This window comes from Mobula birostris, chromosome 11 (assembly GCF_030028105.1).
Source record: "Mobula birostris isolate sMobBir1 chromosome 11, sMobBir1.hap1, whole genome shotgun sequence".
In the NCBI taxonomy this organism is placed as follows: Eukaryota; Metazoa; Chordata; class Chondrichthyes; order Myliobatiformes; family Myliobatidae; genus Mobula; species Mobula birostris.
The window spans coordinates 114289536-114433714 of NC_092380.1; the positions used below are offsets into that span (position 1 = coordinate 114289536).

General features: G+C 44.7%; 1 protein-coding gene across 1 annotated transcript; it reads right to left on the bottom strand.

The window, feature by feature from the left end:
• Nucleotides 1-12796: 12796 nt before the first annotated feature.
• On the bottom strand, nucleotides 12797-116694 carry ctr9 (CTR9 homolog, Paf1/RNA polymerase II complex component). The gene is made up of 25 exons (XM_072272909.1): nucleotides 116586-116694; nucleotides 115375-115473; nucleotides 107083-107322; nucleotides 102415-102532; nucleotides 97127-97216; nucleotides 94118-94266; nucleotides 91056-91163; nucleotides 85884-85991; nucleotides 82381-82617; nucleotides 82182-82271; nucleotides 76247-76375; nucleotides 69892-70075; nucleotides 66028-66116; nucleotides 61066-61251; nucleotides 52088-52175; nucleotides 48720-48868; nucleotides 41810-41926; nucleotides 35498-35643; nucleotides 32915-32986; nucleotides 27562-27697; nucleotides 24070-24216; nucleotides 20529-20686; nucleotides 17880-17982; nucleotides 16361-16470; nucleotides 12797-13581 (listed from the first exon to the last, which is right to left on the bottom strand). Exons 1-25 carry the CDS (start codon nucleotides 116631-116633, stop codon nucleotides 13182-13184), a joined length of 3501 nt encoding a protein of 1166 aa, XP_072129010.1. The 5' UTR covers nucleotides 116634-116694; the 3' UTR covers nucleotides 12797-13181.
• Between the last annotated feature and the right edge of the window lie 27485 nt (nucleotides 116695-144179).

The window sequence follows — 144179 nt, forward strand, 5'->3', positions numbered from 1 at the left end:
TCCTTTGAACCCTCTCCAGTTTCAGCACATCCTCTCTAAGAAAAGTAGACAAGGTAAGTAGGCAAGTTCATTCCTTATTTCTTATTTAACTCTTGCAGAAATAGTGTCTACAGGGCCAATGTTCTGTTCTGGGTGTCCGATGTGGGATTTCCAGAAGACTCCCAGACTCCCCAATGGCCATGTCTGCACCAGGTACATCGAGATGCAGCTCCTTAGAGAACGCGTTAGGGAACTGGAGCTGCAGCTCGATGACCTTCGGCTTGTTAGGGAAAGTGAAACAGTGATAGACAGGAGCCGGGGGAGGTAGTCACCCCAAGGCTACAGGAACAGATAAATGGGTGGCTGTCAGGAGAGGGAAGGGAGAATGTCAGATAGTGGAGAGCACCCCTGTGGTCATCCCCCTCAACAATGTACACAATTTTGAGTACTGTTGGGGGGGACGATCTACCTGGGAGAAGTAACAGCGGCCACGCCTCTGGCACTGAGTCTGTCCCCATGGCTCAGAAGGGTAGGGAACCAAAGAGGATGACGGCAGTGATAGGGGACTGTATAGTTAGAGGGACACACAGGCGATTCTGTAGACGTGGAAAGGAAACACGAATGGTAGTTTGCCTCCCAGGTGCCAGGGGCCACGATGTTTCTGAACGTGTCCACGATATTGTGAAGAGGGAGGGTGAGCAGCCAGTTGTGGAAACATAGAAAACCACAGCACAATACAGGCCCTTCGACCCACAATGCTGTGCTGAACATGTTCTTACTTTAGAAATTACCTAGGGTTACCCATAGCTCTCTCTTTTTCTAAGCTTCATGTACCTATCCAGGAGACCCTTAAAAGACCCTATTGTAACGTCGTTGGTACATATTGGTACCAACAACATAGGTAGAAAAAGGGAGGAGGTCCTGAAAACAGACTACAGGGAGTTGGAAGGAAGCTGAGTAGCAGGACCTCAAGAGTATTAATCTCGGGTTTGCTGACTGTGCCACACCACATGAGGAGAGGAATAGAACGAGGTGGCAGATAAATGTGTGGCTGAAGAAATGGAGCAGGGGGCAGGGGTTCAGATTTCTGGGTCACTGGGACCTCTTCTGGGGCCAGTGTGACCTGTACAAAACAGACGGGTTGCACTTGAATCCAGAGGGAACCAATATTCTTGCAGGCAGGTTTACCAGAGCTGTTGGAAGTGGCAGGGGGACAGGAACCAGGATGACGGAGCTGAGGATGAGCCAGCAGGTTTACAAGTAGATGAAGAATGTAACATGAATGTAAGGAAGGACAAGCCAATGATTGGGTACAAGTGCAGACAGAGTAATGAGTTAAATTGTATCACGGGAAAAATTCAAAAGAGCGAAGAATGCCGGACTGAAGGTGCAGTATTTAAATGCACATAGCATTCGGAATAAGGTGAACAAACTCGTGGCGCGATTAGAGATTGGTTGGTATGACGTTGTGGGCATCACTGGGTCGGGGCTGAAAGAAGGTCATAGTTGGGAGTTTAACATCAAAGAATAAAGTTTGCATCGAAAGGACAGGCAGGAAGGCATAGGGCTCTGTTGGTAGGAGATGGAATTACATCTTTAGAAAGAGGTGACATGGGTTAGATAATGTTGAATCTTTATGGGTAGAATTAAGAAACTGCAAGCGAAGTCAGAGCCACAGTAAAAGCAAAAGACGGGGCATACAAGGAAACCGGAGCTAGTGGGAAGACAGAGGACTGGGAAGCTTTTAAAAACTTGCAGAAGGAAACTAAGAAGGTCATTAGGAAGGAAAAGATGAATTATTAAAGGAAGCTGGTGACTAAGTATATAAAGGGTAAAGGAGAGTTGAGGGTAGATATAAGACCAATAGAAAATGACGCTGGAGATATTGTAATGAGAGATGCAGAGGTGGCAGAGGAACTGAATGTGTATTTTGCATCAGTCTTCACAGTGGAAGAGGTCTGCTGTATACCGGACATTCAAGAGTGTCAGGGAAGTGAAGTTTGTGCAGTGAAAATTACAGCTGAAAAACTTAACGGTCTGAGGGTGGATAAATCTCCTGGATCTGATGAAATGCACCCTCGGCTTCTGAAGGAAGTAGCTGGAGAGACTGTGGAGGCATTAACAATGATCTTTCAAAAATTGCTAGATTCTGGTATTGTACCAGATGACTGGAAAATTGCAAATGTTACTCTGCTATTTAAGAAGGGTGGGAGGCAGCAGAAAGGAAACTATAGACCTGTTAGCCTGACATCAGTGGTTGGGAAGTTGTTGGACCCTATTGTTAGGGATGAGATTACGGAATACCTGGAGGCATATGACAAGATCAGCCAAAGCCAGCATGGTTTCCTGAAATGAAAATCTTGCCTGACAAACCTACTGCAATTCTTTGAGGAAATTACAAGCAGGATAGACAAAGGAGATGTAGTAGATGTGGTGTACTTGGATTTTCAGAAGGCCTTTAACAAGGTGCCACACAGGAGGCTACTAAGCAAGATAAGAGTCCATGGAATTACAGGGAAGTTACTAGTGTGGGTGGAGCATCGGCTGATCGGCAGAAAACAGAGAGTGGGAATAAAGAGATCCTATTCTGGCTGGCTGCTGGTTACCAGTGGATTTCCACAGGGGTCGGTGTTGGGACCGCTGCTTTTTACGATGTATGTCTATGATGTGGACTATGGGATTAATGGATTTGTGGCTAAATTTGCCGATGGTACAAAGATAAGTGGAGGAGCAGGTAGTGTTGAGGAAGCAGAAACCCTACAGAGAGACTTAGATAGTTTAGGGGAATGGGCAAAGAAGTGGCAAATGAAATACAATGTTGGAAAGTGTATGGTCATGCACTTTGGTGGAAGAAATAAATGGGCAGACTATTATAGTATTTAGATGGGGAGAGTATTTAAATGCAGAGATGCAAAGGGACTTGGGAGTTTTGTGCAGGATACCCTAAAGGTTTATCTCTAGGTTGAGTCGGTGTTGAAGAAGGCAAATACAATGTTGGCATTCATTTAATAGAACATAGAACATAGAATAGTACAGCACAGTACAGGCCCTTTGGTCCACAATGTTGTGCTGACCCTCAAACCCTGCCTCTCCATATATCAGTCTAGTAGTCTCTTAAACTTCACTAGTGTATCTGCCTCCACCACTGACTCAGGCAGTGCATTCCACGCACCAACCACTCTCTGAGTAAAAAACCTTCCTCTAATATCCCCCTTGAACTTCCCACCCCTTACCTTAAAGTCATGTCCTCTTGTATTGAGCAGTGGTGCCCTGGGGAAGAGGCGCTGGCTATCCACTCTATCTATTCCTCTTAATATCTTGTACACCTCTATCATGTCTCCTCTCATCCTCCTCTCCAAAGAGTAAAGCCCTAGCTCCCTTAATCTCTGATCATAATGCATATATTCTAAACTTTCTAATTTCTAGAGGTATAGAATATAAGAGCAGGGATGTGATGTTGAGGCACTCGTGAGACCACATGGAGTATTGTGTGCAGTTTTGGGCTCCTTATTTTAGAAAGGATATACTGACATTGGAGAGGGTTCAGAGAAGATACATGAGAATGATTCCAGGAATAAAAGAGTTACTGTATGAGGAATGTCTGGCAGCTCTTGGGCTGTATTCCCTGGAGTTCAGGAGAATGGGGGGGGTGGGGGATCTCATTGAAACATTCTGAATGTTAAAACGTCTGAACAGATTAGATAGAGCAAAGTTATTTCCCATAGTAGGGGATTCTAGGACAAGAGGGCACGACTTCAGGATTGAAGGACGTCCATTTAGAACTGATATGAAGAGAAATTACTTTAGTCAGAGTGGGGTAAATCTGTGGAATTTGTTGCCACAAGTGGCTGTGGAGGCCAAGTCATTGGGTGCATTTAAAGCAGAGATAGATAGGTTCTTGATTAACCAGGGCATCAAAGGGTATGGGGAGAAGGCAGGAGAGTGGGGATGACTGGAAGAGTTGGATCAGTCCATGATTGAATGGTGGAGCAGACTCGATGGGCCGAACGCCCTACTTCTGCTCCTATATCTTGTAGTCTTATGGTCTTATATATAGGCCTCCAAATAGGAGCCAAGATGTGGGGTTGGGATTTCAAACGGAGCTGGAGAGGGCATGTAATAAGGGTAACGTCACAATTGTAATGGGGGACTTCAATGTGCAAGAGGATTGAGAAAATCAAGTAGGTGTCGGATTGCAGGAGAGGGAACTTAAATGCTATGAGGAGGCTTTTTAGAGCAGCTTGTACTTGAGACTACTTGGGGAAAGGCAATCTTAGACTGGGTGTTGTGTAATAATCCAGATTTTATTGGTCAGCTTAATGGAAAGGAACTCTTAGGAGACAGTGATCATAATATGATTGAATTCATACTGCAGTTTGAGAGGGAGAAGCAAAAGTCACATGTATCAGTATCACAATGGAATAAAGGGAATTACAGAGGCATGAGAGAGGACCTTGCCCAGGTGAATTGGTGGAGGATACTGGCAGGGATGATGGCAGAGCAGAGATGGCTGAAGTTTATGTGAATAGTTCACAAAACACAGGATAGATTGTCCCACAAAAGAAGTTCTTAAATAGTGGGGTAGGCAACCATGGCTGATAAGGGAGGTTAAGGACTTCATAAAAGCCAAGGAAAGGGCATATAAGGTAGCAAAAGTGAGTGGGAAGTTAGATGACTGGGAAGCATTTAAAATCCAACAGAAGGCAACTAAAAAAGCTTTCAGAAGGGAAAAGGTAAAATATGAGGGCAGACTAACCAATAATATAAAGCAGGATAATAAAGGTTTTTCCAGTTATATAAAGAATAAAAGGGAGGTGAGAGTTGAAATTGGACCCACTGAAAATAATACTGTTGAGGTAGAAATGGGGGACAAAGAAATGACATATGAACTTAGTAAGTACTTTGCTTCAGTCTTTACTGTGGAAGACACTAGCTATATGCCAGAGGTCTGTGAGTGTCAGGGAACAGGAGTAAGTGACATTGCTATTACAAAGTGAAAAAGTGCTAGGCAAACTGAAGAACGGAAAATTGCAAATGTTTCTCCACTCTTTAAGAAGGGAGGAAGACAAAAGAGTGGAAATTATAGGCTAGTTAGCCTAACCTCGGTGGTTGGGAAAGTGTTAGAGTCTATTATTAAGGATGAGGTTTCAGGGTACTTGGAGACTAATGATAAAATAAATCAAAGCCCAAGAACCTTCTGTCTAGTTATAACCTCACACACTTCATGCTCCCGACACCTGGAACTTCCATCATACTGCTAGTGTCTTCCAAAGTGATGGTGAGGGAGAGGGAGAAGTGGAGAGTCCGTCATCGTGCCCGACGCCGGCCCCCTAGGCCTGAGCTGACGTAGTAGTAGTAGTAGTAGCAGTTCTTTACTAACTCTTTGGTTAAGTTAACAATCACAAATACACTTCATTATAATTGTGTGTGATCTGTTTTTTTAATCTGTTGGACTATTGCAGGGCAGTAAATCATACAGCATTCACACAAACTGGGGTTTGGGTGGGTGGGACATCCCAGTCTCATGGATTTGGTGGGATCAAAGTCGCATACACTTTAGATGTACGAAGCTGGAGAAAGGAGGGTCCAGTGGCTGTTAGTGAGGGGCTAACGAGTTGCATTTCCAGAGACACCCAGTAAAAGGGGGATCATATGGTTGAATGACAAGTGAACTTGAACTTGATGGTCTAGCGTTTAAGGGAGTAATCGAGCATCCAGACCTCTAGACCATTGGTGCAGACACAGAATTCAAACCCCGGACAGCAGACCATCAATTTGAGTAAGTAAACCTACATGAAATAACTCTATAGTATCTATTTAGAGTAGCTGTAATCACAAAGTGAGAGAAGGGTCAGAGATACAACTGATTCCTTACCCAATCTGGCCAATGTGTGACTCTAAACCCACCAATGTGATGGGCTCAGTAGACAGATGGACAGGAAACACTGATAAGGGGTTCCCTGAAGTTGTCATAGCCAGGGGAAGTAGTGGGGATAAGCTGCCACTACCTATTAAATTCTCCCAATGACGTGCATCTCAAATAGCCTCTGACAACCAAGTCCAGCTCCTGGCCTTCACCTGTGGCTTAGCTACTAAGCCCAGCGCAACTGTTTTTACTGACAGGAGAAGGGGCAAAGGTGGGTTACTGGCGCTTTAAAACCTGCTGCTGTGTGCAGATGGGGCTCGTCAGCTGTGGTTGGCAGCTCATCTAGGAGGAGGAAAATTCTGATCTCAAAACTCTGCCGCCTTGTGACTATACCCATTCATGGGAGAGGCTTTGGGAGTAAACCCCAAGGAAAATTCCAGAACTGCAGTCCCTAAGCGGTCCTACGTTGAGTTCAATGCTGACTGGGAACTCCTGCAGCACCACTGGTAGCAAACTGTATCGGTCTCTGCCATCCCTTTGGATTTATCAGCCGCAAGGAGGAGGGAGCCTGCTGCATGGGCAATAGCTTCCTCTCCACTTGTACTGACCTGGCTAGCGCAGACAGCTGGAACGGCAGCGGCAGCAGCACACGGTGAGGAGATTACTCGCAGGTCAATGGTGCTCGTTTAAAAGGAGAGCTTCACAGGTGTTCCATGTCATTCCAGCAGCCCAATGAGTGGCGGGAGCAGCGCAGAGAGGAGTAAATAAAAGTACAGAAGGGACAGGTGGAGCGGCCATTGTTGGGAGTGGGCCAGTGGTGTGAGTGGGAGGGTCAGGCTTTGGCTCAAAGATGGCTTCGGCTTGGAAGAGGCATTGGCTCTGTGTAGGTCGTCCGGGTAAGTTTCTGCTAAGTTTCCCCTTTTTCTTACTGGGTCAGGGGTACTTTGTGTAGTTTAAATGGCCATTGTGTGTTCTTTGTGCTGGATGTTGGAGTCCTGGGAGACCCAAAGTCTCCAGGGAACTACATCTGGGTGAAGTGCATCCAACTGCAGCTCCATGAAGACCGTGTTAGGAATGTGGAGCAGCAGCTGGATGACCTTCAGCTTGTTTGGGAAAGTGAGGAGATAATCCATCAGAGTTACCCAGGGAAGTAGTCACCCCGAAATTGCAGGAGGTGGGTAGCTGGGTGACTGTCAGGAGAAGAAATGGGAAGGTGAATAGGCAGTTAGCGCAGAGCACCCCTGTGGCCATTCCCCTCAATAATAAGAATATTGTTTTGGATACTGTTGTTGGGAGGATGACCTCCCAGGGGATTGCCACAGAGACCAGGTTACTGGCACTGAGCATGGGTCTGTGGTACAGAAGGGAAAAGAGGGAGAAGAGGGAAGCAGTAATGATAAAGGACTCAATAGTCAGAGGAACAGACAGGAAATTCTGTGGATGTGAACGGGACACCCAGATGGTATGTTGCCTCCTAGGTACCAGGGTCAGGAATGTCTCGGATCGTGTCCATAGCATTTTGGCAGGGGAGAGAGCGCAGCCAGATGTCTTGGTACATATTAGTACAAATGACACAGGAAAAAGCAAAGAGATCCTGAAAAGAGAATTCAGAGTGCTAGGCAGAAAGCTGAGAAGCAGGACCTGCAGGGTAGTAATTTCTGGATTGCCACCTGTGCCACTTGCCAGTGAGGGTAGAAACAGGATGATTTAGCAGATGAATGTATGGCTGAGATCTAGTGCAGGAAGCAGGGCTTCAGGTTCTTGGATCATTGGGATCTCTTCTGGGGGAGATATGACCTGAACCTGAGGGGAACCAATATTCTCAAGGCAGGTTTGTTAGAGCTGTTGGGGAGGGTTTAAACTTGTTTGTCAGGAGGACAGGAACTGGAATGAAGGGGCTCAGGATAGGACGGATGGTTAAAAAAGCAAAGATAGCCTGCAGTCAGACTGTCAGGAAGGGCAGGCAGATGATAGGACATCATTGCAGCCAGCAGGGTGAGTATCAGTGCATTAGGGATGCAGAATCAAAAAAGGTAGCAAATACAGTACTCAAAGTGTTCTATCTCAATGCAAGGAGTATAAAAAATAAGGTGGATGATCTTGTTGCACTATTACAAATTGTCAGGTATGATGTTGTGGCCATCACTGAATCGTGGCTGAAGGATGGCTGTAGGTGGGAGCTGAATATCCAAGGTTACACATTGTATTAGAGGGATAGGAAGATGGGAAGATAGGCAGAGGGGCTGGCGTGGCTCTGCTGGTAAAGAATGGCATCAAATCAGTAGAAAGATGTGACATAGGATCAGAAGATGCTGAGTCCTTGTGGGTTGAGTTACAAAACTGCAAGAATAAAAGGACCCTGATGGCAGTTATATCTATGCCTCCAAACAATAGATGGGTTGTAGACTACAACTGGAAATAGAAAAGGACTGTCAAAAGAGCAATGTTATGATGGTCATGGGAGATTTTAACATGTAGGTAGATTGGGAAATTAAGGTTGGTAATGGATCTCAAGAGAGTGAATTTGTTGAATGCCCATGAGATGGCTTTTTAGAGCAGTTTGTCATTGCACCTACTTGGGGATCAGTTATAGTGGATTGAGTGTTATGTAATGAACCGGGGGAATTAGGGAGCTTAAGGTAAAGGAACCCTTAGGAGACTGTGATCACATTATGATTGAGTTCAACTTGTAATTTGATAGGGAGAAAGTATAATCTGATGTAGCATTATTTCAGTGGAGTAAAGGAAGTGACAGTGGTATGAGAGAGGAGTTGGCCAAATTAAATTGGAAGGAGATGCTGGCAGGAATGACAGCAGAGCAGCAATGAGTTTCTGGAAAAAAATGAGAAAGCTGTAGGATAGATGTATTCCAAAAATGAAGAAATACTCAAATGGCAAATTAGTACAACCGTGGCTGACAAGGGAAGTCTTCACTAATGTAAAAACAAATGAGAGGGCATACAACAAAGCAAAGATTAGCAGGAAGATAAAGGATTGGGAAGCTTTTAAAAGCTTTCAGAATGCAACCAAAAGAATCATTAGCAGGGAAAAGGTGAAATATGAAAGAAAGCTAGCAAACAAATCAAGGTGGATAAAAAAAACCTTTTCAAGTATATAAAAATAGAAGAAAGATGAGAGTGGATATAGGACTGCTAGAAAATGACACCGGAGAAATAATAATGGGGGACAAGGAGATGGCAGATGAACTCAATCAGTATTTGCATCAGTCTTCACTGTGGAAGACACTCACAGTGTGCCAGATGTTGTAGTGTGTGAGGGAAGAGAAGTGAGTGCAGTTACTATTACAAGGGAGAAGCTGCTCAAAAAGCTGAAAGACCTAAAGATGCATATATCACCCAGACTAAATAAATTGTACCCTAGGGCTCTGAAAGAAGTAGCGGTAGAGATTGTAGAGGCATTAGTAATGATCTTTCAGGAATAATTGGATCTGGCATGGCTCCGGAGGATTGGAAAATTGCAAATGCCACTCCACTCTTTAAGAAAGGAGGAAGGCAGCAGAAAGGAAATTATAGACCAGTTAGCCTGACCTCAGTGGTAGAGAAGATGCTTGAGTAAATTGTTAAGGATGAGGTTATGGAGTACTTGGTGACACAGGGCAAGACAGGACAAAGTCAACATGGTTTCTTTCAGGGAAAATCTTGCCTGATGAACATGTTGGAATTCTTTGAAGAGATTACAAGTAGGATAGATAAAGGGGATTCAGTGGATGTTGTGCATTTGGTACATTGGCCTTTATTAATCAAAGTATTGAGTATAAGAGCTGGAATGTTATGATGAGGTTGTATAAGGCATTGGTGAGGCCGAATCTGGAGTATTGTGTTCAGTTTTGGTCACCAAATTACAGGAAGGATATAAATAAGGTTGAAAGAGTGCAGAGAAGGTTTACAAGGATGTTGCCGGGACTTGAGAAACTCAGTTACAGAGAAAGGTTGAATAGGTTAGGACTTTATTCCCTGGAGCGTAGAAGAATGAGGGGAGATTTGATAGATAAATATAAAATTATGATGGGTATAGATACAGTGAATGCAAGCAGGCTTTTTCCACTGAGGCAAGGGGAGAAAAAATCCAGAGGACATGGGTTAAGGGTGAGGGGGGAAAAGTTTAAAGGGAACATGGGGGGCTTCTTCACACAGAGAGTGGTGGGAGTATGGAATGAGCTGCCAGACGAGGTGGTAAATGCGGGTTCTTTTTTAACATTTAAGAATAAATTGGACAGATACATGGATGGGAGGTGTATGGAGGGATATGGTCTGTGTGCAGGTCAGTGGGACTAGGCAGAAAATGGTTTGGCACAGCCAAGAAGGGCCAAAAGGCCTGTTTCTGTGCTGTAGTTTTTCTATGGTTTCTATGGATTTCGAGAAGGCCTTTGACAAGGTGCCACACGTGAAGCTGCTTACCAAGTTAAGAGCCCACAGTATTACAGGAAAGTTACTGGCATGCTTTGAGCATTTGAGGTGGCAGTGGGTGGGAATAAAAGGATCCTTTTCTGGTTGGCTGCCAGTGACTAGTGGTGTTAAACAGGGTTTGTTGGGACTGCTTTTTTTAATGCTGTATATAAATGATTTGGATGATGGAACATATGGCTTTGTTGCCAGGTTTGCAGATGATATGAAGATTGGTGGAGTTGCAGGTAGTGTTGAGGAAACAGGTAGGATGCAGAAGGACTTAGACGGATTAGGAGAATGGATTAAAACAAGTGGGAAATGAAATACAATGTTGGAAAATGCTTGGTCGTGCACTTTGGTAGTAGAAATAAATGTGCAGACTATTTTCTAAATGGGGAGAAAATCCAACAATCTGAGATGTAAAGAACTTGGGAGTCCTTGTGCAGAACACCCTAAAGATTAACTTGCAGTTAAGAGTCCGTGGTGAGGAAGGAAAATGCGATGTGAGCATTCATTTCAAAAGGTCTAGAATATAAGAGCAGGGATGTGATGCTGAGGCTTTATAGGGCACTGGTGAGACCTCACCTTAAGTATTGTGAACGGTTTTGGGCTCCTTATCGAAGAAAATATGCGCTGGCATTGGAAGGGGTTCAGAGTATGTTCACAGTAGGAATATAGGAATGAAAGGGTTATCATATGAGGAATGTTTGATGACTCTGGGCTTGTACTTGCTGGGATTCAGAAGGATGAGGGGGCTCTCATTGAAATTTTTCAAATGTTGTAAGGTATAGACAGAGTAGATGTGGAAAGGGTGTTTCCCATAATGGGGGAGTCTAGGACAAGAGGTCACAGCCTTAGGATTGAGGGGTGTCCATTTAAAACAGAGATGTGGAGAAATTTCTTTAGCCATTGGGTGGTGAATTTGTGGAATTTTATTACCACAGGTAGCTGTGGAAGCCAAGTTGTTGGCGGAGATTGCTAGGTTCTTAATTGGCCACAGCATGAAAGGTTACAGGGGAAGGCTGGGGAGTGGGGCTGAGGAGGGGAAAAAGGATCAACCATGATTGAATGACAGAGCAGAATTGATGGGCCAAATGGCCTAATTGCACTCCTATGTCTTATGGTAATATCTATGGTCGACCCTGACCAACAGAGGGGCCTCCAAATCATTGTTCCCTTTGTAAAATTTGGGAGATTTTGAAATTTATTGCACTACTAATGAAATGAAAAAGAAAGTTATTCCCTCTACAAGTCATTTTATAAGTGACTTGGATGAGGAAGTGGTGGGTTAGTAAGTTTGCATATGACATAAAGTTTGGTGGTTTTGTGGAGTGTAGAAAGCTGTCATAGGTTACAATGGACAGAGGTGGGCTGAGAAGTGGCAGATGGAGTTCAACCCACCTTGGAAGGTAAAATTTGAAGGTAGAGTACAAGGTTAGTGGCAGCATTCTTAGCAGTGTGGAGGGACAGAGGAATCTTGGGGTCCATATCCATTGATCCCTCAAAAGTTGCTGCTCAAGTTGATAGGGTGGTTAAGAAGGCGTATGGTCTGTTGGCATTCATTAGTCAGAGTTCAAGAGCCGCGAGGTAATGTTGCAGCTTTATAAAACCCTGGTTTGACCACATGGAATATTGTGTTCAATTCTGGTCGCCTCACGTTAGGAAAGATGTGAAAACTTCAGAGAGGGTGCAGAGGAGATTTATCAGGATGCTGCCTGGATCTGAGAGCATGAAGTCACATTTTTCTCATGTTGGCATAGGGTAGACATGATTTTACACTATGGGGGTGCTGGAAAGTATATTGTGCCTGAAGGGGGAGTTGGCAAGAATGAGTGTGTTTTAGGGGGGGCATTGGGCTAAAACAGGTTGGGAAACACTGTTCTATATCCTTCTTATACTGAAGCGACCAGAACCAAACACAATATTCCAAATGTGGTCTAACCAGTGTTTTAAAGAGCTTTGTATAAGACATTTCATAACAAAATCTGATATGAAGTAGTGAATACAGCACAGTCCACCATGAGTAAAGCCCTCTCCAGAGCAGTGTCACAGGAAAGCAGCATCCATCAGTGACCACCCCCACCCTCCATCCAGGCCATGCTCTCTTCCCACTGCAGCCATCAGGAAGAAGGTACAGGAGCTTCATGACTCATATCACCAGGTTCAGGAACAGTTATTACCCCTCAACCATCAGAGTCTTGATCCAGGGCAGATAACTTCACTCACCACAACACTGAACCGTTCCCACAACTTATGGGCTCATTTTCAAGGTCTCTTCTTCTCGTGTTCTTGATAACTGATTTATTATTGTTTTTTGTTTCTTTGTACTTACTGTGAATGCCTGCAAGAAAATGAATGTCAGGGTTGGATGTGGTGACATTTATTTATGTAGTGTGATAACTTTACTTTGAATTGTGAACGTTTTTCATGTTGGGACCAGGTTGGCTGTGTTTATACAGTTCAGTATGAATCACTCCACACATACACACACACACACTGACTTCTACTTCTGAATACACAACAACCCAACTCATTCCACAGACGCTTTTCTTTTTAGACATTTATTAAACAAACAGTGTAAGTTTCTCTTCGTTTACAAGAATTTTCCAAAAAAAATCATAGGTCACATTTTTGCATCTCTATAGTTCCCATCTCTAAAATATTTGCTCTTTATTTCACAAACTAGCTGGTAGCAGCTTGCCTGATTCTCCGAGCATTTTATGACAGTAACAGCAGGCAACTGCCATTAAGCCCTGTGTTATCTTAAATACGAAACACAGCAACGAACAGTTTGCTGAGTTTACAGCACAGTCCTCGCTCAAGGTCAAGAAAGGCAGGCTTCACAGCTTTTTATAAAGTAAACCATTTCTTTTCTAAGCTTCAACATTCATCCAGAAGAAACTGAGTCCACATTTCAGAATGAGCCTGACTCAGTCACTGTCATCGTCTGATTGTGACGGTGACACGGACGTATGGCGACCATCTCCCTGATTGGATTCCTGGTCTGATTCAGCAGGCAACCCCTGGACTGACCCTTCCTCGTAAGAATCCTGCCGGCCGGAGTCGTTGGAGGCTCGTGAGGTGGGGCGAGACTCGCCGTGATCTTCCTCTCCCGAGCTGCCCGAATGGTCGGATGCTGCCTGCCCACTTGCCGATGGTTCGCTGTCAGAGCCGGCAGCTGACTGCCCGCTCCTCGAGCCTGGGCTGCTGCCCCCCTCGTTCCCTGACCTCTCCTGGTTTCGCCCATCCTCCGACTCGCTGTCAGACACCAGCCGCTTCCTGCGGGTGTCAGTTGCCTGGTCCTCGTCTGAGCCGCTGTCCCGAGCATTCCTGGAAGAGTGAATCGGGTGGGTTACGCTGCAGCTCTGATCTCTGCTCACGCACACAATGCACAGGGGACTACTGCGCTGAAATGCTCACTCACCTGTTCACATACTACACCTCCTCTCCCATTGACTCCAGGCTCAGGCCTGTATTGATGCTGAAGTCAGTTCATACTTGCCCATTTACACTTTCCCCCAAGACTCCCTTCTCATTGCTACAAGGAGGTGATACAGGAGCCTGAAGACACACACCCAACATTTCAGGAACATCTCTTCCCCTCAACCATCAGATTTCTGAATGGACAATGAACCCATTGACATTACCTCAGTCTTTTTCCCTTTTTTTTCTTGCACCACTTATTTAATTCTTTTTATATACATATATATGGTCTGCATCCCAGGGTGCTTAAGGAAGTAGCCCAAGAAATAGTGGATGCATTAGTGATAATTTTTCAAAACTCGTTAGATTCTGGACTAGTTCCTGAGGATTGGAGGGTGGCTAATGTAACCCCACTTTTTAAAAAAGGAGGGAGAGAGAAACCGGGGAATTATAGACCGGTTAGCCTAACGTCGGTGGTGGGGAAACTGCTGGAGTCAGTTATCAAAGATGTGATAACAGCACATTTGGAAAGTGGTGAAATGATCGGACAAAGTCAGCATGGATTTGTGAAAGGAAAATCATGTCTGACGAATCTCATAGAATTTTTTGAGGATGTAACTAGTAGAATGGATAGGGGAGAACCAGTGGATGTGGTATATTTGGATTTTCAGAAGGCTTTTGACAAGGTCCCACACAGGAGATTAGTGTGCAAACTTAAAGCACACGGTATTGGGGGTAAGGTATTGGTGTGGGTGGAGAGTTGGTTAGCAGACAGGAGGCAAAGAGTGGGAATAAACGGGACCTTTTCAGAATGGCAGGCGGTGACTAGTGGGGTACCGCAAGGCTCAGTGCTGGGACCCCAGTTGTTTACAATATATATTAATGACTTGGATGAGGGAATTAAATGCAGCATCTCCAAGTTTGCGGATGACACGAAGCTGGGTGGCAGTGTTAGCTGTGAGGAGGATGCTAAGAGGATGCAGGGTGACTTGGATAGGTTGGGTGAGTGGGCAAATTCATGGCAGATGCAATTTAATGTGGATAAATGTGAAGTTATCCACTTTGGTGGCAAAAATAGGAAAACAGATTATTATCTGAATGGTGGCCGATTAGGAAAAGGGGAGGTGCAACGTGACCTGGGTGTCATTATCCACCAGTCATTGAAAGTGGGCATGCAGGTACAGCAGGCGGTGAAAAAGGCGAATGGTATGCTGGCATTTATAGCGAGAGGATTGGAGTACAGGAGCAGGGAGGTACTACTGCAGTTGTACAAGGCCTTGGTGAGACCGCACCTGGAGTATTGTGTGCAGTTTTGGTCCCCTAATCTGAGGAAAGACATCCTTGCCATAGAGGGAGTACAGAGAAGGTTCACCAGATTGATTCCTGGGATGGCAGGACTTTCATATGAAGAAAGAATGGATGAACTGGGCTTGTACTCGTTGGAATTTAGAAGATTGAGGGGGGATCTGATTGAAACGTATAAGATCCTAAAGGGATTGGACAGGCTAGATGCAGGAAGATTGTTCCCGATGTTGGGGAAGTCCAGAACGAGGGGTCACAGTTTGAGGACAGAGGGGAAGCCTTTTAGGACTGAGATTAGGAAAAACTTCTTCACACAGAGAGTGGTGAATCTGTGGAATTCTCTGCCACAGGAAACAGTTGAGGCCAGTTCATTGGCTATATTTAAGAGGGAGTTAGATATGGCCCTTGTGGCTACGGGGGTCAGGGGGTATGGAGGGAAGGCTGGGGCAGTGTTCTGAGTTGGATGATCAGCCATGATCATAATAAATGGCGGTGCAGGCTCGAAGGGCCGAATGGCCTACTCCTGCACCTATTTTCTATGTTTCTATATATACTTATTGTAACGAATAGTTTTTATTACTATGTATTTCATTTGTTCTGCAGCTGCAAAACAACAAATTTCATAACATATGCCAGTAATATTAAACATGATTCTGATTAGGGCTCTCCTTAACCCAGGTAATCAAAACCCGGTATCAGAAATAATGAAATCCTTCCCATATGAATCCTACAGCTGTTGCTCCCACACCCCTGCTCTCCCTGAATACAATTTATTAAAACTACAAATATTGATGCATGTAGACCTGAGCTATAAACTGAAAGGTAGGCATTACTGAGTTACAGGGTATGTGAGGTGTCCAGTGTGAGGTAGCACTTATGGTGAAGGGGCTTGCTGTGTCCATTTGGGGCTTCTCACTCACCTTTAGATCCCACCGAACACTCCGCTCTCACTGAGGCTTCAAGCAGCTGTATGCATAGGACATCAGCCACACCCCAGCACACTGCTTCAATAGGCGGACTAAATCAAATGAGGATAGCAAGCGGCTCCTACCCTGGTGAGATAGGAACATCCCTGTCCTAGCATTTGAAGTCAGCTCCAGCATGAGATTTAGTGAGATCCATCGGCCAGGAAAGTGGTTCTGCAACATTCAATGGAAAGTGAAAGGCATGACGAGGCATAGAAGTACTCATGGTCATCCCCTGCAACCAGGGAAGTCCCCAGCTAGTGATGACTACTCATACCAATGGATCTGGGCTTCTGAGGTCAAGAGAGTGGAACTGTCCCAGTGTAACGGCTTTCCCACTTAATAAATTCTCCTGCATAGGTTTCCTGTCATAGTTGGATACAACAGACAACTAACACTGAGTTAGAGATGTGGCTTACCCTTCTGCTATCTTCAGTGTCCCCTCATCAGAAGAGTCGTCACTGGATGAAATGATGGCCTTCGACTTGATTTTACCCTTCATGGAAGGCGGGAGTCGTTCAGGTTTGAGCTACAGGGAAAAAAAAAAACCTCACATAATCCATCACACAATACCTCAGTTAAATAAACCATGTAGAACTCGCAACAGAAGTCAGCCATCTGGCTTGTTGAACCTACTCCACCATTTAATAAGAACGTGGCAGGTCTGGCTGTGGACTCAGCTCCAGATACCTGCCTTTCCCCACAACCCTTTCATTCCCCTGCGATAAATCTATCTGTGCCTTCAATTCTATATTTAATAATAGTAATAACTTATCTATAGAGCACTCTTCATACAAATGATGTAGTTCAAAGTGGGCTAAGTGGGACAATGGGATGCTAGTTAAAAGCACGGTTAAATAAATCAGTTTTGAGCTGGTGTTTAAAAGTGTCAACCGAGTCTGCGTCCCTCATCGTTAAAGAGCGTAGTTCAAAAAAGCTGACCTGACAATTATCTTTTGAGGGTAGTTGTTGCAGAAGACCCAAGAGCTTTGAAGAATTTAATGAGGTGGCCTCTACTGCTTCCTTGGGCAGAGAATTCCACAGATTCACTCCTCTTTGGGAAAAGCAGTTTCTCATCTCCATCCTAAATTTATTCCCCTGAATCTTACGGCTCTGTCCCTTAGTTCTGGTTTCACCAACCAGTAATGTTCCCATCTTGATCTTATCTATCACCCTGTCATAATTTTAAAAATAAAACCAATCCCCTACAGGACTTGGATATTTTTTATCCTGCTGATATCAGACTCTTGAACAAACCTTTCATATGCTAAAAAGTAAACTCTTGTTTTTCCCACCCAGCTTGCACATTTATTTGTCTACGTACACTGCACTCTCCAACAGTAACACTATTTTCTACACTCTGTTTTCCTTGTTATTGCCTTAATAGGAGTGCTTGATGGCTCTGGACCTGTATGCTGGAGATTAGAAGAATAAGAGAGGGATTTCATTGAAAGCTATCAAATATTGAAAGGCTGAGATAGAGTGGATGTGGAGAGGATGCTTCCCATAGTGGGGGAGTCTAGGACCAGAGAGTACAGCCTCAGAATAGCGAGACGTCCATTTAGAACAGAGATGGAGGAATTTCTTCAGCCAGAGGCTGGTGAATCTGTGGAATTCATTGCCTCAGACAGCTGTGGAGGCCAAGCCATTAGATATATTTAAAGCAGAGTTTGATAGGTTCTTGGTTAGTCAGGGTGTCAAAAGTTACAGGGAGAAGGCAGGAGAATGGGCTTGAGAGGGTTAATAAATCAGCCATGGTGGAATGGTGGAGAAGACATGATGGGCCAAATAGTCTACTTCTGTTCCTACATCTTATGGTCTTGATGGCATGTAAACAAAAGGTTTTCACTGAATCTAAGTGAAAAGGAAGAAAAAAAGTTGAGTTTAACAGAATGGACCATGGGTCAGCAATCACACATCCATGCAACAGAAACAAACCTTCTCTTTCTTTTTGCGTTCGACTGTTTTTGGCCGGCGTGGTTTCTTCGGTCGGGAGGCTGGTTCCTCATCATCACTGCCATCTTCAGCAGGTTTCTGGGGTCTGCAGATGGAGGGTGAGGAGGGAGGGAGAGGGTGGTTGGTCAGGGTGAAGTAAAACAGTATTACGTTACCACCTTGCTGAAATGCAGTAACTATAGTGTATAACTCTTTACAGTACAGATGACCCAGGTTCAATTCCTGCCACTGTCTGAATGGAGTTTGTACATTCTCCCTGCAACCGTGTGGGTTTCCTCCGGGTGCTCCAGTTCCCTCCCACAGTACAGATGTACCGACTGGTAGGTTAACTGGTCACTGTAAAATGTCCTGTGATTGCTCAGCAGCGTGGCTCAAAGGGCCAGTTCCGCACTGTATCTCAATAAACAAATAAATAAATATGCAAAGCCTCCGGATAAACTCGTCACCCCAACCAGGCTGCTCCACATTTTCCCTTACTCAGCTTTCATAGAACCATAGAAAATAGGTGCAGGAGTAGGCCATTCGGCCCTTCGAGCCTGCACCGCCATTTATTATGATCATGGCTGATCATCCAACTCAGAACACCGCCCCAGCCTTCCCTCCATACCCCCTGACCCCCGTAGCCACAAGGGCCATATCTAACTCCCTCTTAAATATAGCCAATGAACTGGCCTCAACTGTTTCCTGTGGCAGAGAATTCCACAGATTCATCACTCTCTGTGTGAAGAAGTTTTTCCTAATCTCAGTCCTAAAAGGCTTCCCCTCTATCCTCAAACTGTGGCCCCTCGTTCTGGACTTCCCCAACATCGGGAACAATCTTCCTGCATCTAGTCTGTCCAATCCCTTTAGGGTCTTATACGTTTCAATCAGATCCCCCCTCAATCTTCTAAATTCCAACGAGTACAAGCCCAGTTCATCCAGTCTTTCTTCATATGAAAGTCCTGCCATCCCAGGAATCAATCTGGTGAACCTTCTTTGTACTCCCTCTATGGCAAGGATGTCTTTCCTCAGATTAGGGGACCAAAACTGCACACAATACTCCAGGTGTGGTCTCACCAAGGCCTTGTACAACTGCAGTAGTACCTCCCTGCTCCTGTACTCCAATCCTCTCGCTATAAATGCCAGCATACCATTCGCCTTTTTCATCGCCTGCTGTACCTGCATGCCCACTTTCAATGACTGGTGTATAATGACACCCAGGTCTCGTTGCACCTTCCCTTTTCCTAATCGGTCACCATTCAGATAATAATCTGTTTTCCTATTTTTGCCACCAAAGTGGATAACTTCACATTTATCCACATTAAATTGCATCTGCCATGAATTTGCCCACTCACCCAACCTATCCAAGTCACTCTGCATCCTCTTAGCATTCTCCTCACAGCTAACACTGCCACCCAGCTTTGTGTCATCTGCAAACTTGGAGATGCTGCATTTAATTCCCTCATCCAAGTCATTAATATATATTGTAAACAACTGGGGTCCCAGCACTGAGCCTTGCGGTACCCCACTAGTCACCGCCTGCCATTCTGAAAAGGTCCCGTTTATTCCCACTCTTTGCTTCCTGTCTGCTAACCAATTCTCCACCCACACCAATACCTTACCCCCAATACCGTGTGCTTTAAGTTTGCACACTAATCTCCTGTGTGGGACCTTGTCAAAAGCCTTCTGAAAATCCAAATATACCACATCCACTGGTTCTCCCCTATCCACTCTACTAGTTACATCCTCAAAAAATTCTATGAGATTCGTCAGACATGATTTTCCTTTCACAAATCCATGCTGACTTTGTCCGATCATTTCACCGCTTTCCAAATGTGCTGTTATCACATCCTTGATAACTGACTCCAGCAGTTTCCCCACCACCGACGTTAGGCTAACCGGTCTATAATTCCCCGGGTTCTCTCTCCCTCCTTTTTTAAAAAGTGGAGTTACATTAGCCACCCTCCAATCCTCAGGAACTAGTCCAGAATCTAACGAGTTTTGAAAAATTATCACTAATGCATCCACTATTTCTTGGGCTACTTCCTTAAGCACTCTAGGATGCAGACCATCAATTTTAGTATTCTTGTGGAACAGACAGCATTGTAGCACAGTACAGGCCTTTTGGCCCACAACGTTGTGCTGATCCCTTAACCTACCCTGAGATCATTCTAACACTTCCCTAGATAGCCCTCCATTTTTCTATTGTCCATGTGCCCACCTAATATACCCCTAATGTAGCAGTTAATGCACCGGCTGTAAGATCAGGGTTCAATTGTCACCACTGTCTGGGTTTTCTCCAGGTGTTCTGGTTCCCTTCCACAGTCCAAAGACATAGAGCTTAGAGTTAGCAAGTTGTGGGCATGCTATGTTGGTGCCTGATACAGAATGACACTTGGAGGCTGCCCACCAAAATACTCCCTGATTAGATTTGACATAAATGGTGCATTTCACTGTATGTTTTGTGACAAATGAAAGACATGTGACAAAGAAAGCTCATCTTTGTACTATTCTAAGGTATAAGTCAATCATATTGAATGTGCTATCCTCATTTATTTTCTTCAATATTGGACACAAGATCTCTCAGTAAACATATTGTATGCTGACTACTTTGTAATGTGCACAAACCCTCAGGTTTGTGCTGCTACATACCGTCTCCTTTTCTTCTTTTTTTGCTTGCGATCACCGTCCTCGTCCCTACCCTCAGGTTCACTACCACTTGCTCTCTGCTTCCTCTTCTTCTTGGGCAGAGGCAAATCTTCATCAGAATCATCATTCACAAATTCATCAAACTCTCCTTTCTTCGCACGCTGTTTATCAAAGAAAAAACATTTATTCAGACCAGAGAACAAAAATGCACCAGGATCGTAAAATAATAAAAACATTAAAATGGATATGAGAAACATCTTAATGAAAATATGTATAACTGCAGAGATGCACTCAACTTTGACAAACCTCTATAGATGTGTGGTGGAGCATACACTGACTGGCTGCATCACAGTCTAGTATGGAAACACCAATGCCCTTGAATGGAAAATCCTACAAAAAGTGGATACAGCCAGTTCATCACAGGTAAAGCCCTCCCAAGCACTGAGCGCATCTGCATGGTACACTGTTGCAGGAAAGCAGCATCCATCATCAGGGATCCCACCATCCAGATCATGCACTCTTCTCACTGTTGCCATCAGAAACGTGGCACAGGAGCCCCAGGACCCAACCACCAGGTTCAGGAACAGTTATTACCCCTCAACTAGAGGGGATAACTTCCTTCAACTTAACTCGCCCTATCACTGGAACGTTCCCAAATCCTATGGATTCATTTTCAAGGTATCTTCATCTCATGTACTTGATATTTTTTGCTTGCATGCTTGCTTATTTATCTATTTATTTTTTTTTGTATTTGCAGTTTATTATTGTTGTATGTGATCTTTCATTGATGTTTCTTTGTACTTACTGTAAATACCCGCAACATTACCTCCTTGACTTAGCTAGCCACGATCCTACTACTAGATCTAGTCTAGTAGTATACCGATGGAACATCACCTTCACGGCCAGGTTAGACCTGCCAGAGAATGAATCTCCGCCGTACTTCGCTGGCGTTCGGCCAGTGTCACTGCTACAAAATCCTACCTTGGCGCCTCACCGTGGCGTAGGAGTGAGGCAGGCCGAACGCCAGCGAAGTACGGCGGAGATTCGTTCTCTGGCAGGTCTAACCTGGCCATAAAGGTGATGTTCTATCGGTATACTACTAGACTAGGTCTAGTAGAAGGATCGTGGTTAGCTGAGTCAAGGAGGTGAGCATGCCTTTGTTACTTTGTAGGTTATGTCTCTTCAACGAAAGGGGAAATGCAGGTGTGCCCTTTGCTATTTCCAACAAGATTGCTAGCAAATTGCCAACACTTCCAATAGGGATATCTTAAAGGATCATGCGACTCCGTGTTCCCATCGGAAAGGATCGTTTCCTGAGTTTGATCAAGGTGGATGCACCAGCCATGGCACATTCTGATGAAGACAAGGAGTCCTTCCATCAGGAACTGGCTGAAGTAACTGATAATGTCCCTAGGGCAGACAAGTTGCTCATCTTGGTAGATTTCAATGCCAGGGTAGGCAAGGATCACAGTACCTAGGAAGGTGTAACTTCACTTTTTAAAAAAGGAGGGAGAGAGAAACCGGGGAATTATAGACCGGTTAGCCTAACGTCGGTGGTGGGGAAACTGCTGGAGTCAGTTATCAAGGATGTGATAACAGCACATTTGGAAAGCGGTGAAATGATCGGACAAAGTCAGCATGGATTTGTGAAAGGAAAATCATGTCTGACGAATCTCATAGAATTTTTTGAGGATGTAACTAGTAGAGTAGATAGGGGAGAACCAGTGGATGTGGTATATTTGGATTTTCAGAAGGCTTTTGACAAGGTCCCACACAGGAGATTAGTGTGCAAACTTAAAGCACACGGTATTGCGGGTAAGGTATTGGTGTGGGTGGAGTGTTGGTTAGCAGACAGGAAGCAAAGAGTGGGAATAAACGGGACCTTTTCAGAATGGCAGGCGGTGACTAGTGGGGTACCGCAAGGCTCAGTGCTGGGACCTCAGTTGTTTACAATATATATTAATGACTTGGATGAGGGAATTAAATGCAGCATCTCCAAGTTTGCAGATGACACAAAGCTGGGTGGCAGTGTTAGCTGTGAGGAGGATGCTAAGAGGATGCAGGGTGACTTGGATAGGTTGGGTGAGTGGGCAAATTCATGGCAGATGCAATTTAATGTGGATAAATGTGAAGTTATCCACTTTGGTGGCAAAAATAGGAAAACAGATTATTATCTGAATGGTGGCCGATTAGGAAAAGGGGAGGTGCAATGAGACCTGGGTGTCATTGTACACCAGTCATTGAAAGTGGGCATGCAGGTACAGCAGGCGGTGAAAAAGGCGAATGGTATGCTGGCATTTATAGCGAGAGGATTGGAGTACAGGAGCAGGGAGGTACTACTGCAGTTGTACAAGGCCTTGGTGAGACCACACCTGGAGTATTGTGTGCAGTTTTGGTCCCCTAATCTGAGGAAAGACATCCTTGCCATAGCGGGAGTACAAAGAAGGTTCACCAGATTGATTCCTGGGATGGCAGGACTTTCATATGAAGAAAGGCTGGATGAACTGGGCTTGTACTCGTTGGAATTTAGAAGATTGAGGGGGGATCTGATTGAAACGTATAAGATCCTAAAGGGATTGGACAGGCTAGATGCAGGAAGATTGTTCCCGATGTTGGGGAAGTCCAGAACGAGGGGCCACAGTTTGAGGATAGAGGGGAAGCCTTTTAGGACCGAGATTAGGAAAAACTTCTTCACACAGAGAGTGGTGAATCTGTGGAATTCTCTGCCACAGGAAACAGTTGAGGCCAGTTCATTGGCTATATTTAAGAGGGAGTTAGATATGGCCCTTGTGGCTACGGGGGTCAGGGGGTATGGAGGGAAGGCTGGGGCGGTGTTCTGAGTTGGATGATCAGCCATGATCATAATAAATGGCGGTGCAGGCTCGAAGGGCTGAATGGCCTACTCCTGCACCTATTTTCTATGTATGTTTCTATGTATAGCTGTTGATGGTGGGCTGTCCCAGGTCAGTAGGCCCCGGAGTCGGATGTCTGCGTGAATAGCGGGTACGATGGCTGGTCATAAGGCATGCCTGGATTTCGGGGTCCCATCATCAGCTAGTTCGGGGGATGATAACAAAGATCGAAGCCCAATGGCCGAAGCCTGGAGACTGAAGGTCTGTCCTGGAGTTAGAGGACTCTCCGTGTGTGTGGGTGGTGGGTGGTGGGTGGTGGATGGGTGGGAGGGAGGAAAGGGGCTTTGTTTGCTGTTGTTGCTTGTGTTGTTCTGGCAAGAATTGTGGGCATGCTACAATAGCATCGGAATGTGTGGCGACACTCGCAGACTGCCCCTAGCACACCTTTAGGTCGTGTTGGTTGCTGACGCAAACACAGCATTTCACCTGATGTTTTGATGTACATGTGATAAATAAATCTGAATCTGAATTCACAGGACAGACAAAAGTGGTTATGGAAATTATTAACAAAGCTGTGTGTGATAATGCAGCTGTCTTTGTGTGGAGAGAGAGAAAATGGTACAGGAAGTACTTGGGCAGAATAGTTTGTGTTTTAGCTCCAAGTGTAGTGAATGTCTGAGCTTTCATGTTACCTTTCCTCCACCACCACCTCCTTTCTTCTTCTCCTTTGTCTCCATATCCTCGTTGAACACCAGCAGGTTCCTGGTTTTCTCCAAAAACTGGCTCCGCTGTTCCAATAACTTCCGCTGCTCATTCAGCTCCTTTTGCTTCTTATCTTCCTAGTTCGGGATTATGGGGGGGGGAGGGGGTGGAAACAGTCATTGAGTCATACAGCATAGAAACAGGGCCTTTAGTTCAATTCATGCATGTCAACTGTGTCCCATCTGCCTGTGTCCAAAGCCCTCTAAACCTCTCCTATCTCTCGAGATGGCTTTTAAATATTGCTAATAAAACCATAAGACTGGAGCCTGAAGTCCCACACCACCAGGTTCAAGAACAGTTATTGTTCGTCAACCATCAGGCTCTTGAACCAATGGGGATAAGACGATAAGATATAGGAGTAGGATGAGGCCATTTGACCCTTCTAGTTTGCTCTGCCATTTCATCCTGTCAATTTTCCTTCTTAGCCTCAATCTCCTGTCTTCTTCCCGTATCCCTTTATGCCTTGACTAATCTAGAATATATTAACCTCTGCCTTAAATATGCCCAATGACTTGGTCTCCACAGCTGCCTGTGGCAACGAATTCCACAGATTCACCACTCTGGCTAAAGAGTTTCCTCATCTCCATTCTAAAAGGACACCCCTCTATTCTGAGGCTGTGCCCACCGGTCTTAGACCCTCTCGGCACCCACTCTACCAAGGCCTTTCAACATTGATAGGTTTCAATGAGGTCACCCCTCATTCTTCTGAATTCCAGTGAATACAGGTCCAGAGCCATCAACCGCTCTTCATATGACAAGCCTTTCAATCCCAGAATAATTTTTGTGAACATCCTCTGAATCCACTCCAACAATCAGCCCATCCTTTCTTAGACAAGAGGCCTCACCATTACATTCTTGCTTTTATATTCTCGTCCTCTTGAAACGAATGCTAATATGCCATCTCATTCACTATTTCTGGCAGTTCATTCCAAATACGTACCACCCTTTGTGTGAAGCTTGCCCTGATGACCCTTTCATATCTTTCACCTCTGATCTTAAACCTATGCCCTCTTTCTTTTAAGCACTGCCCCCCACCCCGCAGGAAAAAGTCTATGATCCTGCCTGTGTCCCTCATGATCTTATATCCCTATATCAGGTCATCCCCCAATTTTCAATGTTCCAGGGAATAAAGTCCTAGTCTAAGAAGCTCCCCTTGCAACTCAGGCCCCTAAGTCTGGGCAACATCCTGCTAAATCTTTTTCTACACTCTTGCTAGTTTAATAACATCTTTGTTATAAGAAGGTGACCAAAACTGTATACCATACTCACATTGTACAGCCTCACCCAATGTCTTATGTAACTGCACATAAATTGCTGACTCCTACACTCAGTGCACTGAATGATGAACTATTAACTTTTCACCATCCCCCCTACCTGTGACACTGCTTTCAGCAAACTGTGCTCAAGGTCCCTCTGTTCCAAACACTCCTCAGGGCCCTATTATTCACTGAATAAGTTTGACCTTGGTTTGATCTCCCAAAAAGTAATCTCTCCTATATATCTGGATTAAAAGCCATTTGCCAAGTGCTGCCTCACCAACATCTCATATACTGTAAGTGCAACATGAGAGATTGAGCAAGAATAAGATATTAAGTCTTTTCCGTTCCTGAAATACATAGGTGTAGTCCAAATCACTAGGTGAAGTCCAGATTTCCGGGGTTTCATACATCTGTACTAATCTTTCACAGGATGAAATTAAAATTACACTCTGGTTAGACTATATTTGGAGTACTGTGCTCAGTTCTGGTTGCCTCATTACAGGAAGGACTTGAAAGCTTTAGAGAGGGTGCTGAGGAGACTTGCCAGGATGCTGCCTGGATTAGAGAACGTGTCTCATGAGGAAAGTTTGAGTGAACTGGGGCTTTTCCCTCTGGTGCGAAGGAAGATGAGAGGTGATTTGGTAAGAGGTCTCGAAGATGAGAAAAGGCATAAATACAGTGGACAGCCAGAGACTTTCTCCCAGGGCAGAAACGGCTAGTATGAGGGGGCATATGTTTAAGGCGATTGGAAGAAAACATGAGGGGATGTTGGAAGTAAGTTGTTTTTTTTTTTAAACAGTGTGGCGTGTGCATGGATCACTGGTGGTGGCGACAGATACATTAGGGACACTTAAGAGACTCTTAAGAATGGCACATGGATGAAAGAAAACTGGAGGGTTATGTAGGAGGAAAGGGGATGAGTGATTTTGAGTAGGTTAGAAGGTCGACACAACATTGAGGGCCAAAGGGTCTGTACTGTGCTGTACTGTTCTCTCCTGCAGCAACAGTTGGTTTAACTTTGTACTCCAGCAGACCGCTAGCGTGGAGTAGTTTTGGTTGTACTGTTCTACGTTCTGTAACACAGATTAAATTAATTAAGGGTTCAGACAGTAGAACAACTAACCAATGCTTTTGAATTGGTGTGACAGCTGCAACGTGGGAAGTGAAGTAGCCCCTTGAACACAGCAAAATGGCACCAACACCAAGGTTATAATGAGAAAATCACTGTTTGTGGAAATGCTGATTGCAAGATGTTTGCCTGGCACAGGACACCCTGGATAATATAAAACTATGAACAGTAGAGCACATGAACAGGCCCTTTGGCCCACAATGTCTGTGCTAAACACAATACCAAATTAAACTTGTCCTAAGGGAACTTCACTGCTCTGCTACTAAATAAACCTGCGCAAATTTTAGATTTACAAATCAATCTCGCTGTCTTCTGCTCTGTACAACCAACAGCCCACATGTTTGGCCCATAGCCCTCTAAGTCTCTCCTCCACACAAGACTTAGGAGCAGAATTAAGCCTTTCAGCCCACTGAGTCTGTTCTGCCATTCCATCATGGTTGATTTATTTTTGCAACCCCACAGTCGTGCTTTCTCCTGGTAGCCTTTGACACCCTGACTAATCAAGAACCTATCAACCTCCGCTTTAAATATACCCAATGACTTGTGGCAATGAATTCCACAGACTCACCACTCCCTGGCTAAAGAAATTCCTCCTCTGATTCATTCTAAATGGACGTCTCTCCATTCTGAAGCTGTGCCCTCTGGTCCAAGACTCAACCACTAGAGGAAACACCCTCTCCACATCCACTCTATCTAGGGGTAGACATCTATTATTACCTAATCTGTAATTATCTAAATGGCCCTTAAATGTTGCTAACGTGTCCACCTCAACCACTATTTCTGGCAGCTCATTCCAAATATGCACCACCTTTTGCATGATTTTTAAAAAAATCTCTTGCCTCCTATCTTAAATGTGCCCGCTTCCCCGGGAAGAAGTCTCCGTGCTTTTACCCTGACTATGACCCTCATGATAATATATTCCCCTGTCATAGGAGCCTTGTGCTGTTCATAGGCACCAGGTGGCAACTCTCTGATGTTCCAGTACGCACGCACCGACTCTCTGCCGTTCAGGGACAATTGGCAGTATCACTGACCTGTTCTTTGACGATCTGCATCCTCAGCATCTCCTTCTGCTGCTCTTGCTTGCACCGCAGCTCCCGTTCCTCCTCGTCTTGTTTCCGTGCACGGGCTACGTGGTACTGCGCTTGGCTCATCAGATCAGAGCACTGCCTACAACACACAAACTTCTATAGATGTGCAGTGGAGAATATACTGACTGAGTGTATCATGGCCTGCTACAGAAGCACCAATAACCTTGAATGAAAAAGCCTAAAAAAAGAAGTTGATACAGCCCAGTCCATCACGGGTAAAGGCCCCACCTCCCCGACACTGAGCACATACATATGGAGTGCTGTTGCAGTAAAGCAACATCCATCATCAGGGAACCCCACCACCCAGGTCATACTCCCTTCTAGCTGCTGCCATCAGGTAGGAAGTACAGGAGCCTCAGGACTCGCATCACCAGGTTCAGGAACAGTTATTACCCCTCGACCATCAGGCTCTTGAACCAGAAGGGATAACTTCACTCACCTCATCACTGAACTGTTCTCACAACCTATGGACTCACTTTCAAGGACTCTTCATGTCCTGTTCTCGATACTTATTGCTATTTATTCATTATTATTTCCTTTTTTTTGTATTTCCATGGTATGGAAACTGCACTGTGGTGGACAGGAAGGCTCTACAATGGGAAGTCAAAACTGCCTAGTGCATCACCAACATCAGCTCATGAACTGTCTGCCTACCTAGCATTCATACCAGGACTACCAGACTCAAAAACAGTTACTTTCCCCAAGCAGTAAGGCTGATCAACAACCTCACCCAATAACCCACCCTCCACATTGCCCACCACCACTACATTATTTCCTGCTGGAGTCACTTTAAGTACAGCAGCGCTATACCTAGCGTCACTTTATGGACATATAATCAACCTATGTATATAACTATCTTATGTATTTATATTTATTGTGTTTTTTCAAATTACTGAATTCTTTATCTCAGTGTGTTTTTTTTGTGCTGCATCAGATCTGGAGTAACAATTACTTTGCTTTCCTGTACACTTACTTTCCCATCAACAGGAAATGACATTGAACAACCTTGAATCTTAAGCAATCTGAAGTGGATAGAGAGGTATGGGAGAACTATAGCCCAGGTGACGGTCAATGGGAGAATATATCTGGCACAGACTAGATAGGCCGAAGGGTCTGTTTCTATGTTCTATAACTCTTGACTCTCAGCCAATAATACACATGGGGCATCCCATCCAAGACTGTTGGCAATCCTAGTCTTGCCCATCTTCTCCACTGCCCCTCCTTTCCTTCCTTCCATTCCCCTACCTAACATGGGCGAATGAAACACGACCTTATAGGAGTGTTTAAAATTATGGGAGGGGCAGATAAGGTGGATGGAAACAGTCTTTTCTCCAGGGTAGGGCAGTCCAAAACTATGGGGCATAGGTTTAGGGTTAAGGGGAAGGATTTAAAATGGACCTGAGAGGATAACCTTTTCCACACAAAGTGTGGTAGGTATATGGAACGAGCTGCCAGAGGAAGTGGTTGCGGCAGATACAATAGTATCACTTGGATAGGGACATGGGGAGGAGGGGTTTGGAGGGATTATGGGCATTCATGTTAGCATTCATTTCAGAAGGACTAGAATATAAAAGCAAGAATGTGATGCTGAGGCTTTATCAGACTGCACTTGGAGTATTTGTGAGCAGTTTTGGGCCCCTTATCTAAAAAAAGGATGTGCTGGCACTGGAGAGGGTCTACAGGAGGTTCATGAGAATGATTCCAGGTATGAAAAGATTAACGTATGGGCAGTGTTTGATGTCTCTGGGCCTGTACTCGCTTGAGTTTAGAAGAATGAGGGGGAATCTCATCGAAACCTATTGAATATTGAAAGGCCTATAGTGGGGCGCCTAGGACCCGAGGGCACCACCTCAGAATAGGACGTCCCTTCACAACAGAGCTGAGGAGAAATTTCTGAATGCCTAGAAGATGGCTTTTTAGAGCAGCTTGTGCTTGAGCCTAAGGGGAAAGGCTATCTTAGTTTGAGAAGTTGTGTAATAACAGAGATCATATTAGGGAGTTTAATGCAAAGGAACCCTTAGGAGGCAGTGATCATAATATAACTGAATTCACACTGGAATTTGAGAGGGAGAAGCATAAGTTACATGTGTCAGTATCACAATGGAATAAAGGGAATTACAGAGGCTTGAGAGAGGAGCTTGCCCAGGTGGATTGGAGGAGGATACTGGTGGGGATGATGGAAAAGCTGAGATGGCTGAAGTTTCTGGTAATAGCTCACAAGGTGAAGGAAGAAGTAGTTCCTAAATGGCAGGTGTAGGCAACTGTGGCTGACAAGGAAGTTAAGGACTACATAAAAGCCAAGGTTAAGGTAGCAAAAGTGAGTCAGAAGTTGAATGATTGAGAAGCTTTTAAAATCCAACAAAAGGCAACCTTAAGAAGGGAAAAGATGAATATGAGGGCAAACTAGTCAATGATATAAAGCAGGACACTAAGTTTATTCAGACACAATAAGAGTAAAAGGGAGGCGAGAGTTGATATTGGACACTAGAAAATGATGCTGTTGAGTTAGTAATGGGGCCAATGAAATGGCAGATGAACTTGATGCGTACTTTGCATTAGTATTCACTGTGGAAGACACAAGCAGTGTGCCAGAGGTCTGTGAGTGTCCTGCAGCAGGAGCGAGTGCCATTGTTATTACAAAGGAAAAGGTACTAGGCAAACTCAAAGGTCTTAAGGTGGATAAGTCACCTCAACCAGATGGACTATATTGCAGAGTCCTGACAGAGGTTGCTGAAGAGATAACGGATGCACTTGTCAATATCTTTCAAGAATCACTTGACTCCGGCATGGTCCCAGAGGACTGGAAGTTTGCAAATGTCACTCCACTCTTTAAGAAGGGAAGAAGGCAAAAAAAAAAAAAGGAAATTATAGGCCAGTTAGCCTAACCTCAGAGGTTGGGAAAGTGTTGGAGTCAATTATTAAGGATGAGGTTTCGGGGTACTTGGAGACTAAAGATAAAATAAGTCAAAGACAGCATGGTTTCTATAAAGGGAAATCTTGCCTGACAAATTTGTCAGAGTTCTTTGAGGAAGTAACAAGCAGGGTGGTCAAAGGAGAGGCAGTTGCTGTCATTTACTTGGATTGTTAGAAGGTGATTGATAAGGTGCCACAGACGAGGGTGCTAAACAAGGTAAAATCCTATGGCGTTACAGGAAGGATACTGGCATGGACAGAGGAATGCCTGACAGGCAGGAGGCAGCCAGTGGGACTAAAAGGGGCCTTTACTGGCTGGCTGTCAGTGACTAGTGGTGCTCCTTGGGATCACTACTTTTCATATTGTTTGTCAATGACTTAGATAATGGAATTGATGGCTTTGTGGCAAAGTTTGCTGATGATTCGAAGATATGTGGAGGGTATGTAGTGCTGAGGAAGCAATGCCATTGCAGCAGGACTTGAGACAAATTGGAAGAATGGGCAAAAATGTGGCAGATGGAATACAGTGTTGGACAATGTATGATAATGGATTTGGTAAAAGGAACAATAGTGCGGACTATTATCTAACTGGGGAGAAAGTTCAAACATCTCTACGCAGAGAGTGGTGAGTGCGTGGAATGGGCTGCCGGCGATGGTGGTGGAGACGGATACGATCGGGTCTTTTAAGCGTCTCCTCGATAGGTACATGAAGCTTAGAAAGATGGAGGGCTATGGGTAACCTTAGGTAATTTCTAAAGTAAGTACATGTTCTGCACAGCATTGTAGGCCAAAGGGCCCGTATTGTGCTGTAGTTTTTCTATGTTTCCATCATAGGTGCAGAGGGATTAAGGAGTCCTCGCGCAAGACTCCCAGAAGGTTAACTTACAGGTTGAGTCAGTGGTAAAGGAGGCAAATACAATGTTGGCATTTATTTCAAGGGAAATATAATATAAAAGCAACGAGATAATGCTGAGGCTATAAGATACTAGTCAAGCTGCACTTGAAGTATTGTCAACAGTTTTGGGCACCGTATCTCAGAGAGGATGTGTTGTCATTGGAGAGTCCGGAGGAGGTTAGAACATAGAACGTAGAAAGCCTACAGTACAATACAGGCCCTTCGGCCCACAAAGCTGTGTTGAACATGTCCTTCAGAAATTATCTAGGCTTACCAATAGCCCTCTGTTTTTCTAAGCTCCATGTACCTATCCAGGAGTCTCTTAAAAGACCCTATCATATCTGCCTCCACCACTGTCACAGGTAGCCCGTTCCACGCACTCACCACTCTGTGTAAAAAACTTACCCCTGGCATCTCCTCTGTACCTGCTTCCAAGCACCTTAAAACTGTGCCCTCTTGTGGCAGCCATTTCAGCCCTGGGAAAAAGCCTCTGACTATCCACACGATCAAGGCCTCTCATCATCTTATACACCTCTATCAGGTCACCTCTCATCCTCCGTTGCTCCAAGGAGAAAAGGCCGAGTTCACTCAACCTGTTTTCATAGGCATGCTCCCCAATCCAGGCAACATCCTTGTAAATCTCCTCTGCATCCTTTCTATGGTTTCCACATCCTTCCTGTAGTGAGGCGACCAGAACTGAGCACAGTACTGCAAGTGGGGTCTGACCAGGGTCCTACACAGCTGCAACATTACCTCCCGGGTTCTAAACTCAATCCCACAATTGATGAAGGCCAATGCACCGTATGCCTTCTTAACTACAGAATTAACCTGCGTAGCAGCTTTGCGTGTCCTCTGTTCATGAGGGTGATTCTGGGAATGAAGGGGTTAACATATGAGGAGGGTTTGGCAGCTTTGGGCATGTACTCACTGGAATTTAGAAGTATGCCGGGGGGGGGGGGGGGTGGAGGGTGGTGATCTCATTGAAACCTACTGAATGTTGAAAGGACTAGATAGGGTGGATGTGGAGAGGATGTTTCCTATGGTGGGGGTATCCAGAACTAGAGGGCACAATCTCAAAATTGAGGGGCAACCTTTTAGAACAGAAGTAAGGAGGAATTTTTTTTAAGCCAGAGAGTGCTGAATCCGTGGAATGTTCTCCCACAGACTGCGGTGGAGTCTAAGTCCGTGGATATATTTAAGGTGGAAGTTGATAGTTTCCTAATCAGTCACAGCACCAAAGGATATAGCCAGAAGTCAGGTGTATGGGGTGGAATGGGATCCGGGGTCAGTCACGATAGAATGGCAGAGCAGACTTTATGGGCTGTATGGCCTAATTCTGCTCCTAGGTCTTATAGTCTTATTGTTCCAGTGTCACAAAAGTACAATTGGCTCTCAGGTGCTCCCTTCATTACCACGGCATACATTCTGCTGATTTGACATAACAACAGGCTGAACACAAACACGGCTGAACTGCAGGCTGTCACATACCTAGCCTCTGCCGCTGCTTGAGCCAAGTCAAATCGCATCTTATCCCCAGCATTACTGAGGTACTTGAAGTAACTGAAAGAGACAAAAGTTGTAGGATTAGACTCCTGACAGGAATACAGAGTTAAGAGTTGTATAGCACACATCAGGCCATTCTGTCTAACTCATCCACACAGACAAAGGTACTGTCCTGAGCTGGCCCCATTGTCTGCATTGAATGCAAAACCCTCTAAACTTCTATGTATCTGTCCAAATGTCCTTTATATATTGTAACTATTCCTTCTACTCTGCCATAGATGGTCCCAAGCCCGGCTGTGAAAGGAGGGCTGGGCATGGTGCTAGCAACCTCACCCCATAAAAACCCAGAACTATAGAAATGCCAAGAGAAGCTACAAAGACCTCATTCCTGCAAGAGGAAGGATACACCAGGAAGATGGGCTGCACCCAGAGACAACATGAAAGACTGGTCCAGGACAGGGGATTCTGGCAAGCTACCATCAGTGGCTTAAGCCCATCACCCTTACTGGGGCATAAGTAAGTAAGTGTGTAAGTACCCTCTAATATCATTGCTGCCTTGATTTAACTTCCCAAAATGTATCACTTTGTACTTGTCAGTTATGTCAGATTTGCTATTTCTTCACTCGCTTACCCAGCTGATCTAGGTAATTTTGAAACCATCGGCAAACTTCTTTGTTGTCCACCATCACCACTAATTTTAGTTCCATCAACAAACTTACTCAGTAAACTGACTACATTCTCAAACAAATCAAGAAATCACAAGATCTAGTGACACAGCACTGGGAACAGCCCTCTGATCTGAAGATTTATTATCCATTTCCACTCTCTGACTCATTCCACCAAAACAATTTGGTATCCAATTGGTAGCCTCCAATCTGATGGCACATCTACTGCCAAGATGAGCCACTCTTAGGATAAAGGAGCAATACCTCATATTCCATCTAAGTAGCCTCCAACTTGATGGCATAACTATTGTTTTCTCCAACTTCTGATAATTCCCCCCCCTTCCATTTCCCACTCTGCCTCCACACTTATCTGTCCTCTTCTCCCCCCTCTTCACCTCACCTGCCTATCATCTCCCCCTGGTGGCCCCCCTCCTTCCCTTTCTGCTCTCAGATCATAATCTTTCTTCAGTCCTTTACTTCCATGTATCACCTGCCAGCTTCTTACTTCATTGCCACCTTCTCCTACTCACCACCTGGTCTCATCAATCGCCTGCTAGTTTGTCCCTTTGCCCCCACCTTCTTACTCTGGTTTCTATCCCCTTCCTTTTCAGTCCTGATGATGGGTCTCGGCCTGAAACATCGACTGCTTACTCTTTTCCATAGATGCTGCCTGACTTGCTGAGTTCCTCCAGCATTTTGTGTGCGTTACTCTGGATTTCCAACAACTACAGAATCTTTTGTTTGTATCCAATTGGCCAACTCACCCTGCATCCCATGAGATCTTGCCTTTCTGACTAGTCTACCAAGCTGAAGTCCATGTGGACCATGTCCACCACACCTTACTAAAGTCCATGTAGACCACATCTACACCTTGTTGAAGACCATGCAGACTATGCCTACCATTCCCATCATCAATCCTCTTGGAAAAAAAACTCTATCAAATTTGTGAAACATGATTTCCTACACTCATTATCTTCTTCAGCCCTTTACTTCTTCCCCCATCCCCTCCCAGCCAAGATGAATATCCTTAGTTAGTCTGCCTTTCCAAATACAGATAAATCTTGTCTCAGAATCCCCTCAGTAACTTCCCCACCAATTATGTTATGCTCATTGAGCAGTTATTACTCGGCAGGTCCTTGCAGCCCTTAAATAGGGTGACAACATTAGCCACCCTTCAGCCTTCTGCTACATCACCAATGGCTAACATACAAAACTCTCTGCCCTGCCCAGGCAACCTTTTGCCTTGCATCCAAAACATTCTAGGATACACTTATGGTGGTATGGTAACATAGTAGTTAGCACAATTGTGTAAGATTGGGGTCCAATTCCCACCACTGTCTGTAAGGGGTTTGTACATTCTCCCCGTGACCACACGAGCTTCCTCTGGGTACTCTGATTTCTTCCCACATTCCAAAGATATACAGTACATTTAGGGTTAGTGAGTTGTGGACATGCTACGTTGGTGCCAGATGCATAACACTTGCGGGCTGCCCATCACAACACTCACTGATTTGATTTGATGCCAATGACATATTTCACTGTATGGTTTGACGTACATGTGACAAATGAAGCTAATCTTTCTTCTCCATCTTTATGCCCCTTGTCCACCAAGACCTCCTCTTTGGTGATATTGATCTGTTTCAGGATATCATTGCCCTTTACGCTAAATGCCCTAGCTTCACTGAGCTTCTCCACAGTAAATACAAACAAAAGGTATTCATTTCAGACCTCCTATATCCCCCATGACTCCACCAACAAACCACTCTGATCCTTAAGGGTACCTGATCTTTCTCCAGGCACCCTTTTGCTTTTAACATATTTATAAAATCTCTTTTACCCTATCTACCAAGGACATCTTATGGTCCCTTTTTCCCCGAGACCATGTTTTTAATTCACATCTTACCGATGGGCAAGTTCCAGCTCTTTGACTGCATTCAACACGGCCTTCAGGTTGCTCTTCTCATCTCGCAAGACTGATGTAGCTAGTCTTTGTAACACTAGGGCCATGTTAAACATGAGCACCGTATCATTAGGGGACGCATGTCTGGCCTGTGAACACAAACCATTCGTGAACTGATTTCACAACCTATGGACTCAGTTTCAAAGACCCTACAACTCATGTTTTTAATATTATTTATTACTTATTTCATATAAGTTATTATCTTATAATAACCTTTTTGTTTTTCTTTTTTAATATTTTCACAATTTGCTATCACTTTGCACATTGGTTGCTTGCCCGTTTTTGTGTATAATTTTTCATTGATTCTATAGTGTTTCTTTGTACTTACTGTGAATACTTGCAAGAAGTGAATCTCTGGGTAGTATATGGTGACATATGTACTTTGATCATAAATTTACTTTGAACTTTTCTCCTTCCATGGAGAAACTACATACTTCCTTCACTGGAGACAAACTGCTAAACATGCAAGTATTTTCATTTTAACTGAGGGTATGCAGTTGCTGGTATGTATGTGTTTAGATCAGAAACATTCCAGGTATAATATCTGTTCATTTCCTAATTGTTTTTATACGTCACAGTGAGAATGCTCTCCCTTAGTAAACTTTCGCACACCCAAGAGAGAGAAAATAACTTGTCAAAACCAGTATCATAAAAAGGAACCAACATAAAATGCTGGAGGAACTCAGCAGGCCAAGTTGCATCATGGAAAAGAGTAAACAGTCAACGCTTTGGGCCGAGACCCTTCAAGAGGACAGATGAAGGGTCTCAGCTGAAATGCTGACTTATTCTTCTCCATACGTGCTGCCTGACCTGGTGAGTTCCTCTAGTATTTTCTGTTGGTTGGTAAGGAAAAGTGGGGATGACCTTTTCTGTGCTGTATAACTCTGATTCTAAACGACACTACTTTGCACCCACAGAAGTTGTGAGCTACAGGGAACTACAAAAAAGTACATAATCAGGGTTGCCTATGACAAATTAAACATGATATTAAGGGAGAGGTGGTGTTGGAGTTGTTAAAATACATTAGGACAGATAAGTCCCCGGGGCCTGACGGAATATTCCCCAGGCTGCTCCACGAGGCGAGAGAAGAGATTGCTGAGCCTCTGATCTTTATGTCCTTGTTGTCCACGGGAATGGTACCGGAGGATTGGAGAGAGGCGAATGTTGTTCCCTCGTTCAAAAAAGGTAGTAGGGATAGTCCGGGTAATTAAAGACCAGTGAGCCTTACGTCTGTGGTGGGAAAACTGTTGGAAAAGATTCTTAGAGATAGGATCTATAGGCATTTAGAGAATCATGGTCTGATCAGGGACAGTCAGCATGGCTTTGTGAAGGGCAGATTGTGTCTAACAAGTCTGATAGAGTTCTTTGAGGAGGTGACCAGGCATATAGATGAGGGTAGTGCAGTGGATGTGATCTATATGGATTTTAGTAAGGCATTTGACAAGGTTCCACACAGTAGGCTTATTCAGAAAGTTAGAAGGCATGGGATCCAGGGAAGTTTGGCCAGGTGGATTCAGAATTGGCTTGCCTGCAGAAGGCAGAGGGTGGTGGTGGAGGGAGTACATTCAGATTGGAGGATTATGACTAGTGGTATCCCACAGGGATCTGTTCTGGGACCTCTACTCTTCGTGATTTTTATTAACGACCTGGATGTAGGGGTAGAAGGGTGGGTTGGCAAGTTTGCAGATGACACTAAGGTTGGTGGTGTTGTAGATAGTGTAGAGGATTGTCAAAGATGGCAGAGAGACATTGATAGGATGCAGAAGTGGGCTGAGAAGTGGCAGATGGAATTCAACCCGGAGAAGTGTGAGGTTGTACACTTTGGAAGGACAAACTCCAAGGCAGAGTACAAAGTAAATGGCAGGATACTTGGTAGTGTGGAGGAGCAGAGGGATCTTGGGGTACATGTCCACAGATCCCTGAAAGTTGCCTCACAGGTGGATAGGGTAGTTAAGAAAGCTTATGGGGTGTTAGCTTTCGTAAGTCGAGGGATAGAGTTTAAGAGTCGCGATGTAACAATGCAGCTCTATAAAACTCTGGTTATGCCACACTTGGAGTATTGTGTCCAGTTCTGGTCACCTCACTATAGGAAGGATGTGGAAGCATTGGAAAGGGTACAGAGAAGACTTACCAGGATGCTGCCTGGTTTAGAAAGTATGCATTATGATCAGAGATTAAGGGAGCTAGGGCTTTACTCTTTGGGGAGAAGGAGGATGAGAGGAGACATGATAGAGGTGTACAAGATAATAAGAAGAATAGATAGAACGGATAGCCAGTGCCTCTTCCCCAGGGCACCACTGCTCAACACAAGAGGACATGGCTTTAAGGTAAGGGGTGGGAAGTTCAAGGGGGATATTAGAGGAAGGATTTTTACTCAGAGAGTGGTTGGTGCGTGGAATGCACTGCCTGAGTCAGTGGTGGAGGCAGATACACTAGTGAAGTTTAAGGGACTACTAGACAGGTATATGGAGGAATCTAAGGTGGGGGCTTATATGGGAGGCAGGGTTTGAGGGTCGGCACAACATTGTGGGCCGAAGGGCCTGTACTGTGCTGTACTATTCTACGTTCTATGTTCTATAAACCCGAGAAGTTAGAGAGAATAGCATTAGGACCGAAACTAGTCAAGGGACAGACCAAGTGAGATAACTTCACTTACCCCATCACTGAACTGTTCCCACAACTTATGGACTCACTTTCAAGGACTCTTCATCTCAGGTTCTTGATATTTATTGCTTATTTATATATTTCATTACACAGAATTGGTATATTATTATTTACAATAAAAAACAAGGATCTATATCAAGTTTCAACTTGATCATGGACAAGGATAGATCTGGTCCTAGGGTTGAGGTTCTTAACTGGAGACGGCCAAATTTGAAGAAATGAGAAAGGATCTAAAAAGCCTGGATTGGGACAGGTTGTTCTCTGGCAAGGATGTGATCGGTAGGTGGGAAGCCTTCAAAGGAGAAATTTTGAGAGTGCAGAATTTGTATGTTCCTGTCAGGATTAAAGGCGAAGTGAATAGGAATAAGGAACCTTGGTTCTCAAGGGATATTGCAACTCTGATAAAGAAGAAGAGGGAGTTGCATGACATGTATAGGAAGCAGGGAGTAAATAAGGTGCTTGAGGAGTATAACAAGTGCAAGAAAATACTTAAGAAAGAAATCAGGAGGGCTAAAAGAAGACATGAGGTTGCCTTGGCAGTCAAAGTGAAGGATAATCCAAAGAGCTTTTACAGGTATATTAAGAGCAAAAGGATTGTAAGGGATAAAATTGGTCCTCTTGAAGATCAGAGTGGTCGGCTATGTGCGGAACCAAAGGAAATGGGGGAGATCTTAAATAGGTTTTTTGCGTCTGTATTTACTAAGGAAACTGGCATGAAGTCTATGGAATTAAGGGAAACAAGTAGTGAGATCATGGAAACTGTACAGATCGAAAAGGAGGAGGTCCTTGCTGTCTTGAGGAAAATTAAAGTGGATAAATCCCCGGGACCTGACAGGGTGTTCCCTCGGACCTTGAAGGAGACTAGTGTTGAAATTGCAGGGGCCCTGGCTGAAATATTTAAAATGTCGCTGTCTACAGGTGAGGTGCCGGAAGATTGGAGAGTGGCTCATGTTGTTCCGTTGTTTAAAAAAGGATCGAAAAGTAATCCGGGAAATTATAGGCCAGTTAAGTTTAACGTCGGTAGTAGGTAAGTTATTGGAGGGAGTACTATGAGACAGGATCTACAAGCATTTGGATAGACAGGGACTTATTAGGGAGAGTCAACATGGCTTTGCGCATGGTAGGTCATGTTTGACCAATCTAGTGGAGTTTTTCGAGGAGGTTACCAGGAAAGTGGATGAAGGGAAGGCAGTGGATATTGTCTACATGGACTTCAGTAAGGCCTTTGACAAGGTCCTGCATGGGAGGTTAGTTAGGAAAATTCAGTCGCGAGGTATACATGGAGAGGTGGTAAATTGGATTAGACATTGGCTCAATGGAAGAAGCCAAAGAGTGGTGGTAGAGAATTGCTTCTCTGAGTGGAGGCCTGTGACTAGTGGTGTGCCACAGGGATCAGTGCTAGGTCCATTGTTATTTGTCATCTATATCAATGATCTGGATGATAATGTGGTAAATTGGATCAGCAAATTTGCTGATGATACAAAGATTGGAGGTGTAGTAGACAGTGAGGAAGGTTTTCAGAGCCTGCAGAGGGACTTGGACCAGCTGGAAAAATGGGCTGAAAAATGGCAGATGGAGTTTAATACAGACAAGTGTGAGGTATTGCATGTAGGAAGGACAAACCAAGGTAGAACATACAGGGTTAATGGTAAGGCACTGAGGAGTGCAGTGGAACAGAGGGATCTGGGAATACAGATACAAAATTCCCTAAAAGTGGCGTCACAGGTAGGTAGGGTCGTAAAGAGAGCTTTTGGTACATTGGCCTTTATTAATCGAAGTATTGAGTATAAGAGCTGGAATGTTATGATGAGGTTGTATAAGGCATTGGTGAGGCCGAATCTGGAGTATTGTGTTCAGTTTTGGTAACCAAATTACAGGAAGGACATAATAAGGTTGGAAGAGTGCAGAGAAGGTTTACAAGGATGTTGCCAGGACTTGAGAAACTCAGTTACAGAGAAAGGTTGAATAGGTTAGGACTTAATTCCCTGGAGTGTAGAAGAATGAGGGGAGCTTTGATAGAGGTATATAAAATTATGATGGGTATTGATAAAGTGAATGCAAGCAGGCTTTTTCCACTGAGGCAAGGGGAGAAAAAAACCAGAGGACATGGGTTAAGGGTGAGGGGGGAAAAGTTTAAAGGGAACATTAGGGGAGGCTTCTTCACACAGAGAGTGGTGGGAGTATGGAATGAGCTGCCAGACGAGGTGGTAAATGCGGGTTCTTTTTTAACATTTAAGAATAAATTGGACAGATACATGGATGGGAGGTGTATGGAGGGATATGGTCCGTGTGCAGGTCAGTGGGACTAGGCAGAAAATGGTTCAGCACAGCCAAGAAGGGCCAAAAGGCCTGTTTCTTTGCTGTAGTTTCTATGGTTCTATGATTCTATATTGTACAGAAATGTGAGCACTTATTGAGGAAGAAACTGAAGATAAACTATGCTTGCCTTATATTTGTTGTATAAGACACTGGTGAGGCCTAATTTGGATTATTGTGTGCAGTTTTGGTCACAAACCTACAGGGAAGATATAAATAAGATTGAAAGAGTACAGAGTATGTTGCTGGGTCTAGAGGACCTAAGTTATAAGGCAAGATTGAACAAGTTAGGACCTTATTCCTTGGAACGTAGAAGATTGAGAGCAGCAGCACACACAACTCAGCAGGCCAGGCAGCATCTATGGAGAAGAGTACAGTCAACATTTGTGGCCAAGACCCTTTACCAGGACTGGAAAATAAGTGAGGAGTCAGACTAAGAAAGTGGGGGGAGGGGAGGAAGTAAAGAGCTGTGAAGCTGATTGGTGAAAGAGATACAGGGCTGGAGAAGGGGGAGTGTGACAGGAGAGGACAGAAGGCCATGGAAGAAAGAAAAGAGGAAGGAGCACTAGAGGGAGGTGATAGGCAGGGAAGGAGATAAGGTAAGGGGGGAGATGGGAATGGGGAATGGTGAAGGGGAGAGGCATTACCAAAAGCTCGAGAAATCGATGTTCATGCCATCAGATTGGAAGCTACCCTGATGGAATACAAGGTGTTGCTCCTCTAACGTGAGTGTGGCCTCATCACAACAATAGAGGAGGCCATGGACTGACATGTCGGAAAGGGAATGGGAAGTGGAAGTAAAGTGGGTGGTCACTGGGAGATCCCACTTTTTCTGGTGGACTGAGCGTAGGTGCTCGGCGAAGCCGTCTCCCAATCTGCACCAGGTCTCACTGATATACAGGAGGCTGCACTGAGAGCACTGGGTACAGTAGATGATCCCGACATATAAGAGAAGTTTGGATAGTTACATGGACAGTAGGGGTATAGAGGGCTGTGGCTCCAGTGCAGGTCAATGGGAGTTTAAATGGTTTGGCACGGACTGAATGGGCCAAAGGGCCTGTTTCTATGCTGTACTCTTCTATGACTCTATAGAAACAAGGTAACATGACAAGGTGGCATGTGTTACGTGTGGAACAAATGTACTTTTTGAGCAATTTCATACCCTACATACGCACCCAGATGTTGAATTTTTTTGAAAATTTATCAAACAGTAGATGACCACAGCCACGTGACTATAGCTCTATTTATGGTGTGTGTTAGGAAAATAAGACTTACCTTCAGCAAAGTCTGTTTGCAGTCTTGAAGTTTGCCACACTTGAAGTAAGCCCTTGCTAAGAAGAGCAGTACTTCTGTACTCTGGTGTTTGTAAAACTTCTTCAAGCAGTTTTCATACTAGCCAAAACAAAAGAGCATATTACACATCACAATTCCTCTACCACTCTCATCTGGGACCTGGGCTCCTAACCTGCATGACAATGGAAAGATAAAGGGCTTTGGGATGTCCTAAGGCAGGGGTCCCCAACCTTTTTTGTACCGCGGACCTGTTTAATATTGACAATATTCCAATATTCTTGCAGACCGGCCAACCGGGGGGGGGCGTTAATCACGACCAAAATATAGGTGATAAGTCAACTATAAATCATTTATAAGTGGCTAACACACTCAATTTTGTTTCTAAAAGGGTTTATCTAACACACACACCGTATATCTTCCTTGCATGAATATAGTGATAAGTCAATTATAAGTCAATAACATCATAACATTTTAAGTAACGTTTGGATATTAAACACACAGCGCAAATTTTCCCCGAATGAACATATAAAATCATTGCAACACACTAATATCGCTGAATTAGTGGGAGCCCTGGGCTTGTTTCCCTGCAACAAGACGGTCCCATTGAGGGGTGATGGGAGACAGCGATACTCGAAGGGGGTTCCTTATGTCCAGTCTATTCCACAATTCAGTTTTCATTGCATTCATTGCAGAAAACCCCGCTTCGCAGAGATATGATGTTGGAAATTGAAGCAACGTCTTCAGTGCTTTCGTGGCTGTCTCAGGATACTCGGCTTTGACTTTGATCCAGAATGCCGGCGGAGATGTTATGTCAAACATACTTTCCGGCCCACCGTCATTTGCAAGCTCGAGGAGTTGATCTTCCCGTGCTGACATGGATGATTCACCGGGGACATTCACAAATGGGTCATGGACCCATTCCTTTACATGTCTTGGGTCATTTGTGGTTGGGAAGTAACACTCGAATTCTGTCGACAGCAAAGACAGGTGATTGCGCACCAGCTGTGAGAAGGACAGTGCAGCCTCAGTCTCTCCCCAAATCCCAGCTAACGTTGGGAACATGTCAAATATGCCCCTGTCCACTTGCCATCCCCACAGTTCCAGTTTGGCTTTGAAAGCAGACACTTCACCTGCCAACTTGAAGACAGTTGTCATTCTCCCCTGAAGTGACAAATTGAGTTCAATGAGCAGGTTGAAGATGTCACACAGATAAGCAAGTTTTGCTATCCACTCCTTGTCACTGAAGTGTGCTACAAGTGGTGACTTTTTTCCTGAAAGGAATCTCTGTAGCTGCTCTCTTAACTCAAAACCCTGGCCAGGGATCTCCCCCTTGACTGATGCTCCTTGAAACTGTGGTAGCTGAAAGAGAAACCAGTGCCATCTTGTTAGCTGCAGCTTCTCCCAACAATTCATGGCACATGTCCTTGGCAGCAGGCAGAATCAATTCTTCACTAACAGTAAAAGGCTTCTTAGCCTTAGCAATACGGCTAGCCACTAAGTACGACACTCTCAGAGCAGCAGCATTTGTGGAGGCGGTGGCTCTCAGCACTTGCTTCTGTCCCGCTTGCTTACGTTTTTTCTGCTCAAAAAACTCAACAGGTTTGTTTCTAAGTACAGGGTGCTTGGACTCAAGGCGCCAAAGCAGTTTTGAAGGTTTCATTGCCTCATTAGACAGCTTGTCTCCACATATCACACACAAGGGGCTTGGAGCATGTGAGTCACCGCTCACAATAAACTCATATTTTATGTATGACTCGTCGTATTTTCTGTTGAAGGAAGCTTTCTTTTTTTTTTTGCAGTCTTGGCCTCAGCTGTCTCTGCGTTACCATCATCGTTAGGCCTTTTATGTCCCCTACCATCTCTTTCAAAGAAACTCTCAAGCGACTTTTGTTTTTTACTCATCGAGTAGTTGTAGGTTAATGACCGACTGATGACCTTGCACGCGTTCAAATTCAACAGTGGGCGTGACAGGGAATGAGGAAAGGTGCAGCTGATTCATATCATTTCATATCGCCAAATCATATCGTTTCCTCGCGGCCCAGTGGCACATGCTTTGCAGCCCAGTGGTTGGGGACCATTGTCCTAAGGCAGCTAAAGGCATTGAAAATAACAAGTTCTTGTTGTTTTTTTGTGCTGGCTATTTTGAAAAGCTCATCCACTGTTGGGATTCTGCCCATTGACCCACAGTCACTTTCCTTTCAAGTGACTCACCTTCACTGGCCTTATCTAAGAAAGGATATGCTGGCTTTGGAGAGGGTCCAGAGGAGGTTCACAAGAGTTATCCCAGGAATGAAAGGTTATCCCAGGTATGAAGAGCGTTTGATGGCTCTGGGCCTGTACTCCCTGGAGCTTAGAAGAATGGGGTGGGTGGGAGAATCTCAGTGAAACCTAGCAAATACTGCAAGGCCTAGGTAGAGTGGACGTGGAGAAGATGTTTCCAATAGTGGGGGAGTTTAGGACCTGAGGGCACAGCCTCAGAATAGAAGGACGTCCCTTTAGAATAGAGATGAGGAGGAACTTCTTTAGCCAGAGGGATGGTGAATCAATCAAGAGGGTGCTGGTGTACATCAGCAACTCTCTATGGGCTGCAGAAAACTGTATCAGTTTTCCTCTTAAATATACTCTGCTTGAACTACTTTTATGCAATCAGCAGCATGTAAATTTCCTCTCAATAATGGATTATAAAATCATATCAGTGATCTTCAGATCTCATGATCGATGGTCAAACGTGGAGCAAAAGTCAGTAAAGCGTGGCGCCTTTAAAGGTCAATGCCATGGCTGAAATTGCGGCAGGAGAGGCAGAATTCAAACCAGGCTGAAGTGCAGGGGGATGACGCCTCTTTTGTCTAGCATCTTGTTGGCGAATGTGCAGCCACTGGAAAATAAGACAGACGATCTCAGGGCAAGGCCGAGGCAGAGAGGCATCTCAGTTGTTTGTTGCACTGAAACATAGTTAACTGTGGATACACCGGATTCAATGATATGACCGGAAGCCTTTATGATTTTCAGAATAGACCAAACTCTCAACTCTGGTAAGAAAAAAGATGGTGGCATGTGCTGTTTAGTCATTTCTCATTGGTACACAGATCTTGGGGTTATGTCGACTTCTTCTTCCCCTGACATTGAACAACAATTAAATATAGACCATTCTATTTGCCTCGGGACTTCTCATCTGTGATCCTGACCACAGTTTACATACCACTGGTGGCAGATTATAAGCAAGTACTTGCAAAACTGATGGTGTCTGTAAACAAGAAAAAGCCCATCCCGGCGCATTTCAAATTACAGCTGGCAACTTTGAACAGGCCTGTTTGAAGAATGCCCATCGTTCCTTTCCAAGACTACATTTTGGCAGTTTGGATCTTTTGGCTGTACTCCCACTACCTGCGTGCAGACAGAGCCTAAAGAGCAAGGCTCCAGAGATCAAGGTGGGAGGCAGAGGAACGGTTACAGGATTGCCTTGAGTCAATGGACTGGGCCGTGTTCAAGAGCTCACCTGAGGACCTGATGACTACACCAGGGTCATTATAGACCTTATTAAAACTGCCGAGGATGAGTGTGTTCCCACAATATCATTCAGGTCTTTCCCCAATCAGAAGCCCAGGATGAACAATGAAATCCAGAATCTGCTGAGAGCCAGATCAGAGGCATTCAAGTCTGGAGGTGCAGATATGATCTCCAGAAAGCCATCTCACAGGCGAAGTGCAGATTCTGCACAAGACTGGAATCAACGAGGGACACTCGACAGCTGTGGCAGGGCTTGAGTGCCTTAACCGCCTACAAAGTTAAATCACGCGACATAGAGGACAGCACAGCTTGTTTCCAGATGAGCTCAATGCCTTCTAAGCTCGCTCTGACCACCAGTACAGGGAGGAACCATCGCGCACCCCCATGTTTCCCGATGATCCTTTGGTCTCAGTATTTGAAGATGACGTGCAGGCTGCATTCAAGAGAGTGAATGCAAGGAAAGCATCCAGTCCAGATGGAATACCTGGCCGAGTACTGAACACCTGTGCCGATCAACTGTCTGGTGTATCCACCGACATTTTCAACCTTTCGGTCCGGCAGTGTGCGGTACCCAAGTGCTTCAAGCAGGCTTCAGTCGTACTGGTAGTAACTTGTCTAAATGACTGTCAGCCAGTGGCACTTACATCCAGTGATGAAGTGTTTTGAGAGGCTGGTGTTCAAGCACATCCGCTCCTGTCTGAGTGGTGACTTGGATCCACTATAATTCACCTTCACATAACCCTGGAACATCTGGACAGCAAAGATGCCCCCATCATGATGCTCTTTATTGATTGCAGCTCAGCATTTAACACCATCATCCCCTCAAAACTAATCAGTAAACTCAAAAACTTAGGCCTCAATATCCGGTTGTGCAATTGGATCCTGGAGTCCCTCACTTGTAGTCCCCAGTCAGTTCGGATCCGCACAGGAGCACTGTAGGGAAGTGTACTTAGCTCCCAGCTCTACTTGCTTTACACCTAAGTACAGCTCCTACACCATATACAAGTTTGCTGATGACACCACTGCTGTGGGTTGTATCAAAGGTGCTGATGAATCAGCTTACAGGAGGGAGACTGAATACTTGATTGAGTGGTGTAATAACAACAACCTTTCACTCAATGTCAATGAGACCAATAAACTGATTGTAGATTTCAAGAGAGGGAAACCAGAGGTCCATGAGCCGGTAATCATTGGAGGATCAGAGGTGGTGGTGGGGGTCAGTGACATAAAATTCCTGGGTGTCACTACCTCAGAAGACCTGTCCTGGACCCATCATATAAATATAATTGCGAAGAAAGCACAACAGCCGCTCTACTTCCTTAGGAGTCTGCAGAGGTTTGGCGTGTCATCAAAAACCTTGGCAAACTTCTTTCTATAGATGCATAGTGGAAAGTATATGGCCTGGTATGGGAACACCAATGCCTTTGAGTGGGAAATCCTACAAAAGGTAGTGGATTTGGCCCAGTACATTACCATAGACAAACGAGCAGAATTAGGCCGTCTAGCCCATTCCACATCCGAATCATCTAAATGTGTCACCTTGCAAGTGCTGGCGGTGGATTCCGACAGCGGATCACATCCATGGCTGATCCTCAAATAATTTCCATAACAAGTCCTCAGTGAGACCACAAGTAAGAACATACAAATTAGGACCAGGAGTAGGCCACTGGGCCTTCTCTTATATTTAGTATGATGATTGATTTGAATCTCTGAGATAATAGGAATGGCATTGACTGTAAACTGGCTTCTGTGACGACTCCAATAGGAAAAAGACTTTGTTTCCGTTGCCTCGAGAGAAGAAGGGTTTCAAACTCATGAATCTCAGAGAAAGGTTTGTCTCAATCCCATCTTAAGTGTACCAACACTTAAACAGTGAAAATTAGTTCTAGATTGTCCAAGAGGAAATATTATCTCCACGCTGTCAACACACCAGAATCTGGTTATCTTTAAACTGAGTTACCTCTTGCTCTCCTAAACTTCACCAAATACAAAACTAATCTGTCAAGCAATCCTTCATAAGACAACCTTCTCATTCCAGTTAGTCTAGAAAAGTTCCCTTTAACTACTTCTTCTTCTTAAGCCCATCACCCCTACCGAAACATGCCCTCCAACAGCAGCTTGTCATCAGAGTCCTTTGTGTAGGGCTGACAGAAAGTTGATCAGACCTGTGGCTTCTGCTTTCACTACACAACTTCATATGTCTTCTAGGTGAAGATCATTCTTCTCCCAGGGATGAGGTCTTTGGAGCGTCTGTTGGCATTTCTGTAGTTTTGGGTTTTTATGGGCTGGGGTTGCTAGCCCCATTGTCAACTCTTCTTTCGCAGCCGGTCTGTCATTTAACCACTTACTACTGATAATCATCTTTCCTTAAATAAGGACCCCAAAATTATATGAAATATGCTATCACTGGCAAAGCTCTACAAGGAGCGCTGCCACAGGAAAGCAGCATCCATCATCAAGGACCCCCAGCTTCCAGGCCATACTCAAGCAAGAACCAGTTTTCAGCTCTTACTGCAAAGAGTAAATTGGAAGCAGTTAATTGAAGTTAAGAGCATAACTTTGCAAATAAACAACACTCTGATGCACAGATCAAGAGATAAGGTTTGCAAAGTGGTGATCGTGAGACTTTTGCATATGCATCAACCAAATGTTAAGACAATGGGGCTGTGTTAATTGTCCTGCATCAATCTAGGGTTTGGAGTAATGGATTGAAGTATTTTATACCATTGGAAACAATTTTCGAGGAAGACTCAGACCTGACTGATACTATTAGTTAGCTCTAACAATAGCTGGGGAAGGCCTGGCTCTCCGTCATCAGTAGATTTTAGAATATTTGTATTAACTATAGTTTCCCCATCAAAAGTTTTGAACCTTTAGAGATGTCTTATCAATTACAGTGTGCCTCCATTGTAAACACGTACCTCAAAGGAACCCTCTCTTCTCACTGCTACTTTTGGGAAGGAATACAGGAACCTTAGGTCCCACACCACCAAGTTCAGGAACTGCCATTATCCTTCAATGATCAACTCTGAGATGCGGTCTCAGCAATACCCTCACTACGTCACTACTGTTGTATTTGATTGCATAAAACAAACAACATTTTCTTAGCCTTGCTCATTACCTGCATAATACCCTTTTGTAAATCATGCATCAGTACACCCAGATTCCTCTGTACCCCAGACCTTTGCAATATCCCAGGTTCATGATCAGTTAACTGCTCAAGTCCACAGATGTTGCCTGATCTCGAGTATTTCCACTGCTTTGCCTGTTACTATAGCGGTGCTCTAAACACCCTAGCATTTAGATCTTTAAATTAGCAGAAATTATCATCCAAATTCAACAAATGTAATTGGAAGTTAAAGTAATGGGCATGTTTGATACCTACCATCTGCACAGCACTAATATACTGTTTCTGTTCCACGTAGATGTGTGCCAGGTTTAGCCAAACATCACTGATTTCTGCTGTTGCCTCTCTCACCTGTGCAAATACATCTCGAGCCTCACGCACATAGCCCTTGTGGGCCAATACTGCACCTGTTGAGAAAAAGGCAAGGCCATTTGTAAATCATTTTGGTACCGATCATAGTAAAGAGACGTTCCTACAGAATCATGGACATTATAAAGCATTTTAAAGCAATTGCAAACATGGAAAGACCTGGGAGCGCTGGCATTGCAGAGGGCGAGAGGAGCTTCACAAGAATGATTCTGGGAATGAAAGGATTAATGTATGGCAAGCATTGGAGTGACATTTAAAAATTTTCCAGTCCTCCGGAATCATTCCAGAATCTAGTAATTCTTGAAAGGTCATTACTAGTGCCTCCATAATCTCTTCAGATACCCCTTTCAGAACCCTGATGTGTAGTCCATTTGGTCCATGTGACATATCTACCTTCAGACCTTTCAACTTCCCAAGTACCTTCTCTTTAGTAATAGAAATTATACTTAATTCTGCCCCTGGCATTCTTGAATTTCTGGCATACTACTAGTCTTCCACAGTGAAGACTGATGCAAAATACTTATTAAGTTCATCCAGCATTTCTTTATCCCCCGTTACTACCTGTGCCGTGTCATTTTCCAGCAGTCCAATATCCACTCTCGCCTCTCTTTTACTCTGTATATACTTGAAAAACCTTTTGGTATCCTCTCTTATACTACTGATTAGCCCACCTTTATATTTCATCTTTTCTCTCCTTATGGCTTTTTTACTTCCCTTCTGTGGTTTTTTACAAGTATACCCAATCCTCTAAGTTCCCAATAATTTTTGTTGTTTTATATGCCCTTACTTTTCCTTTTACACTGTCGACTTTCCTTCTCAGTCACAATTGCACCATCTTGCTTTTAGAATACTTCTTTGGGATGTATTTATCCTGAACCTTCCAAACTGCTCCCAGAAACTCCAGCCATTGCTGCTCTGCCATCATCCCTGCTAGTGTCCCCTTCCAATCAACTTTGGCCAGCTCCTCTCTTGCCTCTGTAATTCCCTTTAATCTACTATAATATTGATACATCTGACATCTGCTTCGCCCTCTCAAACTGTAGGATGAATTCTATCATATTATGATCACTGTCTCTAAGGGTTCCTTGATCTTAAGCCTCCCAGTCAAATCTGGGTTATTACATTACCCCCAATGCAGAATTGCCATTTCCCTAGTGGACTCAACCACAAGCTGCTCTAAAAAGCCATTTTGCAGACATTCTGAAAACTCCCCCTCTTGGAATCCAGCACCAACCTGTTTTTCTCCAATCTCCCTGCATATTGAAATATGACATCACTATGGTAACATTGCCCTTTTTACGTACCTTTTCTATCCTCTGTTGTAACTTGTAGCCCACATTCTGGCTACTGTTTGAGGGCTGTATGTAACACCTATCTGAGACTTTTTACCCTTCAAATCCCATGTCACTTTTTGCAAGGAATTAATTTCATTTTTTACTAACAGGGGCACCCACCCCCCTCAGCCTACCTGCCTGTCCTTTCGATATAATGTGTATCCTTGGATGTTAAGCTCCCAACTATAATCTTCTTTCAGCCATGACTCAGTGATGCCCACATCATACCTACCAATTAAGTGGTGCTCATTACAAGATCATCTACATTATTCCATTTACTGTGTGCATTCAAATATGCAACCTTCAGTCCTATATTCATTACCCTTTTTGATTTTGACCCCGTTACATTCTAACTCATCCCACTGACTGCAATTTTGCCCTCTCATCTGCCTGTCTTCCTCACAGACCCACTACACAATATATTGTCTTCAATACCACTGCCGCATCCCCTTGTCAAATTAGTTTAAACTCTCCCCAACAGTACTAGCAAACCTGCCCGTAAGGATATTGAAGTAATACACACAAAATGCTGGAGGAACTCAGCAGGCCAGGCAGCATCTATGGAAAAAAGTAAACAGCCAATTTTTCGGGCTGAGACCTTTCATCAGGACTCCTAAATTTCTTTTGTGTGTATTACTTTAATTTCCAGTATCTGCAGATTTTCTCATTTGCAAGGATATTAGTCCCCCTCAGGTTCAGGTGTAAGTTGCCTTTTTTGTACAAGTCATACCTTCCCCAGTAGAGATCCCAATGATCCAGAAATCTGAAATCCTACACCCTGCACTAGTTCCTCAACTGTACATTCATCTGCCAAATCATTCTATTCTTGCTCTCACTGGCACATGGCAGAAGCAGCAATCCAGAGATTACTACCCTGGAAGTCCTGCTTTTCAGCTTTCTGCTCAACTCCCTATATTCCCTCTTCAGGAGCTCCTCCCTATGTCATAGGTATCAAACTGTACCACGACGTAGGGCTGTTCTGTTGTGTTGTCCATGCACTGTCTAGAGATGCTCCTACATTACTGTGCAAAGAACAAGTGCTGCCTGGTCCCAGAATCTTTGACGAATGCAGAGCTCTCAGCCATTTCCTGCTAATATGAATTGCATTGGCTGGAAGCAGGCTTCTGTGATGAGTCCAGTAGCAAAAATGATTGAGGATTAATGCTCAATAAAATACATTCATTATCCATCAGATACCTTTTATCGAAAATAATATCAACTAATTCAATTTTTTCTGCAAAGAGAACACTAATTTCTATTTGATGACAATTTCCTAAACTTTACGGCATTCAAGTTCATTTATAATTCACCCCTGTATTCAACCTCAACACAAAATACCACACTTTTTTAAAATTTAGAGATACAGCGCAGATAGGCTGTTCCCGCCCAGAAAACTATCTATTTAACCTCAGCCTAATCACAGGACAATTTACAACGACCAATTAATTATGGACTGTGGGAGGAAAGCAGAGCACCCAGAGGGAACCATTGCAGCTCGCGGGAAGAATGTACAAACTCCTTATGGACAGTGCCATAACTGAACTCTGGAGTCTGGAACATATCATCGCACTAATTGCAGTGCCCCTGACTGCAATCAGTTATCAGTTATATTAATGAAACATTAAAAATGCCAGAAATTGCCAGACTCCTCTTCCTATTTCCTTTGCTACTCCCTCTCATTCAGTCACAAAAAGACTTGAATTTCAACCTTAAAGGATCTAGAATGAGGAGAGACACTGCCTGATACTTGAAATAATGAATAGTACCACTAACCCACAGCCACCACTTACTCTTGCCCACTCTGTACTATAATATATGGATCCCAGATCGGCCTCTACAGCCACCTTGGGGACCCACCAACAGACAACCCTTTAGGTGAACATCATACTCTACTTGAGTGATCGCAGGAAGAACAGTACCTACCTATGCCATTGGCAGCATACAGATTTTTGGGATCATTCCTGAGCACTTGTTTATAGATTGCCAATGCTCGATCCTGATGACGTTTCTCCTAACAAGTTACAGAATTGGAAAAACAAATTATGAACAAGCATTTTACTCCTAACTTTAAAGAACTTCAGCAGACTAGTCAAATATAATTTTGCTTTCATAAATCCAAGCTGGCTCCACTCAATTACTTTTGTTTCATGCAACTTTTTATATTGTGAACAGTTTTGAGCCCTTTATCTGGAATTGGAAAGGATCTAGGAGGTTCATGAGAATGTTTCGGGAATGGAAGGGTTAATGTATGAGATGTGTTTGATGGCTTTGGGCCTGTACTCGCTGAGTTTAGAAGAAAGATGGGGGATATCATTGAACCTTTCGGATACTGCAAGGCCAAGATAGAGTGGATGTGGAGACGATGAGTCTAGGACCAGAGCGCACAGCTTCAAAATAGAGGGATGCCCATTTAGGACAGATGAGGAGGAACTTATGTTGCCAGAGGATGGTGAACCTGTGGAATTCATTGCCACGGATGGCTGCAGAGGTCAAGTCACTGGGTATATTTAAAATAGAGAGCAAGAAGGCTGCGAGTGAATGGCTGATTTTCGGAGCCAAGGCAGTTTTTAACCACTCTGGGTAAAAGAGAGGCGCAGGCGTGTGACGTCAGCCAGTAGAGCGTGAAAGGTTTAAAAAGACCGCCATATCCAGCATGCACTGGATCTGTGGCTCAGAAGGGTAGGGAAAGGAAGAGGAAGGCAGCAGTGATGGGGGACTCTATAGTTAGGGGGTCAGACAGGCGATTCTGTGGACACAGGGAAGAAACTCGGATGGTAGTTTGCCTTCCAGGTGCCAGGGTCCGGGATGTTTCAGATTGCGTCCAGGATGTCCTGCAGTGGGAGAGAGAACAGCCAGAGGTTGTGGTACATATTGGTACCAATGACATAGGTAGGAAAAGGGAAGAGGTCCTGAAAAAAACGAGTACAGGGAGTTAGGAAGGAAGTCGAGAAGCAGGACCGCAAAGGTAGTAATCTCGGTATTACTGCCTGTGCCACGCGACAGTGAGAATAGGAATAGAATGAGGTGGAGGATAAATGCATAGCCGAGGAATTGGAGCGGGGGCAGGGATTCAGATTTCTGGATCATTGGGACCTCTTTTGGGGCAGGTGTGACCTGTACAAAAAGGACAGGTTGCACTTGAATCCCAGGGGAACCAATATCCTGGTGGGGAGGTTTGCTAAGGCTACAGGGGAGAGTTTCAACTAGAATTGTTGGGGGGGTGGGAACCGAACTGAAGAGACTGGGGAAGAGCAGGTTGGCTCACAAATAGAGAAAGATTGCAGACACTGCGAGAGGGAGGATAGGCAGGTGATAGAGATGGGACGCGCTCAGACTGATGGTTTGAGATGCGTCTATTTTAACGCAAGGAGTGTTGTGAACAAAGCGGGTGAGCTTAGAGCGTGGATCAGTACTTGGAGGTATGATGTGGTGGCCATTACAGAGACTTGGATGGCTCAGGGACAGGAATGGTTACTTCAGGTGCCGGGTTTTAGATGTTTCAGAAAGGACAGGGACGGAGGCAAAAGAGGTGGGAGCGTGGCACTGTTGATCAGAGATAGTGTCATGACTGCAGAAAAGGTGGGTGACATGGAGGGATTGTCTACGGAGTCTCTGTGGGTGGAGGTTAGGAACAGGGAGGGGTCAATAACTTTATTGGGTGTTTTTTATAGGTCGCCCAATAGTAACAGGGATATCTAGGAGCAGATAGGGAAACAGATCCTGGAAAAGTGTAATAATAACAGAGTTGTCGAGATGGGAGACTTTAATTTCCCAAATATCAATTGGCATCTCCCTAGAGCAATGGTTTTAGATGGGGTGGAGTTTGTTAGGTGTATTCAGGAAGGTTTCTTGACACAATATGTAGATAAGCCTACAAGAGCAGAGGCTATCAGGCAAGAAATTGGAAGCTTAAATTGGAAACAGATATTCTCAGGGAAAAGTATGAAAGAAAAGTGGCAAATGTTCAGGGGATATTTGTGTGGAACTCTGCATAGGTACGTTCCAATGTGCCAGGGAAGTTATGGTAGGGTACAGGAACCATGGTGTACAAAGGCTGTAATAACTCTAGCTTACAAAAGGTTCAGAGAGTGAGGTAATGTTACAGATCTAGAAGATTATAAGGCTAATAGGAAGGAGTTTAAGAAGGAAATTAGGAGAGCCAGAAGGGGCCATGAGAAGGCCTTGGTGGGCAGGATTAAGGAAAACCCCAAGGCATTCTACAAGTATGTGAAGAGCAAGCGGATAAGACGTGAAAGAATAGGACCTATCAAGTGTGACAGTGGGAAAGTCTGTATGGAATCGGAGGAAATAGCAGAGGTACTTAATGAATACTTTACTTCAGTATTCAAAATGTAAAAAGATCTTGGTGATTGTAGTGATGACTTGCAGCAGACTGAAAAGCTTGAGCATGTAGATATTAAGAAAGAGGATGTGCTGCAGCTTTTGGGAAGCATCAAATTGGACAAGTTGCCAGGACCAGATGAGATGTACCCCAGGCTACTGTGGGAGGTGGGAGAGGAGATTGCTGAGCCTCTGACGATGATCTTTGCATCATCAATGGGGACGGGAGAGGTTCCGGAGGATTGGAGGGTTGCGGATCTTGTTCCTTTATTCAAGAAAGGGAGTAGAGATAGCCCAGGAAATTATAGACCAGTGAGTCTTACCTCAGTGGTTGGTAAGTTGATGGAGAAGATTCTGAGAGGCAGGATTTATGAACATTTGGAGAGGTATAATATGATTAGGAATAGTCAGCATGGCTTTGTCAAGGGCAGGTCGTGCCTTACGAGACTGATTGGTTGTAGATGGGTCATATTCTGCATGGAAGTCAGCCACCAGTGGAGTGTCTCAGGAATCTGTTCTGGGACCCTTACTCTTTGTGATTTTTATAAATGACCTGGATGAGGAAGTGGAGGGATGGGTTAGTAAGTTTGCTGATGACACAAAAGTTGGAGGTGTTGTGGATAGCATGGAAGGCTAGTGAGGAGAGGTTACAGCGGGACATTGATAGGATGCGAAACTGGGCTGAGAAGTGGCAGATGGAGTTCAACCCAGATAAGTGTGAGGTGGTTCATTTTGGTATGTCAAATATGATGGCAGAAAATAGCATTAATGGTAAGACTTGTGGCAGTGTGGAGGATCTTGGGGTCTGAGTCCATAGGACAATCAAAGCAGCTGCGCAGGTTGACTCTGTGGTTAAGAAGGCGTACGGTGTATTGGCCTTCATCAATCGTGGAATTGAATTTAGGAGCCGAGAGGTAATGTTGCAGCTATGTACTGTATATAGGAACCTGGTCAGACTCACTTGGAGTACTGTGCTCAGTTCTGGTCACCTCACTACAGGAAGGATGTGGAAACCATAGAAAGGGTGCAGAGGAGATTTACAAGAATGTTGCCTGGATTGGGGAGCATGCCTTATGAGAATACATAGAACATAAAATAGTACAGCACAGTACAGGTTCTTCGGCCCACAATGTTGTGCCGACCCTTAAACCCTGCCTTCCATATAACCCCACCACCTTAAGTTCCTCCATATACCTGTCTTGTCGTCTCTTAAACTTCACTAGTGTATCTGCCTCCACCACTGACTCAGGCAGTGTATTCCACGCACCAACTACTCTCTGAGTAAAAAACCTTCCTCTAATATCCCCCTTGAACTTCCCACCCCTTACCTTAAAGCCATGTCCTCTTGTATTGAGCAGTGGTGCCCTGGGGAAGAGGCGCTGGCTGTTCACTCTATCTATTCCTCTTATTATCTTGTACACCTCTATCATGTCTCCTCTCATCCTCCTTCTCTCCAAAGAGTAAAGCCCTAGCTCCCTTAATCTCTGATCATAATCCATACTCTCCAAACCAGGCAGCATCCTGGTAAATCTCCTCTGTACCTTTTTGAATGCTTCCACATCCTTCCTATAGTGAGGCGACCGGAACTGGACACAGTACTCCAAGTGTGGCCTAACCAGAGTTTTATAGAGCTGCATCATTACCTCATGACTCTTAAACTCTATCCCTCGACTTATGAAATCTAATACCCCATAAGCTTTCTTAACTGCCCTATCTACCTGTGAGGCATGTACCCCCAGATCTCTCTGCTCCTCCACACTACCAAATATCCTACCATTTACTTTGTACTTTGCCTTGGAGTTTGTCCTTCCAAAGTGTACCACCTCACACTTCCCCGGGTTGAACTCCATCTGCCACTTCTCAGCCCACTTCTGCATCTTATCAATGTCTCCCTGAAATCTTCAACAATCCTCCACACTATCCACAACACCACCAACCTTAGTGTCATCTGCAAACTTGCCAACCCACCCTTCTACCCCCACATCCAGGTCGTTAATAAAAATCACGAAAAGTAGAGGTCCCAGAACCGATCCTTGTGGGACACCACTAGTCACAACCCTCCAATCCAAATGTACTCCCTCCACTACAACCCTCTGCTTTCTGCAGGCAGGCCAATTCTGAATCCACCTGGCCAAACTTCCCTGGATCCCATGCCTTCTGACTTTCTGAATAAGCCTACGGTGTGGAACCTTGTCAAATGCCTTACTAAAATACATATAGATCACATCCACTGCACTACCCTCATCTATATGCCTGGTCACCTCCTCAAAAAACTCCATCAGGCTTGTTAGACACGATCTGCCCTTCACAAAGCCATGCTGACTGTCGCTGATCAGACCATGATTCTCTAAATGCCCATAAATCCTATCTCTAAGAATCTTTTCCAACAGCTTTCCCACCACAGATGTAAGGCTCACTGGTCTATAATTACCAGGTCTATCCCTATTACATTTTTTGAACAAGGGGACAACATTCGCCTCCCTCCAATCCTCCGGTACCACTCCCGTGGACAACGAGGACATAAAGATCCTAGCCAGAGGTTCAGCAATCTCTTCCCTCGTCTTGTGGAGCAGCCTGGGGAATATTCCGTCAGGCCCCGAGGACTTTTCCGTCCTAATGTATTTTAACAACTCCAACACCTCCTCTCCCTTAATATCAACATGCTCCAGAACATCAACCTCACTCATATTGTCCTCACCGTCATCAAGTTCCCTCTCATTGGTGAATACCGAAGAGAAGTATTCATTGAGGACCTCGCTCACTTCCACAGCCTCCAGGCACATCTTCCCACCTTTATCTCTAATCAATCCTACCTTCACTCCTATCATCCTTTTGTTCTTCACATAATTGAAGAATGCCTTGGGGTTTTCCTTTACCCTTCTCATGCCTCCTCCTTGCTCTCCTCATCCCCTTCTCAAGCTCCTTTCTTTCTACTCTATATTCCTCAATAGACCCATCTGATCCTTGTTTCCGCAACCTCATGTATGCTGCCTTCTTCCACCTGACTAGATTTTCCATCTCACTTGTCACTCATGGTTCCTTCACCCTACCATTCTTTATCTTCCTCACCGGGACAAATTTATCCCTAACATCCAGCAAGAGATCCCTAAACATCGACCACATGTCCACAGTACATTTCCCTGCAAAAACATCATCCCAATTCACACCTGCAAGTTCTAGCCTTATAGCCTCATAATTTGCCCTTCCCCAATTAAAAATTTTCCTGTTCTGTTTGATTCTATCCTTTTCCATGATAATGCTAAAGGCCAGGGAGCAGTGGTCACTGTCCCCCAGATTCTCACCGACTGAGAGATCTGTGACCTGACCCAGTTCGTTACCTAGTACTAGATCTAGTATGGCATTCCCCCTAGTCGGCCTGTCAACATACTGTGACAGGAATCGTCCCGGACACACTTAAACTCTGCCCCATCTAAACCATTGGAACTAATCAGGTGCCAATCAATATTAGGGAAATTAAAGTCATGCATGATAACAACCCTGTTGTTTTCGCACCTTTCCAAAATCTACCTCCCAATCTGCTCCTTGGTATCTCTGCTGCTACCAGGGGGCCTATAGAATACTGCCAATAGAGTAACTGCTCCCTTCCTGTTCCTGACTTCCACCCATACAGACTCAAAAGAGGATCCTGCTACATTACCCACTCTTTCTGTAGCTGTAATAGTATCCCTGACCAGTAATGCCACCCACTTCCCATCCCTCTTAAAGCACTGAAATCCAGGAATATTGAGAATCCATCCTGCCCTGGTGCCAGCCAAGTCTCTATAATGGCCACTACATCATAATTCCATGTGTGTATCCAAGCTCTCAGTTTTGTTCATCAGCTTTGTTCCTGATGCTTCTTGCATTGAAGTACATGTACTTCAGCCCTTCTACCTTAACACTCTTTATTCTGCTTCTCTTTCCTCAAAGCCTCTCTGTGTGTTAGAACTGGCTTTTCTCCATGCACTTCTTCCACTGCTCTATCGCTCCGGGTCCCATCTCCCTCGCAAATTAGTTTAAATCCTCCCGAACCATGCTAGCAAACCTACCTGCAAGGATATTGCTCCCCCTCGAATTCAGGTGCAACCCATCCAATCTGTACAGGTCCCACCTTCCCCAGAAGAGATCCCAATAATCCAAAAATCTAAAACCCTGCTCCCTGCACCAACTCCTCAGCCACGCATTCAACTGCCATCTCCTCCAATTCTTACCATCACTGTCACGCAGCACTGGCAGCAATCCTGAGAACGCCATCCTTGAGGTCCTGTTCTTCAGCCTTCTGCCTAGTTCCCGAAACCCACACTTCAGGACCTCATCCCTCTTCCTGCCTATGTCACTGGTACCAACATGTATCACGACTTCTGGTTGCTTTCCCTCTCATACCAGGATGTTGTGCACTCGGTCAGAGACATCCTGGACCCTGGCACCCGGGAGGCAACAAACCATGCGGGTGTCCTCACGTCCACAAAATCTCCTGTCTGCTCCCCTGACTATAGAGTCCCCAATGACGACAGCTCTCCTCTTTTCTGTCCCACCCTTCTGCACCACAGGGTCAGACTGGGTTGAGTAAACTCGGCCTTTTCTCCTTGGAGCGACGGAGGATGAGAGGTGACCCGTATAAGATGATGAGAGATATTGATCGTGTGGATAGTCAGAGGCTTTTTCCCAGGGCTGAAATGGTTGCCACAAGAGAACACAGGTTTAAGGTGCTGCAGAGTAGGTACAGAGGAGATGAGGTGACAGGGGTAAGTTTTTTACTCAGAGAGTGGTGAGTGCGTGGAATGGGCTGCTGGCAACGGTGGTGGAGGCAGATACGATAGGGTCTTTTAAGAGACTTTTGGATAGGTATATGAAGCTTAGAAAAATAGAGGGCTATAGAAAAGCTGAGTAATTTCTAAGGTAGGGACATGTTCAGCACAACTTTGTGGGCCAAAGGACCTGCATTGTGCTATAGGTTTTCTATGTTTCTAGAGGTTGATAGGCTCTTGTTTAGTAAGATGCAGGGAGGTGGAACTGCTTTTGCGTATCTCTGTACTTTTCCTGTAAATAAATTCCTCTATTTCCTTTCCACTAGCTGGCAACCTATACAACAGTCCCAACCTATACAACAGTCCCAGGAGTGTAATTGCACCGCTTCCTACTTCTAAGCATATAGATTCTTACCTTGATTTATCCTGGATCATCTCTCCCACAAGCATTATAGCACTCTCCTTCATCAATACTGCCACTCTTTTTTTTTTACTTCTTTTTCTTTCTGAAAACTCTTCACATCTGAGAATATTTAGAACCCAACCCTGTCCTTCCTTAATTTCAACAAGACAAAGGAGATGGTTATTGACTTCACTAGATCTTGCAACACTCACAACTTCCTTCACATCGGTGGCATAGCAATGGAAACGCCGAGAAGTTTCAAACCCCTGGGAGTGCACCTCTCGTGGTCCCAGAACACATCCCACAGAGTCAGGAAAGCTCACCAACGCCTCTACTTTCTGAGGAGGCTGAAGAGAGCTGGACTATCCACATCTATACTCATGGCATTCTACAGAAAACAGGTAGTCAAAAGTGCCCAATGCATCACTGGCAACAGCCTACCTGTCATCAATGAAAGATGCTGGAAAAGGATCAGAAATACCATGAAGGATCCCACCAAACCTGCTCATGGTCTGTTTGACCCACCTTCATCAGGGTGGAGGCTATGTAACATCCACGCCAAGAGCACCAGGGTCAAAAACAGTTACATTCCCCAAGCATTAAGACCGATCAACATCGCCAACCATTGACCCAGCCCTCCATACCCCTCACCATTAATATATCATTTTCTGTCAGTCACCTTATGTACAGACGCTCCTGTGCCTAGCATTGCTCTATGGACATGCAATCAATCTATGTATATGCTATTTTGTGTATTTATATTTATTGTGTTTCTTATATTATTGCATTCTTTATCTCATTGTGTTTTTTTCTAATTCTGATTAAGGGTCAGAACACCAATGCCCTTGAATGGAAAATCCTACAAAACTTAGTGGATATCGCCCAGTCCATTGTGGGTAAAGCCCTCCTCACCATTTACATGGAGTGCTGTCGCAAGAAAGCAGCACCAATGATCATCCAGACTGTGCTCTCTTCTTGCTGTTGCCACCATTAGGAAAAAAGTGCAGGAGCCTCAGAACCCACACCACTTGGGTCAGGAACAGTTATTACCCCTCAACCATGAGGCTTCTGAACCAGAGGGGGATAACTTCACTCAATGTCACTCATCCAAACACTGAACTGCTCCCACAACCTATGGATTTACTTTCAAGGACTCTTCATCTTGATAATTATTGCTTGCTTATTTATTTATCTATCTATCTATCTATTTCTTTTTGTATTTGCAGAGTTTATTGTCTTTTGCACATTCTTTGTTTATCTATCCTGTTGGGTGTGGCCTTTCATTGATTCTTTACATTTCTTGCATTTACTGTGAATGCCCACAAGAAAGCGAATCTCAGGGTGACATACATGTACCATGATAATAAATTTGCTTCGCACTTTGAAGATCTTTCTTTCTCTTTTCTTACCTTCTCTCTATCTCTAGTTGGCTGATGCAAGGTCTGAAGCCAAACATTTCCCAAGGCCAGCATGGAGTAGGTGTCATTCTGAGTGGATGGCTGCTTTAAGATACGCTCAAATTTTTTCTGCCCTGGTCCCCATTCTTGTTTGGCCAAGTGGAGGTTGCCAATCAGTGACCATGCATCTGGATGATCCTGCGGAAAATAAAAATTAGGGGTTAATTTTAACAAACTAGTATTGAGAACTGCAACACCTTGGTTGGCATAGATGAGTGGGGTCAAAGGGCCCGTTTTAATAATGAGAATTGTCTTTGACTGCACTTCCTGAACAATTTATTTTCATCTGGGCCTGCTGAAGTTTAGAAGAACAAGGGCAGTATCTCATTGAAATCTATCACATATTGAAAGGTCTAGATAGAATGGATGTGGAGACGATGTTTCCTATAATGCACAGGTCTAGGATTAGAAGGCACAGTCTCACAGTAGAGGGATGCCCATTTAGAAAGGAGATGAGGAGTAATTTCTTTAGGCAGGGGGTGGTGAATCTGTAGAATTCATTGCCACAGATGGATGTAGAGGACAAATCATTCAGTATACTTAAAGTGGAAGTTGACAGGTTCTTGATTAGTCACGGCATCAAAGGTTACAGGGAGTAAGCAGGAGAATGGTGTTGATGGGATAATATATCATCCATGAGGGAATGGCAAAGTAGGCTCGATGGGCCAAATGGCGTAAGAATCAGGTTTAATATCACCGGCAATATTGTGAAATTTGTTATCTTTGTGGCAGCAGTACAATGCAATACATGATAAATACAGAAAAAAGATGGAATTACAGTAAGTATATATAGTTAAATTAAGGTAAGTAGTGCAAAACATAAATGAAAAATAGTGTTCATGGTTTCTATATCCATTTAGAAATCAGATGCCAGAAGGGAAGAAGCTGTTCCTGAATCCCTGAGTGTGTATCTTCAGGCTCCTGCATCTCCTTCCCGATGGTAGCAATGAGAAGAGGGCACGCCCTGGGTGGTGGGGATCCTTGACGATGGAAGCCGTTTTTCCAGAGGCACCATTCCTTGAAGATGTCTTGAATACTACAGAGGCTAGTACCCATGATAGAGATGACTAATTTTATTACTCGCCCCAGCTTATTTCAATCCTATGCAGTAACCCCTCCATACCAGACGGTGATACAGCCAGTCAGAATGCTCTTCACGGTCCATCTGAGAAGTTTGAGTGTTTTGGGTGACAAACCAAATCTCCTGAAACTCCTGATGAAATATAACCACTGTCTTGCCTTTATAGCTGCATTGATATGTTGGGAACAGGTTAGATTCTCAGAGATCTTGACACCCAGAAACTTGAAATTGGTCACTCTCCTCACCTCTGCTTCCTTCGTCTTACCCTTTCTGAAGTCTATTTGGTTTTGGTTTTAATGACGTTGAGTGCAAGGTTGTAGCTGTGACACCACTGAACCAGCTGGTATATCTCACTCCTGTATGCCCTCTCGTCACCATCTGAGATTCTACCAACAATTGTATCATCAGCAAATTTATAGATGGTGCTTGAGCTATGCCTACCACACAGTCAGGGGTATAGAGGGAATAGAGCAGTAGGCTAAGCACATATCTCTGAGGTGTGCAGTGTCGATCATCAGCCAGGTGAAAGTGTTATTACCAACTCGCACAGATTGTGGTCTCCTGGTTATGAAGTCAAGGATCCAGTTGCAGAGGGAAGTATAGAGGCCCAGGTTCTGTAGCTTTTCGATCAGAAGGAATGCAAGAAAACAAAGATCAGGCAACCAGCTAACTCAATCCGGGACACTTGACATGCCCCAAAGGGCCAGGGAGCTGTGTCTGTCTGTTCAACCCAATGACCCAACATGCCAGTGGCTCTCCTTCATGAGGAATTTGAGGATAAGAGCTGATTGTGGACTTCAGGAAGGGTAAGATGAAGGAACACATACCAATCCTCATAGAGGGATCAGAAGTGGAGAGAGTGAGCAGCTTCAAGTTCCTTAGTGTCAAGATCTCTGAGAATCTAACCTGGTGACAACATATTGATGTAGTTATAAAGAAGGCAAGACAGCAGCTATACTTTACTAGGAGCTTGAAGAGATTTGGCATGTCAATAAATACACTGAAAAACTTATGTAGCTGTACCGTGGAGAGCATTCTGACAGGCTGCATCACTGTCTGGTATGGAGGGGTTACTGCACAGGACTGAAAAAAGCTGCAGAGGGTTGTAAATCTAGTCAGCTCCATCTTGGGTACTAGCCCACAAAGTACCCAGGACATGCCCTTTTCTCACTGTTAGCATCAGGTAGGAGGTACAAAAGGCTGAAGGCACACACTCAGCAATTCAGGAACAGCTTCTTCCCCTCTGCCATCTGATTCCTAAATGGACACTGAAGCTTTAGACACTACCTCAATTTTTAAAAAAAATATACAGTATTTCTGCTTTTGCATGTTTTAAAAAATCTATTCAATATATGTAATTGATTTTGTTTATTTATTATTGTTTTATTTTATTTATTATTATTATTTTCTCTCTCTGCTAGATTATGTACTGCTGCTAAGCTAACAAATTTCACGTCACATGCCGGTGATAATAAACCTGATTATCATTCTGTCACCAAAGACTCTTGGAGATCATCGTCTGGTGGTGTCACCAGCTGGGGTGGATGATCCAGTGCAAAAGATTGCAGGAGGAAGCAGAGGGTTGTGAACTTAGTCAGCTCCACCATGGGTACAACCATCCCCACCATTGAGGACATCCCCAAGAGACAGGTCCCTAGAAGTCAGCATCCATCATTAAGGATCCTCACTATCCAGGACACATCATCTTTTTGTTACTGCCACTGGAGAGGTGATATAGGAGCCTGAAGACCCACATGCAATGATTTAGTAACAGCTCCTTCCCCTCTGCCATCAGATTTTTGAACGGTCCATTAACCCGTGAACACTACCTCAATAGTCCTCTTTTGCACTACTTATTTTTGTGATTTATAATAACTTCCTTGTTGCACTCAACTGCCATCACAAAACATCAAATTTTGCAACATATGCCTTCTTAAGCCCATCACCCTGACTGTGGCACAAGCTGCTGACAGCAGCTCAACAGACTACTCTGTCCTGAGCCACGCCCGTTGAAGATCCTTCCTCCCCCCAGAAATGAGGGCTTTAGAGCCTGTTAGTGTTTCTGTAGGATCAGAATCAGAATCAGGTTTATTATCACCAGCATGTGACGTGAAATTTGTTAATTTAGCAGCAGCAGTTCAATGCAGAGAGAGAAAATAATAATAAATAAAACATAATAATAAATAAACAAGTAAATCAATTATGTATATTGAATAGATTTTAAAAACTGTGCAAAAACAGCAATATCTGTACCGTATATTTAAAAAAAAAAGTGAGGTAGTGTCCAAAGCTTCAATGTCCATTCAGGAATCGGATGGCAGAGGGGAAGAAGCTGTTCCTGAATCGCTGAGTGTGTGCCTTCAGGCTTCTGTACCTCCTACCCGATGCTAGCAGTGAAAAAAGGGCATGCCCTGGGTGCTGGAGGTCCTTAATAATGGACACTGCCTTTCTGAGACACTGCTCCCTGAAGATGTCCTGGGTACTTTGTAGGCTAGTGCCCAAGATGGAGTTGACCAGATTTACAACCTCTGCAGCTTCTTTCGGTCCTGTGCAGTAGCCCCTCCAGACCAGAAAATGATGCAGGTTAAATCCTCAGAGATCTTGACACCAAGGAACTTGAAGCTGCTCACTCTCTCCATTTCTGATCTCCCTATGAGGATTGGTATGTGCTCCTTCATCTCACCCTTCCTGAAGTCCACAATCAGCTCTTTCATTTTACTGACATTGAGTGCCAGGTTGTTGTTGCAGCATCACTCCACTAGTTGGCATATCTCACTCCTGTACACCCTCTTGTACTGGGTTTTTATGGGATGGGTTTGCGAGACCCATTCCCAATCCTCCTCCTTTCGCAGCTGGGCTTGGGAGCATCTATGGTGAAGTTTTCATGCAATACGTCAGTGATAATAAATCTGATTTTGATTGAGAATGGGTGAAAGATGTAGCACAGCAGATATAGGCCAATGACATTGCTGGTTCTCCTCCATACCCTTTTGGCTTCAACTTCTAAACAGTCTCCAGTTTGACAACCAAGAGCCCATGGACTCCTCAAACTGCTCTCTGGTCAATTCTGACCATTTGTAGCCATTCTTATAGCCTCTAGTGCTCTAAAAAAAACTAGAACTCTCCCACAACTCCCTCCTTCTCTCACTGAAAATGTGAAATTGTTGCCCAAGTCTCTTGTCACATCTTCTTAAGTATTATGGCCAAACTCATGTGAAGAGCTACATAATGGCTCGAGCCCTCCATTAGTCAGGGTCGACCACAGATGCTGCGTCCTAGCCGTCTACACGATACGCAAGCCAGGGCAGTACAATATGGAGAGCAAACTGTTCCCCATGCAGCAGGCACCCCCCCCCCCACCCCACCCATGCAGCTGATGAATCCAAAGGAATAGTCGCATCACAGGAGTTGCTAGTCAGTGTTGAACGTAAGACTGCCTTCGGGTCTCCAGCACCAGATTTTTGCTCAGGGTCTAGTCCCGAAGGCTTCCCTATGAGTGGGTACAGCCATTAGGCAATGGACGTTTGATATCAGTTTTCCTTCTCCTGGATGATTTTAAAGCGCTAGTAACCTGCCTTTACCCCTTCTCCTGTCGGTAGAAGTTGTCTTGCCAGGCTTAGTAGCTAAGCCTTATGTAAAGGCCAGGAGCTGGGCTTGGTTGTCTAAGGCTAACTGAAACATGAGATCGGGAGCATTTAATAGGTAGTGGGGGCTCAACCCCACTACCACCTCCAGCAATGACAACCTTAATGGCTACACACACAGAAATTGTAATACATCTAGATTTGCATTGAGAGGTGCTTGCAAACTCTTCTGTGCTCACTTGAACCAACCTGGTTAATTTGTAGAGCTTCTTTAAACCAGTCGGAGGCCTCATAAAAATTTCCCTTGTCTCTTGCCATGCAGCCCAAGCGTAAGTAACCTGTGTGGAAAGAAAAACAACATGCTAATTCCCTTTCCGGAAATTGGGTGAATTGGCTGTTGTTCAATCATGACATTTTATTGCCACAGCAAGCCTACTAGTGCAGAACCTTCTGAGATTCTTGCCCGGGTTTTGTTGGAGAAGAAGCATGCGGTCACTACTGGTATTTTATTTTACGTTATTTATTTAAATAAATACAGTGCAGAACAGGCCTTTTTGGCCCTTCGAGCTGCACCACCAAGCAACCCCCCCCCCCAATTTAATCCGAGCCTAATCACAGGATAATTTAACCTACTAACCAGTACATCTTTGGACAGTGGGAGGAAACCACAGCACCCGGAGGAAACCCAAACACAAGTGGGAAGAATGTACAAACTTTCTTACAAAACACACTCTAGCTTTTTGGCTTCCACTTCCAAACAGTCTCCAGTTTGACACAACCAAGACCCCACAGACTCTTCAAACTCTGCTCACTGGGCAATCCTTTAGCCTCCATTACTCTAAAAAAAAACTGGAACTCTCCCCACAACTCCCTCCTGCTCTCTCTGAAAATGTGGAAATTCATTGCCCAAACACAGTGAGCCCCAGGGAATTCAGTGTTCTGTAGATAGTAGTTACCATATTTTAATTCAAATTCGTTAACAGTCTTGTAAATCCCTAATCATTGTATTTTGTGTGTAAATAAAGTTTTGTAAAAAAAAAATCCACAGTACAAGGAATGGAAGGATTATTTCATATGAAGACACAATTTACCACAGAGCCAAGGACACAGTAATCTATCCTGCAACATACTGCATCCTTTCAAATTCAACTTCAAATTGAAGTTTATGGTTATTCAACAGTATAAACGTATACAACTAAATGAAACAATGTTCCTCTGGGACCAAGATGCAAATCACAGTACATATGTCTTCGGTTGTCCATCGAAATTTGATGATGATGACGACGTGAGATCTTTGATGACTGTACAGTCCTATCCTGGACCCACAAGCTCTATTGCAGGTGGGACATGTATATGTAGTAGTGGTGGCAACCATGGCTGCATTTCTCCTGGCTCTCTTCTGCTGTCTTCTGGTTGTTCTTTCCATCTCCAGGATATGAATCCGGTCCCTACACAGCTGTCGCCAAGTGGTACGGTCAGCAGCAACCTCCTCCAGTTCCTCGGGTCTGATCTTGCACTTCCTTGAAGCATTCTTCATCTGATCCTTACAGTGCTTCTTCGGCCTTCCAGCTGAGCGTCGACCATGATGTAGCTGGCCGTATAACACTCTGCGGGGTAGCCGACGTGGAGGCATCCTTATCACATCCCCCAGCCTCTGCAGCTGACGCTGGGTGACCATGGCCTCAATACTTCTGCAGTTGGCCTTTACAAGTATTTCAGTGTGAGGCACCCACTCACGCCAGGTAATTCCCAGGATGTGCTGGACGCAGCTTATGTGGAAGCGCTTCAAGGACTTGATGTGATGGCTGTAGGTTACCCAAGCTTCGCAGCGAAAAAGGAGGGTGGTCCTCCGCCAGTTCCACGATGGGATGACTGTTCGGGTGACCATAGCAGGACAAGAGTCCGAGCCCTTCCTTGTACGCACAGGAGTGAGGCAGGGGTGTGTACTAGCGCCAGTGCTCTTTAACATCTTCCTCTCGAGTGTTACCAAGCTCCTCCACAATGAGATATGTCACATACAATAAGATTAACAGCTAGTAAAGAAAATTCTGTAGGTGTACAAGTTGATATAAAATGCATATGTGACATATAGTTAAATATACAACATTATAATGCTATTGGCACAGTCATAAATAATGTGGAATGAGTGGTAGTAGGGTGTTCAGAAGTCTCACAGCCTAGGAGAAGGAACTGTTACCCAGCCTAACAATCCTTGTTCTTATACCTGATGCCTGATGGTAGCAGGTTAAAGAAATTGTGGGACTAACTCCTTGAAAAATATTGAACAGAACTTAAAAAAGAACTAAGAAGAGCTTTAAATATCAAAGAGAACTCAAATTAAGGTACTCAACAAAAGAACCGTCCACATTTTGATGGAAATCAACAATTATTTCATGAATCCAAAAAAGCTGGAGTAACACACACAAATGCTGGAGGAACTCAGCACGTCAGGCATCATCCATGGAAATAAATAAACAGTTGACATTTCAAGACCCTTCATCAGGACTGGAGAGGAAGGGGGAAGAAGCCAAAATAAGAAGGTGGTGGGGGGGGGGCGCGGGATGGTAGAAAAGGACGACAAGCTAGAAGGTGATAGGTGAAGACAGGTGGTTGGGGCAGGGATGAAGAGGTAAGAAGCCAGGAGGTGATAGCTGGAAAGGCTAAAAGGCTGGAGAAGGAAGGATCTGATAGGATAGGAGAGGAGAGTGGACCATGGAAGAAAGGGAAGAAGGAGGGGCAACAGGGAGAGGTGATCGTCTGGTGACGAGAAGAGGTAAGAAACCGCAATGGGGAACTGAATAGGGAAAGCGAATGGGGAAAAATACAGGATTTCCAGCATCTGCATCATCTCTTTTGTTTATCGAAAGAACCTACATGTTTTGTAAATTCACTTCTGGCTGTCATAAAAGTACTCCTGAGCATGAGAATTTTAACCAAACAGACCAATATGGATCATGTACAGATAGAAGAGATTTAGATTAATACGCCTTTGTGTTTAGTGCAGTCATTGTTGGCTGAAAGGCCCGTTCCTGTGCTGTACGGTTCTTGGTTCTAAACAAATAGACCATACTGACAAAGTTTTAACATCAGAGCTGGAATAGGTAATTTATCTCTTCAAGCTTGCTTTGTTGTTCAATTCTGCCAACTGTTGCACAACGGTGAGTAATGCTGAAGCTTTACAAGCCATTGGTCAGATCACACTAGTGGAAAATCACTTCCCTGCACTGTTGAATACAACTCCATACTCATCGACCAGGGCTAGAAACTACAGATACACCTTTACCTTTGACCAGCTCTGTAATCATCAGCATAAGCATATCCAATCAACCAAAACAAAGAGGCCATAGAACATGTTTCTTCTATGGCATTCTCCTCCCCGCCTTCTCTCTTCTTCCATTTGCTATCATTCTGGCTCCTTTCTCACCCCTTCTCTGCTCTTCACTTGCCCTCTGATGCCCCTCATGTCCACTCTTCTCTCCTATGAGACATAGTGGGGCAGAATGGTAGCTAGTGGTTAGTGTAACGCTACTACAGCACCAGCGACTCAGGTTCAATTCTCACTGCTGTCTGCAAGGAGCTTGTATGTTCTCCCTGTGACCTTGTGGGTCCCTCAGGTACTCTGGATTCCTCCCACATTCCAAAGAATCAGAGGTTAGGGTGAGTAACTTGTGGGTGTGCTATGTTGGCAGACGAAGCATGGCCGAGACACCATGGTAGTGTAGCAGTTAGCATGCTGCTATTACAGCTCAGGGTGTTGGAGTTCAGAGATCAATTCCAGCGTCCTCTGTAAGAAAGTCCGTACATTCTTTCCGTATGTGCACAGGTTTCCTCCGGGTGCTCCTGTTTCCTCCCACAGTCCAAAGATGTACCGGTTAGTGTGTTAATTGGTCATTGTAAATTGTTCTGTGATTAGGTTAGGGTTAAATCAGTGGGTTGCTGGGCAGCACAGTTCGGTGGGCCATCAGGGTCTGTTCAGCACTGTATCTCTAAATAAAAAGAAACGCCAATGGTTAATTCCCCTCTATAGACGCTGCCTGACCTCGAGCACTTTGTGTGTGTTGTTCTGGATTCCAGCATCTGCACAATCACTTGTGTTTCTGAGAAAATACTTACAGTCTACATAATTTGGATGCTCCCTTAAAACATTCTTGTAGAGTATTTCTGCTTCATGGTATTCACAGAGGGCCTCGTAGAGCCTGGCCAGGTTGTAGGAGGTGGTGACTGAGATGGCATTGTAATAATGCTCATCGTGCTCAGCTTCAGCCTTTGCTCGCTCCAGTGAAGCCAGGAAGTATTTCTGCCGAGAACAAACAAAACATTTTATTTGCAACAAAAAGGACCAGGCCAAATGGGTCAGAGGCATCCCAAGCTGGCATCCACAACACAAAGTTTACAAAAGTAACCACCAAAGATCTCGCTTTCTATAGTGGGAAGTCTAGGAGCAGAAGGAACAGTTTCAGAATAGAGGGATATCCATCTAGAACAGAGATAAGGAGGAATTTATTTGGCCAGAGGGTGGTTGATCTGTGGAATCTTGGAAGGCATGAAAATGGATTTGACAAGGATAATACATCAGCCATGATGGAATGGCAGAACGGATTCAATAGACCAAATGGTTTAATTCTTCTGCTGTGTTTTATGATCAAAATAAATTTATTACCGAAGTATGCATATGTCACCATAAACTAAAGAAATGCAATGGAACATAGAACATTATAGCACAGTACAGGCCATTTGACCCATGACTGCTGACCTGTTACTACTCCAAGATCAATCTAAAAACAGAATCTACAGAATATCATTCACAAAGACTGACAAAGAACCAAGGTGCAAAAGAAGACGAACTGTGCAAATGAACATAATACTGAGAGCAAAGAGCACAGGTTGTAAAGAGTCCTTGAAAGTTAGTCTGCAGATTTAGACTCCGTTCAGAATTGTGGTGGGTGAAGTTATCCACACCGGTGGTTGAAGGGTAACAAGTGTTCCTGAACCTGGTGGTGTGGGACTTGAGGCTCCTGTACCTCCTGTCCAATGGTAGTAGAGAGAAGAAAGCATAGCCTGGATGGCGAGGGTCCACGATGATGGAAGCTGCTTTCCTGTGGCGGTGTTCCATGTAACTGTGCTCAATGGTGGGGAGGGCTTTGCCTCAGATGGACTGGGCTGTATCCATCACTTTCTGAGGACTTTTCGATTCCTGGGCATTGGTGGTTCTGTACCAGGCCACATGCAACCAGTTAGATTACTCTCCACCGTGCATCTATATAGCTTTGTTAGCTTTCCAACTTTGTCAAAGTTAACAAAGAGTGAAATAAAGCAGAAAGGATAGAACACAGAACAGTACAGCACAGTAACAGGCCCTTCATCCCACAATGTTGTGCCAAATCAATTAAATTAGTAACCAATGGGCAACCTCTAATCCCCTCTGCCAATACAATGTCCATATCCTTCCACTTTACTCACATCCATGTGCCTGTCTAAACATCTCTTAAAAGTCCCTAATGTATTTGCCTCTGCCACCAGCCCAAGCAGTGCTTTCCAGGTTCCCCACACTCTCTGTGTAAAAATCTTGCTCCTCACATCTCCTTTGAACTTGTCCCTCTCACCTTAAATGTACGCCCTCTGGTATTAGACATTTCAACCCTGGGAAAAAGATACTGTCTGTCTCCTCTATCTATGCCTCTCATAATCTTATAAACCTCTATCAGATCTCCCCTCACCCTCCGCCTCTCTAGACAAAAGACAACCCAAGTTTGTCCAATCTCTTATTTTAGCATATCCCCTCTCCTGGTAAACCTCTTCTGTATGATATCCTTCCAATAACGGGGTGAAACTGACAGAACATACTGAGAGTGTGGTCAGGGAGATTATGTTGAATCTTTATTTCCTCTGGTTGGACCACAACCAGAATACTGCATCTAACTCTGGTCACCACACTTTAGGAAGGACATGAGGATCCAAGATTGAACTTTGAGGTTAAATTGGAGAACCTAATTTGTTTTCATTTAAGCAAAGGAAGTTGAGGAGAGATTGATTATGATATACATGACCATGTGTTCCCTGATACAGGCAGCACAAGTGCCTGAAGTTTAAAGTGATCAGTGTAAGATGCAAAAGACATGAGAAAATCTTAAACACAAGCAATTCTGCAGATGCTGGAGATCCACAGCAACCCACACAAAATGCTGGAGGAACTGAATAAATAGTCAGCGTTCTGGCCAAGACCTTTTTTTAGGACTGGAAAGGAAGGGAGAAGATGTCATGGAAGAAAGGGAAAGAGGAGGGGCACCAGAGGAAAGTGATGGACAAGTGAGAAGAGAGGTGAGGCGGGGGCCAGAATGGGGAATTGAAGAAGAGGGAAGGGGAGTGGGGGAAAGAATTACTGGAATTTGGAGAAATTGATGTTCATGCCATCAGGTAGGAGGCTACCTAGACGGAGCATGAGGGGTTGCTCCTCCAACATTTTTGCCGATAGGGTGAAGGTGCCCAACAAAGCAGTCCTCTGATCTACACTGTGTCTCACTACTTTAGAAGAGACTGCAACAGGACCTCTAGGTACAGTAGACGACCCCTACAGATTTGCAGGTGAAGTGTTGCCTCACCTGGAAGGATTGTTTGGGAATCTGAATGGAGGTGAGGGAGATCAGTGGGGAAGGAAGAATGGATAATCACAAAAAGAGTGACTTCTGTGAAAAGGACAGTGTGAGGTGTGGGCGTGTGGGGAGGAAGTAGAGATGTGTTTGGTGATTGGGTCCCATCTGGAACAGGGCTTCTGAGCGTGATGGAAACAAAATCATTCAGGGTTTTCTAGGAGGGGTTTTACTGATACAAATAATTGACATGATTATACAGAGAGTGGTTAGTAGGATTAGATTCATTTATTTATTTATCACATGTACATTGAAACAGAGTGAAATGCATCATTTGAGTTAATAACCAATGCAACCCAAGGATGTGCTGGGTTCAGGTCATAATTGTCGTCACACATTCCGGTGCCAACATAGCATGCACACAAATACTTAAGTATGCAGTGGGTTGTAATTCAACTAGTCTTGCTTATTCAATTATTATTTTTCTAATGACTACCCAGAAAGGTATATGGTTATAGGGAGTCATGACAGGACATTGCTGGGACCTTGACAGAGATCTGTGTACCCTCTTTAGTCACAGGTGACAGCCCAGACAACTGGAGAGTAGCTAATGATACTCCTTGTTTAAGGCATTAAGGATAATCCAGGGAATTACAGACAACGAGCCTTACATTAGTGGCAGGGAAATTACTATAGAAGATTCTTGAGGATAAGATCGATCCACCCAGGAGTTACTGGGAAAGTATGGACTTATCTCGATAGTCAGCATGGCTCTGTGCAGGGCAGGTCACGTTTTACAAACCTAATTTAAGTTTTTAAGGAGGTGATGAAGATGATTGTTGAGGTAGGGCAGTAGATGTTGGAGATGTTGGCATTCAATCAGGTCTCTGATGTCGGCTAATCCAGAAGATGAAGGCTTGTGGAATCCATGGTGACCTGGTAGATTGGATTCAAAACTGGCTTGGTCAACATGACAGAGGTTGCTGGTGGAGGGATGTTATTCTAACTGGATATCGATAAACTGTGGTGTTCCATAAGGATCAGTGCTGGGACCCTTGGTGTTTCTGATATATAACAGATTGGGATGTAAATGTAGTCAGACTGAATAGTAAGTCTGCATTAATTCATGACCCTAAAAATTGGCCTTCTGGAAAGCAAGGTTGTCAAAGAACACAGGAGAATTTAGATTAATTGGAAAAGACTGATTGTCTATCATATCTGAAACTTGTGCGGGAGAGTTTTTAAACTGGAAAAGTCATTGCATTGAGGCAGTTCCACTCTCTTCACCTTGGAAGTCCAGGTCCAGTGCTATGAGTTTTCATCACAACTGGGGTCTTCTTTGGTTGCAGTGGATGATCATGGGCTCTTCTGTGCCTTGTCATGCCCTTCACTCTCCACAAGGCATTGTAGGACTGCCTTCCTGGCCACTGGTTTCAATGTAGATCTCATCTGTCCAATCCGCCAGAGCTGACTTCACATGCTGGGACAGGCATGTCCCTATCTCACCGGGGTGTGGCCTTTGTCGCTGAGCATCCAGTGGGGCCCAAAGCTGAGTGAGCTGCCCCAGAATGGAAACAGCTACAGTTGGAAATATGGGTGGACAAATGGCAGATGAGGTATAATCTGGACACGCATGAGGTGATACACTTTGGGAGGCCAAATTTAAGAAACTATATAGTAAAAAGGTGTGGGGCTAGGAACCTAATCCTGTAAAAACCCAGAGCTACATAAACGCTAACAGAAGCTCTGAAGACCTGATCCTTTGCAGAAGAAGGATACGCTAATAAGATGGGAGACAGAGGACTCTAGTGAGCTGCTGATGGTGGTCTGAGCCCCAGCAGTGGTGATGGGCTGAAGAAGATACAGTAAAAGGCAGCACTCTTAGGATCATTGATGTACAGTAGTTCAAGTTCAGATTTGTTGCCTTAGGCATACAAAGCCAGGGCATTAATGCTATGTAGACTGCCCAGGATGCTATGCTGCATGCCCGCTAATATGGTGAACTGATAAGTGAGGTTTTGGGTCTACTCCAGGGTTTGGATCTGAGCACTCAATTTTGGTTTGGAATACTGCTGTTCGCATGATTTTCTTTTGCTTTCTCTTGTGTAACGAGTGTTGGTCTTTTATTTTTATTCTTTTTTCTTTAATTGTTTCCCCCCGGTTTTTTGCTTTGTGACTACCTGTGAACAAGCAAATCTCAAGGTTGTATAAGTTATATATTCCTTGATAATAAATCAATCTTGAAAATTAGCTTTCTGCATCATAAATATTTTAACAATAAATACAAAGGAATCTTGTGATGCAAGCCATTAGCTCTCTGAAAGTGGCAACAATGGTAGATAGGGTGGTGAAGAAAGCTTGCAGTCAATTAGGGCATTGCACTGCTAGTTTCAGGAACCAGGTACCCCTCATCATCAAACAGTTGAACCAGAAAGGATAACTGCACTCAACTTCACTCATCCCAATACTGAACTGCTCTCACAACTTATGGACTAACTTCAAGGACTCTTCATCTCATATTTATTGTCTATTTATTCATTATTATTTTGTTTCTTTTTTCTTTTTGTATTTGCAGTTTGATGTCTTTTCCACATTGATTGTCTGTCTTGTGTGCATTTTCATTGATTCTATTGTGTTTCTTTGTATCTTCTGTGAATGCCCGCAAGAAAATGGATCTCGGCATTGTATATAGTGACATTAATGTGCATGGTAATAAATTTACTCTGAACTTTGACTGAGTATAAAAGTTGGCAAGCTGTGTTACAACAGTACAAAACTTTGATGAGGCTGCATTGTGAGTATTACAGGAAGGATGTGGAGACTTTAGAGATGCTGCAGAAGAGGTTCACCAGGATTAGAGTACGAGCTATAAGGAGAGGTTGGACTGACTTGGGTTGTTTTCTCTGGAATGTCAGAGGCTGAGTGGAGACCTGTTAAAATATATATAAGATTGTGAAATGCATAGGAAGGGTAGGTAGTCATGACTTTTTCCAGGTTGGAAATGTCAAATACAAGATGGCATAAGATTTAAAGTGAGAGGGAGAAAGTTGAAGAGATTTGAGTGCCAAGTTTTTCTTGTACACACCAACAGGTGGTGGTGTATGCAGGTTGTTTAGCAATGTTTAAAAAGCATTTAGACAGGTACATGAACAAGTGGGAATGGTAGGATATGGACTACACACAGACAGAAGAGATGTAGTGTAAATTGTTGTCGTGGCCGGCACAGACATGGTGTGCCGATAGGCCTGTGCATGTGCTGTACTGTTCTATGAATTCGAACCAGATTCAGGTTAATAGCACTGGCATACGTTGTGAATTTTTTTGTTTTGTAGTAGTGTACATTGTAATACACAGTAATAAAAGCTATAAATTATAATAGAAATACATATTAAAAAAATTAAATAAGTTGTGCAAATAGAGAGGAAAAAATACTGAGGGAGTGTTCATGGGTTCATTGTCTATTCAGAAATCTGACGGCGGAGAGGAAAAAGCTGTTTCTGAATCATTGAGTGTGTGTCTTCAGGCTCCTGCACTTGCCCCTGATGGTAGCAATGAGAAGGGTGCCTGTTTTGGGCATTGTGGGTCCTTAATGATGGATGCCACCTTTCTGAGGCATCACCTTTTGAAGGTGTTGTTGATGTTGGGGAGGTTAGTGCCCATGAAAGAGCTGGCTGAGTTCGCACAATCCAAAAGGGAGGCTCGATAAACAAACCCATCCAGTGAGAAGACATCAACAGATTGACAGGTAAAGGAAAGAACAAGAATGAAGGAAGAGGAACAAACCGGGAAACAAGCAAGGAAATTGGAAATCCACATTATGATCCTTAGCCACGATTTACTATGTGATAGGAAAGATTGTTTAAATGCTTCAAGAGAATTACCTTCGCTTCTCCCAAGTTTCCCAGTCGGAAATGAAGTGCGCCAACGTTGTTGAGGATCTCAGGAGGGACATCAGCCTGCACTTTCTCCTGAAGGATACGTGTTGCTGTACCATAGGCTGAAAGGGCACCCTACAAACAGAATCCAGTCAAACTCACAACACCAAAAGCCGCAATACCAAGTAACTGCCACGTGCACATAATCTCATTTCAGCACATGGAAACCTGCCATACCATTGCCCAGCTTTGTCAGTCATTGCAATATATTTGGTAGCTGACCACTGAACCACTTCACTCCGTACTTACTAGTGCTATGGGCTCATTTTTTTACAGAATCAGATTCAGGTTAATTATCACTGATGTATGTCATGAAATTTACTGTTTTGTGGCAGCAGTACAGATATAGAACATAGAATAGTACAGCACAGGCCTTTCGGCCCACATTGTTGTGCCAACCCTCAAACCCTGCCTCCCATATAACCACCCACCTTAAATTCCTCCATATACCTGTCTAGTAGTTTCTTAAACTTCACTAGTGTATCTGCCTCCACCACTGACTCAGGCAGTGCACTCCACGCACCAACCACTCTCTGAGTAAAAAACCTTCCTCTAATATCCCCCTTGAACTTCCCACCCCCTACCTTAAAGCCATGTCCTCTTGTATTGAGCAGTGGTGCCCTGGGGAAGAGGCGCTGGCTATCCACTCTATCTATTCCTCTTATTATCTTGTACACCTCTATCATGTCTCCTCTCATCTTCCTTCTCTCCAAAGAGTAAAGCCCTAGCTCCCTTAATCTCTGATCATAATGCATACTCTCTAAACCAGGCAGCATCCTGGTAAATCTCCTCTGTACCCTTTCCAATGCTTCCACATCCTTCCTATAGTGAGGTGACCAGAACTGGACGCAGTACTCCAAGTGTGAAGTGTGGCCTAACCAGAGTTTTATAGAGCTGCATCATTACCCCGCGACTCTTAAACTCTATCCCTCGACTTATGAAAACTAACATCCCATAAGCTTTCTTAACTACCCTATCCACCTGTGAGGCAACTTTCAGGGATCTGTGGACATGTACCCCAAGATCCCTCTGTTCCTCCACACTACCAAGTATCCTGCCATTTACGTTGTACTCTGTCTTGGAGTTTGTCTTTCCAAAGTGTACCACCTCACACTTCTCCGGGTTGAACTTCATCTGCCACTTCTCAGACCACTTCTGCATCCTATCAATGTCTCTCTGCAATCTTTGACAATCCTCTACACTATCTACAACACCACCAACCTTTGTGTTGTCTGCAAACTTGCCAACCCACCCTTCTACCACCACATCCAGGTCGTTAATAAAAATCACAAAAAGTAGAGGTCCCAGAACAGATCCTTGTGGGACACCACTAGTCACAATCCTCCAATCTGAATGTACTCCCTCCACCACCACCCTCTGCCTTCTGCAGGCAAGCCAATTCTGAATCCACCTGTCAAACTTCCCTGTGTTTTTTATCAACACATAAAAAAATTACTATAAATTACAATAAGAAATATAAAAACATACAAATAATGCAGAAAGAGAGCAAAATAGTGAACTAGTGTTGATGAATTCACAGACTGTTCAGAAGTCTGACGAGAGGGGGACTCTTTTGAAAACACAGAATGGAGTGCATTCAGGGAGGTTCTACCTACAATCATCACGCCAACATTGATGACTAGCTACAAAGGAAAATGGAATACTGTGATTAAGCACTACACTGCCAGGGCAAACCAGAGACCATGTCTGCAGAGGTTTATGCACTGCTTAGGAATTAGGCTGCTGCCTGCAGATTGGGGGATAGGCCGACTCTAAGGTCAGCTGGAGACATGCCATCAGGTACTCAGAAAATTCAGATACCTTGGTGTTTGAGACATGCGGCACATTTAGCAAGGTATACAAACCATAACCAATTACAAGTCCACCCTGAAGGTAAATGACATCTCCCTTCCTGATAGGCTGAATGCTTTCTATGCACGATTTGACCAACTGAGTGATGTCACATTGAGGAAAGATCCCTCTCCCTGAGGGAAGGAGGATCCAAGACAGGGTAAACCCAAGCAAAGCTGTGGGGCCAGACAGTATACCTGGTTAGGCGCTGACTAACAGAGGTCTTAACGGACTTCTCCTACGCTCCGTCCGCCAGAGAAAGCAGGATCTCCCAGTGGCCGCACATTTTAATTCCATATCCCATTCCCATTCTGACATGTCTATCCATGGCCTCCTCTACTGTAAAGATGAAGCCACACTCAGGTTGGAGGAACAACACCTTATATTCCCTCTGGGTAGCCTCCAACCTGATGGCATGAACATCGACTTCTCTAACTTACACTAATGCCCCACCTCTCCCTCGTACCCCATCCGTTATTTATTTATATACACATATTCTTTCTCTCTCTCTCCTTTTTCTCCCTCTGTCCCTCTGACTATACCCCTTGCCCATCCTCTGGGTTCTCCCTCCCCCTTTTCCTTCTCCCTGGGCCTCCTGTCCCATGACCCTCTCATATCCCTTTTGCCAATCACCTGTCCAGCTCTTGGCTCCATCTCTCTCCCTCCTGTCTTCTCCTATCATTTTGGATCTCCCCCTCCCATTTTCAAATCTCTTCCTAGCTCTTCCTTCAGTTAGTCCTGACGAAAAATCTTGGCCCGAAACATCGGCTGTACCTCTTCCTAAAGATGCTGCCTGGCCTGCTGCGTTCACCAGCAACTTTCATGTGTGTTGCTTGAAATTCCAGCATCTGCAGAATTCCTCGTGTTATTGTTTCGTTTGGTTGTATATATGTACAGTCAGACAACAACAAACTTGTGCATCAGAAGGGCTTAGTTTAGCTAGGTATTTGGTTAGTTTGCACAACATTGTACAAATGCTGTACTGTTCTATGTAAGTTCAGGAACCTGGGGCTCATTAGGTCAGGGATTAATGAAGTGAGAAGGATCTTTCCTCTCTCTATTCTGGGATCTGAGCACTGCACAGTCTCAGCAGAGGCTGGGAACCTGTTGTCCCACTCAGACATGGACTCGTGTAAGGCACTGACTTCAACAATCATGAAATGCTTTAAGCAGCTGGTAATGGATCATATAAAATCCCACCTTCCAGCTACATTGGACCCTTTCCTTTCTTTCTGGCATGTGCCTGCGTGCGAGTCTGTGCGTGTGCGTCTGTGATGATGGATTTTTCATGGCTTTTTCCAAGGTACAGAGCGAGAGAGAGAGAGACTGTGTGGCGCGCCACCCGCCAGACACCTTCGCAGCATTTTCCCTCTGTTTTATGAGGCTCAGTTGCAGTCTCAACACTCAACCTGACACCAACGGAAAGCGTGCTTGGGGGCCTTTTGAACCCGGGAACCTCCACTCCCGGGTCCAGCACCGATGTTGTTGCGTCACCAGCCGGCCCAAATTGTACCCTTTCCAATTCGCCTACTGCTTAAACTGGTTCATTGATGGTACTACAGCCTTTGCCGTCCACTCCATCCTGTCCCACCTAGAAAGCGATGCCTCATATGCCAGGATGATGTTCATTGACATCTGCTTGGCAGATAACACCATCATCCCTCGGAGGCCAGTGGGCAATCTGTCCTCATTGCGACTCAACGCCCTTCTCTGTAACTGGATGTTGGACTTTACAGAAAAACCCCATTCAGTCCAAGTTGGCAGCAACACCTCAAGCTCCATCATGCACTGCTATTCACACTGCTGGCTTACTATGGTCTTGCCAGATTCAGTTCAAACCGCACCATCAACTTCGCTGGTGACACAACAGTGGCTGGCCTTATCAGCAATAATGATGAGTCAGCATACAGAATGCAGGTAGACAGTTTTGTCAAATGGTGCAAGAACAACAATCTGAATCTCAGCATGGACAAAAGAGATGACTGTGGACCAGGAAGGCACAGGTTATCCACTTTCTATTGCACATCAATGGCTCTGCCATGGAGGGAGTGCAGTTTTGGGCCCCTTATCTAAGAAAGGACATTGGAGAGGATTCAAAGGAGGAATAAATTCTTCTCAGGCTTCCAGCCTGGTACGAGCCCCAATTATAAACGTCGGTTATAACCGATGCCTGTACCCAGCTGGAAGCTGGAGAAGAGCTTATTTGTCATATACGCCGGGAAGGCACTAGATCCTTGTCAAATGGGTTCAGGAAAATGATTCTGGGATTGTAAGGCTTGTCATGTGAAGAGCATTTGATGGCTCTGGGCCTGTACTCACTGGGTTCAGAAGAATGAGGGGTGACCTCATTGAAAAGTATTGAATGGTGTAAGGGCTTAATAGAGTGGCTGCTTCCTATGGTGGGGGAGACTAAGACCAGAGGACAAAGCCTCAGAATAGAGGTGTGCCCTTTAAAACTGAAATAAGGAGAAATTTCTTTAGCCAGAGAGTGGTGATTCTGTGGAATTTGTTGCCACAGATGGCTGTGGAGGCCAAGTTTTTGGGTATATTTAAGGCAGAGGTTGATAGATTCTTGATTAGTCAGGGTATGAAGGGATTCATGGAGCAGGCGGGAGATTGGGCCTGACAGGTAAAATGGATTAGCCGTGATGAAAGGGTGCAGCAGACTCAATGGGCCAAATGGCCTAATTCTGCTCCTATATCTTATGGTACTATAACACAAAGTTCCTTGGTGTGCACATAATCTAACCTGGACCCACATTATTTCTTCATCTCTGCACAGCAGCATTCTACACTTTCGGAGGAGACTGACGTGTGTAAGGTTCCTTGTCCTATTCTACCAACTTTCTACAGGAGCACAAAAAGAGGGCGTCCTCTTCTGGCGGCATCATTGTGTGGTATGGAAGTTGAAAGGCCTGAAAGGATACTAAAAACAGCCAAGAGGATCACCGGGGTCTCCCTATTTGTGACATTTACCAGGGGTGTTATACACAAAGGGCCAGAGGCATTGTTGAGGATCCCCAACCCACATCCCAAAGTCTTTCACCCAGTAATGTTAGGAAGGAGGTACAGGAGCATCAGGACTAGGATTGCCAGACTGGGTAACAGCTCCTTGCCTCAGGCTATAAAACTGATGAATACTCTGCCACCACTGTGATCTCATCACTTGGACAGCAAGCTGTTTACTGTTTATTACTTACCTGTACTGTGCACTGCATGCATTTTGAATTATATTTTATTAAGTTATTTGTAGAAATATTTTGTGTTATGTGCTGTGTGAAGTATGTGTTTTGTGGGTGTACTGTGGTCTGGAAGAACGTTGTTTCGTTTGATTATATGCATGTACGGTCTGATGACAATAAACTTCAGCTTGAACTTGAAGCTGTTCCTAGATCACTGAGACTGTATATTCTGGCTCTTGTACCTTCTCCTTGATGGTAGTAATGGGAAGAGCGCATGTCATGGATGGAGGGGTTTCTTAATGATGGCTTTATGGCATTGCTTTTTAAAGATGTCCTCAATGGCGGGCGCTGGTGCCCATGATGGAGCTGGCTGAGTCTACAACCCTTTGCAGCCTTGTCTGATACTGTGCGATGGCCACTCCACACTCCTTTCATACTCCTCTTTTGCCCTGCAATACTAAAATTCCTACTTTTTAAGGAACTTCCTTTATGATCTGACCTCCCCTGCCTCATTTTCCCTGCCTCTGTACACTATCTCACTATTTTATTTCTCTCTTTTCCCACTACTTAAAATATATAAATAGAACTATAAATTACATTATAAAATAACTAAATTACAGTAAGTATGTTGATCTGCGAGTGTGCGCGTATAATATATATACACACATTTTAAATCATAATTTATAGTTATTTTATTATGCAATTGCAAAGTAATGTTACTGCAAAGCAACAAATTTCATGACATATGCCAGCCATATTAAACCTGATGCTGAATCTGATTTCCTTGTACGAGGTGATATCTCACCTGCTGAGCACTCTCTGTGTTTACTACAGGACTATACCCATACCTGAATATCTGACTGTTCAAGGATCTGAGCCAGTTCAATCCAGGCCTCCACATCGTCTGGGTACTGTTCAGTCACTTTCTTCAGATGACCCTTGAAAAAAATTGGGAATACTTTAGAGAAAGGCATTTGAAGCCATGTTAACACATACGAAAGTAAGCTTACTGTTACAATGGGAAAGTATAAATCCAAAGCTTTGTACCTTTGCAACTTCCCTCTTCTCCTGCTCCTCTGAGGTGGCGTAGAGTGAACCTAGAATCTTCATAGTTTCGTAATTGTTGGGGTAGGCCTTGAGAACTTTCTCAAAGCACTGTGCAGCATTCTCCTTGTCCCCTCGATAAATGTACATTTGCCCGAGGCCGAAGAAAGGCAGAACAAAGGTAGTGGAAGCAAACTGTGTAGCTTGGTAATAGTACTGGAAAGCCTGATCATAATCACCCTGTGGAACAAGAACAAGGACATCTGTAGGGTTAGTGATGGCTGGAAGACAAGATTATGTTAGCAGACTGCACTTGGAGTATTGTGAACAGCTTTGAGCCCCTTATCCAAAAGATGTGCTGGCACTGGTGAGCATCCAGAGGAGGTTCATGAGAATGATCCCAGGAATGAAAGGGTTAATGTTTGAAAAGTGTTTGATGGCTCTGGGCTTGCACTTACTGGAGTTTAGTAAAATGAGAGGGGGACCTAATTGAAACATATTGAATATTGAAAGGACTACATAACGAGTGGATGTGGAGATGAAGTTTCCAATAGTGGGGGAGTCTAGGACCAGAGGGCACAGTCTCAGAATAGAGGAACACCCATTTAAAACAGAGATGAGATGGAATTTTTTTTTTTAGCTAGAGTGAATCTATGGAATTCATTGCCACAGACAGCAGTGGAGTCCAAGTCATTGAGCATATTTAAAGTGGTCGTTGATAGGTTCTTGATTTGTCAGAGCGTCAAAGATGACCAGGGAAAGGCAGGATAATGATGTCGAGAGGGATAATAAGTCTGCCATGATGGAATGGTGGAACAGTCTTTATGGGCCAAATGGCCAATTCTACTCTTATGTCTTATGGTCTTACGGGTACACGATAAAAACACTGGTACTCCACAGAGTGCAAATTCATTACAGGACTCTTGGTCCTGGAATACTAACTCACAGTTGCATACGTTCTATACTCAAACAAGAGATGTCCACTTAGACAATGTAATTAGGCAGATATCCACTTAGAGGACATTCAAAAGTTCAAATTACATTTATTATCAAAGTATATATACAATATACAACCTTGTGATTGCAAAACAAAGAAACACAATACAATCCACGAAAAACACCACACAACAAAGACCATGAAACAGTCAAGGTGTTAAAAAGAAGAAATAATGTGAACAATAAAAATTAAAGAAATCACACACAGAACTGCATAGTCCTTGAAAATGTGCCCACAGCCACGCAGCCAGTTCACCACTAACTCCCAAAGGGAAATTACAGGCAGTGGATTGCAGTACCGTAATCCAGAAAAGGCACATTTAGTAGAAAAGTTAATGGTTATGAGATGGCATGTTGCGATGGTATGGCATATACTGCCCAGTTTATAATGTAAACTCTCTCCCCCATTCACTCTGTCTACTGCCATTGCCCCAGGAAAGCAACAAACACGTTCAAGAATCCCTCTATCCCTGTTCATTCTTTCTTCTTCCTGCTCTCATTGAGCAGAAGATACAAAAGCTCGAGAACACGTACCAACAAGCTCAAGGACAACTTCGACCTTGTTGTCATTTAGACTAGTGAATAGACCTCTTATATGATGCACAGAAATTCTTGATCTCTCAGTCTACGTTGCCATGGCCCTTGCACTCTGTGCCTCTCTGCTCTGCACTTTCTCTGTAACACTGTATCCTGCAATCTGTTTTTTCCCTTTCCAGGTTGAGAGTGTTGTTAATAAGGCATGCACGTTCTGTGCCTTCACATAATAGGTTCCTTAAGGTTGTCATAGCTGAGAGTGGGGTGTGGTGGTGGGGATAAGCTCCCACTACCTATTAATGCTCCCAACAGCATACATCTCAAGTAGTCTCTGACAACCAAGTCCTGCTCCTGACCTTCACGTGTGGCTTAGCTACTAAACCTGGTTACTGGCACCTTAAAACCAGTCGCTTCTAACAGATGGGGCTCGTCAGCCGTGGCTGGCAGCTCATCAAGAAGGAACACTCTCATCTCAAACCACCACTACCTTGCAGATATCTCCACTCATGGCGAAGGCTTTAGGAGTAGACCCTGAGGAAAAACCCGGAGCAGGAGTCCCAAAGGCAGTCTTACTTTGAGTTCAACGCTGACTGGCATCTCCTGCGATACTGCTGGTGCCCAACTGTATCAGTCTCTGCTGTTCCTTCGGATACATCAGCTGCATGGACAACAGCTTGCTCTCCATATCATTCTACCCTGGATTGCATCTCGACTTCGACAGCTGGGACGCAACATCCGTGGTCAACCCCAACCAACAAAGGCCATTGACATTGACATGATAGGTTTGGATCATAAAAGCAGGGAAGTCTTGCTCCATCTTTATACAGTACAGCTGCCTTAATTGAAGAATTATGTTCATTTCTGATTGTTTCATCATAAGAAGCATTTGGAGCTCCTGGAACAGGTCCAGAGATGAGGTACTGTAGTTACAACTATAGATTGGAGAAGCTGTGACTGGTGTCTTGGAGAAGAAAAGTTCAGGACAACATCTGATGAAAGTAGAAAAGATATAAAGAGGTGCTTGAACAAAGTGGATAGTGGGTTGATCAAAATTGTCCCTTAGTGGGAAAAATTGCGAAGGAAAGATGATGCGCATGTCAAAGATTCAGATGTATTTATCACACGTATGCCTTGGCAGCGTAGCAGTTAGCATGACACTATTCTAGCTTAGTGCGTTTGAATTCAATTCCAGCGTCCTCTGTAAATAAGTTTGTATGTTCCTTCCTGTGTGCACATGGGTTTTCTCCAGTTTGCTCCCGCAGTCCAAATACATACCAGTTAGTAGGTTAATTGGTCATTGCAAATTATCCTGTGGTTAGGTTAGGGTTAAATAGGTGGGTTGCTGGGCAGCACAGCTCGAAGGCCAAAAGGCCTGTTCTGCAATGTATCTCAATAAATTAATCAATACATACAGTGAAATGCATCACTTGCATTAGAAGTAAATTGCAAGGGTACAGGGAAATAAGACCAATAGATTGCTCCCCCTGGAGTCTGAATGGCCTTCTACAGTGTTGTATGTTGAAGCAGAGGTTAACCACGATGTAACTGCTTCTATTCATTCATATCCCAGCCACTAAAGATGACTTGCTCCTTTGAGGGCTTTATAACAGAAGACACTCCCATTAGGGCAGAGGTTACGTAGCATCCACGCCAGGACACCAGACCCAAAAACAGTTACTTTCGCCAAGCAGTAAGGCTGATCAACACCTCCACCCATTACTTTATTATTTTTTGTCAGTTATCTTATGTACAGACTAGCATCCCTTTATGGACATTCAATCAATCTATGTATATAAGCTATCTTATATATTTACATATATTTTTTCTTATTTTTCTGTTCTTTATTTTATTGCAGTTTTTGTGCAGCTTCGGATCGGGAGTAATAATTATTTCATTCTCTTTTACACTTGTGTACTGGAAATAACATTAAGCAATCTTGACCTTGAATGTTGACTGAAAAGTTTGCAGTAACTCACCTGCACATGGAAGGACCTGGCTAACTGGTAGCAACTCTCAGCTTGCATAGCCTCCACCTCAGTATTATGAAAAGCATGGAGAGCCAGATGCTGTACTTTGCTATAATCCTGAAAATGAACGAGAATTTGTAAAACAACCAAACTCCACAGCATCGCTCTGTCAAAATAAAAATTGCTTTCAAGACACTAATAAAACCGCAGGAATTATTTATTTTCACATGGACCAGATCTCAGAAGGGGTAAAGGAAAGATGAATCCTGATGAAGGGTCTTGGCATGAAACATCGACTGTTTATTCCCCTACACAGATGATGCCTGACCTGCTGAATTCCAAAAGCATTTTGTGTGCGCTACTTGAGAAATATGTGGGTGACTACGGTCTTTCTTGGCAAACTTTTCTACAGAGGTGATTTGCTATTGCCTTCTTCTGGAGAGTGTCTTTACAAAACAGGTGACCTAAGCCATAATCAATACTCCAGTGACTGTCTGCCTGGTGTCAGTGGTTGCATAACCAGGACTTGTGATGTGCACCAGCTGCTCATATGACCATCCACCACCTGCTGCCATGGCTTCACATCACCCTGATCGTGGGACTAAGCAGGAGCTACACCTTGCCTAAGGATGACCTGCAGGCTGGCAGACTGATGGCATGCCTTACACCTCCTTTGGTAGAGAATTATTTCTACCTCGCCAACCATGGCACATAACGAATGAAAAAACTCGAGAGATGAAAAGATAATTTTCAAATATCAGTTAAAATCCCAGAGTATGTTGGGGCCAGAAATTTGAGACATCTGTTAATTAGAGGAAGGTGGATTTGAAGTTTAATTTGGTCTTGACTTTACACTTGGAACTGTAGGATCAAGGATGGAACTGACAAACGATAGTTTAAGATGCACCTTTCACTTCAATTTCCAGTGATAAGGAAGACTTTCACTCTCCCTTCTCCCACACCGTCATCAGATTTCTGAATGGTCCATGAAGCCAAGAACATTACCTCATTATTTCGCTTTTTATGTTCACGTTTAGTATCTTTCTTATCACAACTTGTAGTAATTTTTTTTCTGTATTGCTGTGTACTGCTGCCACAAAACAACAAATATCATGATGTACACTCAGTGGTCACTTTATTAGGTACGCCTGCTCGTTAATGTGAATATGGAATCAGCCAATCATGCGACAGCAACTCAATACATGCAGACATGGTCAAGAGGTTCAGCTGGATGGAATGATTGTTGGTGCCAAATGGGGTGGTCTGAACATTTCAAAAACTGATCTCCTGGGATTTTCACACACAACAGTCCCTAAAGTTTATAGAGAATGGTGCGATAAACAAAATCATCCAGTAAGCAGCAGTTCCGTGGACAAAAACACCTTGTTTATGTGAGAAGTCAGAGGAGGAAGGCCAGACAGGTTTAAACAGACAGGAAGGCAGCAGTAACTCAAATAACCACACATAACAACAGTGGAAGAGCATCTCTGAGAGATTTTTTATATATATATAAAATTAAAAAAACTATAAATGACAATAAGCATATGTAAAAAAAGAAAATTAATTAACCAGTGCAAAAAGAGAGGAAACAAAATACTGAGGAAGTGTTCATGGGTTCACTGTCCAATTACATAAGAGCAGTTGCTTCATTTATTAACATCAGGAACAATTATGACAACATGAAAGATTTCGAAAGCTAACACTAGAGATTCTGCAGATGCTGGAAATCCAAAGCCACACACACAAAAAGCTGCAGGAACTCAGGAGGTCAGGCAGTATCCATGGAAATTAATAAACAGTCCACCTTTCAGGCTGAGACCCTTCATTGGGACTGGAAAGGAAGAGGGAAGACAGAATAAAAAGGTACAGGGAGGGTGGGATGAGTCAGCAGACGCAATCTCAATGGCTCTTTACACAGCCTTTGACCACCTGGACTATACAACACCTCTGTCAGGATGCTGTTCATCAACTGTAGCTCAGCATTTAACACCATCATTCCCACAATCCTGATCGATAAGTTACAGAACCTGGGCCTCTGTACCTCCTTTTGTAATTGGATCCTCCACTTCCTAAACAAAAGACCACAATCTGTGCAGATTGGTGATAATATCTCCTCCTCTCTGATGATCAACACTGGTGCACCTCAGGGGTGTGTACTTAGCCCACTGCTCTACTTTCTCTATACGCATGACTGTGTGGCTAGGCATAGCTCAAATACCATCCATAAATTTGCTGACGATACAACTATTGTTGGTAGAATCTCAGATGGTGATGAGCGGGCATACAGGAGCAAGATATTTCAACTAGTGGAGAGGTGTCACAGTAACAACCTTGTCAGTAAGAGGAAGGGTAAGACGAAAGAACACATACCAATCCTCATAGAGGGATCAGTGAGCAGCTTCAAGTTCCTGGGTGTCAAGATCTCTGAGGACTTAACCTGGTCCCAACATATCGATGCAGGTATAAAGAAGGCAAGACAGCAACAATACGACTACTAGGAGTTTGAAGAGATTTGGTAGGTCAACAAAAAAAACACAACAAGTTTCTATAAGTATACTGTGGAGAGCATTCTGACAGTGATCTATCTGGTATGGGGGGGGGGCGGAGGGAGGAGGGGGTAGCTACTGCACAGGACCGAAATAAGCCACAAAGGGTTGTAAATTTAGTCGGCTCCATCTAGGGTACTAGCCTACAAAGTACCCAAGACATCTTCAAGGAGTGGTGTCACAGAAATGCAGAGTTCATTATTAAGGACCCCCAGCACCCTTTTCTCATTCTTACCATCAGGTAAGAGATAAAAAAGTCTGAAGGCACACACTCAGCAATTCAGGAACAGCTTCTTCCCTTCTGCCATCTGATTCCTAAATGGACATTGAACCCATGAACACTACCTCACTTTTAAAATAGATATTATTTGTTTTTGCAAAGTTTTTAACCTATTCAATATACATATACTATAATTGATTTACTTATTTTTTACTTTTTTTTCCACTTTTTTTTCCTTCTACATTATGTATTGCATTGAACTGTTGCTGCTAAGTTAGGAAATTTCACGACACACGCCAGTGACAATAAACTTGATTCTGATTCTGAGTAGAAGCTAGGAGGTGATAGGTGGAAAAGGCAAAGCGGTGGAGAAGAAGGAATCTGATAGGAGAGGAGAAGAGATAAGAGGCCAGTGGTGGGAAATGGATAAGAGGGAAGGGGGATGGGGAAAGATTATCTGAAGTTGGAGAAATCAATGCTCATGCCGTCAGATTGGAGGCTACCTAGATGGAATATGTGGTGTTGCTCCCTAACCTAAGAGTGATCTCATCACGACAGAAAAGAATGCCATGAATTGACATGTTGGAATGGCAGTGGGGATAGGAATTAAAAAGGTAGCCACTGCATTATTCTGCTTTTTGCAGATAGAGTGGATTTCCAACACTTTTAATCAGATAAGCCTTCTTCATTTTCAAACTCACAGACTTTGCTGCTGGAATCTGAATACAGTCGTCCCTCGGTATCCGCGGGGGATTGGTTCCAGGACCCCCCCCCATGGATACCAAAATCCACAGATGCTCAGGTCCCTTATATAAAATGGCATAGTATTTGCATATAACCTATGCACAGCCTCCCGTATACTTTGTCATCTCTAGATTACTTATAATACCTAATACAATGTAAATGCTATGTAAAATAGTTGTTATACTGTATTGTTTAGGGAATAATGACGCTTTGAAGGAGGCTCAATAACACTAATGTATGTCAGGATCTGTGGAGGTTGAGGGCCGAGGATCTTCAAGCGTTGAAGGTTGAGGCTTCACAATTGCAGATGCTTTACTTACAAACATTGTTATAAGAAGCTGTTTCTTCTTTTTCTTTGCATCATCAAACAAATCTTGCAGTGGTTGTAGGCATGTTATTATCCCTCGGGTGACATGGAGGCTTCGTTCCATTGATGGATCGTACTCAAGGATCATATCCTTTAACACTTGCGCCTGCTGAAAAACTACTACAAATTTTTCAAGTGTCCAAATTGATGGCTCTGCCTCCTCTAAGTCTTCTGCATCATCATCATCTTCTGCAGAGGATTTCAGCAGATCTTCGAGTTCTTTGTTGGTAAAGGTTTCTCTATGCTCTTCTATGCGATCTTTCCAGGTCTTGAATCCCGGGGCTTGCTTGGCACTCTTATGGATGTAGGTACGATTGGGCATCTTCTTCCAGAACAAGCCCGTTTCGGCACAACTGAAAACTTGCTCTGGAAGGTAGCCTTTCTCTTCTATGAGTTTCTTGAGCTCTTCTGGGCACGCTGATACTGCCTCGGCATCAGCCGATGCTGATTCTCCCGTGATCTTTGTTCTTGAGGCTTTAGAGCTTTACAAAGCTAGCCAGATATCCCTTACTAGCCTTAAGCTCCTTCCTCTCGCTCTCCTCAACCCCCTCAGAGTAGTGCTCATAAAGGTTAAGTGCTTTTTCACACATAATTTTGCCATCAACAGGGATATACTTCTGTGACATGTCCTCTAGCCACACACTCAATGCTTTCTCAGTCTTTGCAAGCACTTTATCATGAACCAGAGAGACCATTTTTGCCATTGTAGGGGTAGCACTAACACTTCCACTTCAGCTTCTTTCTGCTTGATTGTGCGAATGCTCAATTTGTTCTTACCAACCTTACGGCCCACTTTGGCAAACCACATGTCACTTTTCAAAAGATCCAAGATTTTTATTTTCTCAGCAAGAGATAGCACTTTATGCTCCCTCATAGCCTTTGAGGAACTGCTTTGACCACTTATATTCTTTTTAGGAGCCATTTTTTCACAGAAACAAAGGGTGCACACAACACAAGTAGCCAATGAACAAGACGCGAGGCGAACAGTGCTCAAACAACGAGTGCTGGAGAGAGACTGAGGATCTGTGAAATGGTGGGAGGCTACAGCAGGGTATGCCTACACATCACTTCATTCGCGTGGATTAAACGTAGTGCTCGGCACACGGCAAATTCAAGTTTTGCTTTTTGGAACTTCCTGGAATTTTTTTTCCCGTATATTTTTGATCCATGGTTAGTTGAATCCGCGGATGTGGAACCCGCGGATATGGAGGGCCAACTGTACCTCAATAATGAATTGAATGGGTCCTTACTCACATTATAATATCAGCCCTGTAAAAGTGAATTCGCTACTGCAGGTGTCATACCTTTTTGAAGAAGAAGTGATTGGCCAGGTGATTTAATACCATTGGGTTGCTGGGATCGATTGTGTAAGCTCTTGAAAGGAGTTGCACACCGTTTTTAATGGAATCTGCCTAGAGAAACAGGAAAAGATTTGATAAGTTTGCAGCTTATTCAACATACAATAAAGCAGTAGCACGAAACAAAGTCCACAGCGTTTGTAACCAACTCTTACACAAGTGAACCAAACTCCAAACTTGTGCAATTGAATATGCAGGCACACAACAATTTTTGAGAAATGGAAGAAGCCAAAGTCATAGAACACTACAGCATAGAAACAGGCTATTCAGCCCATCTAGCACATGCCAAACTATTAATGTGCCTAGTCCCATCGAACCTGCATCTATCTTTCCACCTATCACCTCCCTACTCTCACCACTCTCAGCGAAGAAATTTCTCCCTCACACTCCCCTTAAACATTTCACCTTTCATCCTTAACCTAGGACCTCTAGTCACACCCAACCTCAGTGGAAAATGTCTGCTTGCATTTACCCTATCTATAGCCCTTATAACTTTGTATTTTGTACACCTCTATCAAATCTCTCCTTATTCTCCTACACTCCAGGAAATAAACTGTCCACTCTGCCAGCTCTCTGTCTGCTCACTCCACAACATGCTCAGCTGATTCTCCAAACCTTGCTTCCTGGTAATTCAGCCCACAACAAAACCACCTTGACAGAGAAGCCATTGAACTAATAGGAAGACAGGGGGACAGATTCCATGCAGAAGTCATAAATTTACACAAGTATTTCCATGGCATCCAGATAATTCAATGCACATTACATTAATTAAGCATTTCCATGGCATCCAGATAATTCAATGCACATTACATTAATTATAGAAAGTATGATAGAAAGCTTCCACAAACAGAATTGTTACAACAACTAGATTTTATTTTGACAGGACAGAATGAGGAATAAATACTGACTGAGATAACCTCCCCTGAACTTCCGTAAATTAGTTAGAGATTTTAATGAGTCCACCTGGAAGAAACTGGCCCATAGTTTAAGGGAACACTTCAATAGTAACAACTCTATTGGTACAGTTCTTCCTACCACCGTGAACTGCAATACTGTCTGAAACGTGAAGAAAAGTGTTTATTTAAATCTTCACCTACTTCTTGTGGTTCCACACATATTTGTTTACTTACTGGTTGATTCATACAGTGAGGAACAGGCCCTTCCAGCCCAATGAGCCGCACCGCTCAGCAATCCACTGATTTAAAATTAGCCCAATCACAGGACAACTTACAATGAACAATTAAGTTACTAACTGGTACGTCTTTGGACTGTGGAAAAAACCAGAACACTCGGAAGAAACCTAAGCAGTCATGGGGAGAAGGTACAAATCCCTTTCACACAGCAGAGGGAATTGAACTCCAATGCCCCGAGCTGTAACAGCATCATGCTACTGTGGTGGCCCAAAGATCACAATGATACTTACAGGGACTTATGTATTAGTTCCCTAGTTACTCTTTTGCTCTTTACGTACTTACAGAATCTCTGTGGATTCTCCTTTATCTGCCAAGGTAATCTTTTCCTCTCTCTATTAATATGAATGGAGTTACTGAACATGACGAGGATCTAATCAGCAGCAAGTTCAATTGCTCAATATTCCACAGGGTGTCAAGGTGCTGCTGGAATGAGTGATGATTGGGAAGTCTGGGACATCTGTGATTGTGTCAGAGGCCTTTAGAAGTATTCCTGATTGTTAACCTGGGTTTCCCCTCTAAGGAATTGCGCACTTCTGCTCAGACAGACGAGGGTAGCAGGTGCCTAAGAACATTGCCCCTTGCAGGTTCCTCTGTAAGTCACATCCTGTTACTGCAGTTTCTTCTTTGCCAGTAGGGACTTTAAATTGTAATCTGTCCAACCTTAAAAGGGTGGCACAGTACTGCAGTGGTTAGTGCAGTTTACAGCACCAACTGGGTTTCAATTTTCTCCGCTATCTACTAGGAGATTGTACGTTCTCCCTGTGACCGCGTGGGTTTCCTCCGGTGCTCAGGTTTCCTCCCACATTCCAAAGGCACATGAGTTAAGGCTACTAAGATGTGGGCATGCTATGTTGGTGGCAAAAGTGTGGTGATACCTGCATGCTGCCCCAGCACATCCTTAGTACAAATGACACATTTCATTGTATGTTTTAATGTACATGTGACAATTAAAGCTAATCTTTATCTTTAACAATCTCTGTCTGGTTAAGTTATAAACCAATAGGTTATAAATCAAGGAACTCCCTAACCCAAAGCCTCCAGGGACACAGCAATTCATGACAGGGGCACCATGGTAGCAATACTATTAACTCTCTGGGAGTTGAAGTTCAACGTTCAATCTTGGCATCCTCTGGAGGGAGTTTGTACATTCTCCCTGAGTGTGTGGGTTTTCTACGGATGCTCCAGTTTCTTTCCACAGTCCAAGGACGTACCAGTTGGTAGGTTAATTGGTTACTGTAAGTTGTCCTGTGATTAGTTTGCGTTAAATTTGGGTTTGGGGCGGTGTGGCTCAAAGGGCAGAATGACCTGTTCTGCGCTGCATCTCTAAAAAGAAAATTAAAAATAGCTCACCATGGTTACCTCAGGGCATGAGCACGAGTAACAAATACTCTTCACTGATAATCAATACTGCCGCACTGGTGTGTGCATCAAGGATGAGTCCTTAGCCAATTGCTCCATTCTCTCTACACTTTAAACCGTGTGGCTAGGCAAAGCTCAAACACCATCTATAAATTCGCTGATGACACCACCATTGTTGGCAGAGTTTCAGATGGCAATGAAGTAGCGTATAGGAACGAAACAGTTAAGCTGGTTGAGTGTTGCCACACTTACAATCTTGCACATAGCACCAGCAAGAGCAAGGAAGGAACTGATTGTGGACTTCAGGAAGGGGAAGTCAGGAGAACACACACCAATCCTCACTGAAGTGTCAGCAATGGGAAGGGTGAGAAGTTTTAAATTCCTGGGCAGCAACATCTCAAAGGAGCTATCTTGTTAGTGATTGAGATTTTTTGGTTGACGGCACAGGTAACTCACCTCCTTATTATTCAGTTCCAGGACTGCAAGACCCACAAGTGCTCCTACACATTTAGGGTTGAGATCGAGAGCCCGTCCAAATGCTAGTCGAGCCTTCTCCAGCTTACTCAGCTTCACAAAGCAATGGCCCATGCCCAGCCGCACCTCGGCTGTGAAAACAAGAAGCAGGAGTCATCATCTGACAAGTTTATCACAACAAATACCAGCTCATTTTTAATCAATCCCTGCACCCCCAGAGGAATATTGAGAGAGAAAAAAATTGGGAAGGAATATTTCCATTACTATTCATCAGAAATTAATGCACATATCTTTCCAATAACAAACAGAACGAACAGTTCATTATTTAAGTAGCACCAATAGCATAGCCAATTAAAATATTAACATCTGACCAACTCCCCCTTCCATTCTTCCTTCTCTCTCCACCTCGTTCAACCGTGGCTCTGAAACTGTAAACTCTACTTGGTGGAATGAAGGGTGGGGAATCTCATTGAAACCTATAGGATCAAATACTGAAAGGCCTACATAGAGGACATGGAGAGAAAGTTTCCAATAGTAGGACCAGAGGGCACAGCCTCAGAATAGAGGGACATCCATTTAGAACAGAGATGAGGCGGAATTTCTTTAGCCAGAAGTGATGAATCTGTGGAATTTGTTGCCACAGTACAGGTTATTGGGTATATTTAAAGTGGAGGTTAATGGGCTCTGGAGGTAGTAGTGTCTCTCATGGTAGCCCTGCTGAGACACTACCACCATCTCTAGAATCCTGCTTCCCTGCCATTTTGTACTGCTTTCATCAAGAACTTGTTACCCTGCTACCTACATGGAAATTTGTTTCCCAATTCTGCTTTCTTAACAATCCCTCTCTCATTTCCAAGGATCTGCTTCCTTTGCCTTTCAGGCCCTCTCCTGTTCTGGGAACTGGGAATCACTGGAGGGAGATTACTTCTAGGCTTGCAATACTGCAGGAGAAAGAGAGTCAAAGAGCACAACAGCACAGAAACAAGTCCTGTGGTCCATCCAGTATGTGGCTAATTGTTATTCTGCCTAGTCCCATCTGGACCATAGTCTTCCATACCCTTCTCATCCATGTACCTATCCAACTTTCTCTCAGTTTTACAATTACACAAACTTTCATTTTGCATAACGGAGAATTATATGCAACTGTCGCTGCTGCATATGGTAGTCACTGAGACCAGAAGGCACTGCCTCAGTATAGAGGAACATCCACTTAGAACAGGGATGAGGAGAAATTTCTTTCACTAAAGGGTGGTGAATCTGTGGAATTCATTGGCACTGATAGCCGTGGAGGCCAATTCATTGGGTATTTAAAGAGGATGTTGATAGGTTCTTAATTAGTAAGGGCATCAAAGGTTACAGAGAGAAGCCAGGAGAATGAGGTTGAGAATGATAATAACTCAGACATGATAGAATAGGAGAGCAAACTCGATGGACCAAACGGCCTAATTTTGCTCCTGTGTCTTATCGTCTAACACATGGACACTTAATGCTAGTATGAAGTGGTACAGTGACACATGAAGCGGTTGTCTAGATCAGAGGTTTAGCATGAAGGATTATTAATAGCAGATCCAAACAAAGCATAACCTCTTAATAAATTACAATACAAATCTCTGTTCTATCATTGGTGGTGTATTCATAGGGCAAAATCAAGATTGCTCAATGTCATTTCCATTACACGTGTCTCTTTTTTTCTTTCTGAGGGGGCTGGGGTCCAGTTGGAGTCCATGATCTACAGCTACAGCTCAAACTATGGTTCTTCATGGGTTGTGGGTTCTCGCTGTCAGACTCGCCTAGTGTTTCAATTATCTCCAGGTGCGCCCTGGAAGCTGTGTGCCTGTGGGGCGCCGACAATTCCTTGCTGATGCTGCTGTTAAAAGAAGACCGCTGCGCTCCAGTGACCTCTTTCTCTCTCTCTCTCGATGGAGAGTGAGAGTCTGCTGGTCCTCAGATCAACAAAGCAGATTGTAACATCGAAACAGTGAGCTGTTGGTTAATTGTGTGGCTAGGCACAGCTCAAATGCCATCTATAAATTTGCCAATGACTTAACTATTGTTGGTAGAATTTCAGACAGTGGTGAGGAGACATACAGGAGCAAGGCAGATCGACTGGCTGAGTGATATCACAGCAACAACCTTGCACTCACCATCTGTACGACCAAGAAATTGACTGTGGACTTTAGGAAGGCAAAGGCAAGGGAACACATACACATTCTTGTCGAGGGATCAGAAGTGTAAAGTATGGGCGGTTCCAAGTTCCTGGGTGTCAACATGTCTGAGGGTCTATCCTGGGCCCAACATATCGATACAATGACAAAGAAAGCACAACTACAGCTATATTTCATTAGGAGCTTGAGGAGAATTGATATGACACGAAAAGCACTCGCAAATTTCTATATATATCACATAGAGAGCATTCTAACTGGTTGCATCACCATCTGGTACGGAGGGGTCACTGCACAGGATCAGAAAAAGTTGCAGGAAGTTGTAAACTCTGCTAGTAACATCGCGGGCACTAGCCTCCACAGGATATCTTCAAAAGGTGATGCCTCAAATTGGCAGCATCTATCATTAATGATCTCTCTGACACTCAGGACACAGCCTCTTCTCATTGCTACCATCAGGGAGGTGGTACAGCAGCCTAAAGACACACACTCAGCGTTTCAGAAACAACTTCATTCCCTCTGCCAGATTTCTGAATGGACAATGAACTCATGAACACTACCTCATTTTTTTTTCTCCTCTTTTCTTGTACTCAATTAATTAACTATGTATAGTTTATTACAATGTATAGTCTTTATTATGTATTGCAACCTACTAGTGCCACAAAACAACACATTTCACAACATACACCAGTGATATTAAACCTTATTCTCATACATCCTTGATTGTAGTGCTGGTGATGAGTTGGGCAGTTCTTACGACTTGTTGTAGAGCCTCTAAGAGGAATCAGTTGCAAGTGGTGATAGCTATGACTAGTGAACCATTCCTTACCTGGACATCCAGGATTGGTCCGAAGAGCTTTCTTATAATAGGCCAGAGCACCACGGTAATCTTTTTTGTTGAAGGAGATACAAGCTTTACCTGTAGAGTGGGGAAAAGGGCAATTGGTTAGGTGTTAATTTGTGTTGGGCACCTGGCCAAGTGGTTAAGGCGTTCGTCTGGTGACCTGAAGGTCACTAGTTCAAAACTCAGCTGTGGCAGCGTGTTTGTGTCCTTGAGCAAGGCACTTAATCACACATTGCTCTAGTGTCTGTGTGAGGAGTGGTGCCCCACACAGACTTCCAATCTGCGCCTTGTAAGGCATGAAAATGCCCAACGCAGGCCTCTCATGGTTTGAGTCGACGTTCCCTCCTAATTGGATGTGGCTATTTTAACTGGCAGTGTTCAAACTGTGACTTGGTCCAAGATCCAGTGATCTAGCCACTGAACTCATGGTAATTCAGTCCTGTGATCATTCATAACCTGTATTTTTTTAAACCATGGGCTAGAGGTACGAAACAGTCCACCATCACCAGGTTCAGGAACAGTTATCACCCCTTAACCATCAGGCTCCTGAAACACAGGGAATGACATCACTCACCCCAACAGTGAACGTGTTTTTTAATTCTTTAAGCATTTGCAGAGTTTGTTGCCTTTTGCATATTGGTTGTTTGTCTGTCCTGTTAGATAAGGTCTTTCATTGATTCCATTATGTTTCTTGTATTTATTGTGAATGCCCGCAAGAAAATGAGTCTTAGGGTTGTATATGGTGACATAAATGTACTTTGGTAATAAGTTTACTTTGAACTTTCAATGGTCACTTATCTTTGTAAGATAAATATCGAATCTGTTGCATCCTACATCACAATGGCACCATTTCCTGGTTTCAATACACTAGTTTCAATGTTTGCCTTCTGATTCTGGAGACATAAGATTGAAGGTTCAAGCTCTGCTCCAGAACAGAAAATCCAGATTTACTTCCCAATACCAGTACCAAGGGAGTGCTGCACTCCTACAGGAGTACCTTTCCAAGGAGGCGATAAAATGAGGCATGTATGCCTGCTCTCACCATAGAGCAAAACTACAGTGAACTGTAGAGTCAGTAGAAAAGCTCAGTACCATCACTGCAGGACTTGCATGTGTCCAAGTCAAAGAAGTGGGCAGCAAAAATCATTGCGGTCACGCATCCTCCGACATCATTGAAAGAAGAGAGACACCAATCAAATGCAGAGGCCGACCCTCCAGGCCAGCAATAGGCCACACAAGCTCCCTCACTGGCTGCCAAGGAATTTCATTAGTAAACAACAGGCAGGTGGTCGGCGCTGATTCATTTTAATTGTTGTACATTATTGCTTTTTGTTGCCTGTCATACTCTGATCAACACACCACAGCAAATTCCTAACATATGATTCGTAATGTTTATGGCGAATAAAGTTGATCCTTAATCTTGCTCTGGCAGATGTAAAAGACTCGTTGAAGCGGAATGGGCAGGTCTCCTCCAGGTTCTGACCAACATGTAGCTCTCAACAATCCATACAGTAGACAGTTGGTTGCAAAGTTTCAGAGCCTGATACATGCAAATATGCCACCCTCTTCAAACACCACAGTGATGACAAGTCACTGAGTTTGGGACACCAATACTAAAGGATAGAGAAGCACGTTCATTGCAGTTTGAGCTCAGATTACTGGAAATGTGGGATTTACGCTTACCATTCAAGTGGTTGGTTTGGTATGTCACCAAAGACTTCTACAGGTGTCCTGTGGGAAGTATTCTGGAATGGAGAGGCCACCGGACATGCTTGCAAGAGATTGCCGACTCAGCCAGCTCTGAAACAGGCACAACCCATCCCAACATTGTGGACATCTTTAAAACATGGTCCCTCAAGAAGACCTTACCTTAGAAATTACCCAGGGTTATCCATAGCCCTCTATTTTTCTGAGTTCCATGTACCTGTCCAGGAGTCTCTTAAAAGACCCTATTGGATCCGCCTCCACCACCGTCACTCCATTCCATGCACTCACCACCCTCTGTACCTTCTTCCAAGCACCTTAAAATTATGCCCTCTCGTGTTAGCCATTCCAGCCCTGGGAAAAAGCCTCTGACTATCCACACGATCAATGCCTCTCATCATCTTATACACCTCTATCAGGTTACACCTCTATCAGGTCAACACTTATCCTCCGTCGCTCCAAGGAAAAAAGGCTGATTTCACTGAACCTACTCTCATGAGGCATGCTCCCCAATCCAGGCAACATCCTTGTAAATCTCCTCAGCATCCTTTCTATGGTTTCCACATCCTTCCTGTAGTGAGGCAACCAGAACTGAGCACAGTACTCCAAGTGGGGTCTGAGCAAGGTCCTATAAAGCTGTAACATTACCTCTCGGCTCCTAAATTCAATTCCACGGTTGAAGGCCAATGCACCGTGTGCTTTCTTAACCATACAGTCAACCTGCACAGCAGCTTTGAGTGTCCTATGAACTCGGACCCCAAGATTCCTCTGATCCTCCACATTACCAAGAGTCTTACCATAAATACTATATTCTGCCATCATATTTGACCTACCAAAATGAACCACCTCACACTTATCTGGGTTGAACTCCATCTGCCACTTCTCAGCCCAGTTTTGCATCCTACCAATGTCCCGCTGTAACCTTTGACAGCTCTCCACACTATCCCCAACACCCCCAACCTTTGTATCAATCAGCAAATTTACTAACCCATCCCTCCACTTCTTCATCCAGGTCATTTATAAAAATCACAAAGAGAAGGGGTCCCAGAACAGATCCCTGAGGCACACAACTGGTGACCAACCTCCATGCAGAATATGACCCGTCTACAACCACTCTTTGCCTCCTGTGGGCATGCCAGTTCTGGATTCACAAAGCAATGTCCCCTTGGATCCCATGCCATGGCCATTAGACATAACACTGCTTTGAGCAAATAGTTTTTAAATAGCATCAGTTGCATACGTTTGTTTTCAAAAAGCAGTGATTTTTGTCATAAATTGTTGCGAGGAATAGGTAATAAGACAATGCAGAACCATTTTGCTCACCGCGGTTTCAAGCATTCAGATGCTAGAAACAGCCAGGAGTAAAAATGAAATTATTTCACTACTTGAACAAGTTAGAAACTACTGAGAGTTTGAAGGTATCAACAATCACCTTGTATGTTACAATGAAAATGAAGATTTGGAGGGTGCAGTCGTTGGAGCATTATATGATGACAGTCCATTTTCTGTCTAGTTGTCATAGCTGATTTTGTTCATTCACAATCAAAAGAACATGCAGTGAATGAATTCGTCCTCTACAACCATTAGGAACTAATGCACAGTTTTACAGTACTGCAGTAGTATTGGTAGTGATCTACCCTAAATTCCAGTGTATAAGCTGAGAATTTGGCCCTAAAATGAGGGGGTCGGCTTATACAGAGGGTGCCAACTTCGGAAAAACAAATACACGGAAGACAGGTTGTATTTATTGGCTGTTTTTGAGTCAAATACAAAAGAAAATACAAACGCTTATGAAATCTACACAAAAGATCTACAAAACACATTCTGTTTCTCAATTTACTTGTACACACTGTTGTCGTCAAACGTTCAGAGCTTGAAACTCTCACACTCTTCATTATCTGACTCTCCAAAAATCAAATCCCATTCTTCGGCAGTCACCATATCATTGTAAGGAGCGTCAATTTGTGTTTAAACTCACATCTCGGGGCTGCAGCACCGACGTCAAACCACCGGGGATGACTGCAATGTCCGTATTTTTAGCTTTCAATGCTGCTTTTGTCTCACCTGACAAGTGCGCTTTGAAGATGTCCCAGACAAGTAGCGACTTTTCCTTCCAGAAACCTTCGGGACGTTGACGCCACACGTCTTTAACCCACTTCAAGCAACCCTCTTCGTCCATCCAGCTGCGTTCTTGAACGTAAACAACACCCAGCAGGAATTTTTCTTTCTTTGGGAATGTTTTCATCTTAAAAAGCACCATCGGTGGTAGCTTGGTCCCATCAACCATACACATTAACATGACAGTAAAATGTTGCTTTTCGTGTCCAGTTGTTTTGACAAGGACTGTTTTCTCCCCCTTCTGATTGACAGTGCGGTTGCCAGCAAAGCCAAAGAACACTGGTGCCTTGTCCGTGTTACCGATCAGTGAGAGCGGGTAAGAATGTGCCTTTCAATGCTTGATTACAAATGATTGGAAGGCCATAATCTTATTCTCAAGGTCGCTCGGCAACTTCTGAGCAATCTTTGTTTTTTGTCTCAACACAAGATCACGTCTATTTATAAATCGAGTGCACCAACTTCGCGTAGCTTTGAAATTTTCGCTGACCTCACTGTCTTTTTCGGCCCAGTTCACTGCTTGAACTTGAATCATTTCTCTGGTGACAACGTACTCAGACGATCGCTGGTGATTCACCCACTCTCAAACTTTTTCTTCCAGTTCTGGCTACTGGCATGTTTTCCCGTGGTTTGCACATTTCCTCTTTGGCATTTCCCTCAGCGTGTCCTCTCCCTTTCTCTACTCTTTCACTTGTTTCTCGTTTTAATCTTTTGTACACGGTGGTTGCAAACACAATACTGAGTACACGTACTGATCCCACCACCTTGTGTTATGTTTTAATGAGATTATGATGGGCGCGCTAAATAGTTTCACAGGGGTTACATTTCAGAGGATTCTTTACCATTGGGAACCTAATCAAAAACTTCCCTCCCTGATTTATTTATTAAGAATTCACTTATAACGCTCTACAATGTGTAGGCCTGTTTTCTTAGCAGGTACTGGTTCACAAGATTTCCAGGTTCCGGATCCGGCAAAGATGAGTACTGGCATGTGAGATCGTGTGATCTTTTCTGGTTAAATCAAAAACCTCAACAAAAGGGGTCAGCTTATACAAAGGTAACATGAAAAAGTCACTTTTTTAACCTCGAAAATGGGGCGGGGGGGGTCGGCTTATACACCGGAATTTACAGTATGTTAAGTACATAATTTGTTACTCAGTTTCTTTTTTTTTAAATATACCTTTTTAAGTATTTCCATGAAAATCCAGCTAATTGGGTCAAAATGTATAGATCCACTTTTAAAATTGTAATTTATAGCATTTGTGTACTGCAACCACAAAAAAACACATTTCGTGACATATGTCACCGACATTAAATCTGAACCTGAACGTGGGATGCCTGCTCTGATTTAACCGCTCAATGAGCACATTTAATTTATTTACAGTTGATCCAAGAACTTGTTGCTTCCAGCAGTCAGGACCTGTTGCATGCCTGCCCTTCAGAGATGTTCTTACCCAGGAGTGCTGGAATGTTACTTGGTGACTGATTCAGCACAAAGTTGAACTGTGCCTCAGCTTGGTCCATTTTATCCCCCTCCAGCAGGCAGAAGCACGCTCTCCCCAGCAAGTGGTTCTAAAGACAAGAGAGCACATTAGGGAAAGCAGCTTTCAAACAGTACACTACTGAATTACATAGAGCTTACAGCATAAAACAGGATAGTCAGTCTGCAGTGTTTGTTTCACAAGTCCTGCTTCATCCCTCCACTTCGCCCTTTATTTATTACATGTACGTCGAAACAATAGTGAGGATTGTGCTGGGGGCAGCCCGTAAGTGTTGCCACGCTTCCAGCACCAATATATTTATTCTATTTATTTAGGGATACCGGTCATTCCAGCCCAACAAGCTGTGCCACCCAGCAGCTCACCTATTTCACCCTATCATCATCGTGAGACAATATACAACCAACTAACCGGCATATCTTTGGATTGTGGGAGGAAACCAGAGCACCCGGAAGAAACACACATGGATTACAATGAGAACGCATGAACTCCTTACAGGCAGCACAGGAAATGAATTCTAAAATCTGATGCCTCGAGCTGCCATGGCGTTGTGCTAACCGCTATGTCACTATGGCTTCCTACGAAGGTTGGGGTTGTTGTGGATAGTGTGGAGGGCTGTCAGAGGTTACAGCGGGACAGTGGTAGGATGCAAAACTGGGCTGAGAAGTGGCAGATGGAGTTCAATCCAGATAAGTGTGAAGTGGTTCATTTTGGTCAGTCAAAAATGATGGCAGAATATAGTATTAATGGTAAGACTCTTGTCAGTGTGAAGGAACAGAGGGATCTTGGGGTTCAAGTCCATAGGACACTCAAAGCAGCTGCACAGGTTGACTCTGTGGTTAAGAAGGCATACAGTGTATTGGCCTTCATTAATCGTGGGATTGAGTTTAGGAGCCGAGAGGTAATGTTACAGCTATGTAGACCTTGGTCAGACTCTACTTGGAGTACTGTGCTCAGTTCTGATCACCTCACTACAGGAAGGATGTGGAAACCATAGAAAGGGTGCAGAGGAGATTTACAAGGTGTTACCTGGATTGGGGAGCATGCCTTATGAGAATAGGCTGAGTGAACTTGGCTTTTTTCCTTGGAGTGACGGAGGATGAGAGGTGACCTGATAGAGGTGTATTAAGATGATGAGAGGCATTGATTGTGTGGATAGTCAGAGGCTTCTTCCCAGGGCTGAAATGGCTAGCATGAGAGGGCACAGTTTTAAGGTGCTTGGAAGTAGGTACAGAGGAGATGTCAGGGGTAAGTTTTTTTACACACAGAGTGGTGAGTGCGTGGAATGGGCTGCTGGCGATGGTGGTGGAGGCGGGTACAATAGGATCTTTTAAGGGGTTCCTGGATAGGTACATGGAGCTTAGAAAAATAGAGGGCTATGGGTAATTTGTAAGGTAAGTATAGGTTCGGCACAGCATTGTGGGCCAAAGGGCCTGTATTGTCCCATAGGTTTTCTATGTTTCTATGAACTCTCAGATGAAGCCCACGCAACCTGAGGAGAATGTAAGAACCCCATTCAGAGTGTGGTGGGAATTCAAAGGTTTCATAGGTACACTTAATGTCAGAGAAATGTAAGCAATATGAAGTGCTTTTTCTTTGCAATAATTGAATTCAGATCGGAGATCGCTGGCGCTAACTGCTATGTTAACATGCTGCCCTTCTGTATTACATCAGGCATCAGCTGATGTTATTATCCATGGTGCAGATATATTAACTATGCTTTTCTAAAGACTGCAGCTTTCAAATGCCACATTCAATGCTCATTGGATGGTGTGTTGCTTTGAAGTAAAACATCGGCAGACCTCAGTCTGTTCAGTTTGACTAGTGTTTCTCAGGCCAGATCACCCCCAATGAGGTGTAGTGATGTCAAAGATTGCAGCAAAATACTGCAGGATCCTTCAGAGGATAGTGAAAACCACCTAGAGGGACACCCCCCCCCCCCCAACTCTCTGCTGTGTTGTGACATTCACTGAAGGGCCCAAGGCATTGTTGAGGATCCCTACCACCCATCCCACAATCTCTTTGACCCACGACCATGAGGAAGATACAGGACCATCAGGACTAGGACTGCCAGACTGGGTGACAGCTTCTTCCCTCAGGCTGTGAGACTAATGAATACCCTGACACCACCGAGGTCTCATCACTAGGACAGCGAGCTGTTTACTGTACTGCTTACTGTTTACCTGTACGGAAGAGTACATGCATTTTGAATTATATTTTATTAACTTTATTTATGGTAATATTTTCTTTTACCATAGATATATGGTGTGTGATATACGTTTTGTGGGTGCACTGTGGTCTGGAGGAACGTTGTTTCATTTGGTTGTATATGTCAGTCAGATGACAATAAACTTCAACTTAAACATGATCATACAGAGACCTCGCAACGCTTAACCCACTGGTTGGCCCTTCTCTTGCTGCCATCAGGTTTGATTCAGTCCTTTCCAGGAACCTGATGCCACAAGTGCAAATGAGAAGGCTGAAGTGACTTAAATGTCTTCAGCCTCCTCCTGCTCAGAACCAGTTATCACAAGAAGTAACTTGCATCCCCTCTTGCTGTGTTTTCACTAGTGGAGTTGAGGTCAGGTGTCTTACGTCACTTGGTTTGACAATCAAGAGTGGAGGAGGTACAATAGTCTGTGCAAACAATGTTTCACTGCACGATTAAGAATGACATCAGGATTTTACAAGGTCTAGAGAAAGTTCGCAAGATGATTCCGGGAATGAAAGGGTTAACGTATGAGAAGCGTATCGTGGCTCTGGGCCTGTACTCACTGGAATTCAGAAGAAAGGTGGGGAGGGGGGAGAATATTTCATTGAAACCTATCGAACGTTGAAAGGCCTACATAGAATGGACATGGAGAGGATGTTTCCTATGTGGGAGAGTCTGGCACCAGAGGGCACAGCTTCAGAAATGAGGAATGTCCATTTAAAGCAGAGATGAGGAGGAATTTCTTTAGCCAGAGGGTAGTGAACCTGTGGAATCATTGCCACAGACGGCTGTGCAGGGCAAGTCATTGGGTCTACTTAAAGCTGAGGTTGATGTGTTCTTGATTAGCCAGGACATCACAGGTTTTCGGGAGAAAGCAGAATGGGGCTTAGAAGGATAAGAAATCAGCCATAATGGAATGCTGGAGCAGGCTTGATGGGCTGAACAGCATAATTCTGCTCCTATGTCTTAGGGTCTCAGAGTGAAATTCTGGACCATACATCATGGTAAGCCTGACTAACCTGAGTCCTTTGAAGACCAGTCCACGTTATGCTGGTTAGACATTCTGCGGCAGCTGCCTATGCAGGGACTTATTTTTATTTCTCTCTCTGCCCCTCTCATCATACTGTGCCACACATCTCGTGCACAACTGTCCCTTGCCTCACTTCACTATTCAGCTGGTTCTACTGTGGGTACAGTTCTCCCCCACTTTCGAGGACATCTTCAAAGGATGTTGTCACAGAAAGGTGACATCCATCACGGAAGGTGTCCACCATTTGGGCCATGCACCCATCTGGATGCTGCCATCTAAAGACTCGCTCTTTAGGGTTCAACAACAGCTTCCTCTCCACTGCCATCAGATTCTTGAAGCCAACACCACAACTTAATTCTATCTCAGAGTACACTACCGTGGGGCGGCTACAATAGTGTAGCAGTTAGCGCAAGACTTTGCAGAGCTGGTAACTGGAGTCCAATTCCTGCCGCTGTCTGTAAGGAATTTGAATGCTCTCCCCGTGACCACATGGATTTCTTCCAGGTGCTCTGGTTTTCTCCCACATCCCAAAGACACAAGGGTTAGGGTTAGTGAGCTGTGAGCCACACTGGCATGAGAAACATGGTGACACTTGTGGGCTGCCCCCAGCACATCCTCGGACTGTGCTGCTCTTTGACACAAACACTATATGTTTTGATGTACATGTGACAGATAAGGCGATCTAATCTAATTTCTTTTTCTCGCTCCCTATCTTGCATTAGTGTCCTTACGTTTATTGTGTAAGTTTGGTCTAATCACCTTATTACGGTGACTCTGACTCAGTGGTCAGTCACCTTACGCACAGATACTCCCGTGTTTTGTGTCACTTTATGGACATACAGTCTATGTGTATAAATATATAAGCTATCTCATGTATTTATGCTTCCTGTGTTTTTTTTTTTTACAATGATTGTGTTCTTTATCTAATCGTGATTTTTTTTTGCGCTGCAATGACTCCAGAGAAACAACTACTTTGTTCTCCTTTACACTTATGTACAGGAAATGACATTACACCATCTTGAATGGTTTATCTCTCTACAGATGCTGACTGACCTGTTGAGTGTTTTGAACCCTGTTTCAGATTTCCAGCATCGAAGTTTGTGTTTTCGTTTAATTTTCACACATTAGTAACCTTGAATCTTATCCATGCTGATTTCAGTTAATGTTTGTCCTTGTCTTGTTAGCATACTGTGCTACTGTAGAAAAGTTAATTTTCAGGCTATTGATATCTAAGTAGTATGCCTGCAACGGTAGACTGGAACTTGACATTGGACCTCTTCACGTAGTATTCTGCACGACACTACATTCACTTCACTCTAACGCCCAATACCACAGTACATCTTGGTGTAAACCTCAACAGTCGTGTTTACTGGGATCATACCTGATCATACATGATGATTTTGTCGGCCATAGTATACAGCAGGGTGGCCTGGGTGATGAGCTCTTTTTTCGCATCCTTGTTCTTTTCTTTCCGAGCTTGTTGTACATAGTAGGCAGCAAGCGTATCGAGACAGGTCATCTGGTCCTTCTCATGGTCTCGGTAATCCAGGTTTCCATCAATACGAGCAGCCTCCAGCAGCTTGACAAAATCTTCTGTCTTCCCTTGCTTGAAGTACTCCAGCTTTAAGGTATAAAAAAGTGTAAAATTTGAGTAAAAGTACTAAAAATGGAGAAACAGCTGGGAAAATTGTACACACAAGAGATCTTATAGGTGCTGGAAATCCAGAGCAACACACACAAAAAGTTGGAGGAACTCAGAAAGTCAGGCAGCACTTATGGAAAGGAATAAAGAAAACGGTATCAGGCCAAGATATCAATTTAGCAAGGCATTTGATAAGGTACCCCATGCAATACTTATTGAGAAAGTAAGGAGACATGGGATCCAAGGGGACATTGCTTTGTGGATCCAGAACTAGCTTGCCCACAGAAGGCAAAGAGTGGTTGTAGACGGGTCATATTCTGCATGGAGGCAGATGACCAGTTGTGTGCCTCAGGGATCTGTTCTGGGACCCCTATTCTTTGCGATTTTTATAAATGACCTGGATGAGGAAGTGGAGGGATGGGTTAGTAAATCTGCTGATGACACAAAGATTGGGGGTGTTGTGGATAGTGTGGTGGGCGGTCAGAGGTGACAGCGGGACATTGATAGGATGCAAAGCTGGGCTGAGAAGTGGCAGATGGAGTTCAACCCAGATAAGTGTGAGGTGGTTCATTTTGGTAGGTCAAGTAAGATGGCAGAATATAGTATTAATCAGCGGTCCCCAAAGCATGTGCTACTGGGCCGCGAGGAAACAATACGAGTCAGCTGCACCTTTCCTCATTCCCTGTCACGCACTGTTGAACTTGAACATAGGGTTGCCAACTGTCCTGTATTTGCCGGGACATCCTGTATATTGGGCTAAATTGGTTTGTCCCATATGGGACTGCCCTTGTCCCGTAATTCCCCCCGCTAAGTTAGAGGGTTCCTATGAAACCTTTCGTGCAGAAATGGCATAAAGCGCAGAAGCAATTACCAAAAATTTATACAGGAAAAATTTTTGAGCGTTCCCAGACCCAAAAAATAACCTACCAGATAACACATAAAACCTAGGGGACCGTGCACAATTCTGATTTGATGGAGACGGACGCGAGAGTACGGAGGAACATCTGGAAAACTTCTGAAATGCCCTTTTCTACTGTGTGGCAACCGGAATATCCGGAGCAGAAGACCCCAAAATCCTCGGCTTTGCTTGTTTCAGCGGCCGGGGCAAGGTTGAAGGCGCTCGGGAGGCTGTATCAGAGAGCCTGGTCGGAAGCTCGAAGTTTTCTCACGGATGGACTCAGTGTCAATAGACAATAGGTGCAGAAGTAGACCATTCGGCCCTTCGAGCCTGTACCGCCATTCTGAGATTGTGGCTGATCATCTACTATCAATACCCGGTTCCTGCCTTGTCCCCATAACCCTTGATTCCCCTATCCATAAGATACCTATCTAGCTCCTTCTTGAAAGCATCCAGAGAATTGGCCTCCACTGCCTTCTGAGGCAGCGCGTTCCACACCTCCACAACTCTCTGGGAGAAGAAGTTCCTCCTCAACTCTGTCCTAAATGACCTACCCCTTATTCTTAAACCATGCTCTCTGGTACTGGACTCTCCCAGCATCTGGAACATATTTCCTGCCTCTATCTTGTCCAATCCCTTAATAATCTTATATGCCTCAATCAGATCCCCCCTCAATCTCCTTAATTCCAGCGTGTACAAGCCCAGTCTCTCTAACCTCTCTGCGTAAGACAGTCCGGACATCCCAGGAATTAACCTAGTGAACCTACGCTGCACCTTCTCCACAGCCAGGATGTCCTTCCTTAACCCTGGAGACCAAAACTGCACACAATACTCCAGGTGTGGTCTCACCAGGGCCCTGTACAAATGCAAAAGGATTTCCTTGCTCTTGTACTCCATTCCCTTTGTAATAAAGGCCAACATTCCATTAGCCTTTTTCACTGCCTGCTGCACTTGCTCATTCACCTTCAGAGACTGATGAACAAGTACTCCTAGATCTCTTTGTATTTCTCCCTTAACTAACTCCACACCGTTCAGATAATAATCTGCCTTCCTGTTCTTGCTCCCAAAATGAATAACCTCACACTTAGTCACATTAAACACCATCTGCCAAGTTTCTGCCCACTCACCCAGCCTATCCAAGTCACCTTGAATTCTCCTAACATCCTCATCACATGTCACACTGCCACCCAGCTTAGTATCATCAGCAAACTTGCTGATGTTATTCACAATGCCTTCCTCTAAATCATTGACGTAAATTGTAAACAGCTGTGGTCCCAATACCGAGCCCTGTGGCACCCCACTAGTCACCACCTGCCATTCCGAGAAACACCCATTCACTGGTACCCTTTGCTTTCTATCTGCCAACCAGTTTTCTATCCATGTCAATATCCTCCCTCCAATGCCATGAGCTCTGATTTTACCCACCAATCTCCTATGTGGTACCTTATCAAATGCCTTCTGAAAGTCAAGGTACACCACATCCACTGGCTCTCCCCCGTCTATCTTCCTGGTTACATCCTCGAGAAACTCCAATAGATCAGTCAAGCGGGATTTGCCCTTGGTAAATCCATGCTAGCTTAGCCCAATCCTATCACTGCTATCAAGATATGCCGCTATTTCATCTTTAATAATGGACTCTAGCATCTTCCCCACTACTGATGTTAGGCTAACAGGGCGATAGTTCTCTGTTTTCTCCCTCCCTCCTTTCTTAAAAAGTGGGATAACGTTAGCCATTCGCCAATCCTCAGGAACTGATCCTGAATCTAAGGAACATTGAAAAATGATCACCAATGCATCTGCAGTTTTCAGAGCCACCTCCTTTAGTACCCTAGGACGCAGACCATCTGGACCTGGGGATTTGTTAGCCTTCAGTCCCATCAGTCTACTCATCACCGTTTCCTTCCTAATGTCAATCAGTTTCAGTTCCTCTGTTACCCTATGTCCTTGGCCCATCCATACATCTGGGAGATTGCTTGTGTCTTCCCTAGTGAAGACAGATCCAAAGTACTTATTAAATTCGTCTGCCATTTCTGTTTCCGATAACAATTTCTCCCAATTCATTCAAGGGCCCAACATTGTTCTTAACTATCTTCCTTCTCTTCACATACCTAAAAAAACTTCTGCTATCCCCCTTTACATTCCTAGCTAGCTTGCGTTCATACCTCATCTTTTCTCCCCGTATAGCCTTTTTAGTTAAGTTCTGTTGCTCCTTAAAAATTTCCCAATCATCCATCTTCCCACTCACCTTAGGTCTGTTATACTTCTTTTTTAATGCTATGCTACCTGACTTCCTTTGTCAACCACTGTGGCCACTTTCCCCCCTTTGAATCCTTCCTTCTCCGGGAGATGAACTGATTTCCCACCTTGTGCATTATTCCCAAGAATACCTGCCATTGCTGTTCCACTGTCTTTTCTGCTAGGATATCCGACCAGTCAACTTTGGCCAGCTCCTCCCTCATGGCTCCATAGTCTCCTTTGTTCAAATGCAATACTGACACTTCTGATCTGCCCTTATCCCTCTCAACTTGCAGATAAAAACTTATCATATTATGGTCACTACCTCCTAATAGCTCCTTTACTTCAAGATCACTTATCAAATCCTGTTTATTGCACAATACTAAATCCAGAATAGCCTTATCCCTGGTCGACTCTCTTACAAGCTGCTCCAAAAATGCATCCCGTAGGCACTCTACAAACTCCCTATCCTGGGGTCCAGTACCAACCTGATTTTCCCAGTTCACCTGCATGTTGAAATCCCCCACAACTACTGCGACATTTCCTTTGCCACATGCCATTGTTAACTCCCTATTCAACTTGCACCCAATATCCATGCTACTGTTTGGGGGCCTGTAGATAACACCTATTAGGGTCTTTTTGCCCTTACTGTTCCTCAGTTCTATCCACACTGACTCTACTTCTCCTGATTCTATGTCCCCCCTTGCAAGGGACTGAATCTCATTCCTCACCAACAGGGCCACCCCACCCCCTCTGCCCACCTTTCTGTCCCTTCGATAGCATGTATACCCTTGTACATTCAATTCCCAGGTCTGATCCCCCTGAAGCCATGTCTCCATTATCCCAACAACATCATAGTTACCCATTCGCACCTGAGCTTCAAGCTCATCCGCCTTACTTCTGACACTTTGCGCATTCAGATATAGAATTTTTAACCCATTTCTCCTCTCTCTGTTTAAATCGCTACCTATTGTGCATAACCCAGCTCCCCAAACTCTCACCGGGCTATAGGCCCCTTGAATTTTGTTGTCCTTCTTAAATTTACTTACTCTTTCTGCACATTTAACTCCATGCTCCGTCAGACCATCCCTCTGCACATGTATCCTCCTTATCAATCGTTCCGCCTCACCTTTCTCCACTTCATACTTAATATTCCGGAACCGTGTAATCCCCACCTGTCCTTTATACTTCATCTCGCTATCCCCTCTCACCTTCTGGATCCCTGCCCCCTGCAAATTTAGTTTAAACCCCCCCAAGCAGCACTAGCAAACTTTCCTGACTTTCCTGTCGGCTGGGGTTGGCTGCTTCCAAGGCATCGGCAAGTTGATGGTGCCTGGAGGTTTATGGCAGGGAGTTTCTCCCTTTTGCCGCCTGCTATCGGGGACTCAGGAGTCGATTGACTTGGGGACTTTTGAGACTTTATTTACTGTGCCCATGGTTTGTTCTTCATCAAATTATGGTATTGCTTTGCACTGCTGTAACTATATGTTATAATTATGTGTTTCTGTCAGTGTTAGTCTTTGGTTTGTCCCGTTTTCCGTGATATCACTCCGGAGAAGCATTGTATCATTTTTTAATGCATGTATGCATTTCTAAATGACAATAAAAGAGGACTGAGTGTTCTCATAATCTAAAATAACACTAACATATAGTAAAAGCAGGAATGATATAATAAATACACAGCCTATATAAAGTAGAAATAATGTATGTACAGTGTAGTCGGAAGATTAAGCCAAAACCGATTTGTGGGGGGAAAAAAATCAGCACGTACGCGCATACGCACACAGGTGCCCACGCAAGGCTTCATGGTCATAGCAGTTTTTCCTGGGGTAAACACAAGTGTCCCGGGATTTGACTGCTACTTTTGTCCCTTATTTGGGAGTGAGAAAGTTGGCTCCCCTAACTGTAAAAGACATGTTGAGGTGAGTATAACCCTACTTGAACAGCGCACCCCACCCCCCACCCCGTCCCCGGTTGGCCAGTCCGCAAGAATATTGTCAATATTAAACCAGTCTGTGGTGCAAAAAAGGTTGGGGACCCCTGGTATTAATGGTAAGACTCTTGACAGTGTGGAGGATCAAAGGGATCTTGGGGTCCGAGTCCATAGGACACTCAAAGCTGCTGAGCAGGTTGACTCTGAGGTTAAAAAGGCATACGGTGCATTGGCCTTCATCAATCGTGGGATTGAGTTTAAGAGTCGAGAGGTAATGTTACGGCTGTATAGGACCCTGGTCAGACCCCACTTGGAGTACTGTGCTCAATTCCGGTCGCCTCACTATAGGAAGGATGTGGAAACCATAGAAAGGGTGCAGAGGAGATTTACAAGAATGTTGCCTGGATTGGGGAGCATGCCTTATTAGATTAGATTAAACTTTATTGTCATTGTGCTGAGTACAGATACAAAGCCAATGAAACACAGTTAGCATTTGACCAGAAATGCAAAGAATAGTGTTATTTACAAAATAACTGTGAATAAAAAGTAAGTGCTACGGCACACAAATATAAAAGTACTGAGACAGTACAATACGGATGCAATATTGCTTAGTGCTGTGATGTGAGATTCAGCAGGGTCACAGCTTCGGGGAAGAAACTCTTCCTGTGCCTGCTGGTGCGGGAGCAGAGGCTCCTGTAGTACCTACCGGATGGGAGGAGAGTAAAAAAACCCATGGTTAGTGTGAGATGCATCCTTGATAATGCTTTTCGCCCTGCTCAGGCAGCATTTATGGTAGATGTTCTCAATGGTGGGCAACTGGGTGCCGATAATCCGCTGGGCAGTTTTCAACACACGCTGGAGTGCTTTGCGGTATGATACGGGACAATTGCCATACCACACTGAGATGCAGGTGGTGAGTATGCTCTCAATGGTACAGCGGTAAAAGTCCGTCAGTATCCTGGGACAGAGGTGAGCTTTCTCGATGCTCCGCAGGAAATAAGGGCGCTGTTGCGCCTTTTTGATCAGGATGGAGGAGCTCAGGGACCAGGTGAGATCCTTGGAAATGTGGACACCAAGGAATTTGAAGCTTGATACATGCTCCACTACAGCTCTGTTGACGTAGATGGGGACGTGAGTGTGACTCCTAGCATGCCTGAAGTCCACAATGATCTCCTTGGTTTTCTGGGTGTTAAGGGTCAGGTTGTTGTCGGCACACCACACGGCCAGGTGCTGGACCTCGTCCCTGTAGGCCGTCTCGTCATCCCCTCTGATCAGGCCAACCACTGTGGTGTCGTCTGCAAACTTGATTATGGAGTTAGAACCATGTACAGGAACGCAGTCATAGGTGAAAAGGGAGTACAAAAGAGGGCTCAGAGCACAGCCTTGAGGCACGCCGGTGTTCAGGGTGACAGTGGAAGAGGAGAGGTTGTCTAACTTAACTGATTAACTTATGAGAATAGGTCGAGTGATCTCGGCCTTTTCTCCTTGGAGCAACGGAGGATGAGAGGTGACTTGATAGAAGTGTACAAGATGATGAGCCGCATTGATCGTGAGGACAGTCAGAGGCTTTTCCCCAGGGCTGAAATGGCTAGCATGAGAGGGCATAGTTTTAAGGTGCTTAGAAGTAGGTACAGAGGAGATGTCAGGGGTAAATTTTTTATGCAGAGAGTGGTGAGTGCGTGGAATGGGCTGCCAGTGGTGGTGGTGGAGGTGGAAACGATAGGGTCTTTTAAGAGACTCCTGGATGGGTACATGGAGCTTAGAAAAATAGAGGGGTATGGGTAAAGCCTAGGTAGTTCTAGGGTAGCAACATGTTCGGCACAGCTTTGTGGGCCGAAGGGCCTGTATTGTGTTGTATGTTTTCTATGTTTCTACGACCCTTCATCAGGACTGAAAAGGAGGAAGAGGCCAGAGTAAGGTGGTGGTGGTTGGGGGGGGGGGCGGGGATGGAAAGAAGGAGGATGAAGTAAGAAGCTGGGAGGTGATAGGTGGAAAAGGCAAAGGGCAGACGAAGAAGGAACCTGATGTGCGAGGAGAGTGGACCATGGGAGAAAGGGAAAGAAGAGGGGCATCAGAGGGAGGTGATAGGCAGAGTGAGAAGAAGAGGAATTCAATTTGTGTCATTTAGTGGATCCCATTTCATTTTTTTCCCTTTCAGGTGATCACTGCACATTTCTTTGCATTAAATTTCATCAGCAACGTGTCAATCATTGATCCATCAACATCCACAGGTCTACCCCGGGTTATGATCAGCCTGTACAACAAGATCGACTAATTGGGAGACTGGCGGGATTGATCTGACAGCTGCTACAAGGCTGCAGGGTTGTGATGGGGGATTTTCACAAACCTTCTCTCCTTACCACCTGTCCACACATCAAGCTACAACTGTACTCGCTGAAGTTTAGAAAAATGAGGGGGATCTCATTGAAACCTAGGCCTAGAGTGGATGTTTCCTATAGTGGGGGAAATCTGGGACCAGAGAGCACAGCTTTATAAGAGAGAGACATTCATTTAGAACAGGGATGAGGTGGTTGATGGGTTCTTGATTAGTCCAGGTATCATGGGTTATGGCGAGAAGGCAGATGAATGAGTTGAGAAGGATAATAAATCAGCTGTGATGGAATGGCAGAGGAGACTAGATGGGATGAATGGCCTAATTCTGCTCTCGTGTCATATGGCTAACCAGGGACTTGGTGGAGCCAAGCAGACCTGGGTGGACAAAACAAAATCACTTGCTCACTCACTGAGTAAGTGCGACTGGTGACTGCCGATCCTGCACCTGTTCACTCTTCCATCATAACCATGTATTCTTTGATTTTGCACTCATGAACAACTGTCAGGACCAAAACCTTGCTGTTAACTGGGGGCTGCCTGTCATTTTACAACACCATACACTTATTCTTTCCGATCACTGGTGCACATTGATACCGTTTCCCATTTCGGCAAGGAAGAGTAAACTGCGTACCGCCAAGGCCATCCATATGTGAAGCTGGGTGTGCTCCTGTTTGAGGATACTGATGACTTCATCTCCCTCCGGTAACTGATCAAAATCAAGTTCGATGACCTACACATCACAAGAAAACACAGGTTAGATAAAAGGGATTTCATTTGGCTGCCCTACAGAGCAGAGACTCAATCACTGCAGTGCTAGATCACTCGATTGAGAGGACAGAGTGAGAGAGGCAGCAGACAGGGAAGGGAATGAGTGTTGAGTATTTGGAGTGAGGGGATCATGAGTGTGCAAGAGGGCACTAGGGAACAGAACAAGGTGAGAAGAGTGAACGAGTGGGGAAGGAGATAGAGGTGTCAATAGGAAGGAAAAGGACCCGGTTACGACCCAATCAGCATCTCAACACTGGTTCCATCTGCGGCACTTGTCCCTCGCGTCCCCAGCCGCTACACCTCCTCAGCCCTCGGCCCCCAGTCCCAGTCACCACCGCCACCCGTTTCCGATCCCCACCCTTCAGCTCCCATCGGGACCCCAGTCCATGACCCCCTCCCGCCCCACCGGGACCCCTGTCCTTCTCCCCCCCCCCACCTGCCCCAACAGGACCCCGGTCCGTGTCTCCCCCACCCCCGCCCTATCAGGACCCCATTCCCTGTCCCACCCCCGCCCTATCAGGACCCCATTCCCTGTCCCCCCCCCGCCCTATCGGGACCCCTGTCCCCCACCCCACCGGGTCCCCAGTCCCTGTCCCCCCTCCGCCCTATCGGGACCCCTGTCCGTGTCCCCCCCCCACCCTATCGGGACCCCTGTCCGTGTCCCCCCCCAACCCTATCGGGACCCCAGTCCCTGTCCCCCCTCCGCCCTATCGGGACCCCTGTCCGTGTCCCCCCCCACCCTATCGGGACCCCTGTCCGTGTCCCCCCCCAACCCTATCGGGACCCCAGTCCCTGCCCCCCCTCCGCCCTATCGGGACCCCAGTCCCTGTCCCCCCTCCGCCCTATCGGGACCCCTGTCTGTGTCCCCCCCCCCCACCCTATCGGGACCCCAGTCCCTGTCCCCCCCCCCGCCCTATCGGGACCCCTGTCCGTGTCCCCCCCCCACCCTATCGGGACCCCTGTCCGTGTCCCCCCCCCCACCCTATCGGGACCCCAGTCCCTGTCCCCCCCCGCCCTATCGGGTCCCCATCCCGGTTAACCCCCTCATCCCGATCGTGTCTCCGCTCCCCGCACCTCATCCGTGTCCCTCAGCGGGATCTCGATGGATCCGCGCGACAACATCCCGAGGCCTCGCGCCGCTCCCGCTCGGCCACTGACCCCCGCAGCCCCGCCTCCTCGCAACACTTCCGGGGCACGGCTCGAACGTGCGCCTGAGAGGAACGAAAATTCTGAAGGGGCGGTGCTGGGCAGCCTATGGGTGAGGAGAGGACAATACAACCAATGGGAGGGGGAGGTGTGCTGGCCAATGGGAAGGGGATTACGGCTCCACAGCCAATAGAAAGGTGAGAAGGCAAGACAGCCGGTGGAATTAGGAGAGGGTTTGAACAGGCAATGGAAGTGGGAGAGGTGCTAGACTGCCAATGGAAGGTTGGGCCAGGAGCTGGACAGCCAATGGGAGGGGAAGGAAAGAGCGGCTGATAGCCAGCGGAACGGGAGAGCGATTGGACAGAAAATGGAAGTGGAAGAAAGGCTGAACAACCAATGGGGCAGGGGTGAGGCTGAACAGCCAATGGGCAGGGGAGAGCAGTCCAGCCAATGGGCGGGGGAGAGCAGTACAGCCAACGGGCGGGGGAGAGCAGTCCAACCAATGGGTGGGGGAGAGCAGTCCAACCAATGGGCGGGGGAGAGCAGTACAGCCAACGGGCGGGGGAGAGCAGTACAGCCAACGGGCGGGGGAGAGCAGTCCAACCAATGGGCGGGGGAGAGCAGTCCAACCAATGGGCGGGGGAGAGCAGTCCAACCAATGGGCGGGGGAGAGCAGTACAGCCAACGAGAGAGGGGAGAGGAGGTGCGTCCAATAGGAGAGGGGAACGGGAGTGAGTGGTGAAACCAGACGGGAGAGGCGCAGACACCCAAAGGAGGAGAGTAGCTACAGAGAAAGTGCAATGCAGCAAATAAATATTTTTGCAAGATCATAGGCATGTAGATAGCTCAGCATTTAATACCATCATTCCTACAGTCCTGATTGAGAAGTTACAGGAACTGGGCCTCTGTACCTCCCTCTGCAATTGCATCTCGACTTCCTAACTGGAAGACCACAGTATGTGTGGATTGGTGATAACATATCCTCCTCGCTGATGATCAACACTGGCACACCTTAGGGGTGTTTGGTTAGCCCACTGCTCTACTCTCTATATACACATGACTTTGTGGCTAGGCATAGCTCACATGCCATCTACAAATTTGCTGATGATACAAACATTGTTGGTAGAATCTCAGATGGTGACGAGAGGGTGTACAGGAGTGAGATATGCCAACTAGTGGAGTGGTGTCACAGCAACAACCTGACACACAACGTCAGTAAGACTGAAGAGCTGATTGTGGACTTCAGGAAGGGTAAGACGAAGCAACACATACCAATCCTCATAGAAGGATCAGAAGTGGAGAGAGTGAGCAGTTTCAAGTTTCTGGGTGTCAAGATCTCTGAGGATCTAACCTGGTCCCAACATATTGATGTAGTCATAAAGAAGACAAGACAGCGACTATACTTAATTAGGAGTTTGAAGACATTTGGAATGTCAACAAATACACTCAAAAACTTCTATAGATGTACCGTGGAGAGCATTTGACAGGCTGCATCACTGTCTGGTGTGGAGGGGCTACTGCACAGGACCGAAAGAAGCTGCAGAGGGTTGTAAATCTAGTCAGCTCCATCTTGTACCCAGGACATCTTCAAGGAGCGGTGTCTCAGAAAGGCAGCATCCATTATTAAGGACCTCCAGCACCCAGGGCATGCCTTTTTCTCACTGTTACCATCAGGTAGGGATTAAGCAGAGAAACATAGAAAACCTACAGCACAATACAGGCCCTTTGGCCCACAAAGTTGTGCCGAACATGTACCTACTTAGAAATTACTAGGCTTACCCATAGCCTTCTATTTTTCTAAGCTCCATGTACCTATCCTAAAGTTTCTTAAAAGACCCTATCTTATCCGCCTCCACCACCGTTGCTGGCAGCCCATTCCACACACTCACCACTCTCTGCGTAAAAAAATTACTCCTGACATCCCCTCTGTACCTACTTCCCAGCACCTTAAACCTGTGTACTCTTGTGGCAACCATTTCAGCCCTGGGAAAAAAACCCTCTCACTATCCTCACGATCAATGTCTCTCATCATCTTATACACCTCTATCAGGTGACCTCTCATCCTCCATCGTTCCAAGGAGAAAAGGCCGAGTTCACTGAACCTATTCTCATAAGGCGTGCTTCCCAATCCAGGCAACATCTTTGTAAATCTCCTCTGCACCCTTTCTATGGTTTCCACATCCTTCCTGTAGTGAGTACTCCAAGTGGGGTCCCACCAGGGTCCTATGTAGCTGCAATGTTACCCCGGCTCCTAAGTTCAACTCCATGATTGACGAAGGCCAATACACCGTATACCTTCTTAACCACAGCATCATTATCATCATGTCATCAGCAGCACAAGGGGTCTCAACACACTCAACCATGATATTTCACGATCAGGAATGCCTACCATTTGGAAATCTGATCACTTGGCTGTCCTCCTCCAACCTGCATACAAGCAGAGGCTAAGAGCAAGGCTGCAGAGATGAGGACAACAAAGAGGTGGTCGTGGCAGGCAGAGGAGTGCTTCGAGTTGGTGGACTGGGCCTTGTTCAAGGCCTGATTTGAGGATCTGAATGAATATGCCACGGTGGTCACAGACTTTATAAAAACAGTTCTAGGTGAGTGTGTCCCCACACAAGTCACTTAGGGTCTTCTGCAACCAGGAGTCCTGAAGGAACCATGAGATGGACAGTCTGTGGAGGGCCAGAGCAGTGGTGTGCAGGTCTGGCAACCAGGAGATACGATCTCCGGAAAGCTATCTCACATGCCAAGTGCCAACTCCAGACTAAACTTGAATCAGTGAAGGATGCTCGGCAGCAGTGGCAGGACTTGAATACTATCACGTTCTGCAAAGTGAAACCAAGAGCCATAGGTGCCAACAAGGTTTCACTCCCAGATGAACTCAACACCTTCTGTGATTGCTTTGCCTGTTAAAACATGAAGGCTGCTTCATGAACTCCCGCAGCCCATGATGACCCAGTGATTTCAGTCTCTGAGGGTGATGTGAGAGCATCCTCCAGGAGGGTGGACCCACGGGAAGCATCTGGCTATCGTCAAGTGGCATTTACGTTAACTGTGCTGAAGAGTTTTGAGAGGTTGGCAATGAAACGTATAAGCCCCTGCCTGAGAAGTGACTTGGATTCACTCCAATTGGCCTACCGGAGCAACAAGTCAACAGCGGATGCCATTTCATTGGCTCTGCACTCAACCCTGGAACATCTGGACTGAAGATGCACACATCAGGATGCTCTCCGTTGACTATAATTCTTCATTCACTATCACCCCTCAAACTAATCAATAAGCTTCAAGACTTTGGTTTCAATACCTCCTTGTGTAACTGGTCCTCAATTTCCTCACTTGCAGACCCCAGCAAGTTCAGATTGGCAACAACATCTCCTCCACAATCTCCATCAGCACAGGTGCACACAACGCTGTGTGCTCAGTCCCCTGCTCTCCTCACTTTACACTTACGACTATGAGGCTAAGCACAGCTGCAATGCCATACTTAAGTTGCTGACAACATCCCCGTTGTAGGGCGAATCAAAGGTGGTGATAAATCAGCATATAGGAAGGAGATTGAAAATCTGCCTGTGTGTTGCCACAACAGCCTTGGAAGTATCAGTAAGACTAAAGAGCTGATTATTGACTTCAGGAGGTGGAAACCAGAGGTCCATGAGCCAGTCCCCTCTGGGGGATCAGAAAGGGAGAGGGTCAGCAACTCTAATTTCCTCGGTGCTATTATTTTGGAGGACCTGTCCTTGGTCCAGCATGTAAGTGAGATTACAAAGAAAGCATGGCAGTGGCTCTGCTTCCTTAGGAGCTTGTGAAGATTTGGCATGACATCTAAAATAGATGTGTGGTGGATAGTACAGTATCTTCGTTGGCTGCATCATGGCCTGAAATAGAAACACCAATGCCCTTGAATAGAAAATCCTACAAAAAGTAGTAGATACAGCCCAAGCCATCACAGGTAGAGCCCTCCCACCATTGAGCGCATTTGTATGGAGCACCATCGCAGAAAAGCAGCATCCATCATCAGGGAACCCACCACCCAGGCCATGTTCTCTTCTCGCTACTGCCACCAGGAAGGAGGTACAGGAGCCTCAGGTCCCACACCACCAGGTTCAGGAACAGTTATTACCTCTCAGGTTCTTGAATTAGTGGGGATAACTTCACTCATCCCATCTGGCTGACTGGCAAGAGGCAAAGAGGAAATAAAGGGAGCCTTTTCTAGTTGGCTACCAGTGACTAGTGGTGTTCTGCATGGATTTGTGCTGGGACCATTTCTTCTCACATCATATGTCAATGATTTGTATGAAGGAATTAATGGCTTTCTGGTCAACTTTTTCAGATGAATCGGAATCAGGTTCATTATCACCGGCATGTGATGTGAAATTTGTTAACTTAGCAGCAGCAGTTCAATGCCATACATAATCTAGCAGAAAGAGAAAAAAAAGTAACATAACAATAAACAAACATAACAATAATAAATAAACAAGTAAATCAATGTAAAAACATGCAAAAACAGAAATACTGTATATTAAAAGAAGTGAGTTAGTGTCCAAAGCTTCAACATCCATTTAGGAATCAGATGGCAGAGGGGAAGAAGCTGTTCCTGAATCTCTGAGTGTGTGCCTTCAGGCTTCTGTATCTCCTGCCTGATGGTAACAGTGAGAAAAGTGCATGCCCTGGGTGCTGGACGTCCTTAATAATGGATGCTGCCTTTCTGAGACACTGCTCCTTAAAGAAGTCCTGGATACTTTGTAGGCTAGTACTCAAGATGGAGCTGACTAGATTTACAACCCTCTGCAGCTTCTTTTGGTCCTGTGCAGTAGCCCCTCCAGACCAGACAGTGTCAACCACAGTGCCCGCCCAAACTAGTCCTAATTTTCTGTGTTCTCCCCGTACCCCTGCAAACGCCGCCCCTCCATGTACCTATCCAAATGCTGCTAAAATGATATTGTACCAGCATCAACCATTTCATCTGGCAGCTCGTTCCATATACTCACCACCCTCTGTGCGAAATGTCGTCCCTGAAGTCCTTTTTTAAATCTTCCTCTTTAAATTTATGCTCCTTTGTTTTGGACTCCTCAGGGAAAAGACTGTTACCATCCACCTTATTTACATTTCTCATAATTTTAGCTTGTTTCTCATTCTCCTCTATTCCAGGGACCAACAGCCTAGCTTGGCCAAGTACACTTGGAGTATTGTCAGCACTTTTCAAAGTTCACAGTACATTTATTATCAAAGTTTGTATACAACCTCGAGATTCAACTTTTTGCAGGCAGCCATAAAACAGAGAAACAATAGATCCACAACCGAGAATGAGGAACATACAGTGTGTGAAAAAAGGAACAAATCATGCAACATGGTTTTGCAACCCTTATCTAAAAGAAGATGTGCTGACATAGCCTGACATCAGTGGTTGGGAAGTTGTTGGAATCGATTGTTAGGGATGAGATTACGGAATACCTGGAAGCACAAAACAAGATAGGCCAAAGCCAGCATGGTTTCCTGAAAGGAAAGTCCTGCCTGACTAACCTACTGCAATTCTTTGAAGAAATTACAAGCAGGGTAGACAAAGGAGATGCAGTAGATGTGGTGTACTTGGATTTTCAGAAGGCCTTCAACTAGGTGTCGCACATGAGGCTGCTTAGCAAGATATGAGCCATGGAATTACAGGGAAGTTACTAGCATGGGTGGAGTATTGGCTGGTCAGCAGAAAACAGGGAGTGGGAATAAAGGGATCCTATTCTGGTTGGCTGTCAGTTACCAGTGGAGTTCCACAGGGGTCGGTGTTGGGATTGCTGCTTTTTACGATGTATGTCAATGATTTGGACTATGGTATTAATGGATTTGTGGCTGAATTTGCCAATGATATAAAGATAGGTGGAGGAGTGGGTGGTGTTGAGGAAACAGAGAGCGTGCAGAGAGACTTAGATAGTTTAGGGGAATGGGCAAAGAAGTAGGTGGGGGGAGGAGTTGATATCTTTTCTTTCAACGACTTCAATGGTGTTTCTCTATGTCATGGCTATCTGGAGAAGATGAATATCAGAGTTGTATTCTACATGCTTACTTTGACAGTAAAATGAACCTTTGAGAATAGGATTGAGAGGGATACTAAATCGGCCATGATGGAATGGTGGAGCAGACTTTATGGGCCAACTGGCCTAATTCTGCTCCTACGTATTATGGTTTTATTACTCAGATCCTTTAGTCCTGGCAACATTGTTGTAGATCTTCTCTGCACTCTTTCCAGTTTGACCACATCTTTCATGTAACGAGATGACTAAAGCTGTACATAGTACTGTATTGCGAATTCAGTCGGGGAATCTCTTGCCCCAAAAGAACAATTGTACTGAGAGTTGTTGAAGTTTCAAAGCTAACCATGCTAGTTTCTTGTTAAAGATAAAGATTGGCTTTATTTGCCACAAGTGCATTGAAACATACTGTGAAATGTGCCATTTGTGTTCAATGATCAACACAGCCCGCAAGTTTTGCCATGCTTCTGGTATGAACACAGCATGCCCGCAATATACTAACCCTAATCGGCGTGTCTTCAGACTGTGGGAGAAAACGGGAGCACCCGGAGGAAACCCATGTGGCCACGGAGAGAGCAGCAGGAGTTGACCCCGATTGCTGCTGCTGTAAAGTGTCATACCAACTGCTACACTACTGTGTCGTCTCACTGGGTCACGTTTAAAGGTTACGGAAGAAAAGCAGGTATATACTGTTGGTATTAGCTATTATAAGGTTAGCAAGAATAAAGTTTTCCATAGCGATTAGAATTAGCCACAGTAGCGTGACACTATCACAGTTTGGGGCGTTGGAGTTTAGTGTTCAGTTCTGGTGTCCTCTGTAAGAAAGTTCCTGTGTGCGCGAGGATTTCCTCTGGGTACTTCAGTTTCCTGCCACAGTCCAAAAGCGTACTGGTTAGTCGGTTATCTGATCATTATAAACCGTGCTGTGGTTCGGCTAGGGGCTAGGGTTAAATCGGTGGGTTGCTGTGTGGCCAGAAGGGCCTGTTCTGTGTTGTATCTCAAAATAAAATTGAAATGGAAGTCAGGTGTTACCTGAATGAAGGATGATGTAGATACAAGAGGTCTGAAATGTAGTTTATTTTGATGTCTGTGCTCACGCTGGATTGACTAGATCCAGAGAGAGCGGATCTGTCTGGGCCAGCTGCTTCTGAAGTGACGTTTGATAATTCAGTGTGACACCAGCACTCATCACCAGCCACACCGCACTTGCCAATCTTGGCCATTTTAGTTTGCACATCTAACATTTTTAACAGGAAAGCTGCTGGCAAGGGAAGGAAGAGGTAACGGTTCTGATCTTCAGTATTTCATTATTAAAAGTTTTCCTAATCTGAGAAAACGTCTTAACTTCGGAAGGCTGGAGTTGAACTGCAATGAGAAACCTGTCAGATTCATAGGCTGAAATGTATTTATCAGGTAAAGTCTTAAATTAAATAACAATATTTTTTGCTACTGTTTTTAAACTTGTTGGCAGTGAAGGTGTTTGTCTCGTGGTGACTAGCAACAGGTAGTACAGATTCTGCAGGCACTGGAAATCCAGAACAACACACACAAAATGCTGGAGGAACTCAGCAGCTCAGGCAGCATCTATGGAAATGAATAAACAGTTGATATTTTAGGCCGAGACTGGAAAGGAAGGGGGAAGATACCAGAATAAGAAGGTGGGGGAGGGAAAGGAGGGCACCCTGGCAGGTGACAGGTCACGCCAGGTGGGTGAAGTAAGAAGCTGGGAGTGATAGGGGGAAAATGCAAAGGGATGGAAATGAAGACTCTGATATGAGAGGAGAGTGAACCGTGGGAGAACGGGAACCAAAGGGAGATGACAGGCAGGTGAGGAGAAGAGGTAAGAGGTCAGAGTGGGGAATTGAAGAAGAAGGAAGGGGAAGGGGGGGGGTGTGGATTTCCAATTTAGCTATTTCACAGAAATCAAAAAGAATGTATATTATGAGAGATGAAAGTGCCTTCCACTTCGTCAGGATTCACGGGTCGGACAAGAATATGCACAAAGTTTGCAAAAATACATCAAAGTTGCTTCAGCCCGAGGGTGGTGAATCTGTGGAATTCATTGCCACAGACGGCTGTGGAGGCCAAGTCATTGGGCATATTTAGAGCAGAGATTGATAGGTCTTTGATTAGTAAGGGGATGAAAGGTTATGGGGGAAACGCTGGAGAATGGGATTGAGAGAGATAATAAAACAGCCATGGAGGAATGGCAGTACAGACTCGATGGGCTGAACAACCTAATTCAGCTCCTATTGTCTTATGCTCTTAAAATAGTCCACTGTAATGTTGAGTCTTTGCAGAGGGTGTAGAACAGATTCATCAGGATGCTGCCTGGATTAACTATTGGATAAACTTGGGTTGTTTTCTTTGGAGTGGCAGAGGCTGAGGGGAGATCTGATAGAGGTTTATAAGATTATGAAAAGCATAGACAGAGGAAATGATAGAAAAATGGAAGGCTCTGCAGGACGGAAGGGTTAGCTTGATCTTGGAGTACATTAACATGTCAGCAGGACATTTTGGGCCGAAGGGCCTGTACTGTGTTATACTGTTCTATGTTCACTTTCTCATGTTTAACTGAGCTTCACTTTAAATGTTGTTCAACTTAACCACACTTCATGTTCGCAAGTTACAGCTTTACCTCTCTCCGTGTAGGCATTTTCCTTCTCCATTCCCAAAGAGGCATTTGACATCTATAGTGCCTACTTCTAAACTCATCTGCTGATTAAAACATTTTCTCTTCATCTACATTTTCAAACCTTGCTTACGACTCTTTTCCCCTCACCCTTTCTGCAGAAAAGTGGCCCACCCTGTTCAATCTTTTCCTGAATCTCTCACTTCCAGCATACATTTAGCAACACCTCAGTACGTCCTCGACCGGAAATGTTCACGACACTTTGTCTCACCAGGTCCAAAGCCAGATCTCCTCACAGAGATCTCCTTTGTTGAACACAATCATGATGCAGGTGGATCTATTTGTCAATATGTTCTGTGCTGTGTAGACATCTACCTTTCTAAACAATGCTGTACTCTGAGATGGGATAGCTCCCACCACACTGTTATAACCCGAGCACTTCCTCAGTATCTTACCCTCTCCTTTTACACTACTAATTTAATTTATTATTTTATACTTCTTTTTGTAATTTATAGTTTTCTTACTACGCATTGCACAAAAGAACAAATTTCACACATATGCCATATGATTCTGATTCTGACTTGAATGGTTTTTCTTCTTAAACCCATCACCCCAACCGGAGCATTGGCCACAGACGGTAGCTCACCAAAGTTCTCGGTCCTGGGCTGAAGGTTGATGAGCTCTGTGGCTTCTGCTTTCACCACACAACTTCATACAACTTCAAGACACAGATCCTCTCTCTTCCAGGGATGAGATCTTTGGAGATTCTGTTGGCATTCCTGTAGCTCAGGGTTTTTATGGGATGAGGTTGCTAGCCCCATGCCGAACCGTCCTCCTTTAACAGCCGGGTTTGGGACTGTCCGTGGGGAGTTCATACCCGTTCCTCCTCCTTTCACAGCCGGGTTTGGGACTGTCCATGGGGAGTTCATACCCGTTCCTCCTCCTTTCACAGCCGGGTTTGGAACTGTCCATGGGGAGTTCATACCCAACCCTCCTCCTTTCACAGCCAGGTTAGGGACTGTCCGTGGGGAGTTCATACCCGTTCCTCCTCCTTTCACAGCCGGGTTTGGGACTGTCCATGGGGAGTTCATACCCGTTCCTCCTCCTTTCACAGCTGGGTTTGGGACTGTCCATGGGGAGTTCATACCCAACCCTCCTCCTTTCACAGCCGGGTTTGGGACTGGCCATGGGGAGTTCATACCCGTTCCTCCTCCTTTCACAGCCGGGTTTGGGACTGTCCATGAGGAGTTCATACCCAACTCTCCCCCTTTCACAGCCGGGTTTGGGACTGTCCATGGGGAGTTCATACCCGTTCCTCCTCCTTTCACAGCCGGGTTTGGGACTGTCCTTGGGGAGTTCATACCCAATTCTCCTCCTTTCACAGCCAGGTTTGGGACTGTCCATGGGGAGTTCATACCCGTTCCTCCTCCTTTCACAGTCGGGTTTGGGACTGTCCATGGGGAGTTCATACCCATTCCTCCTCCTTTCACAGCCGGATTTGGGACTGTCCATGGGGAGTTCATACCCGTTCCTCCTCCTTTCACAGCCGGGTTTGGAACTGTCCATGGGGAGTTCATACCCAACCCTCCTCCTTTCACAGCCTTGTTTGGGACTGTCCATGGGGAGTTCATACCCAACTCTCCTCCTTTCACAGCCGGGTTTGGGACTGTCCTTGGGGAGTTCATACCCAACTCTCCCCCTTTCACAGCCGGGTTTGGGACTGTCCATGGGGAGTTCATACCCAACTCTCCTCCTTTCACAGCCGGGTTTGGGACTGTCCATGGGGAGTTCATACCCGTTCCTCCTCCTTTCACAGCCGGGTTTGGGACTGTCCATGGGGAGTTCATACCCGTTCCTCCTCCTTTCACAGCCGGGTTTGGGACTGTGCATGGGGAGTCCATACCCAACCCTCCTCCTTTCACAGCCGGGTTTGGGACTGTCCATGGGGAGTTCATACCCGTTCCTCCTCCTTTCACAGCTGGGTTTGTGACCATCCATGGTAGAGTTACTTGGATGGTTCCCTAGTACAATAAGCTGGACTCCTGATCTCACAATCTACCTTGCATTTTATTGTCTGCCCGCACTGCACTTTCTCTGTAGTTGTTACACTTTATTCTGCATTCTGTTATTGTTTTCCCTTGTACTACCTCAATGCATTGTGTAATGATAAACCAATTGACTTGAAGCACAGGTAAGCACAAAAACTGATCTAAATCCTTGTGGTCATCTATTCATACATGCAATGGTGTGCTGTTCAAAGCAACAGATACACGTGGCTACATCTACAGTGTAATTTCCTATATATATAACAGTATATTTGTATAAAATATTAATTGAAAATTGAAAAGGATATACGAATATACAATCAGTGGCCACTTTATTGGCTATGTTCATTCCACACTAACATATGGAAGAGAATGTTAGACAATATCAAAGCAAAATGAGGGAAGGCTTGGAGCGGCAGAAATGTGTTTTTTGAGAAGAATGATTGTGGAAAGGGAAACAGATGAGAAAGTGCTGCGAAAAGCTGGAATAAGAAGAGATCATCAATCAGGAAGCGGAAGTTGGAATTTCTGGACATGTACTGAGGAAAGAGAAGCTCAAGCATCTTGCAGTGATGGGAAACATTGATGGAAGAGATAGACATGGTTGACAGCTCATGACGTTCATGAGTTACATCAAGGGATGGACAGGCAAAAGTTTTGAAGAGCTTATCAGAACTTCTCAGGTTAAAGACAGATCGCCCATGTCATAATAATGATGATGGCATCTTCATCAGTTATACCTGTACACCTGCTCATTAATGCAGATATCTAATCAACAAATCATGTGGCAGCAACTCAATATATAAAAGCATGCAGACATGGTCAAGAGATTCAGTTGTTTTTCAGACCAAACATCAGAATGGGGAAGAAATGTGATCTAAGTGACTTTGTCGATGGAATGATTGTTGGTGCCAGATGGGGTGGTTTGAGTATCTCAGAAACTTGATCCCCTGGGATTTTTATGCTCAACAGCCTCTAGAGCAAGGGTTCTCACCCTGGGGTCCACTGACCTCTCAGTTGACAGTAAGGTCCTATGACCTTAAAAGAGGGTTGGGAATCCCTGCTCTAGAGTTTACAGCGAGTGGTGCGATAACCGAAAAACATCCAGTGAGCAGTAGTTTTGTGGGTGAAAACACCTTGTTAATGAGAGGTCAGCGGAGAATGGCCAGACTGGTTCAGGCTGACAGGAAAATGACAGTAACTCAGATAACCAGATGTTACAACAGTGGTGTGCAGAGGAGCAAAACACATCAAACCTTGAAGTGGATGGGCTGCAGCAGCAGAAGACCATGAATATACACTCTGTCACACTTTATTAGGTACTTCCTGAGTGTAATTGTGCTCACCCTCTGCCTCTCTACAAGATTACAGACACATCTCTATGTGTAACGTGTGTGTTCCTCAGAGAACCATTTACCTGTCTCAGCAGAACCATGTGAAAAATAATGGTGCCTACGTTGTACATATCGTTGTGGAACAATTTGCTGTGTATGATCTGATGAAGGGTCTCGGCTCAAAACATTGACTATTGATTCATTTGACTGACCTCCTACATATTGAGTGTGATGCTTTGGATTTCCAGCATCTGCAGAATTGCTTGTGTTTATTGGTTTGTTATTGTCTGTTATTATTTTACCTTTTCCACCACAATACACCATGTAATGATTGTTAAATCAGTCACTTGGTCAGTTGGTTTACATGCACCAAGATATGGTGAAAAGCTTGCACTATATACCATCCATATAGATCAGATGACAAAAGTGCTTTGCGGTCAAACAGGGCACAGCAGTAACAGAATGCAGAATGAAGTGTAACAGCTGTACAGAAAGTGCACTGCAGGTAAACTATATCTTAGAGTGCAAGATCTTAACAAGTTAGATTGTAATGTCAAAAGTCCATCTTTTCATTTTAGGGAACCGTTCAATAGTCTTATAAGGGTGGGGTAGAATCTGTTCTTGACGAGTCAGGTAGCACATGTTTTCAGGCCTTTGTATCTTCTGTCCGATGAGACAGATTAGAATTGGAATTGGTTCATTATAACAACATGAGAAATAGGAGCATGAGTCGGCCATCTAGCCTGTCGAGCCTGCTCTGCCATTCAATACGATTGTGGCTGATCTGGCCATGGACTCATCTCCACCTACCTGCCTTTTCCCCATAACCCTTAATTACCCTACTATGCAAAAATCTATCCAACCTTGTCTTAAATATATTTACTGAGGTAGCCTCCATCGCTTCATTGGGCGGAGAATTCCACAGATTCACCACTCTCTGGGAAAAGCAGTTCCTCCTCATTGCTGTCCTAAATCTACTCCCCTGAATCTTGAGGCTATGTCCCCTAGTCCTAGTCTCACCTACCAGCGGAAACAACTTTCTTGCCTCTATCTTATCTATCCCTTTCATAATTTTATAAGATCTAGAACTGAATTTTTCTGAATTCCAGCGAGTACAGTCCCAGGTGACTCTATCTTTCCTCAAAGTCTAACCCCCTCATCTCTAGAATCAACCTGGTGAACCTCCTCTGCATTGCCTCCAAAGCCAGTATATCCGTCCTCAAGTAAGGAGACCAGAACTGCACACAGTACTCCAGATGTGACCTCGCCAATACCCTTTACAGTTGCAGCATAACCCCCCTGCTCTTAAATTCAATCCCTCTAGCAATGAAGGCCAACATTCTATTTACCTTCTTGATAGCCTGCTGCACCTGCAAACCAACCTTTTGTGATTCATGCACAAGCACTTTCAAGTTCCTCTTCACAGCAGCATGCTCAATTTTTTTATTATTTAAATAATAATTTGCTCTTTCATTTTTCCTTCCAAAGTGGATGACCTCACATTTACCAACATTGTACTCCATCTGCCAGACCCTTGCCCACTCACTTAACCTATCTATATCTCTCTGCAGACTGTCTGTATCTTCTGCACAATTTGCTTTTCCACTCAATTTAGTGTCATCAGCAAACTTAGATACATTACACTCAGTCCTCTCTTCCAGATCATTAATGCATATCATGAACAGTTGCAGGCCCAGCACCGACCACTGCAGCACACTGCTCATCACTGATTGCCAACCAGAGAAACACCCATGTATCCCAACTCTCTGCTTTCTATTAGTTAATCAATCCTCTATCCATGCTAATATATCAGACCCAAATCTAAGCATCCTTATCTTATTGATAAGTCTTTTATGTGGCACCTTATCAGACGCCTTCTGGAAATCCAAGTAAGCAATGTTGATCTGTTCCCCTCTATCCACTGCACTCATTATATCCTCAAAGACCTCCAGTAAGTTTGTCAAACAGGACCTGCCTTTGCTGAATCCATGCTGCATCTGCCTGATAGATCCATTTCTTTCCACATGCCTTGTTATTTCTTCTTTAATGATCGTTTCAAGCATTTTCCCAACTACAGATGTTAAACTAACTGGCCTATAGTTACCTGCTTTTGCCTAATGACATGGTGGCATGTACCGAGATACAGGGAAAAGCATGGCAGAATCCGAATCAGGTTTAATATCACTGGTAAATGTTGTAAAATGTGTTGATTTGCGGCAGCAGTACATTGCAAAACAGAATAATAAAAGCTATAAATTACAACAAATATATATATATACAGGTATATAATAAATTCAATAAGTAGTGCAAAAAGAGGGGAAAAATGTGTTCATGCATCGTGTTCATACAGGTCAGATCTTCACGCGGTACATTGAGGTAAAAGGGAAATCAGTAACAGAATGCAGAATAAAGTAACAGCTACAGAGAAAGTGCAGCACAGGCAGACAATAAGGAACAGGAGACATAATAAGGTGGACTGAGATATCAAATCAAGTCAAGTCAAGTTTATTGTCATTTAACGATATACATGCATTCCGTCAAACAAGACAATGTTTTTCTAGACTTGGGTGTAAAGCACAGAAGTACACAATAACTTAGGAAAGTAAGAATAAAATCTTCAAATGAATTGTGCATAAATAAATAAAGTGCATAAATTAGATATTGTAAGGTACAGAACAAATTAACCGGCGATTCTTCAAATCAAGGGTTTATCTTCAGTGTACCGGAAGATCCTTAAAGAGTCTGTTGACAGGAAACTTCATTGTTTGAGCCCATTTCTTGGATGAACAGCCAGAAAATTGGCAAGGATGTCTTGGGTAAAAGGAAGCAGAAGCTGATAGTAAATCTTCTTAAACTTTTGTTTCCCCCCCTCTCCCTCCCTTCCAGAGGAACCCTGGGCTGTGCCTTATGATTCTCTTGTAACTGTGAGCAGTTTCAAAGTCCTGGGAGTGTGCATCTCGCACAACCTCTCATGGTCCCAGAACACATTCTACACAATCAGGAAAGCTTGCCGGTGCCTCTGCTTTCTGAGGAGGCTGAACGCTCCTCACTCACTACATGGTATCAAAGGTTGTGGGGAGAAAGCTGGCGTGTGGGTCTGAGGAGGGGAAATAGCGATTGAATGGTGGAGCAGATTCAATGGGCCAAATGATTTAATTCTGCTCCTGTCTTATGGTCCAATGGTGTGGAAACTTGCACTGCAGTGAACAGGAAGGCTCTGCAATGGATAGTCAAAATTGTCAAAGGCATTGTTGGCACCGCTCTCCCTGGGGGAGGACATACAGTATATACAGAAAGGTGTCAGGAAAGGGCCAGAAACATCACGAAGGATTCCTCCCCCCACCCCACCCTGCTTATGAACCGTTTGTCCCACTCCCATCAGGGAGGAGGCTCTGTCGCATCCAGGTTCAAAGACAGGTATTTTTCCCAAATAGTTCAGCTGATCGACACCTCTGCCCACTAACCCACCCCTCCTCACCCCCAACCACCACTGCTGTATCATTTCCTGTCAGTCACCTCGTGTACAGACACTCTTGTACCTAACGTCACTTTATGGACGTGCAAGCAATCAATGTGTATTAGCTATCTTAGGCATTTATATTCATTGTGTTTTTAAATTATTATTGTGTTTTTTTGTGCTGTATCGGATCTGGAGTAACGATTATTTCATTCTTCTTTACCCTTGTGTACTGGAAATGATATTACCAGTCTTGAAGATAACTGTGCGGAGGTTGAAGGACATGGCTATTGTCCTCAGGAGTATCCCCTGATACAGGAAAGGACCATTAATGAGAAACTCTTTTGAGAGATCAGCAGGGATGGTGATGACCAGCACAAAATGTATGCAGAAAATTACCTAGAATTTTCTGCTTTAATTAATATAATTTTCCTCTTAATGCTTGCAGATTTCCTGAAATTGGAATGACATCCAAAGTGCTGGCAGACAGAGTTCGGAGTCCAGCGGGTGGAGATGGCGTGCCATCTCTCCAGAGGAGCCAGGCAGTGGATCACGGAGAGAAGGACTCGCTGGACCCCAACTTGGTATCACGTTTAGACTCCGGACTGGGTGCTGGGACAACTTGCTTGTCCATGGATGGGAATGAGAACGGCAACATGGCTGCTGGCGTGTCCTCAACTGGGGGCTTGAATGAGACTTCAGCTGGGCAAGTCTTCAGAAGGCAAGAGGAATTTGCCAATGACAAAAGTGAGTCACTAGAAGGCTCTGAGCTGACTGGGGGGTGTTGCAATTGGGGTTTACTGTGTTTCCATCAATTGTTAAGACAAAGCTACATTTGGTTGTCAATATGGATTTTAAGGATCAAAGACAAAAGGGCATAAGTTTACATGAGAAGAAAGAAGAAGAAGAAAGCCCTTAACTCCGAGTGGAGTCATCGGAACGCTGTCATGACGGCGTTTTTTTAGCAGGCTTTCTTATTTTTACAAGGCCGAGTTGCTAGCTCGACACTCAACCCAGCACAGATGGAAAGTGTGTAAGGGAGCCGGCTGGATTCAAACTCGGGAGCCTTCGCTCCGAAGTCGGGCGCTGATGCCACTACACCACCAGCCGGCTAAGTTTACATGAGAGGAAGGGGTTAATTCCCAATATCATTCAGAGTCACGAGAATTATCCCAGGAATGAAAGGGTTAATGTATGAGGAGCGTTTGGTAGCTCTGGGTCTGTGCTCGCTGGGGTTGAGAAGAATGAGGGGGGATCTCATTGAAACCTATCGAATTTTGGAAGACCCTAGATAGAGTGGAGGTGGAGAGGATGTTTCCCATAGAGGGCACAGTCTCAGAATGGGAGGATGCCCATTTAGAACAGAGATGAGGAGGAATATCTGTAGCTGAAGGATGGTGAATCTGTGGAATTCAATGCCACAGATGACTGTGGAGTGTATTTACAGTGGAGGTTGATAGGTTCTTGATTAGTCAGGCTGTCAAAGATCACGGGGAAAAGGCAGAAGAATGGTGTTGAGAGAGATAATAAATCAGCCATGATGGAATGGTGGATCAGACTCGATGGGCCAAATGGTCAGATTCTGCTCCTGTGTCTTAAGGTGTTAGAGGAGATTTTGAGGGGAAAGATCTTTACTCTGTGAGTGGTGTATCTGAAATGTACTGGCAGGGGAAGTGGTAGAATCAGACATTGTCCCTACATTTAAAGGTATTTGCACACACCCTTAAATAGTGAAGAAAGTTTAATTTGGAACCAGAATCAGAATTACAATCAGGTTTAATATTGCTGGTGTCTGGCATATGTCGAGAAATATGTTATTTTGTGGCAGCAATACATTGCAATGCATAATAAAAAACTATAAATTACAATTAGAAATATACATATATATTAAATTAAGCAATTACTGTAAAACGAGAGTAAAAACTGAGAAAATAGTGAGTGAGTGTACATACAGTAGGTTTACTGTTGCCTTTTGAAGTCTCCTCGATGCAGGGGAGACTAGTGCCCATGATGGAGCTGGCGGGCTTTACAACTTGCTGCAGGTTTTTCTGATCCTGTGTTCTAGCCCCTCCGTGCCAGGTGTTAAGTGCCATCACAAAGAAGGAATGCCAGCATGTTTACTTTCCTAGAAGTTTGCGTAGATTTGGCATGTCACCAAAGACTTTGACAAATCCGTATAGATGCAGAGCGGAGAGTATCCTAACTGGTTGCACACACTCTGGTATGGAAACACCAATGTCCAAGAGACTTTTGGATAGGTACATGGAGCTTAGAAAAATAGAGGGCAATAGGTAAGCCTAGTAATTTCTAAGGTAGGGACATGTTCGGCACAACTTTGTGGGCCAAAGGGCCTGTATTGTGCTGTAGGTTTTCTATGTTCCTATGTAACACAAAAACCTACAAAAAGTGGTGGATACAGCCCAAACATCACACACAAAACGCTGGAGGAACTCAGCAGGCCAGGCAGCATCTATCGAAAAGAGTATAGTCGACGTTTCGGGCCAAGACCCTTCATCAGGACCGGAGAAAAACCGTGTCAGTCCTTGGCCTCCTCTACTCTCACCACGCTCAGGTTGGCGAAGCAACACCTTATATTCCGATAAAAGTTGCTGGTGAACGCAGCAGGCCAGGCAGCATCTCTAGGAAGAGGTACAGTCAACCCTTCGTCAGGACTAACTGAGCTCTTACTAGCTCTTCTTTCAGTTAGTCATGTGTCTGTGAGAGTGTGTGTGAGAATGTGTGTGAGAATGTGTGTGTGAGAATGTGTGTGTGAGAGTGTGTGTGTGTGTGTGTATATATGTGTATGTATATATGTATGTGAATTGTGTGAGTGTGCACAAGAGTGTGTATGTGCGACATGTGTGTCTGTGTGTACACATGTGTGTATGTGTGTATATATGCATGTCCATGTGTGTCTCTGTGCATGTGTGCTTACATATGTGTGTGTATGTGTGTGTCTGTGTGTGCATATGTGTGTCTGTGCGTGTATGTTTACATGTTTGTGTGTATGTATGTGTTTATATATGTGTGTGTGTGTTTGTATATGTGTACATATGTAAGCATGTATGTGACTGTGTGTCTGTATGTGTGTATGTGTGTGTTTGAGAGAGAGTGTGTGTGTGAGGATGAGTGTGGGGGAAATCCTGATGGATTTATTGGATCTATTGACATATCGCAGCAAGACAGAGGCCCAGGCGTGTTGGGGCTTGTTTTCATGGGTGGGGTCTGGGTAAGTAATTCATAGAACATAGAACGGTACAGCACAGTACAGAACAGCACCTTCGGCCCAACATGTCGTACTGACTATATAAACCACCTCAAAATTCAAAGCAAATTTATTATCAAAGTGCATATACAGTATGCTACCATGTGCTGCTTGAGATTCTCATTTTTGATGTATTTACAGAAAAACTGAAATGTAATAGAATTTTACAGAAATAGAGAATGAAAACACAACCAATTGCCAAAAGAAGACAAACCGTGCAAATAAAAGATAATATTGAGAGTGTGAATTGTAGAGTCCTTGACAATGAGTCTGTAGGTGTCGAATTAATTCAGAGTGAAGTTATCCACTCCGGTTCAGCAGCCTGATAGTTGTAGGGTAATAACTGTTTCTGGACCTGGTGGTGTGGGTCTTAAGGCTCCCGTACCTCCAGGATCAACCTAATCCTTTCCTTCTACACAGCCCATAACTCTTCATAAACGCAAGAGATTCTGGAGATGCTGGAAATCCAGAGCAACACACACAAAACTCTGGAGGAACTCAGCAGGTCAGGCAGCATGCATGGAAATGAATAAACAGTCGCCATTTTGTGCCAAGACCCCTTCATCAGGACTGGGGAGAAAGGAGGAAGAAGCCAGAAGAATTCCCACCTTCTGTCCACTTCCTTTCAGTTCTGATGAAGGGTTTCGGCCGGAAACATGGACTGTGTACTCATTTCCATAGATGCTGCCTGACCTGCTGAGTTCCTCCAGCATTTCAGGCTCGAAGATTCAAGAATCAAGATTGTTTAATGATTTCCTGTACATGAGGAGAATGAAGTGTAAGGATTGTGTGTTGCCATAAATCTTCATTTTGCTTACATCCATGTGCCTGTCCAAGAGTTTAAATGTCGCTATTTTATTCATTGGAAAATGAACATTTGGGGTTTTGGGCCATGGCTTGTTATTTAATTTTGTGAATGATTGGATGTGTAGCATTTTACCCCATAGAAAATCTCCAACAGGTAACAATGAAAGCACAGCTTTAGGTGAAGCTGGTTACGACGAGGCTGGTCTCTGCTCTGAGGAGGATGTGCTCAACTTCACCTTCAAGGTTTGCGACACCGAGAGCACAGGTAAGCACTAAACTCTCCATTTGTTCACTACGTGAAGTGTTCCTTGTGAATCGGTCTCTCAGCATCTACATTGACAGTCATCCGTGGGTAGTGCGACGCTATTACAGCTGGGGGTGTTGGAGTTCGGAGTTTAATTCTGACGTTATATGTATGTCCCCATGGGTGATCCCGTTTCCTCCCACAGTCCAAAGATGTACTGGTTGGTTGCTTAATTGGTCATTATAAATTGTCCTGTGATTAGGCTACGGTTAAAAATAGGGTGTTGCTGGGCGGTGTGGCTCGAAGGGCCAGAAGGTTCTACTCCACACTGTATCTGTAAAAATTCCCCCTCAGGGTAATGTAGAATCTCCATAACACAGCTCCGAATCAGAATCATTGACTTACCTTCTTCTTCAGCGCATCACCCCGACTGGGGCAGCTCACCGGAATCCTCTGTCCTGGACGTCATGGTGGAGTCGTGGTTAGCACAATGGTCTACAGTACCAGCGACCCAGGTTCAATTCCCACCACTGGAGTTTGTACATTCTCACCATGACCGCGTGGGTTTCCTCCCGGTGCTCCGGTTTCCTCCCGCAGTCCAAAGACGTACCGTTTGGGAGGTTAATTGGTCATTGTAAATTGCTCCGTGGTTAGGCTAGGGTTAAGTCAGGATATTGCTGGGTGCCATGGCTTGAATGGCTGGAAGGGCCACACTGTATTGAAATAATAAAGAAAAAAATGTCTGCAGGTGTTGCCCATTCCCCTCCCAGGGGTGAGGTCTTTGGAGCTTCTGTGGCCATTTCTGTAACTCTGGGTTTTTACTGGATGGCTTTGCTACTCCCATGTCGAGCCCTCCTTTCACAGTCAGGTTTGGGACTGTCCATGGTGGGGTTATCATTAACTTGCCGTATATAACATGACACCTGTTGTTTCACAGCAGCTGTACATTTGAAGGACATAAAAATTATGATAAATTATAAAATAAATAAATAGTGTAAAACTGAGGGAATAGTGAGGTAGTGTGCCACAAACATGAGAAAATCTGCAGATGCTGGAAATCCAAAGCAACACACAGAGAACGCTGCAGGAACTCAGCAAGTCAGGCAGCATCTATAGACCAGAGTCAGCAGTCAATGTTTCAGGCCAAGACCCTTCACCAGGCCTGGCCTGCTGAGTTCCTCTAGCATTTTGTGTGTGTTGCTTTGAGGTAGTATTCATGGGTTTGTGATCCGTTCAGAAATCTGATGGCGGAGGGGAAGAAGCTATTCCTAAAATGTGGAGTGTGTGTCTTCAGGCTCCTGTACCTCCTTCCTCTTGGTAGTAATGAGAAGAGGGCATGTCCTGGGCGATGGGAGTCCTTAATGATGGATGCTGCCTTTTTGAGGCATCTCCTTTTAAAGCTGTCCATGCTGGTGAGACGGGTTGTGCTCGTGATGGAGCTGGCTAAGTCTACAACCCCTTACAACCCTGAGCAGTGGAGCCGGCAGACCAGACCGTGACACAACCAGTCAGAATGCTTTCTCAGAAATCTGTAAGAGTCTTTGGTGAAATACCAAATCTCCTTAAATTCTTAACGAAGTAGAGCCACTGGCCTGCCTTCTTTGTGATTGTATTAATATATTGGGCCCAGGATAGATCCTCTGAGATTTTGACATCCCAGGACTTGAAGCTGCTTATCCTTTCCTCTGCTCACACCTCGATAAGGATTCAGATTCAGATTCATTTAATTATCACACGTACATCACTACAAATGGTGAAATGTTTCATTTGCATTAACTACCAACACATCCTGAGGATGTGATAGGGGCAGCCACACATTCCGGCTGGTGTGTTTTCTCCTGACTTGCCCTTTCTAAAATTAATAATTAGTTCCTTGGTCTTGCTTTACTTTGCTTTACTTTATTGTCGCCAAACAATTGATACTAGAACGTACAATCATCACAGCGATATTTGATTCTGCGCTTCCTGCTCCCTGGAGTACAAATATTAAATATTAAAAATAGTAAAAATTAGTAAATATAAAAAAATAAATTATAAATCATAAATAGAAAACAGAAAAATGGGAAGTAAGGTAGTGCAAAAAAACAGAGAGGCAGGTCCAGATAATTGGAGGGTACGGCCCAGATCCGGGTCAGGATCCGTTCAGCAGTCTTATCACAGTTGGAAAGAAGCTGTTGCCAAATCTGGCCGTACGAGTCTTCAAGCTCCTGAGCCTTCTCCCGGAGGGAAGAAGGACGAAAAGTGTGTTGGCTGGGTGGGCTTGTGTCCTCGATTATCCTGGCAGCACTGCTCCGACAGCGTGCGGTGTAAAGTGAGTCCAAGGATGGAAGATTGGTTTGTGTGATGTGCTGCGCCGTGTTCACGATCTTCTGCAGCTTCTTTCGGTCATGGACAGGACAACTTCCACACCAGGTTGTGATGCACCCTAGAAGAATGCTTTCTACGGTGCATCTATAAAAATTAGTGAGGGTTTTAGGGGACAGGCCAAATTTCTTTAGTTTTCTCAGGAAGTAAAGGCGCTGGTGGGCCTTCTTGGCAGTGAACTCTGCTTGGTTGGACCAAGTCAGGTCATTTGTGATATTGACCCCGAGGAACTTAAAGCTTTTGACCTGTTCCACTTGCGCACCACCGATGTAAATTGGGTCGTGCGGTCCGCTACTCCTTCTGAAGTCAACAACCAATTCCTTCGTCTTGCTGACGTTGAGGGATAGGTTATTGTCTTCGCACCATGCCACCAGGTTCTTAATTTCCTCTCTGTACTCAAACTCATCATTACCCGAGATACGGCCTACAATTGTTGTGTCATCAGCAAACTTATATATTGAGTTCGATAGAAACTTGGCTACAGAAATCATGGGTGTACACTGAGTACGGCAGGGGGCTGAGTACACAGCCTTGTGGGGCACCGGTGCTCAGAGTGATTGTAGAGGAGAGCTTGTCCCCTATTTTTACAGCCTGGGTCCTGTCTGTGAGGAAGTTGAAGGTCCAGCTGCAGATCTCAGTGCTAAGGCCCAGGTTCTGGAGCTTAGGAATCAGTTAATTTGGAATGATAGTATTAAAGGCAGAGCTGTAGTCAATGAAAAGGAGCCTTACGTATGCGTCTTTATTCTCCAGGTGTTCTAAGGAGGAATGTAGGGCCAGAGAGATGGCATCTGCTGTTGACCTGTTGCTCCGGTAGTCGAATTGCAAAGTGTCGAGTTTGACTGGTAGGCTGTGGTTGATGTGTGCCATAACCAATCTCTCAAAATACTTCATTGCAATTGATGTCAGAGCCACAGGTCAATAGTCATTCAGACATGCCACCTTGCTCTTCTTCGGCACTGGGATTATTGTTGCCTTCTTAAAACACGAGGGGATTTTAGACTGAAGCAAGGAGCAGGTGAAGATATCAGCAAACACTCCAGCTAGCTCGCTTGCACAGGCCCGGAGAACACGTCCTGGGACGCCATCTGGGCCCGTCACCTTCCTTGGATTTATCTTCAGGAAGGCCCTTCTAACGTCCTCCTCGGTGACGATGAATCTCGATGCCGCCAGGTCCAGTTCATCCGGAGGGAGCGGGACACTCTTCTGTTCGAATCTTGCGTAGAATACGTTAAGTTCGTCAGGAAGAGAAGCGCCACAGTTATTGATATTCCCAGCCTTTTCTTTGCACCCAGTGATCTCATTTAGACCCTGCCATAGTCTACTGGCATCCCTCTGGTTAGCCTGGGCTTCCAACTTGGCTCGATATTTCCTCTTGGCGCCCTTAGTGGCTTTCCAGAGTTCACGCCTGGATTCTGTGTAGCGACTGGTATCCCCAGACCTAAAAGCCGCAGCTCTAGCCTTTAAAAAGGACTTGACCTCATAATTCATCCAAGGTTTCTGGTTAGGGAACACCCGGATCGTCTTGCGAGACACACAGTCCTCCGTGCATTTCCAAATAAAGTCCGTGACAGCTGAGGCATACTCATCGAGGTTAGCTGCCGAATCCTTGAATACTAACCAGTCCACTGATTCAAAGTGGTCACGGAGGACCTCATCCGTTCCCTCCGTCCAATGCGACACCACTTTTGACATCGTGACCACCTGCTTCAGTTTCTGTTTGTAAGCCGGGAGGAGGAGTATGGCCTGATGGTCCGATTTTCCGAAGTGAGGTCGTGGGACGGAACGGTAGGCATCCTTGACTGCTGTGTAGCAGTGGTCAAGTATATTTGGGCCTTTAGTGAGGCAGGAGACATGTTGGTATAACTTTGGCAGTGCCTTTCTGAAGTTGGCCTGGTTAAAGTCCCCGGCTGTAATGAGCAAAGCCTCCGGATACCTGGTCTCAAGTTCACTGATGTTGGTATGCAGTATGTTCAGAGCACACTCCACGTCCGCCTGGGGGGGAATGTAGACTGCTGTCAGTATGACCGAGGTGAATTCCTGTGGCAGATAGTAGGGATGACACTTCATCGACAGGTGTTCCAGGTCCGGGCTGCAGGAGCTTGTCAGTGCCACTGTGTCCGAGCACCACGCAGTGTTGATCAGTAGGCAAACACCACCTCCCCTCGTCTTGCCCGAAGACGCCGTGTGGTCCATCCGATGGATCGAAAATCCCTTAGGTCGGATGGCACATTCGGGGGTGGCAGGGGAGAGCCAGGTCTTGGTGAAACAGAATACACAGCAGTTCTGCATCTCCCTGCAGTAGGTGAGTCTCCCTTTAAGATCATCCACCTTGTTCTCTATGGTTTGCACATTAGCTAGTAGGATGGTGGGCACAGGGACCCTGAAGCCCCTCAGCTTCAATCTGACCAGCAGCCCAGCTCTTTTCCCACGCTTCCTCGGTAAATAGTGTATCTTTCCAGGTTTCCATCGATGCAGTGTTGTTGTTGTTAGCTCTTTGAGGTTGGTGGACGCATCCCACGGGGATCGATCGGCGGGTCATGTTGTCTGGCGCTCCGGGTCAAGCCGAGTGACGGGGGAGGCTCCGCTGCCACTTCCAGCTGATTGGGTCGGGCCCCAAAGCCAACACTTAATCCCGGATGGCCAGGCTCCTGGCTGAAACAAGTCCTTAAACTGAGTCACGGTTGCAGAGGCCTCCGCTCCAGTTGAGCCTTGGGCTTGATTTCCGAGGTTGGCGACGGAGGCCTCACTTCCGGCAGCTGTGGATGGCCACCAATGGGGCTTTACGGTGGTCGCTCTGGGGAAGTGTCTGGGGCACCTTGAGGTCTCCGCCATCACTTCTGTGTGGTCATCTGCTCCAGAGAGGTGCTGGTCGGAATGGGCCATGTCTCCAAGCGCTCTGGCATGGTAGCAGACCGCAGGTCTCCGGGAACGTGGTAGGCCTTGCTGGTCAGGTCCAGGTGTGTTCTGGAGTTTAAGAAGCAATTCTAGCGCAGTGGTCTCCAGCTGGGTCAGTAGCTTCGCCAGGGTGTTGTTGATCTTGCTAGATGTAGCAGGTTGGAGGTTTAGAAGGGTTTCTCAGGTATAGGATGGTGGAGAGGGCAGTTTGCTCGGGAGAGCTCGCGCAAAGTCCCAGTTACCGGCACCATCTTAACCATCTGATCATGAGTCTGGGGTAGGTGAGGTATTTGGTCTGCTGGCTGCTTTACTGAGGCAATGAGAATTGTAGACAGAGTCCATGGAGGGGAGGCTGGTACCCATGATGTGCTGAGACGTGTCCGTAACTCTCTGCAGCTTCTTGCTGTCACTTGCAGAGCAGAGATGCATCTGGCTGGAGTTTAGAAGAATGGGGGGCGGGCAATTTCATTGAAACCTATCAGATTTTGGAAGATGTGGAGAGGATGTTTCCTGTAGTGGGGGAGTCTAGGACCAGAGGGCACAGCACAGAATTGAGGGATGTTTATTTAAAACAAGGATGAGGAATTTCTTTAGCCAGAGGCTGGTGAATCTATGGAATTCATTGCCACCGACAGCTGTGGAGGCCAAGTCATTGGGTCTTTTTAAAGCGGAGGTGGATCAGCTCCTGACTAGTCAGGGCGTCAAAGGTTATGGGGAGAAGGCAGGAAAGGGATAATAAATCAGATGATGGATGCCAGAGCAGACCCAATGGGCTGAATGGCCTAATTCTGCTCCAATGGCTTGTGTGCTTATGGTGCATTGATATAAATTGGTAAGGTCAAAGGGGACATAACAAATTTCGTTAACCTCCTGAGGAAGTAGAGACACTGGTAAGCTTTCTTGTCTACATGAACTAAAGAGTGTACAGAGCCAACATGCTCCCATCAGAATGAGGTAGCATGTCCAAGGAAATCATGAACATCAAGAGATATCAACGGTGGGTGGAGAATATGAAAGGAACCTGTGGCAGCTGTGGATGACCAAAATAGGGAGACCTCCAGGAGTGTAGAAAGGTATTGGGGGTGGTATTAAAATAGAAATTAAGAGTGTAAAGAGGGGACACAAAATATCACTTACAGACAAGATTATTGCTATATGAAGGGTAAGATAACAACCAAGGAGAGAGCTGGACCTGTTAAGGTCCAAAATTGTTCAGGCTTATTGTCTGTCATCTGACTGTACATATATACAACCAAATGAAACAACCTTACTCCAAACCACAGTGTACCCACAAAAATGTATATTACACACAGAACATAAAACAAAATATTACCATAAATAAATAAATAAAATATAATTCAAAAAGGAGTGCCGTGGTGTGCGGCACAGGTAAGCAGTACAGTAAACAGCACATTGTCATAATGATGAGACCTCGGTGGTGCCAGGGTATTCATTAGTCTCACACCCTGAGGGAAGAAGCTGTTACCCAGTCTGGCAGTCCGAGTCCTGATGCTCCTTCCTGACAGTATTGGGACAAAGAGATCGTGGGATGGGTGACCGGGATCCTCAGCAATGCTTTGGGCCTTTCCCCAGCAACGTTCCTGGTAAATGTCACAAATAAGGGGGGGAGGGAGACCCTGGTGATCCTCTTGGCAGTTTTCATTGTGCTGTGTAGGGTCTGCAGTCTGATGCCTTGCAGCTTCCGCACCACACAACAGCAGTGTACACTCGGAGCTGGGGGATGTAGGCGAAGTGCTAAATGAATACCATCTGTATTGATATGGGCATTGTATAGTTCAGGGAGGAGGGAGTGGGATATGAAATTCCAGAACGTTGAATGAATATTAATAATAATAATAGGCATCCGTTAGTCTCATGAGACCATGGATTTGCGCCTTGGAGGGTTTCCAGGGCGCAGGCCTGGGCAAGGTTGTATGGAAGACCGGCAGTTGCCTATGCTGCAAGTCTCCCCTCTCCACGCCACTGATGTTGTCCAAGGGAAGGGCATTAGGACCCATACAGCTTGGCACCGGTGTCATCGCAGAGCAATGTGTGGTTAAGTGCCTTGCTCAAGGACACAACACGCTGCCTCAGCTGAGGCTCGAACTCACGACCTTCAGATCACTAGGCAAACTAGACGAACGCCTTAACCATTTGGCCACGTGCCAACAATGAATATTAGAGAGAATAACATTCTGGAATACTTGGAGTTTTGTGTTCAGTTCTGGTTTCTTCATTATAGGAAGGATGTGGAAGCTTTAGAGAGGGTGCAGAGGAGATTTATCAGGATGCTGCCTGGATTAGAGAGTGCCTCTTATGAGGAAAGGTTGAGAGTGCTAAGGCTTTTCTCTTTAGAGTGAAGGAGGAGGGGAAGCTGACTTGATAGAGGTGTACAAGATGATAAGAGACACAGATAGAGTGGCCAGCCAGAGACTTTTATTTCAGAGTAACACACA

Bases quoted from the DNA above. Each gene is read 5' to 3' on its own strand.
- ctr9 (XM_072272909.1), bottom strand. From the start codon at position 116,633: ATGTTGTCGCGCGGATCCATCGAGATCCCGCTGAGGGACACGGATGAG. The intron at 85,992-91,055 runs GTATGACACCTG...GTTCATTTTCAG, and splicing joins ATCACTTCTTCTTCAAAAAG to GATTATAGCAAAGTACAGCA. The intron at 70,076-76,246 runs GTAATTCTCTTG...TGTTCTCGGCAG, and splicing joins GAAACTTGGGAGAAGCGAAG to AAATACTTCCTGGCTTCACT.